This window comes from Astyanax mexicanus, chromosome 19 (assembly GCF_023375975.1).
Source record: "Astyanax mexicanus isolate ESR-SI-001 chromosome 19, AstMex3_surface, whole genome shotgun sequence".
Classification (NCBI taxonomy): Eukaryota; Metazoa; Chordata; class Actinopteri; order Characiformes; family Acestrorhamphidae; genus Astyanax; species Astyanax mexicanus.
Window position 1 is genome coordinate 35,258,232 of NC_064426.1, and position 144,179 is coordinate 35,402,410.

A 144,179-nucleotide genomic window follows, 5' to 3' on the forward strand; every position below is an offset into this window, starting at 1 on the left:
GGATGTGTCATGTCTGTCTCTCTCTCTCTCTCTGAAGGACAACTTCCCAATAAATGTCGCTCCTTGTCAGCCAGCAAGGCCATCAGCCCCCTGGACTAAACATTGTGCTTTAATTTCATAAAAAAGCATTTGCAGAGAAAGAGAGAGTGAGGGGAGGTGTGCTGGTGAAAAAGAGGAGAGAAGAAAAGAAGAGAATGGAGTATATAGCTCTCCAGATAATAAAGGAAGATGAAATAAGAGACCTATGTAGTCAGGGTTGCCAGGTCCAACAAAAATATGCAGCTCAAAGTCAGTCTTAAACCCGCAATTTAGAAGCTTAAACTAGTTCAAAATACAGGGGTTGGACAATGAAACATTGAATTCTGTCGTGATTGGATCAGCCGTGGTTTTATGTTTTTTGGATACAATCCGGGTTAGCACCCGAACATCCCTTTCAGACAGCTTCCTCTTATAGCGTCCACAGTTAATCCTGTTGGATGTGGTTGGTCCTTCTTGGTGGTATGCTGACGTTACCCTGGATACCGTGGCTCTTGATGCATCACAAAGACTTGCTGTCTTGGTCACAGATGCTCCAGCAAGATGTGCACCAACAATTTGTCCTCTTTTGAACTCTGGTATGTCACCCATAATGTTAATCTTAATGTCATTAATAATATGTAATCTTGTAACTTTAGTGTTTTATTAGTTATTTTATAACAGTTTTTATCCCAGTCAAGAACATTTAATAGAAACATAATTAGCAAAAAACAAAAAAAAAAAAACTTTTATATTTGTTTCATCACCTTGTGATTTGTGGTTACAAAGTGTCAAAGTGTCAAAGTGGTTTTTATTGTCATTTCAGCTATATACAGAGTACACAGTGAAACGAAACAACGTTCCTCCAGGGACCATGGTGCACATAAACACAGTGTAGACAGAACAATAGTGCAACAGTACAAAAGTGCAGACAGACAATACAACACCATACAGACAAAGAATAATAAATAACAAGACAGTGTGCAAATTATGCAGTGTGCAAAAATTGTGCAAAAAAGACCAGTGAGGTAGTAATTACCTCTATTACACAGTGTGCAATAGAGTCCAGTGAGGTAGTAGGGTTTTTAGTGCTTTCCATTTTCTGGGGTAAGTGGGGTAAGAGTGTGTGTGCATGTACAGAAAAAACATCAGTTCAGTCTCTGCAGTTGAGGAGTCTGATGGCTTGGGGTAGAAGCTGTTGCAGAATCTGGTCGTGCTGGACCGGATGCTGCGGTACCTCCTTCCCGAAGGCAGGAGGGAGAACAGTTTGTGTGAGGGATGGGTGGGGTCATTCACAATGCTGGTTGCTTTGCGGATGCTGCGGGTGGTGTAAATGTCTGTGATGGAGGGGAGAGAGACGCCAATGATCCTCTCAGCTGTCCTCACAATACGCTGGAGGGTCTTGCGGTCAGAGACGGTGCAGGTCCCAAACCAGGCAGTGATGCAGCTGCTCAGGATGCTCTCAATGGTCCCTCTATAGAAGAGTGTGAGGATGGGTGGAGGGAGACGGGCCTTTCTCAGCTTACGGAGGAAGTAGAGACGCTGCTGGGCTTTCTTGGCTGTAGAGCTGGTGTTCAGGGTCCAGGTGAGGTTATCTGCTAAGTGGACACCAAGGAACTTGGTGCTCTTAACAATCTCCACAAGGTAATGCAGGTAATTTGCATGGTGAAATAAACACCTGAGAGGAGGAAAATGAAGCTCGAGAGCAATATTTTGTTCAGCGTGCACACAAAATGTTAAAACATGCTTGTTAATTTTTTTCACCTGGTATTTTTGCGCCCCCCGACTTTTGACATTGATGTGACGCCATAGACATGTTTCTCCAAACCATCACTGACTGTGGAAACTTCACACTAAACCTCAAGCAGCTTGAACTGTGTGCCTCTCTTATAGAGATGTAGATTTCATTTTCCAGCAGGACTTGGCACACTGTGCACACTCCCAAAAGTACCAACTGGTCTTATATAGCATTCTTATTTTCTGAGACACTGATTATTGGGTTTCATTGGCTGTAAGCCATAATCATCAACAATAAAAGAAAAAAAAACACATAAAATAGATAATACATCTACATAATATAGATGTAGTATATATAAGTTTCACATTTTGAACTGAATTACTGAAATAAATTAACTTTTCAAAGATATTCTTTTTCTTTTTCTTGAATTTTTTGAGATGGACTAGTTATGTGACGTAAAATCTCAAGAGGTAAGAATATTTTGGAAGCCACTGTACTAAATCACTTTTTCTAGACAGTAATGCAAATGAATGTTTATTGTTTTTTTGAGACGTTCCACAGATTGTGAAGCTTTTAATCCACTGGTGAAGTCCCGAGCATCCAGCGTTCCACACCACTCCAGAACACACAGCATTCTGCTGTCATTATTCTGTTTGTGGACTGCCTGAAGGGTCCGACCCATTTTTCCTTCATCAAAAAGAATTTCTCGCAATGAAGCGAACCCGAGTTACATACAATCTCGTGTCACATTAGCGCTGATGGCGCTCCGTCTCCATGTTCCACTCATGGGAGTTTGCTGCAAGTGCACGCATGTGTTGCGTAAGAAGAAGGAGTTGTTTTCGAAGGAGCTTCAAATGTTTAATTTGATGTCAAAAATGCACACTGAGGGGCTAATTGGTGATTTTTACAACCGTGGCTGCTTATGAATCAGACACCAGTAGACAGCTGAGAAAGTCCAAAATGAAAGAACCGTATCGAACATGATGAGACATTTGTAAGATGACCATGCCTTAATGCTGCAACAATCTGGGGGGGCTGGATAATGTGGAACAATACTTATAAAGCAGATGGATAAAATAAAATAATAGGGGAAAATATTTTCTGGTGTTTTTTTGTTTTTGCTTGTTGTTCTTAAAATGTGTTGCTATGCTCCACTTCTTTCCCTTCCAGCCCCCTCGCTCATTAGTTATTAGCATTTCAGGCTTTCGCTGTGAGATTCTGTTAGAAAAACAGATAATTATAAATGATAATGCTTAGAAAGATGTAGAAATAAACAAATGAAGAGTAAACAAAAACATGCTCATTTATTTATAATTGTACTTTTACCCGTTTATTACTTTCCGCAGTCAGAATCTTGCTTCAAAGTATTATTTTTTTCCAGCAACTAATACATTATAGGGCTAATAAGCATAAAGAATATACATATCATGGCTAGACAGGACTGCGCAGATTATAATTAAAGCTTTTATTAAATAAAAAAGCCAAAGGACATGCAGCAGTCAAAATGAGCAAGATCAATACCGGTAAATAGGGATCATACACGAGAAGGCAACAATGAAGATATCAAGGGAAATATCGAGGAAAAAAAAAACAAAGTTGAAACAGGTAGGAAAACACAGACAGTAGAATAATAATGCTTTGTAGAGAGTAGAGTAGAGTAGAGAACCTGCAATACTCATCAAAGGTGTATATGTGTGTGAAGTAAGGGGTTTACATAGTGATGTGAACAGGTGATCTCAATACTCAGGTGATAGACTTACTGGAGATGCCAGGAAGAAGAAAGCATTGGTGTACTGTGTAACTACTGTACACCAGTTTCCTTCTTCTTCTTCTTCTTCTTCTTCTTCTTCTTCTTCATCTTCTGTCCTTTCTCTCTTTTTGGTTTTGTTTTGGATGCTTTGGTGCTATTGTGTGTGTCTGAACACATATTGGTTTTGTTAGCATTTGTGTTGTGTTTTCCTGTGATACTTTATAAATAACATATGTAAAAAAAAACATACATTTTTGTTCATTTTCTGCCTGATATTACACACTGGTATCTTGGGGATTTCTCTTCAAGCTTTACATTACATCTAAGTGAAAATATAATGAATAAAAAGCAAAGAGATACTTGGTTTTCATTGGACAGCGACAATATCAAACATTTAATGTCCTCCAAATATTTCATTTCATTACAGTTGTCTAGTTTATATGTCTATTTAAAAAAAAGCAGAATTTGATTCTTCTTACTGGTCTGAATTTATAAAGAGGAGTAGAGCGTGGACAATCAGCTTCTCCAAGTGTCCTCAAAGTCCAAAAATGTGGACACACCTTCTCTTTTTCAATGCGTTTTCTTTATTCTCATGACTATTTACATTGTAGATTCTCACTGAAGGCATCAAAACTATGAATGAACACATGTGGAGTTTTATGTACTTTACAAAACAAAGGTGAAAAACCTAAAAACATGTTTTATATTCTAGTTTCTTCAAAATAGCCACCCTTTGCTCTGATTACTGCTTTGCACACTCTTGGCATCGTTCTCTCAATGAGCTTCAAGAGGTGGTCACCTGAAATGGTTTTCCAACAGTCTTGAATGAAGGAGTTCCCAGAGGTGTTTATTAGCACTTGTTGCTCCTTTGCCTTCTTCACTCTGTGCTCCAGCTCACCCCAAACCATCTGGATTGGGTTCAGGTCCGGTGACTGTGGAGGACAGCTCATTTTTTGTTAAGTACATAAAACTCCACATGTGTTCATGTCATCATAGTTTTGATGCCTTCAGTGAGAATCTACAATGTAAATAGTCATGAAAATAAAGAAAACGCATTGAACAAGAGAAGGTGTGTCCAAACTTTTGGCCTGTACTGTTCTTGTAGCCCATATATGGGCCATGGCCTGTTAATGGATAAATGGTACTTACTGTCCATATGATATATTGGTACCACTTTAAAATAAGACTACCTTTATAAAGGGTTTATAAATGGTTTACAATTAGTTTATTAATGGTTACTAATCGGTTGTAAATGCCTTAAAATCATTAATAATCAGTTATAACACATACGTAGAAAGGGCAACAATAAAGATGGCTGTGAGTTCACAACTTGGCTAACAACAGATTATTGTTGCCCTTTATACGTATGTGTTATAACTGATTATTAATGATTTTTAAGGCATTTACTACCTAATTAGTAACCATTAATAAACGAGTTGTAAACCATTTATAAACCCTTTATGAAGGTAGTCTTATTTTAAAGTGGTACCGTGGTATATATTTCATTTGGTTGTACTGTTGCTTTTCTCAAAGAGGACTTGAAGGACCTTTTTGAGAGCATACCCTGGACTTGGGGAGGCAATGGGAAGGTTTGGCGGTTGCCAATCTTGGGGGTTGGAGCTTGGAGCAGTAGGTGAGTTCTCAAAAGACCCTTTTTTTTTGCTTTAGCTTTTTTTTTGGCATCTCTTGAAATGCTAGCAGGGAGGATTTGAGAGCTAATCCACGCCATCTAATGAGAAAACACTAACACCAGTCAGGCTTTTAATGAGGAAACTCAGTTCTTGGATTGATTCCACCACAGAAACACATCATCTGTTTTCATTCCGACCTTGACCATCGCGGGCTATTATCCTAGTCTATCATCCAGATGGTGAAGCCGTCTCAGGGGGGTTAGTATTTCTCTTACATATCTGTGAATGCGGGCTATTAAACTTTGTTGTTAGCGAGCTAACAAGACAGAATTCCCTATACTACGGTTTGTAAATAGAGAGCTGTTAGCTTACATATCATGCATGCAGCTTTTTTTCACATGTTAGAATCTCAAGAGAAATGTAGATATCATCAGTGTGAAGCTCGTGGTGTTTGAGATATGCTGAAGCCTAGCTAGCTTCACATCATTTCACATTACTGTAGTTCTCAAATCACTCACTGAACTACAGATTTGACAGCAGAGAACTGCGTAAAAATAAAATACTGATAACGCTTTATAATACAGCCCTCGTTTTAGAGGATAAGTTCCCTTTACTTATGGTGTAACTTCTCTGCATGAAGCAGTACATTCAAAATACTTACCTACAAATCCTACAGGTACTTTATTGTTTTTTTTTGTAATCAAGTTTTTTATTGAAAGTTTTGTAGATAACAGATGTAACAAACAGAGTGTAACACAAAAAAAAACCTACAATGTTTTCTTATCTTTTTTAAATCCCATCCCACCCCTCCCACATCTAACCCACTACATCCAGTTTACCTTGCCCATTACTATCCCTTCCCACCTAACCACCACACATTTAGCACAATATATACATGAAACAAAGTCTAATAGAAATAGAAAGTAATCATGATAAAAGAATAATTGTCACATCTTTAATTACATTTAGCCATATCCTCATTATATCTGGATTTGCTCTATTTACTCTTGCAGAAGATAATCATCTTTTTTGTGGCCATCAGGCCAGCCAACCAGACTTTCTGTACTCTCTTTGGTATAGGAAAAGTAGAACTAGCAAGTAAAAGATGCAGAGACGGGCTTATTGTAAAATGTGTGTCAGTTAATGAAGAAAGAATTCTAATTGCCTTATTCCAGAATGTTGATACTTCTGGACAATTCCAGAAAGTATGCATAAAAGTACCTAAAGTATTATTATTACTACAGAAAGTACAGTAGGGATGAGTGGCTAGTCCCATCAGGTATCTTTTCCATGAGGTTATATACATTTTATGACACATTTTGAAATGTATAAACTGGTGATTTGGATTATTAGAATAAACAGAAACGTTATTCCATATAACTTTCCAACTGTACATCGCTGAGAGGGAGATCTACTTTCCAGTCTTTCCTGCTATGTATCTTTGTTTTTGAATGAGAAAGTAATGATGAATATATAAAGGACATAGTTTTTCTAGGGGTTTTCCTTATAAATTTCCTATCATTGGGCGATATTCTAGTCCTGCTCACAGGTACTTTATTGTACGTATAAATAAAGAACAACCAGGAACAAGTGAGTAACAACTAGGTAACTTTCTAAAACTTACCTTGTACTTTTCCAACACTTATGATGTAACTGTTCTCTATGAATATGTATATAAACATACTCATACCTAAATGTAGGTACAAATAGAGCACAGGAGATCCTGCAATTTACCTAAACTTGTGGTGTAATTTTCATTTTAAATAAAATATAGTTACGAATACTTCATTACTTATTCTAATCATTTTATGAGTTTTAAAAAAGAAGATGAGAATTTGATTCATGCTTTTAAAACTGTCGAGGGTGGTGCAGCTAAAAACAGTCAGGGTGGAGCAGGAAGAAAATGTATAGTTTGTAATGTCAAGACTAAAATACAATAATATTTATATACCTATAATAACACAAGAGGATTGCTGAGATTCTAAAGAAAATTGATTCATTAATACACAAAAACCATAAGGTTTTATATTAATGGTTAATAAACACACACCTCACCTGATCTTTACTGTTTGTACTCTGTAAGTACACAGTATTTACTCAGTAATTACTCAAACAACAGGGAGCGAGCTGTATTATATAGTGTACACTTTTTACTGTTCTTACTCTGTAACTACACAGTACTTACCCTCTAAAACACGGGCTGTATTATAAAGAGTTACCAAAATACTTGATTACTCAAGAAATCAACTGCTTTTTGAGTCATCTTTCAACTAGTGTAGTGGTTAGGGTCCTGATTAAAAAATAAAAATATAAGCCCAGCAGATGTGATTATAGGTCCTTATAAATCAGCTAATAGAGCCTAAAGTCAGAGCTAACTGTGGTGAAGCAGCGTTTAGCTTCTATGCTACATGCAATTGGACCCAACTGCTAGGAGATCCTCAAAGATCCTATCATATGTACTGTAGAAGGCAGGAAGGAAGAGATGATCCCACAGCCAATCAAAGAGGTCCAACCTGGTGGAGGGTGGAGGGAGACGTCAGCATCTGAAATCAGCAAGGTATGTGTGAAAGTAGAGGAATTTTAAAATCAGATAAAGGAAGATGGTGATTGGTTAATTTTTAGAGAGAGAGAGAGAAACCGGAGCACCAGAGCTAGAGTAGCATTAGCCGATAACAGCGATTTCTCCATTCAGAGGTAAGTATTATCAGCCTGTAGCCTGCCGCTAACCCCGGCTAGCACTGCTGGAGCAGCATTATCAATTCCCGCTAACCGCACTAAGAGCCATTCACCCCACTTTTAGCCATTCATAGATGAGTATTATCAGCCTGTAGTCTGCTGCTAACCCCGGCTAGCACTGCTGGAGCAGCATTATCAATTCCCGCTAACCGCACTAAGAGCTAGCTTTTAGCCATTCATAGATGAGTATTATCAGCCTGTAGTCTGCTGCTAACCCCGGCTAGCACTGCTGGAGCAGCATTATCAATTCCCGCTAACCGCACTAAGAGCTAGCTTTTAGCCATTCATAGATGAGTATTATCAGCCTGTTGTCTGCTGCTAACCCCGGCTTGCACTGCTGGAGCAACATTAACATTACAGTCAGTTTTGCTGTTAATGAACTCATAATAGTAATGTAAAATTAAAAGGTAAAAATAACTTGTGTGGTTTTAATCCATCGATATAATCACTAGACTACTGGACTACTGTAGATGATTGTGATGGTCTGTGTTTGTTCAGAATGTGTATTTAAAGATAAAGGTTATTGTGTGACAGCGATGATATATTGGTGTATGAGTCTCAAATATACAGAACCACTGGTGTTCATGTAAACATAGTTCTGGATTACAACACACACACACACACACACACACACACACACACTCTCCCTATATAGAAACTCACGGTTACACACACACACACACACACACACACACACACACACACACACACCTAGGCGTCTTCTAGCGGAGTGAATAATTACTTTGCCAAAGGGCATAACTGTGATCCCCGGCTGGTATTTAAAGTCCTGTCACTGAATTTAAATCACTTCCTTTGATTCACCACCAATCTCTCACTTTAAAAATGGAGACATTCTTTCATACCATCCCAGAGAGAGAGGGGGAGAGAAAGGGAAGAATAAAGGAGAGAAGAAGGAAAAGAAATGAAAAAACAAAGGAGAGAGAGAGAGTGCACAGGACTGAGGAAGAAATTGATAGAAAAAATAAGTGAGATAAATAGTGAGAGACAAGGAGACAAAGAGTAAGAAAGAAACTGAACAAGAGAGAAAGAGTTAGAAAGATATTGAGCAAGAGAGAAAGAGTGAGAGAATAGGAGACAAACTGCGAGAAAGAAACTAAGCAAGAGAAAAAGAGTAAAAGAATAGGAAACAAAACGAGAAAGAGTGAGAGAATAGGAGACAGAGAGTAAGAAAGAAATTGGGCAAGATAAAAAGATTGAGAGAATATGAGACCATATGAGCAAGATATTGATAAAAAAAGAAAGAGTAAAAGAATGAGACAAAGAATGAGAGATATTGAGCAAAGAGATATCGTTCCTTTCGTCAATAAAGAGTGAACAATCTAACACAAAAAGTGATATATCTAATTTATTTAGAGTAAAATAATATGCTATAAAGAGTGAGAAAAAAATGACCAAGAAAGAAATTATGTGAGACAAAGACTGAGAAATATATTGATCAAAAGAGAAATAGTGAAAGAATATGAGACAGAGGGAAAAAGAAACTGCGCAAAGAGCAAAAGAGAGCGTGAGACAATATGAGACAAAGAGTGAGAAAAAATGATCCAAAAAGAAAAAGTGAGACAGTATGAGACAGAGTGAGAAATATTTTGAGTAAGAGAGAAAGAGTGAGAGAATCGAAAGGACATGGCAAGATTGAGAAATTTGGAGAGTGAGAAAGAGAGAGAACATGATAGAGATAAAGATTGAGCAAAAAATGAAGGAGAGTGAGTAAGAAAATAAGAGAGTAAAAAGAGTGAAAACAGGAGACGGAGAGGGAATAAGAATGGGATAAAAAAGGAATAGAGGAGATAAAAGAGAGACAGAAAAGAGAAGTAGAAAGAGAGGAGAGTAGGTATTATCATATCTGTTGGGCTGGTGTAAGTGCAGGTGCAGGGAGATGGGTAAGAGATGGTACAGCTATCAATAGGACGTGTCTGGCGGAGGCTCATCGCTGGCAGGGATGAGCAGACTGTCGGAGTGAAGATGAATAACTTAAGAGAACAATTACATATGTTATATTATCATACAGACGGAGACGAGTCCAGAAATAACCAGAACCAACACTGACACTACAGACACGTGCTCATCTCCAGCGCTCATCACACACACGCAGGATTCTGAGGAGTTATGGTGTGTAGCGTGGTGTAAGCAGTGTGTGTAGTGCAGTCATTAGTTTAATTGTGTGAGTTCTGTAGGAGATTATTCTAATTAAATTACACTCATCACTTTATGCAGCCCTCCAGTCTCACTCCATCATTCCTTACAATCTCTCCCTTCTTCTTTACCTCTCTCCAGAGTGTACTGTCTCCTTTTCTTTTATTGCTTTCTTTTGGCTGTTAAAGACAATAAGCTTCTTTTTTCTTTTCTCCTTGTGTCTTCTTCTTCTTCTTCTTCTTCTTCTTCTTCCCTGGACTCATCTCATATCATGTCTTCTCTTCCCTCCCTTGTCTTGTCACTTTCTCCTCCTCTTCTCTTCTCCTCTCCTTTCTCTCTTTTCTTGTCTGTTCTTCAATTTTTCTTTCTTTTTATCTCTCTTCTCGTGTCTCACGATTTTTCTCTCAGTGCTTCTCTTCTCTTTTCCTTTTTTATCATTTTTTCATTTCTTCTCATCTGTTCTTCTTTTCTCTCTGTTTTTCTTTTCTGCACCTTTTCTCTCACCTTGTCTCTTTTTCTCCTCTATTCTCTTCTGTTGTTCTTTTCTCGTTGCTTTTTCTGCACCTCAATGTTCTTTACTTCACTTCTCATCTTCCTTGATCTTTACTCTTCTTCCCTGATCTGTTCTTTTCATTTCATTTCTCTTCGTTTCTCTTCTGTTGTTCTTTTTTCATTGCTTTTTTGCACCTCAATGTTCTTTACTTCACTTCTCATCTTCCTTGTTCTTTTTTCTCTTCTTCCCTGATCTCTTCTCTTCTCACACTATCTCTTCTTTTCTCCTCTTTTCTCTTATCGTCTCTTGTCTTCTTTCCTTGTTTCTTATCTTGTCTCTTTTCTTGTACAGCTCATCTCTTCTCTTGTCTTGATACTTGATCATCCTCATTCAAACTGTTCCCTTTCTCTCTTTCTTTCCCTTTCCCATCATCATATCTCCCTTTTCTTTTCTGTTATTTTCTTTTCCTTTTTTTAATCTTGTCCTTTTTCTCGTTTATTTCCCTTTCTTCTCTTCTGTTCTCCTTTTCTCTTCACAATTTTTGTTCCTTCTCATCTTTACTTTTCACATCTCTTCCCTTCTCTTCCCTTCTCTTTTTATCTGTCTCTTTTATTTTCCAACGCCTCTCATTTCTCCTCTATTCTCCTCTTTTCTCTTTTTTCATCTCTTCTTTCTTCATCTTTACTTCTTTCTCATTCATTCCCCCCCTTATCACTTCTACCCATATCTTCTGTAGGAGTTCTGTAGGAGATTATTCTAATTAAATTACACTCATCACTTTATGCAGCCCTCCAGTCTCACTCCATCATTCCCTATAATCTCTCCCTTCTTCTTTACCTCTCTCCAGAGTGTACTGTCTCCTTTTCTTTTATTGCTTTCTTTTGGCTGTTAAAGACAATGCGCTTCTTTTTTCTTTTCTCCTTGTGTCTTCTTCTTCTTCTTCTACTTCTTCCCTGGACTCATCTAATATCATCTCTTCTCTTTCCTCCCCTCTTGTTTTGTCACTTTCTCATTCTCTTCTCTTCTCCCTTGTCTCATCTCTCCTCCTCAATGTTCTTTACTTTACTTCTCCTCTTCCTTGTTCTCTTTTCTCATCTTCCTTGATCTTATTTCTTCTTCCCTGATCTGTTCTTTTCTTCTCTATTCTCTTATTGTCTCTTACTCTGTCGTCTCTTGTCTTCTTTCCTTGTTTCTTATCTTGTCTCTTTCTTGTAGTGCTCATCTCTTCTCTTGACTTGTTACTTGATCATCCTCATTCAAACTCTTCCCTATATCCTTTTTCTTTTCTTTTATTTTCTTTTATTTTTTTAATCTCTTCCTTTTTTTGGTTTTTCCTATTCTTCTCTTCTGTTCTCCTTTTCTCTTCACATTTTTTGTTCTTTTTAATCTTCTCTTTTCACATCTCTTCCCTTCTCTTCTGTCTTCCTTTGTCTCTTTTATCCTCTTATTTCTCCTCTGTTCTCCTCTTTTCTCTTTTTTCCCTCATCTCTTCTTCTGTTCTCTCCTTCTTTTTTGTCCCGTTTTTCTTCCCCCTCATTGCTTCTACCCATCTCTTCTATCGCTTTACTTCTGCCCTTGTTTCTTTTCTTTTTTATCTTGCCTCTTCCATACTTCACTACTTTTCTCATTCTTTCTTCTCTTCTCCATTTTCTCTTCTGACCTTGATTCTCTTCTCTTTTCATCTCAACTCTTCTCTCCCTTTATCTCTTATGTTTTTTCTCTTTTCCAATTGTTGTCTCTCACCTCTGTTTCTATCCCCCTCTGTTGCTGTTCTCCTTGCTCTTCTTCTTTTCTCTTTTTAATTTCTCTTTTCCTGTTCTCCTTTCTTCTCTTTGCATCTTTTCTCTTTTATTTTTTTCCTCTTCTGCATTTGTCTCCTTTCTTTTTATTCTCTTCTCTTCTACTCTCTTTTCTTTGTATGTCTCTTTTCTTTGTTTTTCTTGTCCTGTTGTCTCGTTGTTTTTTCCCTTTTTTCTCACCTTTCTTCTCTTTTTTCTTTTTCTTCTCTTCTCCTCACTTTTTTTCTTCTGTTTTTCTATATTTATGTTTCTCTCTCTCTCTCTGGGTAATTTATAGTACATAAGAGTTTACAGTGCAGTGTGTGTGTGTGTGTGTTTCTCTATAATCATCAGGTGAAGATTGGAGTGTGTCTGGGTTCTTATGCCATCAAAACACCTGGCTGCTCGGCTGCGGTTGTCAGGGCGATCCTGAGGCGCTATTAAAATGCCCGCACATGAAACCACTTACAGCGAGTGTGTGTGTTCTCCGTGACCGTCCACGCGCTTCAGCTGCGGAATAATATTACCACAAGCAGAAGCCGAGAAATATTCCCGCGTATTTGAATTTGATGAGCGGCGCTATGCTAATACTCTGCCTCCGGACCCCGCCGGTTACCAGGTAACCGCTCCTTTAATTGGTTTTCTTTGGCATGGCGTTCTCTTCTCCTTTTCTCTCTTTTTCTTTCTTTTTTCTGCTCTTTCGTGATGGAAGTTGCCCGAGACTGTTGATGAGATGCTCCAGTGTGGGTCATTAGTTTGGTTTATCATGATGACAGGCCCTGTAGTCCACTGCCTGTATAATAATAATATAGTGGATGAATGCAGTCAGGAGATGGGAATTCATCACCAGAGTTGTGGACTTTCACTATGAGCTGGTTTAGAAATTGGCCCCAGACTAGAACCTTGAGGAATCCCTGCTTCCAAAATAAAAAAGGTTCAGCTAATTAACTAATTAAGAAGCTTCAACGGAGATGAAACTAGGACCATGAACAATGTATATAAAGTACTTCCAGAACCAGGATTAAAAACCTCCACTTTAGAAGAAGCCCATGTACAGTAGGCCCCACCCATTTAAAAAAGTTACATTTTTTTATTTTAAATCATATACAAAGCTTCCAGCACGGTTGGAAGTCACCCTTCAATTTGACTGGGTATCTTTAGAAGAAATTCACCAATGTTGTGAAGTTTTCACCATCACTTGAAGGAGAGATCTCCTTTTTCTTCTCTGTTATTTTCTTGTTCTTACTTTTAGTCTCTTTTCTTGACTCTCTCTTGACATATTTCTTGTTTACTGCTTCTCTTTCCTCTTCCTTTTTCCTCTTTTCTTTCCTTCTCTTCTGTTCTCCTTTTCTCTTTACATTTTTGCCCCTCAATGTTTTTTACTTCAATTCTCATTTTCTCTTTTCTCTTCTCGTCGCTTCTCTTCTCTTCTAGTTGCTTTTCTTTTTCACCATATCTGTTTTTCCTTGTCTCCTTGTCTTCTGTTCTTTCTCTTTCCCAATTGTTGTCTCTCCTCTGTTGACTTCCCCCTCTGCTCTTCTCCTTGCTTTTCCTTATTTCTCTTTTTTATTTCTTTATTTGCTTCTCCTTTCTTCTCTTTGCATCTTTTCTCTTTTATTTCTTTCCTACTCTCTTCTCTTTTTACATCTCTTTTCTTTGGTTTTCTTGTCCTGTTGTCTCGTCGCTTTTATGTACCTCTTTTCTCACCTTTCTTCTCTTTTTCTTTTTTTTTCTCTTCTCTTTACTTTTTTCCTTTTGTTTTTTTTTTCTCTCTTTATGTTTCTCTCTCTCTCTCTGGGAAATTTATAGTACATAAGAGTTTACAGTGCAGTGTGTGTGTGTGTGTGTGTGTGTGTGTGTGTGTGTCTCTATAATCATCAGGTGAAGATTGGAGTGTGTCTGGGTTCTTATGCCACCACTTCTCATCTTCTCTTTTCTTCTAGTTGCTTCTCTTTTTCACATTGTCTGTTTTTCCTTGTCTCTTTTATTTTCCACTCATCTCTTTTTTCTCCTCTTTTCTCTTTTTTCCCTCATTTTTTCTTCTGTTCTCTCTTTCTTTCTAGTTCCTTTCCTTTTCCCCTCTTTCGCTTCTACCCATCACTTTTATATCTGCTCTTCTGAACTTGTTTCTTCTCTTTTCAGCTTAACTCCTCTCTTCTTCTCTCCCCTCAAATGTTTTCTTTGTTTTTTTGTTATTTTTCTCTTCTTTCCCTTTCTTTTCTTTGATTCTCTTCTTTTGTCCTCCTCTGTATTTGTCACCTTTCATTCCTTACTTTTTTCTCTTTTTGTATCTCCTATCTTTGGATTTCTTGTCCTGTTTTCTCAATAGTTCCCTTTTTTCTATTTTTCTGTTTTCCTTTTATGTGCCTCTTTTCTCACCTTTATACTCTTTTTCTTTTTTCCTCTCTTCTCCTCACGTTTTTCCTTCTCTTTTTCTCTCTTTATGTCTCTTTCTCTCTCTGGGTAATTTATAGAACATAAGAGTTTACAGTGAAATCTCAGTTGAAGGAGAGATGGACCCCTGATTGGAACTCTGAGGAACCCCAGCTCCCAAAACAAGGATTTAATAAAGAAATTACAAGTTTTTTTTCCTGAGAAGATCTGGAACCAGCAACCAAGAACTCCAGTTCTGAACGTCTTGGCTTTAAGAAAAGCCCTTTTAGGCCCACCCACATGTATGCAGATCTGTCCAGAATGATGAACAGACATGGTTGCAGTGGCCAGGGAGCATCTGGTGGTGGCATGTCTTACTCTTAGGACATTTAATCTTAAGTCCTATAGGTTCAGGGGATCAAACCAGGGACCTTCTCATCACAAGGTACAATCGTCACACTTCTCGAACCTTTAGCCCTTGGCTGTCCTTAGAAAGATGCAGAAGAGGCATATTCTTCTGAAACCTGGAATCAACAAATAAAGAACCTTCAGATCTTCAGTCCAACGTTCTCCCAACTGAACTATTTTGGCTTCTTCATAGTAAGGAATACTGTTGGCTGCACCAAGTGGTTTGGCACTGATGCTTAAAAATTCATAGGGGAGCTCCAGGCATGGAGCTCTTAGGCCCACTTAAGCCCCACCCACATGTACACAGATAGGTAAAAAAAAAAAAGTATTTTTTTATTTATTTAAACCATCTACAAATCTTCCAGCGTACTTGTAGGTTGCCTTTTTATTTGACTGGTTACTTTAGAGGAAGTTTACCAATGTTGTGAAGTTTGGACACCATATTAGAACTATGAGGACCCCAGCTCCTAAAACAAGGATTTTTTTAAGCATTTAATAAACTAACTAAGAAGCTCTTCCTGAGATTATCTGGGACCAGAAACCAAGTGTTGGGGTTCCATGCTGTGCCCAGGAGCATTTAAATCAAAGTCCCAGTGACCTTCTCCACACAAGCCACTCTTAGAAAGATGCAGAACAGGCATATTCTTCTGAAACCTGGAATCAACAAACAAAGAACCTTTAGATCTTCAGCCTAACGTTCTCCCAACTGAACTATTTTGGCTTCTTCTTTGTAAGCAATGCTGTTGGCTGCACCATGTAGTTTGGCACTGATGGCAGCATAGCTTAACAATTCGTTGGGGAGCTCCAAGCATGCTTAACTCCATGGACAAATATCCATCTAGTGTGGACAAAATCTTTAACTATAGTTAAGTATCTTAAATAAAAAGTATTTTATCTGAAGTAATAGTCTTTGGAGTAGGCCCTGTCATCAACCTAAGACCCTTGTAGCATCTGGACCTCTACTTCAGGGGTCGACAAGTAGGTTTGGCAGTGGGCCAGATATTCTTCAAGCCATTACAAGTGGCAGGCCACAAAATAAAAAATCTGATTTGGAAAATGAAGTGTAGTGGGATGGAGTGCTCCATACAGACTAGTAGCTCTCCAGCCCAGAGGGTTGTTAAACCCAATTGCAGAACAGTTGATCTCAAAGCAGGTAAACTCAAGAAAAAAGGAAAAAATAAATAAATAAATAAACACACCGCTCTTTATGCGGAATTGAACCTGTGTCTTCAGAGTCATGGTACAATACACTACCACTGTCCCGGCTAGTGAATTGGGACACAGCTGGGGAAAAAAACTCCTTTATAAGGAGATAGAAAGCCCGAGAACGGGCGGAAACTAAAGTCTCGTCGTGTGCGACAGAAAGAGACGGGGAGGCATGTAAACAAAAGCTCTCCAGAGAAGGTTTTTAATTTTATTTATACTCCCGACCCCCGGATGAGGCCAACTTGGTGGCGATGAAGTTCAACTTATATAGTGCCTTTCTAGAAACCCAAGGACGCTCTACAATTTACACATTTTTACATACAAACATTTATACTCCACACTCATCCACACACCGGTGTGAAGCGGCAGCCAATAGCACACAGCGTACTCTCAACCGGAAACCACCGCCCACCTGGAGGACTGCATCTAGCACTACAGCATTTACCCAGGACAGAGTGCCGATCCATATCTGGGCACAGCCATACATACATTTACACATTAGAGTATTTAATTTACCAGATCAATTTAGAGTATCCAATTTACCAGATCAATTTAGATTATTCAATTTACCAGATCAATTTAGAGTATTTAATTTATCAGATCAATTTAGAGTATTTAATTTATCAGATCAATTTAGAGTATTCAATTTACCAGATCAATTTAGAGTATTCAATTTATCAGATCAATTTAGAGTATTCAATTTACCAGATCAATTTAGAGTATTCAATTTATCAGATCAATTTAGAGTATTCAATTTATCAGATCAATTTTGAGTATTCAATTTACCAGATCAATTTAGAGTATTTAATTTATCAGATCAATTTAGAGTATTTAATTTATCAGATCAATTTAGAGTATTTAATTTATCAGATCAATTTACAGTATTCAATTTACCAGATCAATTTAGAGTATTCAATTTACCAGATCATTTTAGAGTATTCAATTTTTAGAGTATATCCATTTTTTAGAGTATCCAATTTACCAGATCAAGAGTATTCAGTTTTTCTGGGCAATTTAGAGTATCCAATTTACCAGATTATTTTAGAGTATTCAATTTACCAGATCATTTTAGAGTATCCAATTTACCAGATTATTTTAGAGTATTCAATTTACCAGATCATTTTAGAGTATCCAATTTACCAGATCATTTTAGAGTACTCAATTTGCCAAATCAATTTAGAGTATTCAGTTTTTCTGGGTAATTTAGAGTATCTAATTTACCTGATCTCCATGTTTTTAGACTGTGGGAGGAAACAGGAGTCCCCGGAGGAAACCCACGCAGACACGGGGAGAACATGGAAACTCCACCCAAATAGAGACTTGAACCCAAGGCCCCAGTACTGGGAGGCGAACATGCTAACCACTAAGCCATGACGGCAAATGAAAGACGAAGGGAAAAGTGAATTATCTGCAGCTGAAAGCATGAAGACAGGTGTGATTAGAGGTCTTTTAAAGACCAGTAGAAGGTTGTGATTGGTCAAAGTAAGTTGAAGTAGCATTAGAATCTCCTGGCAGAAGAAGCTTGGTGGTTGTATTCAACATGAGAGGAAATGGAATATATATATTTTTTGTTCTAGTGCAAGTAAATGCTGCATTTTTCCACACCACCAATTAAAGCTATATGTCACGAAAGCGTGAATGTATGACATTTGCAAAACTGCGAGGTTGCACAGTTTCCCCTTTTTGAAAGTGTTGCCTTCCCTCTCGTAATGTGTTGGTGTGGAAACTCCAGCAACACCTCTGCCCCCCACCGCCCCAGGTTTAGAATTAGAAACCCGTTTTACACTTTACAACAGATACTGCAGTACAGCAGATTTCCACCTCTGCATTTTACCCATTCACGGCAGCTAACACGTACTTGTACATTAGAGCATAAAAACACACACCAAGAGCTGTGGGTGGGCAGTGTTTCCCTATTCCATATCAGAAATAGGTGGAATAGGTGGATAGGTGCAGATTTAGGCACTGCTATGGTGCCAAATTCAGCACCCCCACCAGGAAAAGCACACCCTAGCGGGAGCGTGTTTCTAATTAAAGTTAGCCAAAAGCAATTATCACCGCTTTTATCACGGAGACGTTGTGCACACTCTGCCGAGAGAGGGTGCTTTTCATGGCTGGGGTGCAGATTTAGGCACTACTATGGTGCCAAATTCAGCACCCCCACCAGGAAAAGCACCACCTTTTAGGAGCGTGTTTCTAATTAAAGTTAGCTAAAGCAACTATCTCCGCTTTTATCAAGGAGACGTTGCGTACACGCGGCCGAGAGAGAGTGCTTTTCATGGTGAGGGTGCAGATTTAGACACTACTATGGTGCCGAATTCAGCACCCCTGCCAGGAAAAGCACACCCTCTCAGGAGCGCATTTCTAATTAAAATTAGCTAAAGCAATTATCTCCGCTTTTATTAAGGAGATGTTGCGTACACACTGCCGAGAGAGGGTGCTTTTCATGGTGGGGGTGCAGATTTAGGCGATACTATGGTGCCAAATTTAGCACCACCACCAGGAAAAGCAGCACCACTCAGGAGCGCATTTTTAATTACAATTAGCTAAAGCAATTATCCCTGCTTTTATCTAGAAAATGGTGCGTACACGCTGCCAAGAGAGGGTGCTTTTTATGGCGGGGGTGCAGATTTAGGCACCCCACCAGGAAAAGCACCCTCTTTCAGGTGAGGTTGCAGGTGACATTTATTTTTCCTTATTTCTTTCAAGTCAGCGTAGCTTAGAACAGTATCTTGGGTATTTTCATTTTCTAAGTAAAGTTAAAGCCAAGAAGACGTTGGTCTGCGCTCCTGAGAGGGGGTGCTTTTCTTGGCGGGGGTGCTGAATTTGGCACAACACCGGCTTTATACACGCGATGTCAGTGATGAGAGCAATGAATCGCAACAATGACAATATACTGCAATACAAACAGCTTCTGGATAATGTCTTGTTATGATGATAACAGTCTGTGAGTGTTAGATTTATCTAATGTTCATATTAACTGCTGCAAAAATCTGCCATCTCTATGCAATGTAAAGTTAAAAAAAAATTGTCTTTCACCTTTATTGACCAAACGGCCAAAAAACATCTTCTAATCCAGCATTAAAAACTATTTTTTTTTTTTTTTAAATCTGATTCCTTTAGTTTTTCAACTGTTACAGCTTTTGGTCATGGTATATTTAAGTAGAAATGTTTGCAATGTTGTGTGCATATTAGTGTCATTAGTTACACACTGTATAGGCTAAAAGCTGCACTCTCAACATGGATATCCAGTTAGTGGTGCTAAAATGTTTATGCTCTTATCACTTCTCCACAAGAAATGTTAATGTTTATTGTCTTAAACATTTCTACAAATATACAGTTTGAATCAGAAACAGTTAATAGCTCCTTTAACTGGTTTTCTTTTGCATGGCGTTCTCTTCTTCTCTTTTTCCCTCCTTTTTTCTGCTCTTATGTGATGAAAGTTGCCCTACATTGTTGTTGAGATGCTATGTTTTGTGCATATTAGGGTCATTAGTTTCTCTCTATGTGGGCTAACCGATCCACTCTTAACAGGGGTATCCAGTTAGTGGTGCTAAAAAATTATTTCCTCTTTTTATGTTCTCTAAAAAAAATGTTAGTCTTTAAAATTCTACAAATTTTCGCGTCCGAAATTGTAAAAAAATTGTAAAAAAAAAAAACATGTTAAAAACATGATCAATGTTGTTAATTAATATAAATTCCCTCATTACAGCCACAAAGATTTTACCTAGAGCTTAGTGCTGCATATTGCGGTCAAAGCTGTATTTTACAAACTTATGAGGCTCTATTTCTTACTGTAAGAGAAAGAAGAAGGTAAATTTACAATACGCAATGTCATCATACAAGCTGCCAGCTAATCACTGCTAATTCATCAAGAAGATACACATTAATCAATTATTTCTGAGTAACTGAGTAATTAAATTGAATCGATCAGTCTTGTCATCACTAATTATAAAAGAATACACTGTCAGGATTCTGCAGCCAGAAATTTAGAGCTGTTAAGATATTTTTATAACTCGCAGATTCATTTGGCTTGAGGGAGGCCCTGCTCACGAATACTTTTCTTATTATTAGTTCTAACTGAATCTATTAGGCTCAGCAGTCTGCTGAGAGAGTAGGTGTGAGGTGGATTTTAACAAGGTTAAAGAGGTGTGATGAGGGAGCCGGTATGGCTTATTCTGTCTTGTTCAGAATGTATGTTCTGTAATGATCATATGCATAGCTGTTTGGTAATGTTAAAAAAAAAAAAAAGTACCGTTGTACGTGAGAAAAACTGCATTCTAAAATTTATTTTATCTCAGGACCAACCCTGACCTACCCGTTGCCATGGAATTGTGAGGAAAGTACATAAATCTTGCACTTAAATTAACTCTTATTGGTCCCCCATGGGCCACTTGGCCTGCAATTACATTACGTTTAATTATTCTGTTTGTGGCTCATTGAAACAAGTGGCAAAATACTGTGTAAAGTGCAGAAACTAAGCTTTCTTTATGTTTTTAATTAGAAGAGGATAACATTTTCTTATCATTTGCTTTTGTTTAGAATTTATGGTTGTGCCTTCACTAAAAAATAAACCATATGAACCATAATTTGGTAGGTACAGCTCTGGAAAAAATTAAGTCAGTTCAGAATCTCTTCAGTTTTTCAAATTTTGCTTTTTATAGGTTTATGTTTGAGTAAAATAAACAATGTTGTTTTTAATCTATAAACTACGGACAACATTGCTCCCAAATTCCAAATAAAAATATTGTCATTTAGAGCATTTATTTATTTTTAGAAAATGAAAAATGGCTGAGCTTTTATCAGACATCAAATAATGTAAAGAAAACAAGTTTATGTTCATAAAGTTTTAAGAGTTCAGAAATCAATATTTGGTGGAATAACCCTGGTTTTAAATCACCGTTTTTTTTTCATGCATCTTGGCATCATGTTCTCCTCCTCCACCAGTCTTACACACTGCTTTTGGAAAACTTTATGCTGCTTTACTCCTGGTGCAAAAATTCTAGCAGTTCAGCTTGGTTTGATGGCTTGTGATCATCCATCTTCCTCATGATTATATTCCAGAGGTTTTCAATTTGGTAAAATCAAAAGAAAAAACAATTTTTAAGTGGTTAATTTTTTTTTCCCAGAGCTATATTAAAGTTGTTTACTGTTCTTTTTTCGTATGTTTTTTTTTAAAGTAATTACAGGTACAAACAAAAGCTTATCAAACAGGATACTACTACTCACAGTGTTTTGATTGACAGGCTTCAGTTTTAAATAACATCATATTGCGTTATATTGTTTTGTGCAAAAAAAATAAAAGATTGCACTCTCACAGTTCTCTTTTTACAAAGTTGCTGTTATCTAGCAGTGCTTTAAGTTATGGGCTTAATGTCTTATAAGTAAAATCACTTCAAAAAGAATCTCTCTGAAAATGTCAGGGCTCTCCGGACTCTAGCAATAAAGTGTGGAGCTACTTTGAGCTGGATTTATCGATTTATCAGGAAAAATTATGCCCCGCGTCACCCAGTCGGAAGGGTGTTTGGGCAAACTGTTAAAATGTCTGGATCTCGGAACGCTGTGGAAGAACGATGTTCTCCTTTAAGGGCACTGAGTGGTCCAGAGGTCTAAAGCACTGCCACTATGAACGGGAGGTCGCAGGTTCGAACCCCAGCTCATGCAGCTTTGCCATCAAGCTGCCGGCGCTCAGAGGGAGCAAAATTGACCCTGCTCCCTCCGGGTGGGTAGATGGCGCTCTCTCCCCACATCACTCCTAGGGTGATGTCTGCAGCACAAGGCGTCTGTGAGCTGTTGTATCAGAACCGGGTCGCTGTGCTTTCCTCCAAGCGCGCTGTGATGCTACTCGGCAATGCTGCATCAGCAGCAGCTCGAAAAGAAGCGATGGCTGACTTCACATGTATCAGAGGAAGCATGTGTTAGTCTTCACCCTCCTGGTGTGTTGGGGCATCACTAGAGATAGGGGGAGTCCTAATGAGTGGGTTGGGTAAAATGGGAAAAATTTTTTTTTTTAATTATTTAAAAAAGAGAAGAATGGATCTGCAGTTTGTAATCATGCTAAATATTGAATAAAAAAGTTTTTTTTGTATTTGGCTCTTAACTTTTCTTCTTTTATCGTTTTTTTTTTTTTTTTTTTAATGAAACAGATAAAATTGACTCAGTGCTCTACAGGAGATTACCAGGCTTCAAAGAGGCGTCTGAAAAAAAAAAAAAAAGAGAGCTGAAAGTTTGCCGGAGTCAAATCTTTGACAGCTTCTACCCAAACGGATCAGCTCCGGGAGAAGACAGACAGTTATACCACCTAAATGTCCGTTAGTTTTGGGTCACGTCTGAGCACCTGCGTGAGACACTGGAATAAAACGTCAGAGCAGAAGTGAGAAGATCCTTCCATTTTCTCTGAAGGACAGGAGCTGTGGCGGCTGGATTGTGCGGTGAGCCTTTGAGCCGGAGGGCGAGGGGGACTGGCAGAGAGGGATGGCTCCTCCTCATGAATCTGATAACTCCTTTAAACTCCTTTAACTCCTTTTTTTCTGCAGCAGAAACATCTTCCTCCCGCACAGGTGGGCCATCACTCAGTGTAATGGGTCTTAAAAAAACTCCTAAAACTCTGAGGAGATTCAGTGGTGGGGTCTAAAACTTAGTTCTTCACTTAAGAAGCTGAATAATAATACACTTCTTTTTTTTTTAGTAGATTTACAAAAATTTGAAGAGAAATATATTATAAATTATGACTCCTGCTTTCAATCAAAAAAGTGGGCCATTTCAGAAGCTAATGCTTCTATAAATGCACAGATTTTTTTATTTTGTGCGACAATAAAAACAATGGGCTGATTTTACAAGGGTCTCGTTTGCAGTTACATTTTATATAATAGTGCATCTCAAACAATTTAAATATCAATAAAAATCTACTTTATTTCAGTAATTCAGTTCAAAATGTGAAACTCATATGACATGGCTCTCTAAACCATCACTGACCATCAATACATTTTGCATATTACTTTTAGAGAGATGCAGATTTCATTTTCCAGCAGGACTTGGCACACTGCCCACACTGCCAAAAGTACCAGTTGGTCTTTCTATTCTAGTTCTCTGAGAAACTGATTTTTTTAACTGAGGTTTTTATTGGCTGTAAGCCATAATCATCAACAATAAAAGCTTAAATAAATGCTAAAAATAGATCAATCTGAGTGTAATACATCTATATAATATGAGTTCACATTTTGAACTAAATTACTGAAATAAAGTAACTTTTCAATGACATTCTAACTTTTTGAGATGCACTTGTATTTTGACAAAATGAAGCAAGGAATAAACAGCATGTCTTTATACTTAAATCCTACATTAATTTATCCATTACTAGGAGTGCCAGTATTGAACAGTAACGGCACTCTGACCTAAGCTCCTTAAGTATTACTTGGCCACATACTGTACAAGGGTAACCTAGTGATGATTCCAGCACTTAAAAGACATCCTTTCCTTTTTTCTTTCTTTTTTCATTCTTTATTATTTATTCTACTTTCTTAGATTCATTTTCTTTGTTTCTTACTTTCAATTTTTCTTCAATATTAGTTACTTTTCTTTCTTTCTTTCTCCCAACAGTTTTAAGAGTTTCTTTCTTTTGTTTTTCTGTTACAATTTCAGTTTATCTTGTTTCAAATGGTTTATGGTCGTATCATATTAAGAGTGAATACAGTCTGAAGTAGTTACTGCTGTGGCTATTGATCATAACTTAGCTAGCAATGCTAATGCTATTTAGAGCAGAGCTAACTAGCTGGAGTGTTGTGAGGCACCAAATAAATTATATCCACTGCCTTCTAAAGAAGAGGAGCTGCTTCTGTGGTTAAAGGCACTGAGTTTTAAACATCCACCCAAACATCCACAAGTCTTCAAGTGGATGCCTCCGGAGCTAGTGATGCTATCGGGTTAAGGGATCTCCTGTTGGACCAACGGTAAAGATGATGGTCCCCCACTTGTCATCATGAAACATTAGGTGGATAAACTTACCAGCAACAATATAAACTTTTATATAAAACTCAGCTCTTAACCATTGAGTCTCAAGTAGCTGATCAGAATCAAACAATAACAACAATAATGATCAAAATAAATAAAAATAAAAATACCCTACAGATTCAGACTGACAATCATTCCAGGTCAGTTTTAAACTCACTCACTGCAACTCTGACCAGGAAGAAGCTGATTAGATAATATGAACGGATGATTTTGCGGTTTATTATGCAGTTCTCTTCATCTGCAGGGCCGTTTCTGAACTGAACTCCCTCTCAGAACCTCCAGAACCTGCAGGTAGCTTTCACACCTCACTCTCACACCACAGGCGAGAGCGCCAGCGCGCCAAGGTCGACAATTTATAATGAGATAAGTGGAACCGCCTATGAACACGGACTCATAGATCAGTGTGAATAAATCAGACTCCTCCTCCTCAATCAGATCTCTGATCTGCTCAGACTCATCTTCATCAGATTAAACCAGCCAATCACTGCACAGATCCACCAGCCAATCACTGCACAGATCCACCAGCCCTCCATCAGTCTTCTTCAGTTACTTTTCGTCTCTTAATTACTTTTTCCTTACATTTCTTTTCATTCCCCTTTTTCTTTAATTTTTCTCTTCTTCCTGTATTCTTTCTTTACTTTTCTCACTTTCACCACTTTTCTTTCATATTTGTCTGTTCAGTCAGTTTTCACTTACTTTAACCCTGTTTTAGATTTTTTTTCTTTCTTACTATCTTGCATTTTTCTTTCTTCCTTTCTCTCTCTTTCTTTTTTTTCTTTCTCACATCTTTTTCTTGTTAGATTTGTTTTTGCGTTTTAATATTTTTTTTTTCTTTCTTTAATTTTCTTTTTGTTGGATTTCCTTTTTTTCTTTCTTTTTTCTCCCCTACATTCTTTTCTTCTGTTTCACTTAATTTACTTTCATTTAATTTCTTTCTTTCTTTCTTTCTTTCTCACATCTTTTTCTTGATAGATTTGTTCTTACCTTTTAATTTTTTACTTTCTTTCTTTCATCTTTTTCTTCTTTGATTTGTTCTTACCTTTTAGTTTTTCTTTCTTTCTTTCTTTCTTTCTTCATTGTTTGTTTGCATGTTTTAATCGTGTCTCTTGTGCTTTCTTTCTTTCTTTCTTTCTTTATCTTTTTGCTTGATTCTTTTTTTGTTCTTTTTCCACTTCCTTTTTTTCTTTTTTTACTGTTTTATTTCGTTTTAATTGCATTTTCCTTTTTCTGTCTTTCTTTCTTTTATTTTTCCATAATTTTATCTCTTCTTTTCTCAGTACTTTCTCTCTCTTCATGTGATTGTCTCTCTCTGTCTTGCCTTTCTTTATGTTTGATTTCTCTCTCTCTCTCTCTGTCTCTCTCTCTCTCTCTCTCTCTCTCTCTCTCTGCTTGTTTTGGGCTGTGCTGCTTTAGATTACATTATGTTGCGTTGAGTGGGAGCCGACCTCCCAAATTAGATCTGTGTTCTCTCCTGTTGACTTTTTCCCTCTCCTTTCATCATTCTCACCAAGGTTATCCTGAGGCGGCTGAGATTTTATGGGAACATGGGGGGTGTGAGCCGGGGAGGAGGGGGAGAGGAGTGATGGATAGGGAGCAGGAGCGGGAAAGAGAGAGAGAGATGGAGAGAGCAGGGAGAAGGTGAGAGAGAGTGAGATAAGAGACAGAGAGAAGGACACAGAGAGAGAGAGAGAGAGAGAGAGAGAGAGAGAGGTGAGGACAGAAATGCCGTAATCGATCTTGTTTAAAGCGATGTAGCTCTGACTGTTTGAACTCATCTGCTCGTTAGCAGGAGTCTGGGATTTAATTAAGATGCCAGCCAGATTTAATGTCAATTACGGCTCAAAATGGGGGAAAATTGGCCATCCTCAAATAAAAAGTGAGAGAAAGTCGAAAGGGAAAGACGCAAACAGAAACACAGCCAGCCAACAGTATGAGGACATCTGTCTTTTTATATAGTATATAGTATATTTTTCTTTTTTATGCTTTTTGAAGCAACAACTTTAACAGTAAGGACACTGAACCTGTTTATTTTTTTTTTTATCTAGCTTTGCATTAAATTCTTTACACATAAACAGTTTCCCAACCTCTTTTATATCAACTAACATTAAACAGACACGTCTTCCTGTGTTTTTATATACATTATATACATTTAAATTTTTACATTAAGGGTAATTAGCAGACTCTCTTCTCCAGATCGACTTAAAAAAGTGCTTCATTGTTTACTTGAAAAATATCTATATCTAGTTTGTAGAGATTAGAATTAAGAGGCACACCAAGCTTCTATAATAATTAGAACTTCAAGATAATTGTATTTTTAATTTTTTTTAAGTTGAGGAACTAAAGATGATTTGAAAAGATTTTTTTTTTTTTTACACACAAAAAAAACATATCAACCATATCTGTGCTGCAAACAGATGAAAGGCAGTGAGCACACATGCCCGAAGTGGTGGGCTTCCATCATTAAGACCCTTGTTTAAGCGCCAAACAGTGGCAGCTTGCTAAACCAGGGACTCAAACACACAACTCTATAATGGATGGACATCGCCATTGTCATCAAATAAATCTGAGGAGGACGTGTCATAAAACTTTACGCTCTTTATAGCTCTTTTAGTTGGTGCATCTCATTTTTACATTTTAATAAGTTGTGGCCAACACTAAATTATCTATTTGGAAATGTGAAAATAGGAGGTAATTGTGTGTTGGCCACAACCAGGTGAATTATAGGAAAGAAATCATTTATTTGTGTCCACAAATTAATGAATGTAGTAAAATGTGATAATGTGAGAAAAAGACCATTTACAACACTAAATTATCTATTTTCTGCATTTTACTAAGTTGTGATCCCAACTAATTATCGTATTTTATTACATTTTATTACATTTATTAAGTTGTGGTCACAAATAAATTATCTGTTTCCTATATTTCATTAAATTGTGGCCACCACTAAATAATCTTTTTCTCTCATTTTACTACATGTTTTATGTTGTGGATAATAATAAATAATCTCTTTCCTATATTTCATAAAGTTGTGGCCACCTCTAAATGGTCTAATTTTCTACATTTTTATAAGTTGTGGCCAACAGTAAATTATCTTATTCTCTCATTTTAATACATGAATTAAATTGTGGACACTAATAAATTATCTCTTTTCTATATTTTACTAAATTGTGGCCACCACTAAATGATCTTATTCTCCCATTTTACTACATGTTTTATGTTGTGGATAATAATAAATAATCTCTTTCCTATATTTTATAAAGTTGTGGCCACCTCTCAATGGTCTAATTTTCTACATTTTTATAAGGTGTGGCCAACAGTAAATTATCTTATTCTAACATTTTATTACATTTATTAAGTTGTGGCCACAAATAAAGTATCTCTTTTCTGCATTTTACTAAACTGTGGTCAACACTAAATTATCTTATTCTCTCATTTTACTAAACGTATTAAGTTGTGGCCACAAATAAAGTATCTCTTTTCTACATTTTACTAAACTGTGGCCACCACTAAATTATCTTATTCTCTCATTTTACTACATGTACACAACTAAATGATATCATTTCCAAATTTTACTAAGCTGTGATCCAAACTAAATTATCTTATTCTCACATTTTGTTGCATTTATTAAGTTTTGGCCACAACTTAATTATTTAATTCCTACATTTCACAAGTTGTGGCCACCTCTAAAATATCAAATTTTCTACATTTTTATAAGGTGTAGCCAACAGTAAATTATCTTATTCTAACATTGTATTACATGTATTAAGTTGTGGCCACAAATAAAGTATCTCTTTTCTACATTTTACTAAACTGTGGCCACCACTAAATTATCTTATTCTCTCATTTTACTACATGTATTAAGTTGTGGACACTAATAAATTATCTCTTTTCTATATTTCATAAAGTTGTGGCTCTAAATGATCTAATTTTCTACATTTTAATAAGTTGTGGGCATGACTAAATTATCTAATGTCCACTTTTACTATTTCATTCAAATTTTACTACATTTGTTAAGTTGTGGCCACAAATAAAGTATCTCTTTCCTCTATTTTAGCAAATTGTGGCCACCACTAAATTATCTCATTCCACATATCACTAAGTAGATGTCAATAATATATTATGTCATTTCCTCATTTCAGTAAATTGTGACCACAACTAAATTATATCATTTCCAAATTTAACTAAGCTGTGATCCAAACTAAATTATCTTGTTCTCACATTTTATTGCATTTATTAAGTTGTGGCCACAAATAAATGATCTCTGTTCTCTATTTCAGTAAATTGTGGCCACCACTAAATTATCTAATTTCCACATTTCACTAAGTAGATGTCAACAATATATCATCTCATTTCCACATTTCAGTAAGTTTGGACCACAACTAAATTATATCATTTCCAAATTTTACTAAGCTGTGATCCAAACTAAATTATCTCATTCTCACATTTTATTGCATTTATTAAGTTGTGGCCACAACTAAATTATTTCATTCCTACATTTCTCTAAGTTGGGCCACAACATCATTATTTAATTTTCACATTATTTTACTAGTTGTAGTGGCCAATGGGAAAGTGCTGAAGTATAACAGGATGAAATTCTGTATAAATAAAGATACAGAAAAAAAAGAGCAGTGAAGCAAATATAATACTCATCTGTTAGAGAAAGAGAGAGAGAGAGAGAGAGAGAGAGAGTGTGTGTGTGTATATAGAGTACTGTTCCATTAATCTCTCTAACACAATTTCCCTTTCTCTCTTTCTCTCTCTCTCTTTCTTTTTCTTTCTTGCTCTCGCGCTCAAACTCCTTCTCGTGGACTATTACCTGCAGCTTTTGTAATGTCTCAGTCTTGCCGTGGGCATTCAATAGGAGTATGCAAATCGGGGGATAATAAAGACTTTTCCCGCTGTTGACACGTCTTCTCTTCTGTCACACATTTATCACAAACACAGATCCTCCAACCCGGAGCCACTTTAGCTCCACACAACTCCAGACGCAAACTCAGTAGACCTGTCTAGTTTATTGATTTCTCTTTTTTTTTTTTTTTCTCCGTCGGGAAAAAAAAAAAACACAATAAATGCCACCATTGTCATCCATACAGTACATCAACATGACGCACGAAAAAAAAAAAAGGAGAAGAAAACAATGTAAAAAATAGAGAAATAACCTCAAAATGAATTACAGAGTCCACTGTGTCCCGTACATTAGATCGAGCTCCACAGTAGGGGTTGGTGAGGATATATTTATATATAATATATTTATATATATATATTTTGTTTTAATATGTTGATAGATTTTTTTTTTTCGTACCTACAGTACCGTCAGCCGTGTGTCGGACGGCCGTTTGTGTGTAGTTCAGTTCGTAGCGCTAGCACGGTACGCTAACTCTGAGTCTGCGGGTTGACCCGAGTGTCCGGCGCTCTGTCCAGACTCCACAGGGCCGGCGAAGGAGACGGTCGCTATGACAACCCAAGTGTTCCGCCACTTGAACCTTTATCCTTTCCTTGGCAACACCCACCAGCGCGTGACAGCGGAGGACCACCCTGTTGCTGCTGCTGCTGTCTGATTGAGGCTATTGCTGAACTGCTGTCAGGACCAAGGACAGCTCACTTCAACATCAACACCAGCTTCTCACAGCAGCCAATGAGTGAAGAACAGATGCTACATTATGCAAAACAGCTATTTAAACCGGTTTATCTTACTGGCTGGCCACCCCCGAATCACAACCAGTAAAATAATGCAGGGACTGCGTTTAGACCTGACCCAATGACTGTCATTTTTTTCCCGCATCATCTAAAGTCTTGAGATTACTCTTTTACTCTTTCAGAGTTACCAACTAGACTTCTCTTTAAAATGAAGCTGTACGTGTTCCTCCACAATAATTGGTCATTTGGTCTGGTAAATGTACTTAAAATAATGTGTGAGAAAATTTTATGTAAAAAATATGGGTCAAGAACGAGAGGGCAAGAAGGGACGAGGCTAAAAACATTCATTTTAGATTTGAGAATAAGATCATTCATTTTGAAAGATTGAGAACGAGAACCTTTATTTCTAAAGAGCAAAAAGGGAAGAGATAAAGATCATCCCTTTCTAAGGGTCAAAAATGAGATCATTCATTTTTAAGGGGCAAGAATGAGATCATTTATTTGTAAGATTGGAGAATGAGATCACTCATTTTTAAGGGTAGAGACTGAGAACATTCATTTCTAAGGGCCGAAATTGAGATTGTTCATTTTTAAAGGGGCCGAGAATGAGATCATTAATTTTTAAGGGTTAAGAATGAGAGCATCCATTTTTACAGGTCAAGAATGGGATTATTTCTTTCTAAGTGTCGAGAATGAGATAATTCATTTCTAAGGGGCGAGAATGAGATCATTCATTTCTAAGGATCAAGACTGAGATCATTCCTTTTTAAGTATAGAGAAGAGTATCCTTCATTTCTAAGATTTGAGAATGAAAGCCCTAATTTCTAAGATGCGAAAGTAAGATCATTAATTTCTAAATTGCAGGAATGAGATCATTCCTTTCTTAAGGTTCAAGAATGAGATCATTCTTTTATAAGATTTAAGAATGAGATCATTCTTTTATAAGATTTAAGAATGAGATCATTCTTTTATAAGATTTAAGAATGAGATCATTCATTTCTAAGATTTAAGAATGAGATTATTCATTTCTAAGATTTAAGAATGAGATTATTCATTTCTAAGATTTAAGAATGAGATTATTCATTTCTAAGATTTAAGAATGAGATTATTCATTTCTAAGATTTAAGAATGAGATTGTTTCATTTCTAAGGGGCAACAATGAGTTAATTCATTTGTAAGGCAACTCATTTGTGGCCACAGCTTTGCAAGCACACTGTGTTGTTTGGTACGTTCAGGGATCAATAAATATGGCTTATATATACAGGGGTTGGACAATGAAACTAAAACACCTGGTTTTAGACCACAATAATTTATAGTCCTGACGGACAGTTCTGGTAGAAACAGGAGAGTTGAGGTGCACATTGAATTCTGCCGTGATTTGATCAGCCGTGGTTTTATGTTTTTTATATACAATCCGAGTTAGCACCCGAACATCCCTTTCAGACAGCTTCCCCTTACAGCGTCCACAGTTAATCCTGTTGGATGTGGTTGGTCCTTCTTGGTGGTATGCTGACGTTACCCTGGATACCGTGGCTCTTGATGCATCACAAAGACTTGCTGTCTCGGTCACAGATGCTCCAGCAAGACGTGCACCAACAATTTGTCTTCTTTTGAACTCTGGTATGTCGCCCATAATGTTATAGTGTGCATTGCAATATTTTGAGCAGAACTGTGCTCTTACTCTGCTAATTGAACCTTCACACTCTGCTCTTACTGGTGCAATAATGTGCAATTAATGAAGATTGGCCACCAGGCTGCTCCAATTTAGCCATGAAACCTCCCACACTAAAATGACAGGTGTTTCAGTTTCATTGTCCAACCCCTGTATGTATTGTAGAAAGTTCACAGTATTTTAGTAGCTATTCTAAATCATTCAGTAGCATGATGGGATGTTACACGTCTGCTAGTTTTAAGAGACAGCATTATCGTAAAGGTAGGAATGAGGGGTAAACAGTTATAATCCAGATGTTTGGCAGATGCTGGAGCAGATGCTGGAGAGGAGAGGTGAAGAATGAGGATTTGAGGGTCAGAAAGAGAAGAAAGAGAGAGAGAGATTTGATTGTGCTGGTTGAGCAGCTATAGCAAGGTTATTTTCCCCGGTGAACCCATGCCAATTCTGCCGGGCAGCTACAGCAATACACAATAAGACTTTCTGAATGTGTGTGTGTGAGGGTGCGCACGCTAGCGCAACAGAAGAGAGAGCGAGAGAGTGAGAGGGAAAGTGAGAGGCAGAGAGAGAGAGATAGAGAGAGACAGACAGAGAAAGAGATAGAGAGAGAAAGAGAGAAATAAAGAGAGAGAGAGAGAGAGAGAGAAAGAGCGAGAGTAAGAGAGAGATGGAGAGAGGGAGAGAGAGAGAGAATTCTCTGTTGGGGAGGGTCATGTAGTTAAGCTGGAGGAGATTAGCAGGCTCAGCTCTGCTCCAGGCTCTGAGAACGGGGCACTGGGAGATGAGCGCCTCACTGCACAGTTCACCAGCAGGCCAGGACAGACCCATCGCACCACAGCACACACACACACACACACACCACGCTATGTGTGTCTCTGCATATTGCTGCTGCTGTCACATCAAAACTTCGCAACTAGCCAGTAGCTAGTTATTACTGTATTTTTCGGACTGTATAATAGGGCTGCACTGATTATGTTGATTATTTAAATTTGTCAACTACAAATTTCATTGTCGATTAATCGTTAATTTTGAAACAGTAGCACATTACACAAAGTGCTGGGGACAGAAGCGCAATGGGAGATGGGTAAATGGCTCACTCACACAGGTTACACTCAACTTAGTCTGTGTCTCTAAGGGCGTTTTCACACCAGCACTATTTGGTCTGGTTAAAATGAACTCTGGTCTGTTTGTAACTTTAGTGCGGTTCGATTGAGCAGGTGTGAAAACGGTAATCGCACTCGGGTGCAGATCAAAAGAACCGGACCGAGACCAGCTAGAGGAGGTGATCTCGGTCCGTTACCAAACGAACTCTGGAGCGGTTCGCTTGTGGTGAGAACGTGATCCGGTCTCGATCGGATCCAGCTATTAAATATAAGCCATTTATTTGAGCTAAACTGCTGATAAAGCAGTTTAAACTGATATATTAGCCAGATAACGCTAATTACCACAGCTGTGAACAAACACTGTGTCCGTGCACACACTGCGTCTGCGCTGCATTCACTGCTCACAGCCGCGTGACTCTGTTTATTATGTATAAATCTGCGTTTCAGCGTTTCAGCGTTCAGTGTTAAAGCACAGATATTTGCGCTGGAACACAAAATCTTCTCGCTGTATTTACTTTTTTCGTATATTTATATTTAACGTACTCCCGTGTCAGACAGCTCTGACCAATCAGAGGACACAGGCTGCTCGCGTGGTTTATTGATGCGCATTTTGGTGCGTTTACATTTATGCCTATGTGAAACCAGACCGAACAGAGCGAGAAAAACGCTCCAAGTAAACAAATTCATTAACTGATTCGGACCAGAGAAAAGAACTACAGGTGTGAAAACGCCCTAAAAGTGCCCAAACAGCCCAGCTGGCACACAACCGACCTTCAACGTTGAAATGTGGTTGAAATACGACTAAAGAAATGTATGTTATTGTTTCAACGTTGAAACAACGTTGAATCAACGTTTAATGTTAAATGGTTGTGCTAACCTTTAATAATTGTTAATTTGTAGTTTTGTATTTGCTTTGTTTTGTATTATTTTTTTGTCTTATTAATTTACATATAGTTCACTGCCGAAAAACGAGTTCTGTTCTTTCTAGTGCAGCCCACTCAACCTGAGGATTTGGTATCACAAGAGCTTCTATAGAGCCTACGTAAAGCGAGAAAAAAAAAAAAAAACCAAAGACGACGTGAAGATTAGAGGAAGAGAAATGGAGAGAGTAGGGGGCTTTATGACTGAGCATAAACAGTCATCATTCAGGATGTACCTGCCTTTATAACAGCGCTAATGTGAGGGCCTGTGGGGACGGATTCACCACGCCGGCTTTAACTTCAGGCTAGGGATGTTTTTAGTTATGAGCTCCATAAAACCTCCCTCTCTCTCTCTCGCTCTTTTTTTCCTTTTCTTTCTTTGCCTTTGCCTCTCTCTCTCTTTTCTCTTTCTTGCTCTTTCTCTCTCTCTCTCTTTTGCTCGCTCGCTCTCCTGCAGTGAATCAAACAGGGAAACGCTTAGATGTTCCACATTGTGCTTTTATGTTACCGCATTTAGCATCGCAAGTTTGTTTTTTAAGGTTTTTTTCCCTCTCTTTCTCCTTTTCCTTTTCTTTTATTCTTCACCCTCTTTCTCTTGCCGCTTTTCTCTCGTTCTCTTTTTCATCTCCTCGCTGACGTCCCCATCGTTGTGTAATTTCTCCTGTTCTTAGCCTTGCTTTTATGCCTATACCTCATCCGCCTCTGTTTAACTAGCGGCTGCTTCTTCTTCTTTTTCTTTTGCTTCTTCGTCTGGAAGCTTCTCCAACCCTCAATCTTTCCTCAGTCAGCCCTCGTTCCTTCCCTTTTCTTCCCCAGAACGTACTGTATCCTCGTGTCAGAGCACACCTTTACAGTCCTCCCACTTCTTCACATTATCCTACCCTACATTTTTCTTTGTTCCTTCCTTCCTTCCATCCTTCGTTTTTGACGCTTATATTTCTGTCCTTGCCCAAGTTCTCATCTACTGTCCACACGTTAACCAGCCTGGTTGACACGGCCTTGCTCTTAAAATTAAAAAAAGGGATTTCTTCCGTGTACTTATGTATGTATTTAATGCTTTTAATGACTTTACGACTTTTTCGTTAAGAGTAATCATCATTAAATCACGTCGTTACAGAAGGTCAACTTGACTGCTGTTTATCTAATGCGGTAATTTGGCTTCAGAAACATCTCCTAGACCAAATGCATCCCAGAATCCACCACTAGCAAATTCATTTAGCCGGCTCTTTAATTAAGTGTAATTAAATTATGCATAATAATCGTAATAATATTTCTCTTTTTAATCAGAGATAACGGGGCTCGACTCAAGCGGGGGAGAAAAAGGCTGCCTCGCAGAAGGACGGAGCAAACTCGCGCTCAACGGTTGAAACTTATCATTCTGCGAAATCGCAACAAAAATCTTTACCGTCATCTTTTTCTTCCCTCGTTCTTGCATCGGCCAGAACAATAGACTAAGCAGTTCGATTCATGCTCAACATCTCGCTCAATGTCTCACTGCTTTATTTTAATTAAAGAGCTCACAGAAGTCCCTACTTACTTTTGGCTTCTTTCTTTCGCTGTCTCTTTCCTACTTTTTCAAAATGTACCTTTTCTTCCCTGCCTTGATAAATGGTTCAAGGCCCAATTCCATTTTTTTTATCTCTTGCCTCTACCACTTAGCACTACCCCTCTTTTTTGTGGGTCTAAAGCTAGTGGGTAGGGTGAAGTGTTAGGGGTAACATTGGTATGGAAATCAACATGGTCGTTCCTCCACTTGTTAATCACTTTCTCTTTTTTTTTACCTCAAGTGTGTGCCCATTAAAATCACTCTGGTGGGAGTTGCCAGTAACCGTGACCTCGCGTTAGTATGTGCTCTCGACCGTGTACCTGTGCTAGACAAGCTTGGTTTGCATATATAGATTTTTGCAGGTCACATTTGTCAGGTTTCTCAGAGAGGTTCTTCAAGACATTTATCACAAGAGCAAAAATGCCTTACATTCACCTTGGTAATATTACAGATGATCAAACACAATCCATGGGAAAAAAATGCTCAGTTTGGGAAGGGATTCCTGTTCCAGAGAGGTTTCTCGTGTAAGATTCTCCGCAGTGTTGGGCAGGGAATTCTACAGTCTTTTACACTCTGAGGAGAACTTTTGTTACCCTTTATAGAATTTGTGTCCACATCTGATTTTGTAAGCGAACAAACACCACTTACAACATCCAAAACGCCAGCTGTTTTCCTTTCTTTCTCCCTCCATATATCGTGCCATCCCTCATCCCTGGTTGTTCAGCCTTCTCCTCACTTCTTCTCAGATCCTATTCCCGTCTTTCTGTCCATTCCACCCTCCCTCCATTCCACCTCTATCCAGAGGGAAGGTAGGGCATCTCGTTGTGGTAGTTGTAGTCTGGGCAGACTTTCTGCACAAGCCTGTAGTCCGTGCTGTAGAAGGAGATGTAGATGCAGATGACCTTGAAGGGCTTGGAGCAGATCCAGGAGACGTGGCTCTGCGTCTGCTCCTGGAAGCAGGTCTTGGATGGATCGTAGTTGCACAGTGAGGTGCGCTTGCTGCGGTCCACCTTTTCATAGTCCACCCGGCAGTTGAATATCTTAGAGTCCTTGGGGTAGACCACACTCTGGCGCTCCAGGTCGAACTCCACCGCCTTGACTGGGGGCACCAGGCTGACGGAGATGTTGCCCTGCCCGGTGGAGTTGTGGCGGAAGTAGACGCTAAATGTCCCATTGCCGTGGTCCACGATCTTGCCCGTGATGAGCAGGTTGAGGCGCACCGTCTTGATGTTGGAGTAGAAGTCGCCCCAGCCGAACATCTTCTTGAACTTTCCCGTCTTGACGATGGGCCGCCTCTTGACCCTCGAGTTCCCAGAGGGATCGTTGTCGACGGTGGAGTCTTGCTTGAGCAAGTCGCTCCCCAGCATTTCCCAGAACTCCTGCTTGGAAAAGGGCACAGGTGAGCGGTACGGCAGCTCCAGCGCCGAAGCGTTGGCTGCCCGTCCCCGGCTGTGCAGTACCCAGCGGCCGAGGGGCGAGACGGAGCCCTGACTGCCGAGCACACCCAGAGTCTTAGAGGAATCCGCCGGGGATGAGGTCTTTGTACTCAGAGAAGAGGAAGAGGAGGAGTGCAGATCTTCCTGTCCCAGAGCCAGCTGTAGACACAGATGGGATGGGAGAGAGAGATACCATGGGATTAGATGGAAATGATGAAAGAAGAGGCAGAAAATGATAAAGAATGAGAAAGGCAGAGATTGGAGAGGATGAAAGAAAAGAACATACATGAAAAAGAGGGAAAAAGGAGACAAGGAGACACAGATTAGTGTCCATTCAACCACATGTATTATGTAAACATAGCAAATGTAACCATTTACTGTTTTATTGCCTGTTATTGCATCCAAAGGAACCTTGCTCATCTGTTACAAGTAGATTTTCAATTATTTTGACTTTTATACATGTAAATGAATACTGAAGTCATCCATACTATAAAGGAACACATAAGGAATCATGTAGTAACTTAAAAGTGTTAAACAAACCAAAAAATTATCTGTGAAAGAAGCATTTAGGTGGCTCTTATCTGGGGTGCTGTTAACATGGTTAACTGAAGTTTCTGAAGCTGGTATCTCTAAAGAATTTATCCTGTGCAACAGAGGTAACTCTTGCTCTTCCTTTTCATATGGGAAGTACTGATGAGAGCCTGTTTCATCATACAGTTTTTGATGGTATTCTCTTCACTTGAGGATACTTTAAAAGTTTTTTACATTTTTCGGACTGATTGATCTTCATTTTTTGTAAAGTAATGTTTTTTTTTTGCCTTAATATGGATTAGAACATCAATCAGATAAGGCTATTCACTGTATACCTGTAACTCTACCTCTTTAAACCTTACCGATGATGCTCTCAAACACATTAAAAAGGCAGGAAAGTCACTTAACTTGACTCTTCACAAGTTCAGCACAGCTGTTAACTGAAAGCCTGAACTCCAGGTGACTCTACCTCATGGATTTGCCAAGATGTGCAAATCTACTTTAAGAGATCTCAAATATAAAACATATTCTTGTTTTATTTAATACATTTTTGTTTCGTAATTAATTCCATATGTTTTGTTTTATAGTTTGCTTGACTTTTTAATTACTCAGTTCACTCAGTTTTTTTTTTAGTTTCTATCTAAGCTACAATTTAGAGAAAACTGGCATTTGAAGATGGTATTGACCTAGAGTTGCAAACATTTAGATCTATGTCATTTGAGTTTCATTTTTCATCAAATGATACTAAAAAAAATATTTTTCTAACTCAAACTCATTGGCATTGACTCGTTTTTTGTTAGAAACATATATCAAAACACGTTTTCAATAACCCCCCCCCCCCCCCCTACACACACACATTTATATTACATACAGTATGTTTGGCCAAGGGCTAATAAAATTGCTTCATTTGTAAATTTGAAACTAAACAAATTTTCTACTCATATCTTGAGTTTAATTCATTTTTTTTTACATTTTATTAAAAAAAACTAATAAAAAAAGAGTAGCACTTTTTAAAAGAAATGTAACATAAGAAAGGTAAAGGGCAAATATTAACCATGTAAGCTGTTTATATTGCTTGCAATTTAGGTGGAGCAAGCATGTGTAAAGCATTTTAATGTAAAATTGCTTAATTTTGCTGAATTAAATACAAGTAACAACGTAAACGAGTAACAAAAATATGAACACCACACAAGGGTTAATATAATTGAATTACTGAAATACAATAAAATAAAAACTTTCAGTAATATTATTTTTTTAGCGATGCACCTGTAGGTTAAAAAAAATCCTCAATATATCACATAAAATTCTGAAGAACATATTGTTCCACAGTTTTTGTATGAAATTTAAGCAATTTTATATATCGATCACATTATATTGATACTGACCTCTGTACTACACACACTGCTAACCCCCCCCACCCCCCCTCCCCCCACTGAGGCTTTACTCCCATAGACTGCATTACCTCTAAAAGCTAAAGAGAGAGAGAGATTTAATCCCTCACTTCTGCGGCACTTCAGTACTTGAGACAAGGAGCAATCACCTTGTAGAAGGAAGGATGAGGAAAGGAGGGGGAGGGTGTATAGGCTTGGGAACGAGCTTCAACGTGCAATTAAGACTTTAAATGTTTTAATTAAAAAAAAATTACAATCGACAGAAGCACAAAGGTAGTCAGGTACGAATAAAAAATGAGAGAGATAGGGTAAAGACGGCAAAAGGCTGAGAGAAAGTAGAGAATAGAGAGATTGAGGGAGAAGATAGGGAACGAGAAGAGGTTAGGTGGAAAACAAGTGCAAGTGCAAGTGTGGGTGTCTGCTTGAGAGAGAAAGAGAGTTGTTCATATGGCTTAGTGAAGTGGTTGAGTGGGCGTAATGGATAATTAGTACATGGTAATATCCTATCAGAACACAAACATGCACCATCCTGAACCAAGGCCAAACCTGAAGAGCTTTCAGGTATCGGGGAAGAGTGTGTGTTTTGCATTTGTGGGGACCCAGTTTGATGGTGAATAGTCTATCATTGTGGGGACATTTGGAAGGTCCTCACATTTAACATTAATGCCTAATCCTATTTCACCATTTTTGCCCTTATTCTTAGCCTTCAACCTAAAGGTAGGGAGTCCAAAATGTCTTGGGTTAGAGGGGTGGGATGGAGTGTTATAAGTGCAGAAGCTTTTTTAGAAATCGCTGGCAAAATGGCTACACAAGTGACCCCAAAATTAATATTTTCCTGGATTCAGATTACAATAACCATTGCATTTATTGGTTTAATTGTCCTATTATAAAGCATCAAATATGGCTAGTAGTATGTGCCAGTAGCTAGTTAAACGTAAGATCAACTTTAAATGGTGCCGCAGTTACATTCTGGTGCTTAAAGCTGCTGCATCATTTAAGGTGGAATGGGACAATTAGAACAAGATGGTAACAAATAGCTGACTTTAACTCTCTATAACAGAGGATGGCCTAAATGTAAGTCCAGCATGTTGGTAGCTGACCTTTATTATCAATCAATCAATCAATCAATCAATCAAACTTTATTTTGACTCGGAAGTACACTGAGGGCAACCCTCATTTTCAATGTAGCCGAGCATTTACAAAAACAGAGATTGACCACAAAAAAAATAGCTAAATTTAATTAATTTTAACAGTAAATAAAATATAAATAAAAAAGATAGATAAAAAAATATAATTATATATATATATATATATTATAATAAAATGTGGTTTAAATGATAAGATGCTAAGATCAAAATAAGATAAGATTAATACAACAAAATATAGTTAAAAGTAAGCTACAACTAACCTACATAATGCAATAAAAATACAAGTAAATAAATGCACTAAAAAAAATAAAAGCAATAATAAAAATAATAGTAATAATAATAAAATAATCTAAATAAGTTAAAAAGCAGTAATACAAAAACTATTAAAAATAAAATAATAATAATTATAATAATACTAAAATAAGAAAAGAAATAAAAAGAAAGTAAAGAACTAATAGAAGAACTAAAATAATAAAAAAAAATAAAAGTTAAGAATGAATAAGATTAAGTAAAACAGGTATAGGCTGTCTAAAGGTGGTAAAATATTGCAAAAAGTTCAAAATGATTTAGTGACACCAGTGAGCGGAGTTTTAGTGTTTCCTGTAGTGAATAATTCCAGCTCACTGGTGCACTTTTCCCAGTTCACTACAAACTTTTATATAGAATAGCCTATAGAGCATTACTAGTAGATAAGTAGTTGATAAGTTTTCACTATTTATTCTGAAAGAATATTGGGTTTTTGACTATTTTTTTCCCATTTCTTTCCACTTTCTCCTTAAAACAAGGTGTAGGGGTACAAACAAGAAATGCGATTGAGCCGAGATTAAGGCCGGGGATCATTTAATATTTAGCATCATCTAGTTAAGCAATGGAAATACTCAGAAAGACAGAAATACAAGCTGGTGTAGGTGTGCGCATCTACTGGCCTGTCTGGTGGTTGTTTGTGTGCATGTCTTTTCATGTTGCTGGAGACAATGTGCTTGAGGTGCATCAGTACTGAGTGCTATCTGTTTGATGCATTGTTCATGCTTTGTCTGCTCTGGTGCTCAGTGCGGCTCGGCCCTGGTTGCAATGTTCAAAAATTCTGGCATAAGACTGTGTCTTCTGGAAAAAAAAAAGTGTGGGTGTTCTAATTTTGGTATTTGGTAAAGTGAAGGTGTGTGAATGAACACATCATCCTTGTATATAGGTCTTATTATCTGGCTTATCTACTGTTAAAAGTCAAATTAGGGACAAAGCTTCACTGGACCCAAGAAAGGAATAACTTCAGTATAGGGTGCCAGTCAATTTCAGTACCAAATACCAAGAACAGTCTTTCTATTATATACTTTATAATATACACAATACCTTATACCACTTCATATGCAGATCAAACACTAATCATAATGCCATTATAATCACCTTCTTGTTTCTGCTTGTCTCCTTGTAGTTGGTTCTAATATTGTGAGCATGCCTCACCATTACCATAACAACATTAATTCTAGATTTTTGTATTAATACTTTGCTTAATTGATATAACTGTATCAATATACATAGCCTTGTATATTTTCTATTCTTCTGTGTTTTGATTTATGTTTAGTATGTTTCTTATTGTTTTTTGTTGTTGCTGCTGGATGCCTAAATTCCCTTCGGGATAAAGTATCTAGCTATGCTTTTTTTAAAAAATAAATTAAATAAAAATAGTGTTAAAGAGCCTATTGAATAGTGATAATCATTCTGGATCATTACTCTTTTTTTTATTCTGGATACCTTACTTTAAAAGTACCAAGTAGTCATGCAATGAGTAAAAAGAAAACCTGTATAGAAAAAAAATAATAAATTGATAATCATTTTATAATTGCATCACAAACCTCTGAGTTGTAATTGAATTGAATCATAAGGTACCTGTTAGGGATTCTCATCCGTTACTTTTTTTTTTTTTTAATTATTAAAATAATACAAAGGTTTTCACAAGTAGTTTTGCATACTTTGTGAATAACGACAAAAAAGGGAATATAAATGTGTGTGTGTGTGTGTATATATGTGTGTGTGTGAGAGCGAGCATGTACTGTATCTGTTTGCATGCATGGCCTAGTAGCCATCAGGATATATGACTGTGCATATTCAGTCAGCAGTGTGCAGGTGTGTGTTCTCTCCCTGTGTGTGTGTATCTGTGTGTGTATCTGTGTGTGTGTGTGTGTTGTCTCTTGTCAGGGCAGGCTCCGTGCTCTGCTCTTAAGGCTGTGTCTCCTCCATAATGCATGGAGCCGTGCCTCAGCCCTGATCCCCGCGCCCACTCTTGCACTCCACGCCTTCTTTATTCAGGCTTACGCAGGCTTATTCCGACTTAATCAGGCTTACTCATGCCTTCCCTGCCTCATTCCACCTTTTCCTGCCTATCTCCACATCTCCATAAAACCGACTCCAGTCCATTTTACTCAGGCAGGATTAGCGTGCGGCGCTCTCGCTCTAATTCAGGCTTACGCCGCCCTTTTTTACACCGCTCTCTCATTCCACTCGCCTGGCTCCGGCTCCAGCACCGTTTTACTGTTTTAGTCCCTATTTTTCCTGAAAAGAAAAGGAAAGAAAAGGAAAGGAAAGGAAAGGAAAGAAAAGACGACGGAAGGCATTGAATATCTGTGAGCAAAACTCTCGGATTAATAGCCGGCCTTGGCGTAGTCATAATACCCTTGTTGCCTGAATAATCCTACATTAGATGCATTTCAAATCCACTAATCTGTTATGCAGCTTCGGAAAAAAAAGTAGCTCGCGAAGCGCAGGCATGACGGCTAATTAGAGTTATGAATTTTAAATTGAATTACGCTGTGTAAAAAAAATTGTTGTGCATTTCTTTTTTTTTAGTTCGTTTTTTTCTTAGCAGAGCTTTGTATTAGTGGAAGTGCTCAGTTCGGGCTTCTGGCTTTCAGCCACTGACACTGATTAATCCGGCTAATGGACAGGAGTAGCTAGGTTGTGACATAGAGAGCATCCTGATTGATCATCTCCTTATGTTTATCTCTGTGGGCTTGATTTACTTCCTGATTTGTTTGTCTTTGTACTCACTAGCTCAGTAGATCCGTGTGCTTTGCGAATGAGGTTTGCACTCAACCTCTTTCTTTCATAGTGCATTTTGCTATAATAAACCCCGCCTACACGATGCGGGGAGGGGAACTGTGATTATGTTGCTTGGGGTACAGTTTAGAACAGCTTCAGATGGTTCTCATGCTGGATTAGTTCAATAGTTAACTAACTATCATGGAATGGCGACTGAAAATCAGACAGATATTGTGTCACATCATATTAAAAAGCCTTTTTAAAGGCTGTCCTTCAATGTGAAACTATTTCACAATAATATGCCGTCTGACTGGTTAGTTTTTGTGTGTACTTAATGTTATGGCTGCTCATGGGCTGTTAAAGTGTACTAAGATCCTATAACTAAGTTAATGCAGAGAATATGTAGTTATTGTAATACTCATCTATGTGTAAGTCTTCGACGGTGGCGGGGGGTGGCTGTTGCAGAAGGGGTACCCACTATATTAACTGCAAGCCACTGCTTTTGTGATACACTGTAAGTGTGAGTTTGGTGATGTAATCCATGGTTTCTCAACCGGGGGGCCGCGGACCACCAGGGGGCCGCGAAGCACCCTCTAGGGGTCCGCAGGCTCATCCTCAGAGGGAGACAGTAGTCTGTAGTGAGCGCTTTAAATCAGGGGTCTTAAACTCGCAGCCTACGGGTAATTTCGGGCACCCGCAAGAAAGACCCATCCTCTTCCCGTCCACCAGCACAGCTCATCCTATTAATTTAAATAGAGAGAGCCGCTGCATGAGCGCAGCCCCGCCCTCCAGCTAAGAGTTCATCAAAACTGCCACTTCACACACACATACGAGCCTCTCACACACAGAACAGCTGTCTTTCTATGGAATCAGATTTGTGCCAAAATTACCAAACAAAACTTCTTAAATCGTAAATCAAAAACGAGAGTATCTGAGAGAATAAAACACAATGAAGCAAAAAAATAAATGTTATCTCAAAAGTAAAACTTAGTATCTGTAAGAAAGTAAACCTTACTGAAGCAAAAAAATCATCTTAAAAGAAAAAATGTATTACTTGCAAAACAATGACTTGCTTACGGGTCTCTCGGATTGTATCTCAGAATCAGTTTTGCGGTTACGCTTCCAGCTCTCTCGTTTGCGCTGCCTGACTTTTTGTTTGCGATTCTGGCACAAATGTTTCGCGTGGGCGGGGTTTTCTAGGGGCTGTCCCCATTGGCTAATTGGGTATTGAGCGGCAGCTCTGTGCACCGGATGTTGTTCTCTGAAAACGGATTTATAGAACTAAAGATCACAGTGGGGTTGAGTTAAAAATCTTAAACTTATGATTGACTGCACCTGTTGCTTCATTTGAATTAAAAAACATCACGGATATGCCCACACCGATACGCCCACACGGGCGAGCTGAGTCATCAGGTGTTCTGTCGAGTTGTGCTACCCTGTCAAACCGTGCTACTGTGTATATTTAAAGGTAAAAATACAAAATAAAACAATATTAGAGCATGTTTCCAGTAAGAAGTTCATGTACTATATTTGGATATATTTTTAGATATTTTATTATTTTATTTTTATTATTATTAGGGGGGTTTGTTGTGGGAAGATAAATTAGTCGATCCCCTCGGCTACTTACACCGTCCCCTCGTCTAATTGATCCTACTGCCAGCCCTGCTTGTTCATGTGTTAACGGACCGAATGAGGGGGTGTTGTGCCCAAAAGTGGTATTGATTTTTTGGTGCCCTTGCTCCAGTGTGGTGTGGGACTGTGCAGCAGGAGGTGTTTTCTGATGAAACTCCTGAGCACAGTGATGTATGACTTTCCAATTTATTATAGGCTCATAGTAGCAGTTCACCAACATGTCCTTAAACTCAACCCAGTTCATAAGAGATTCGATTTATTTAGAATGTTGTAGCTGCTTGAGTTCTTACAACAAAAGACCCTTGATATCAACACAACTGAAAGTCCATGAACTTAAGAAAGTTCTGCGTAACTCATTTACTCTTTAAAAATCTCTTTTTGTATCACAGCTTAGAAGGCCAGAGACACAGAGCACAGGGTCTGAAATTCTATAGTGAAGACTTATGCTGGATTACAACCCTGTAATCCAGCATAATTTAATAATTATTAAGGGGATATTATGCAAAATTAAAGTGGAATTAAAGGGATGACATACTGGTTAGAAGCAGAACTGTTGATGTACCTGCTCAGTTATTTCATTTCTTTAGACATCAAGGGTACAAACAAAGAATTGATCCTGCTTTTGTTGGAGTAACTGCCTCTACTGTCCATGGAAGTCTAGTTTCTACTATATTAGTAGCAAGACAACATCTTTCACACTATTTAAACACTGCAGCTTATTTAAGAGTGCAGTTAAAATATTTTTTTTCAAAACATTGGAAATCTAAACTTACTAAATAAACTGTTTTCAATAAAACAAGGGTGTATATTGGTGTATATTCATCAGGACAACAATGTATTTGCAGCTACTCGACATCAGCGTGAATCGAGCTAAGCAGAAGTGTTGGATAAAAAGCGGCAAGAAATAATTTACCAAAACCGGCCGCATGCAAAGAGCTTTTGCTCAAATCTGCCAGTGGATCCTGACAGGGTGGAGCAGTGTTTGAAAAATCCACTATCAACAAATGGGTTTCGAAAGGCTGTATTATCTATCAGTAACACTAGAGCATCAATAAGCAGCAGGTTACAAATGTAACAAACTGATGATAATCACAGCAGCCCTGTAATAGATCATGAATGGAAAATGCTTCTTTCCTTCAGAGCTTCTTAAACTGGCAGCCCAAGTGATTAATCTACTTAATCTTCCCTTTTAATATTATGACTTTACTCTTGTAATACTATGACTTTACTCAAGTTTACAACTTTTTCTCGTAGATCACTGTTTTTTTTTTTTAAACCAGCCATGCCTCAGCACTGTTCATGGTACATAACATTAATTGTGTGCACAATACAAATATTTTTTCTAGTGGGTGCAGCTTACATTAAGGTGCGCTCGACAGCCCGGAAATTATGGTAGGTATTTTTTGCCTTTTGCTTCATGTTTATCTAATCATGAGAAACCTATTCTGTTGGCAATACTTCGCTTCAGGGACTAGACAATGTATAATTGACTATCTGTCTCAATAATATGTGCAGTTTAAAGTAACAAGCTGAATGCATTCAAATTTATTTCTAATTTTTTCCCATTTTCTCCAAAATTAACACGGCCTAGGGCATAACTAGTGTTGCCCCAACACCAGGAGAATGAAGACTAGCACATGCCTCCTCCGACACATGTGAAGTCAATCACCTTCTCTTTTCAAGCTGCTGCTGATGCAGTATTACCGAGTAGCATCACAGCGCACTCGGAGGAAAGCGCAGTGACTCAGTTCCGATACACCAGCTCACAGATGCAGCCTTGTGCTGATCGTCATCACCCTTTGTAGTGATGTGTGGAGAGAGTGCCAATCTACCCATCCAAAGAGAGAAATGCCAATTGTGCTCTCTCAGAGCTCCGGTAGCTGATGGCAAGCTACATGAACAGGATTCGAACCGGCGTCCCAGGCTGAAAGCAAATTTATTTGCACTTTTCTGCTCCATCTTTCTTCAGAAGTTCGACTCAGGCAAGCAGAGGTGTGGTCTATAGTGGGCCTGGCTAATTGGCTGCTTTTGTACACCTCTTATGTCATTCTTCTCTTCCCTCCTACAGAAGGATGTTGAAGGACAGGGATAAAGAGAGTTTTGACCAAGGAGAAACAGTTCCTGGCTCGACCCGAAAGCCCGTAACTATTTTGTTTTGTGTGTGTGTGTGTGTGTGTGTGTGTGTGTATATGTCTTGCTGTTTTGTTATTTTTCTTCGGATCCGAGTCTGGACTCAGGAGAAAGTTTTTCCTTCACCCTATTTGTACTCGAGTCCTTCACTCCCTCCAGTCAGTCTTGACACATCCTTGTAATAAAGCTTCGTCATAGAAACTGTTGCACAGACAGTGTCGGATTTCAACACTGTTTAGAAGGAAAATAAAAGTTAGATATAAATGTCTGTGTCTTCCAGGCAAACACTAAAAACATACCTATTTTTTAGATGTGAACTAGCATTGTCCTGTTGGAATATGTTACGCCTGGTGCTGAGTATTTCCCACACTCAGCTCTGCCTGCGATCTCCAGCCTCCAGACTATGATGCCCAGAATGCACCTCACACTGACATCAATGCACAAGGAGCTACCAGGAAGCTCATCACCAGAATATTGACCACACCTGTTCCACTCACTATATATACAGTATTGTTGCTTCTCCACTTTACAACATCTTTACTATCCCTAGCCTGTGTTCACGTTCTCGTTCAGATCCAAAAAAAATAGAATATCATTAAAAAGTTACTTCATTTCAGTAATTCAGTTTAAAATGTGAAACTCGTGTATTATATAGATGTATTACACACAGAGAGTGGTCTATTTTAAGCTTTTATCTCTTTTTATGTTGATGATTATGGCTTACAGCTTATTAAAACCCAAAAATCAGTGTCTCCGAAAATTAGAATAGTACAAAAGACCCATTCATTCATTGCACATTGCACCAGTAAGAGTAGAGTGTGAAGGTTCAATTAGCAGGGTAAGAGCACAGTTTTGCTCTAAATATAGCAATGCACACAACATTATAGATGACATAACAGAGTTCAAAAGAGGACAAATTGTTGGTGCACGTCTTGCTGGCGCATCTGTGACCAAGACAGCAAGTCTTTGTGATGCATCAAGAGCCACGGTATCCAGGGTAATGTCAGCATACCACCAAGAACAACCAACCACATCCAACAGGATTAACTGTGGACGCTGTAAGAGGAAGCTGTCTGAAAGGAATGTTCGGGTGCTGACCCGGATTGTATCCAAAAAACATAAAACCACGGCTGATCCAATCACGGCAGAATTCAATGAGCACCTCAACTCTCCTGTTTCCACCAGAACTGTCCGTCACCACAATAACCCCTGTATATATAATTCATATAGTGATATGCCCTGTGATTTCTATCCCTAGTAGTAATACAGCAGTAGTACCGATCCCTCACACAGTACTAGGCAAGCACTTGATTCCTCTTGGTGGGGGATCTATGACCCGGTACTCACTGTACTCTGTACTCTACACCCTCTCCCACTCAGCCAAACGGGTCTGAGCCGGAGCCTGCGGGGAGAAGAGCTGCCAGCAAATCTGATCTTCCTGATATCCCCCCGAGAGGCCTCTCCCAGGCCTGGATTAATAATGAATAAAAATAAGAAGCAGGGCAGACGTATTGATTTTAATCTATTCAGGCCTCTCCCTCATTTCTCTCATTTATTTTCTATCTCTTTTTAAAGAGGGGAGGATGGGGTGGACTCGGGAGCCGGGGAGGTGGGCTGATGAGAACAAACTGCAGCATTCCCCCCTGCGCTTGCCCTGCCACTTTCACTCAATCCACCCATCTATCCATCTTTCTCTCTCCCTCTCTCTCTCTCTCTCTTACCCCCTCTCTTCTCACTAACTTCGGGATACATTTATAGACTTTGACTTTGTCTCATTTTACTCTTTTACAATCCAACCCAGAGGAGTTTGGGTGTTTTATGTGGTGGCTGCTCTATAAATAGTACTGTGATGAACATTTAGTATCATCCACATGCTGCAGAACATGAGCTGTGAACTAATATTGTGTATTAATATTATTTTATACATTCCAATAAAACATCTACCACATCAAATGGACCAGGGTTCACTGTTTGGGATAAGTCCAACTCTCTGTTGTCCCACCTCCAGCTAAAATAGAGATTCTGATTGGTTCTGTTTTTGTGTTTAACTGCATTTTGTCCCATCCACAGCTGAAAAATAGATTCTGATTGGTTCTGCCTCTGTGTTTCACTGCATTTTGTCCCACCCCCAGCTAAAATAGAGATTCTGATTGGTTCTACCTCTTTGTTTTGTCCCGTCTCCAGTTAAAATGCAGATTCTGATTGGTTCTCCCTTTGTGTTTTACTGCTTTTTTGTCTCATCCCCAGCTGAAATAAAGATTTCGATTGGTTCAGCCTCTGTGTTTTACAGCGTTTTGTCCCACCCCTAACTAAAATACAGATTTTGATTGGTTCTATTTTTGTGTTTAATTGCATTTTGTCCCACCCCCAGCTAAAATAGAGTTTCTGATTGGTTCTGCCTCTGTGTTTTACTGCGTTTTTTGTCCCACCCCCAGCTGAAATAGATATTCTGATTGGTTCTCCCTTTGTGTTTTACTGCTTTTTTGTCCCATCCTCAGCTGAAAAATAGATTCTGACTGGTCCTGTCTCTGTGTTTTACTGTGTTGTGTCCCACCCCCAGCTGAAATAGAGATTCTGATTGGTTCTATTTTTGTGTTTAACTGCATTTTGTCCCACCTCCAGCTGAAATAGAGATTCTGATTGGTTCTGCCTCTGTGTTTTAATGCGTTTTGTCTCACCCCCCAGCTGAAATAGATATTCTGATTGGTTCTACCTCTGTGTTTTATTTCGTTTTGTCCCACCCTCAGCTAAAAAAATGATTCTGATTGGTTCTGCCTCTGTGTTTTACTGTGTTTTGTCCCACTCCAAGCTGAAATAGAGATTCTGATTGGTTCAGCCTCTGTGTTTTATTTGGTTTGGTTCCACACCCAGCTAAAAAAAAATGATTCTGATTGGTTCTGCCTCTGTGTTTTATTTTGTTTTGTCCCACCCCTAGTTCTCTCTGTTGTCCCACCCCACAGCTTTAACAGAGATGCTGATTGGTTGGTTGTGCCTCTAACTTCAGATATCTCCATATTTGTGGCTATAGGCTACTCCACCCCCTAGCTAAAACTTCTACTGTGGTCTTTGACTCTGATGTCCTGTCCACAGCTGATATAAAGATTCTGATTGGTTCTGTTTCTGAAGAAGCCCTCCTATCGATGAGGAGATCTGTGCAAGCGTAGCAGCCATACCAAGTTAAAAAAAAAATAATTTTAAGCATTATTGAGTCAAACACTACAAATTGTTCACAAGGTTTTTGTCAGATTTTATCACTGACGTGAAGTATGTGTCTTAAATGGTGATCTGGCCTTTAGTTTCCATTATTATGGCCTTTTCACAATTCAAATCATTGATAGTAAATAGTAATCATAATTTTTTAAGAGACTGCAATGTAACATCTTACTTTTTACATTTATTTCTTGTCATTTTTTTCTCTTCTCTTTAGTTTTGTTTCTCTTTCGTTACTTATAAAAGTGTGTCCTGTGACTTTCGACTCATCCTGTATATTATAGAAAGTGATTGAGAGTTTTTATTATGTGCTTAAATCAAATCAAAGTCTACACAATTTAGTCACTTTCATGTTCTTTATATATACTATATATTAAACTTAATGAGAGCAGAATTAAGAAATTATGTTTTTTACCCAGGAATAACAGATTGAACAGCTCAGAAATAGCTGCTCTTTACCTCGGGATTAAAGGGTTATCAGTCTCCAGATAGCAGTATTTTTTTTTCACACTATTTTAATACAGCTCTGCCAAGCCAAGTCTTTAGATACACAGATAATATTCTCATATTCGAGCTTAAAAGGTCAGCTTCAGCTGCACCCAGTAAAAGATGGAGATGACGCATGATGTGACTTTAACACCTCCAGTACACTAGGAGTCACTCTCAGCAGGGGATCAAGTGCAGCATTAGAAACCAACAGGCTATTATGAAAGTATGAGGAGCCCACTCGAGTCAGTGGCAGCGGGGGCCAGCGGAGGTGGCGTTTAGTGGTAGGGAACCATAAATATGTGCATTAGTAAGTGTGAAGTAGTTGATATTTACTTTAATTCACAATTTGAAACTGGGAAAAGTTTTTTTTTTTTTTTTTTAATGTCACTGAGACAATAGTCACCAGCACAGTCTGACATCAGACACCTAAAACATCAAATGTGCATCAATGGAAAAGTTAATCACAGTATATTTGCTGCAAAACAGTACTAGTCAAAAGTTTGGACATGCCTTAAATTCAGTGTTTTTCATTAGTTTAAAATGTTCAGCGCTGTAGATTAATACTAAAGTCATCCAAACTATGAAGAAAAACATATGGAATTAAAAGCTTCTTGCTTATATGACAGCTTAGCGCATCTTAAATGTGTCCTTCCGCTAAAATCTTTTTCTCATTCTTTGTGAAATACAGCAGGTCTCTCTGAGTTGTGTAAGATGCTGCACGTGAAATTCTTCCTCAACCTCCATTGTCTGCAGTAGTGAGTAAAAGAAAAGATTTTTAAAAAACGAGTCGATCATGAAAAGCACCGTGTCTACGTCAACCCATGAATTAGTATTCCTGGCCCCGCCCACCTTGGCTCGCGACCGCCCACAGGCATCGTATCGTCAGATAGGAGCTAAATAACAGCGTTAGGAACAGCATGGCAGTTTGTTTCTGTGTTATTTGTGCAAATAACACATCAGTGTTCTATGCCTTGCCTAGTAATTCAGAGCTAAGGAGCAAATGGTTAGAATTTGTCTATGGAACACCACCAGCAAAGGACAATTGAGATAGGTAGGTGTCTTTTTGAAACAGTTCTGTTTACACTAGGATGGATTTTTACTTTCTGGACCTAAACTACCCACTTCTGTTTGTAAGTAACTAAGCTTACTTAGGATCTCCAGTGGATTTCACATTTTACAGAGACTCTAAGACTAGGTCAGTGGCTGAACTGCACTTATTAAGGCATTGCACATGTTGTAAAGTAACAAATGACATTTCAAAGATATTATTAGTTATTAGTGTAAAAATGACTTTATTTTAAAATGTTTTTAGCTGTTGTCCGTCTCGCTGCTTCCTGGTGTCGCAGCGCTGTTAGCATATCAGAGGCGACATGTCAGATCCTCCACTGGACTAAAGCAGTGTTATACCGGATCACTGGAGCACTTTTTTTTTTCACAAAAACAGCTCACATGGCATTCATTCATACTAGAGACCACAACTAGACATTTTAAAAGGAAGGAAAAAAAACAATGTAGAGAAAACGTTAACATTTTCTCAGTTAGCTTTATACCTCTGTTGCACAAGTGTTAAGGTTTGTTTAACACTTTTAAATGTATTCCATGATTCCTTATATGTTCCTTCATAGTCTGAATTACTTCAGTATTAATGTAAAAAATTAAAATGGACACATACACAGCTTTTATAGGCATTGTTGGAAAGTATAATACTGACATTATTTTTTGCTCATCTGCACTGTTCTCTTGCACTATTGCTACTATTTGCACTTCTCATAGATGCTAACTCCATTTCGTTGTTGTGTACCTGTACTGAGCAATGACAAAAAATGTGGATATTTAATCTATCTATCTACTGCAGATTAGGAATATAAAGCCTCCTCCTCCTTTTTGGATACAATCCGGGTTAGCACCCGAACATCCCTTTCAGACAGCTTCCTCTTACAGCGTCCACAGTTAATCCTGTTGGATGTGGTTGGTCCTTCTTGGTGGTATGCTGACATTACCCTGGATACTGTGGTTCTTGATACATCACAAAGACTTGCTGTCTCGGTCGCAGATGCTCCAGCAAGACGTGCACCAACAATTTGTCCTCTTTTGAACTCTGGTATGTCACCCATAATGTTGTGTGCATTGCAAAATATCCTATAAAGCCGTAACCAGCAAGTTAGAGAGTTGTGGAAGAGGTGGTGTGGTGATCATCTAACACCCTCTATACTGTGTCAATTTCTTTACGTTGACTTCCATTGAAATTTAGGAAGGTTTTATCTCTTGTAAAGTGGCTGTTTTAGAGACAAAGTACAAGTTTTTTTTTTATTGAACAGCGACAATATATGCTTGTAACTTCATTACATGAGTTTTTATGTTGCCTGTGGTTCTTGATGAGTGGTATTTTTCAGTAGCTGAGATGTTCTAATCAATACCTGCTGCCTGTTATATATTTGCCCTTTCCATTAGAGCCACCTTCAAACTACTTCCATGTTTTGTGCACATGAGTAAATGACTTTCACACAACACTGCGCTTGGTCAAAATCCTGACAGTTAGATTAATTAACTTCACGTTGTAATGCAGGTCCTCAGAGCTGCCAGAGGAACCCGGCGCCGGTACAGCAAGGTTTTCTGGAGAGGAGAAAACGCGCGTTCTGAACGGTTTTGAGCCAGACGTCACGAAACTTCAGCGTTGATTTAAACTTCCAAATCCATATAACCAGAGGGCAGAAAGGAGAATGTCAGCTTTCAGTTTATGCGAAAACAAAAATCAAAGTGTTAAAAATAGAGTTCGGAGGGGGTTTTTGACAGCGACGTCAACGCCACAGGCCAGATCTCATCCTGTCAAGCATTCAGTGAAGTTGTAAATAAATAATATTAATAATAATAAAACCCAATACATACTGTATATATATACACACACACACCACACACACCACACAAAGGTGTGGCAGCAGGCAACTCTTACAAAAATGGTGAATTTTTAGGAGAGGAAATAAACTTTAGATAAAAATATTAGGTGCAGGTTTCACCACAAACGGGTAATAAGACTGGATGCAAGCGCAGTTACTCCACAAGGCAGGCAAGGGTTGATTAACAGGCAAACAGATATATTTGCTATTTGCTGAGGCTAAGACTTGGTATATATATATATATATATATAAGATATATGCTGTGTTTCAAAAAAACAAAGCAAGAGATTGAAATGACAAAAATTAAACACATCTGTCACACCTTCCAATGCTTCTACTGACTTTTCCACCTTCACAAACTCCAACTCCCAGAATGCACCTCTCAATCCTGTGTCTCAGCCAGCCAATCAGCACCTGATTGTTAGATCTGCTTCACCTGTGTTCTGAGTAATTACTGGGGGTTTTCTATGTATAAATACAAGTCTGTTTGTCCTGTTTCTCGCAAAGTATTGCCCCTGTTATTCAGCTGCATACCGAGCGTTATTTCTTTGATTATCTATTTCCGTGTATGACCTATTTTTTGGCTTTTGTCTCTGATTTTGTCTTGCCCTTTTGGTTAGTTCATTTGGCTGTTTTGTTCTGGTTTAGACCCTTATTTCCTGTTTATTGTTTATCCCTTTTGGACTGTGATTTGGCTCTGATGTTTTGGTCTGTGTTGTTTGTGTTTTGTACTGTTGTTAGTACTCAGTTTAAGCTTGTTGGTTTGGCTCTGTTTATTAAAACCTCTCCTGATTTTTACTGCAAGCGTCTCACTCCTGTCTGTGGCGTCACAACATCAGAAATGCTAAAGGTAGGTTTGACTCATAAGTATAAATTGTCCATTATAACTTCGCAAAGAGTCTATAGACTGGGGCTCCTTTATAGAACGGCATTCAGGTGAGCAGGATTGAACCATTGATCAGAATTCTGGTGATGCTGAGCGCTGTTGGGCAGGAGAGGGTGAGGAGAGTCGGTGGGCTGACACCAAGTCAATGTACAGCCCTAATCCCAAAACAGATTGGGACACTATATAAAACATAGATGCATGTACAATACCAGTCAAAAGTTTGGACACACCTTCTCATTCGATGCTTTTCTTTATTTCTATATTTAATTTATTTTCAAAATTGCAGATTAATATAAAAGACAATTAGTGAAAACAATTAAGAGGCACATATGGAATTACGTAATTACGTAGTAAACAAAAAGTGTTTATTCCCCACATTAATTCCCTGATCGAAACCTGATCAACTAAAATGGTGATTTGGGATGAGCTGGAGGAAAAGAAAAGCTAAAAACTATTGTTCAGCACCATCTGGGTTTCGCCGCTATCAGAGGCACACTGCTGCTGCTGCTGCTGCTGCAGCTCAGCCAACCAGCTCTCTTTTCTGCCCCGCCCCTAAACCCATACATCACCCAGTGCTCCTCCCAAACTACACCTCACATTTTTTTGCCTTCAGGGGGTTTAGTGCCCCTTTTAGGTAAAAAATGCTATGTACTGTTGCTTTAACTTTCAAATATTATATTATTAGGTTGTTATAATATTAATTTTATTCAGTTTTGGGGGTTCTACAGTGTTGTACGTTCAATGTTTTGTCTGATTCTCTGTCCTGCGACCACATTTCTGTAAAGCTGCTTTGCGACAACATTAGTTATGCTATATAAAAACATTTTATTTGATATTTAATTTAATTTCATACCTGCAGTCCTAATATTCTGACTGGAATGTGTATATTGCTGTTACAAATTTCTAATATACGTCAAGATCAATTAAAAGTACTTCTATGTTCTAATCTAGTCTATTCTAAGATAACTGACTGACCCATGTTATTGCATTACAGTCCACTGTCCCAGAGCCAGTTTACACTTAATAAAATACTACATTAAACAGAATTTGAAATAATTGTGATTCATCCTTGTCGTAACAATTCTGTCCAAGGTTAGAGTTAATCCCCGTCTGGGAAACCAGGTCCTAAATATGATTCTGCCTCGCTTTGATGTTTCTGCTCTCTTTCTGAACTCTTACAAACAATCCTGGGCAGTTTAATCAATAGCTCCACTGATGTAATTAATCAAAACATCTGTAGCCAGGGCCGCATACGGAGAGGGAGCGTTACTCAGCTTTTACACTGAGTTTAATCCAGTACAAACTGGACGAGTGGTGTGAAGAACTGATGAGAGGGTCCAGACCAGAGACTGTAAAAAAAACGATGGACGCCGTGTCGCCGTTCCCATTCATTCAATGAAAATGAAGCCAAAATCTTCCGCCATGTTGGCGATCCTGACACCCGATTCTGTGCAGTAGAGTCCAGAGGAGGGAGAAAGACTGTGGAGAGACCGCCTACTCATTTAAATAACCCCGCCCCTGAGGGCTGCCTCGCGGTCACAGCCAGCAGAGCAGAGCTGACGGTCTGTTATTGGCCCCGCCCATAACCAGCCCTTTTACAATAACCACACCTTTTTTGAAAAGAGCTGAATACCGTTTTTAAAAATGAATTCTGTGGGGATATAAAAATTTGACAATATAAGCAGAGGTTACACTAGCTGTTGCATTTAAATAATGGAGGTAGAATTACAGTATATTGGAAAAAACGTGATTGAAAGTTGTCTGTTTTACCATTGAAACCTATGGGGATGGGTGGATGTACACAGCTTTCTGCAACCGAACAGCAGGGGGCGCCCGACCTGTGGTGGCTTCACTTTTGAGAGACGATGCTCTCTCCAGCTATATACAGTCCAGACTAAATCCACTGCATAATCACAGTCAGTGTCCACAAAAAGGGAAACGTGACCAGACATCTGTGATGTTAAAGATCGCTGAGTTTACACTCCACGTCTTTGATGCTGCCTTGTACAAACAAATCAGTCGTTTTTTAATGCAGATTAGGGTGGTGAAGTTTGATGAAGTCAAAGAAATGTATATGCAATGCGGAGAACCTCAATCTCACTGTCAACACTGAAGTACTGAAGTATATGACTGGCATAACATTATAGCATTATAGTATATCTCACAACATCACCAACAGACATACCAAAACACATACTGATAAAATTACAGTTCACAATGATAATCTGTAATTAATCATGATGAATCGCTATTGTTATTTTTTGTGTAGGTGTTTCTAATGAGGAAATACAAGGGTTGGACAATGAAACTGAAACACCTGTCATTTTAGTGTGAGAGGTTTCATGGCTAAATTGGAGCAGCCTGGTTGTCAATCTTCATTAATTGCACATTGCACCAGTAAGAGCAGAGTGTGAAGGTTCAATTAGCAGGGTAAGAGCACAGTTCTGCTCTAAATATTACAATGCACACTATAACATTATGGGTGACATACCAGAGTTCAAAAGAGGACAAATTGTTGGTGCATGTCTTGCTGGCGCAACTGTGACCAAGACAGCAAGTGTTTGTGATGTATCAAGAGCCACGGTATCCAGGGTAATGTCAGCATACCACCAAGAATGACCAACCACATCCAACAGGATTAACTGTGGACGCTGTAAGAGGAAGCTGTCTGAAAGGGATGTTCGGGTGCTAACCCGGATTGTATCCAAAAAACATAAAACCACAGCTGAACAAATCACGGCAGAATTCAATGTGCACCTCAACTCTCCTGTTTCCACCAGAACTGTCAGTCGGGAAAATAAATTATTGAGGTCTTAAACCAGGTGGGTTTTTTTTTTAGATATTTTATATTACACTATAAAACTTCAATATCAGTTCTAAGCAGTCAGACTTGTTAACGTTACAAAAACTGGATTAAAATCACAGATGTTTTCAGAAATCACCAAAAAAAAGCACTATACAAAAAATTGTATTTCTTGCACATGGGCTCCACCTGAAGGCAGGAAGCGTAATTTTTGCACTTTTGAGCCTTTTCTAAAAGACGCACTTTACACATGCATTTCTGGACAAGTTGGGAGGCATATAAATATCACAAAAAATAAAATATAACAATTCTGCTTCCTTTTACATTTTAAATGATTATATTTTTGAGCAGCCGTATGTCTTCTGGAGTAAAAGAGCTCATGGCTCATGTGTCTATCTGATATAATTACTGTGTTATAAGACCCGAAAGAGGAACTGACAAAAATGGAGAAAAACAAAAACACACTAAATCAGCCTAGGGTTCTAAGGGTTAAACACCTCCAGGTTTACTAGTTCTTCAACCCATTCTGAACCTCTTCTAACAAAATGAAGAGACTTTCTTTCCATCTCAAGAAACCAGTAAAAGATAGAGAAAATAACCAGTCCTCAGCTCTTGCAGTCTTTCCACAGCACATCTATATGCACATCATGTCCTGCCAAATCATTTCATCAATCGATTTTATGGGTTACGTGGCCGTAAAGGTCACGCTTAGCTTATGGTCATCCCTGTTCGTGTCAGAGAGAGGGCCATGCATCAGCAGGATGATCTCGGCAGGTGAGGTAATGCGATCTTGGGTCTGGCAGGCTGAGCAGTGCGCTCTGCGGAGGCCGCGGGAGAACATAGCCGGAGGCAGCGGGACAAGGATTGAGAGTATTGCTGCTGTCTAGACCTCGCAACCCTTGTGATCCTTAAATCCATCTGTGCGTGTGTGGATTACAGTGCACAGAGAGCTGAGGAGCCTCGGGTGGAGGAGGCTAGCTGGGTGGGGTGGCGGTAGGAGGATGCGTTTGGCTGCTTTTTAGCATTATTTCGTTAGCATCGTATCTTTAGAGATGCTAATCCTTTGGACAATGTGTGGCTATATTACATGGCTCATGTAACACATGACAACTGACACCAACCTACAACCTACATTTATTGTGTAAAGGCATTTATCAATAAGTGTCTGGAGTTTTTATCTCAGTCAGCACTGAAATACGCTTTTTTTAATAAGCCAGTATAAATGCTTATGCGTGTTTATGTCATATGTCATTAAAACCTTATGTATGTATCAATATTCGTTACAAAAGAACTGGAATTTTTGAGATACATGCTTTTTTGGGCAGCAAAGCCACAAAAAAAAAACACATGGTCATGAATATTTTTAGATATTTTATATTACATCATTATAAGACATCAACATCAGTTCTAAGCAGTCAGATTTGTAAAAGCATGTAGGCTCCAAGCTGAGAGAAACAAACATGTCATTAAAAGAAAAAGGAAAAGAATCATGTAGACTCAGATGATAGGATTATAAAAAAACACACTTATACTGATTTAAAATCACAGATGTTTTCAGAAATCACCAAAAGAAGCACTATACAAAAAATGTTTTTTCTTGCACCTGGGCTCCCCCTACAGGCAGGAAGTATAATTTGCCCTTTTGAACCTCTTCTAAAGGACACACTTTAGACATGCATTCCTGGACAAGCTGATCAAATCACGGCAGAATTCAATGTGCACCTCAACTCTCCTGTTTCCACCAGAACTGTCCGTCAGGACAATAAATTATTGTGGTCTTATACCAGGTGTTTTTTTTAGATATTTTATATTACACTATAAAACTTCAATATCAGTTCTAAGCAGTCAGACTTGTTAACGTTACAAAAACTCAGAGATGTTTTTAGTAATCACCAAAAGAAGCACTATACAAAAATGATTATTTCTTGCACCTGGGCTCCCTCTACAGACAGGAAGTATAATTTGCACTTTTGAGACTCTTCTGAAGGACACATTTAACACGTGCATTTCTGGGCAAGCTAAAAGAAACAAAAACTGTCACTAAACGGAAAATAATCTTTTAGACTCATGCCACAGGATTGTAAAAGCTAAAGATTGATTCGGATCAAAATCACAGATCATTCCAGCAATTACCAGACAAAGAACTATACAAGAACTAGTATTTCTTGCACCAGGGCTCCCCCTACAGGTAGGAAGTGTAATTTGCACTTTTGAGACTCTTCTAAAGCACACACTTTACACATGCATTTCTGGACAAGCTGAGAGACACAGGACTGTCACGAAAAGGAAAAAATCTCATGGACACACGCCATAGGATTGTACGCAAATATGACTTGGGTCACGCAGCATTTTGCAGTTCTTACATGCATTCTCCTGCCTACTTTCCCAGAGTTACAAAGTGCAGTTAGCAACATTCCAAGCCACAATAAATGGATGGTATTGATGCCATTTTCCCTGTTACAGCTCAGTGGAGCACCAAAATGAGTTCAAGGCACCAAAAATGAGTTTTGCTCATTGCTCACCAGGATGATCTAGCTGTATTAAATTTTAGCAAAGATTTGCTATTAAATTTTAGCAAAGATTTGCTTCAGCAGACAATAATAGATAGAAAGATGCAGTTTTTCAAAAGCTTTAATTAAATTAGCCACCTTTCTTCATTGAAAAGCTAGGTAGCTACCTCAGCTATGTGTACTTAATGTACTCAAACAGTGCAAGTTTAGTTAGCTAATTTAGAATTTACACAGAGAAACGCAGTCAGTCTTTTGATAAACAAGGTTAGCTAGCTAGCTACCTAAGTTAGCTTAGCTTATGTTACTATCGTAACCTGACCTTTACAGCTTAAATCTTTCAGCTGGAAAACAGACAGTTTGTGAAGAGGTAGTAAAGTGATATAAAGTGTAATGCAAAGTGATGATAAATGCTATATTTCATTTACTTTATGACAAAAAAATGAACTTAAACCTGCCGTTTGCCACCTCTCCCATCTAAGTCTATGTAAGAGAGCAAGAAAAAGGAGGCAAAAGAATAGATAGAGGATGATAAAGTCACGGAACTCCATCAGCGCCGGCAGCGACAGAGTGTCCACGTTGTAGAAGCAGCTTTAATAGCTGATTACAAGGGTGATGAAACAAAAGAGGACAAGAACTCGGCTTCAGGCACCAGATGGCAAATAGCTGAAGAGAGGAGAGAAAGAGCGAACGAGGAGGGAAAAGCTGAGTCACAGAGCGGAAGGTTGTGTAAAGGGTGGAGGGAGGGATAGAAGGAAGGAGAGAACGGTAGAATAGGTGAGGCTGGTAGAGGGAAGGGATGTGTGCGGCTTTAAATGGAGTCGAGAAGAGCTGCGTGAGGCGTAATGGGGCTGTAACGGACTTCGTAATGCCGGAGAGAACGGCAGCAGGGCAGGTAATGCCTTCGCAGATTGCATTATGGAGAGCAGGGTGGAGGCAGTGAAATGCCATGTTCAATAGGCCACTATGGCGTGAACACAAGTGAACCGGTAATGAATGACACATGGCTTCATGCAATTGGAAGGCAATGGTGCAGAACGCCAGGGCAGCTAAAGTGCAAACAACAGAGGATCTGAGATATGGCAGATTTCGCAAAACTGTCCCAGTTCTGCTGGAACTGTTTAAATATTACTAATGCTGCTGTTCAACTGGAGCAATTACTAATATGTGTTGATTTCAATATGCAAAAACCGTATTCGGATGGATTCATTTCTCATTAATAACTCTTGTGTCAGTACTGCAATTGAAAAAAGACGAAAACCAGTTAGTTTTCTGATTTTTTTTTTTGTCACGACATCGCGTTCAGTAGCTCCTCCATGTCCACTCACTGTTGTGTTTATGTGAATCTCTGCGGAAACGCGCGCCCAAAGTGTAATTACAGCACGTGACAATGGACAAATAGCTATTTTATTAAACGCAAGGTGACAAAACTCAGATGTGCATCTGGACAGGACTAAAATTACTGGAGGATCATGGAGTTCAGCGAAAAACAGTAGGTAATTCAGCCTGTAATTTTCTCAGAGGACGTCTGTGAAAAACAGGTACATTGTCAATCAGGATGAGAGTAAAATCACAGAGATCCCCGATAAAAGAGAAAATTATCCCAGAAACCCCTGAGAAACGAATCACGTCCAGATAGGGCTAGATACACCTTTATACGTAGTGTGACTTTTGTGCATCAAGTGAATGGCTGGGTAGCGTACCCAGGCTTTCCCTAAAGACCTAAAGAGGAAAGTTTAATTTGTATTTTTTTAGCCTCCATTGTAAGACCCACATTACTCATGCATTTCTGGACAAGCTGAGAGACGGAAGCGTCACGGAAGCGTCAATAAAAAGCAAAAAAAAAAACATGTGGACTCACATCATAGGAGCATATCACGGTTTTTATGATAATTCTCCTGCTTACTTTCCCCAGAGTTACATAGTGCATTTAGCAACCAAGTGCCAAGCCCTGATTATCAATGACATCCTCCCTGTTACAGGCCAGTGGAGCAACATTTTAGAGGGATACTTTTAGGTACAAACTGGTATAATTAAACTGAGACTTTTAATTACCAAAATGTACCACAACTACTTTTATTGGACGTTAAGGTTTTATCTCTCTTGTGTAAAGTTGCTGGTTTTAAATGTACATTGATGATATAGTGATTTTTCCACTAAAAGATTCTTTAAGGAAGTCAAAGGATGAAGTAGCATCACTCCAATAACCCTGTGTTTGGCTCTTTTATATATATATATATTGTACATTGTATTATATGTATATATATATATATATATATATATATATATATATACATATAATACAATGAAGAGAGGACTGGCCAGCATAGGTGTGTGAGTGTGTGTTAGGTCGTTTTGGTCTGTTTTGCGTCAATGTGAGTCAATGGAGACAGAAGCTGAATAGAGAGCGAGAGAGCGAGGGGTGTGGGAAAGGGGGGTCCTTCTCTCTGGGGGTCCGGGGGCTGTGATACTGCCGTGGTAATTGTGACTCATTGAGCGTTAGTGAGCGCCGGCTTTAGGTGCATCTCCAGGCAGAGATGAAACAGCACAGGGGAAGCAAGAGAGAGAGAGAGAAGAGAGAAGAAAGAAAAAGAGAGAGACAGGAAATGAGTAAGAATCAAAGAGACAAGTGGAAAACAGAGAGAGCGAGATATGCGGAGAGAAAGAGAAAAATGAGGAGAGCCAGACGAGAGGAGGAAAGCAGAGATGACCAATGCGGTGCTGTCAGCTCCCGAGGCAATAAACAGCCATTTAAAAAGACAGATACACACTCTTACTCGGGCCAGTTCGGGGGTAAAAGACAAGTACATAAGACCCTTAAAGGGACGGCTACTGCATTCTGCTGAGACTGTTTAAAAAGAGGCTGACTTCAGATTTCTTACTGGACTAAAACAAGAGAGAAATGAGAGAAATTAGTGTTTGTGTAGTGTTTTGCGTCAATTTTCCCTCTATGTATGAACCAGCATTCAAGAGATGTCAGAGCTTTTGTAGTCACTGCTTTAATATCGTAATCTAATGCTACTTTTAGGTAGTTTTTACCTCATGGTAAGTGAATGTTGACTGCTATGTCTTCAAATATATCTTGAGGCATATCTAGCAGTCAGTGATCTCTCACCAAGAGGTACACTACCCAATTGCATGACAGGTTTTGCAGCAATCTGTGGTGCAAGTATGTGTAGAAACATTCCAGATTTCCTTCTAATTTACCCACTGTGTAGATGTGGACCAGTAGAGGTTATAATCTTATATTGTGTGGAACTTCTTTAAAGCTGATGTCCGTACATTTTGGGATTTGGAAGATTTAGGGCCCTCTCTGGTGAGAATAAGTAATTGCACGAGCAAGCGGAAGCATCATTTTAAACTGGGCAGGTGTGATGCGGTCTCCTTTCAGAGTGGATGAATCCAGGTTATGTTCGGTCAGAGAAAAACTACTGAGCTACTGATTCTACAGTCTGAGTTTCCCCTTCTGAAGTCTCCATTGCTCCACCAGCCACTCAGGTTCAGTAAAACTAAGCCGGATCCTCTTTTAAAGGCTGTACGTGTGACGTAAGTACGTAAAGACGTGTGACATGGCCAAAAGAACTCCCCAGTTTATAGAATTAATATATTAGGCTTAGCAGGGATGGTCGTTCCAGCACACTGGTAGCATTAAACACAATATTTTATTCCTTCTCCACTCAGAAATGCTTCTGCTTTCAGTTTAGAAACTAAATAAAACACTGATAGACACTTTAATATTGTAATCAGAGGCTACTTTTAGGTAGTTTTTACCTCTTGGTAACAGTAGGTTGACTGCTATGTCTTCAAGTATATATTGAGACATGTCAAGCAGTCAGTGATCTCTTAATAAGAGGTAAAAACTACCCAAATGTAGCATCTGAGATGCTTTTTTATACGACAGTAGGGAAAGCATTTCTATGCACTCTTATCAGACCACACTTATTTTTTTTATTGAATTATTTAGAAACTTTCTGGATTGTCTTCAATGTCCCCACTGTGTATAAAACAGTAGAGAGGCAGTAGAGAGCCTACTACTATTGTACGTGCTTTAATATTGTAAGGAGAGGCTTTTTTTTTTGGTAGTGTACCTTAGTGGTAGTGCTTGTTCACTGCTAAACATGTCTTTACAATGCAATCAAAGCTGTTTTGTCCTGCTGACTGACTTTGAGGGGGCACAAATTGTTGGATCAAAAGAAGAAGAGTGATTGTTTCAACAAACTGTCTAACTTCTTTTGTTTTGCGGTCGCAAACAAGAATCATGGGCAGCTAGGGACGGGAGTCATATCATCCATCTATCATATCATCATCTGTGCTACTACTTCAGGTTCAATCTGGCAGCCAAAAAAACAGTTGGGATTGAGTATGGAGGCCTTGTGGTAAGGGCTTCAATCCCTCCTTTGCTGTGGAACAATGCAGTGAAGGCCAGTGCGGCGCTGTCAGCTCCCAAGGCAATAAATAGCCATTTAAAAAGACAGATACACACTCTGACTCTGGCCAGTTTGGAGGGGCAGAGACAGGTACATAAGACCCTTAAAGGGATGGCTACTGCATTCTGCTGAGACTGTTTAAAAAGATACTGTCTTCTGCAGCAACAAAAATAACTTTCTGGGAATTCATAAATTTTCCCACTGTGTTTGACCCAATAGACAAACCATTGCAATCTAGAACTTCTTTGATATTGTAAATCATGGGCTAGTTCTACATAGTGTCCCTCTTAGTGAGAGATTGTTGAGATTGCTAGCCATGCGCTTAAAGACAATTTGCCCAGTTGACTGATTTGAGAGGGCACGCATTTTTGGACTAAATAAAGAAGAATAATTTTTTGGACAAATTGTCCACCATCAAGGCTATCAGCTTTCAGCCATCCACCCTTGCCTTCGTTTGCAGTAGGGCCACAAACAAGAAATCTTTGTTACTACTCCAGGTTCAATTTGGGAGCCAAAAACAGTTGGGATTAAGTATGGAAGCCTTGTGGTAAGCGCTTCAATCCCGCCTTTGCTGTGGAACAATGCAGTGATGGCCAGTGCGGTGCTGTCAGCTCCTGAGGCAATAAATAGCCATTTAAACAGACAGATACCAGATACTACTCTGACTCTGGCTGGTTTGGAGGGGAAAAGACAGGTACATAAGACCCTTAAAGGGACGGCTACTGCATTCTGCTGAGACTGTTTAAAAAGAGAGTGTATTCTGCAGCATCTCAGCGGTTTTAGTAGACCAAGAAACAACAAAAACAAAAAGAAACCTTCTGGGAATTCATCATTCATCAATTTCCCCACTGTGTTTCACCCAACTGACAAGCCGTTGCAATCTAGAACATTTCTTTAATATTGTAATCAGGGGCTACTTCTACATAGCGTCTCTTTTGGTGAGAGATTGTTGATTGCAAGCCATGTCTGTACGATGCGCTTAAAACATTTGGCCGAGTTGAGACTTGAGAGAGAAGCAGAATTAACATTTTGGCAAATTGCCCGCCATCAAGGCCATACTGCATTCTACTGAGACTGGTTAAAAAGAGAATGTCTTCTGCAGCATCTCAGCAGCCTTACTACACAAAAAAAGTACTACCTCACTGTGTATGAACCAGTAGAGAAACTATTATAGTCTAGAATTGCTGAGACTGTGTCTTCTTATGGCGCCAAGCGGTTCGACTAATAGCCACATCTGGGAGCTCATCTGTTCCACAACTGAATTTGTTTCACACTTTAGCATAGCACTGCAGCAAGCCGCAATTTGGTAGACACATTCCTAGGAAACCCTCCTGTGTGTGGGAGAGCATTATCCTGATGAAAAACGCTAGAAAATATGGCCACAGGATGGATATGGATACAGTATCTCTGAGCTTTTAGTGTCCCTTGCATGACTACTAGGGGTAACTGACTATTCTATGTGATGGCTCCCCATATCATGACACCAGCAGTTTGGGAAGTGTGTTGCTCCAAAGAAAAGGTAGGATTGATGTGGATTTACCACTTCAAACAAAGGAAACAGTGGCTTACAGACATCCTAGATCTTTGCAAATTTGTTGAAACGACCATCCTGCTTCTGTCATTTCAATTGTGTCAACTGGGACAATTGTCTTTAAATTAATCATGGAAGCATGTTAAGCATAAGAATGATTTCTTACCAAGAGGTACACTACCCAAAAGTAGCTTCTGAGTTCGTTATATAGGGCAGCGGTGGAAGCTTTTGTATGGCTTCTTGTGGCAGGACCCATTGTCTAACCAGAGAACAACTATAATCATTTATATACAGTACCAGTACCAAAGTTTGGACACATTTTCTCAATCAATGCTTTTCTTTTGTTCCCTACATTTTAAATTAATTCTGAAGTAATCCAGACTATTAAGGAACACATGACGAATAATGTGGGATCTTATTAACTGGGAGGCTGGTAACACTGATGAACTTATTCTGTGCAACAGAATAAGAGGTAATATAAGAGGTAATATTATTTTTTGTTTAGTCAATGTGTGTTAAAGGTTTGGGTTCTTTAGGGAATTTAAAGTGGTTCTTTCTTGAGATCTAGTAACTCTGTATCTCTGATTAACTTGTCCTGTGCAACAGAATAAGAGGTATCTCTTGGTCTTTCTTTCCTGGGGTGTCCTGATGAGGGCCAGTTCCATCACTACGTTTATTAACTTTAATATTATTTTTTGTTTAGTCAATGTGTGTTAAAGGTTTGGGTTCTTTAGGGAATTTAAAGTGGTTCTTTCTTGAGGTCTAGTAACTCTTGAATAAGAGGTAACTCTTGGTCTTTCTTTCCTGGGGCATCCTGATGAAGGCCAGTTCCATCACTATGTTTATTAACTTTAGTATTATTTTTCTTTAGTCTTAAATAAGTGTTAAAAGTGAGGGTTCTTTAGGGAATTTAAAGTGGCTCTTTTTTGAGATCACTCCTTTTACTGCACCCCTTTTGTCACCATCATTTTTAAAAGTGATCTTGTTTTGCTATTACATTAGAAGTAGATGTTTGAAGTATGTTGAGACTGGCATCATATAGATAGATCTAAGTGCATGAAACAATCATTAATAAAGAAAAAGCTTTTAAAAAGCCTTATAATAGCCCTGTATTCTTTCTTTGTAATGCCAGTCTTTGTGGCAGGAGGATAAAGAAAAGTAGGCTACTTTTCACGACAAGGTCAAAGAGCTTATGTACGAAAACAGCTTTAAAACATTTCAGAGCATGGCTTTGATGTGTCACGACTTATACTTGATATCAATTCACTGTTTATTAGCACTCGATACAAGCAGATCTCTCCTGTAATAGGCCAGTGTTTGTCGAAAACATTTCATCCCATTCATCCTTTCAGCTCTTTCGCTTGTGCTTGTTTTGTTACGCTCGTGACGCGGGTCCGGCGCAGTGGGACTTCACCATAAAAGGGAAAGCTAGAGCAGAGCCGCTTTTGAAGACGCTGTTTTTGTCTTGTTGGCGGGGTTTTGATCGCCTCAGCACGAGTGCGTCTCTTTGACATCACCGGATGGAGTGACCCAGACTTATTGCGTAGGGACATGCAGCCTGCTTTGCTGTTTACAGGCACTCGCATGTTCTTGGGGGGTGGTGGTGGTGGTCAGTGTACTGTCAAACCATCAAAGTTACATGAGTCACTCTCAGTGTGCCTTTACTGAGCCTCCATAACCTCTCAGAAGCTCAAACAGCAGCTGAGCTAATGCATTTAAACAGCATAAAAAAATTATTTTCTTTTTTTTTTTTTTGAATGGTTTGAAAGCACCAGCTGGCCTTTAAATTATGCGATTATTTTACACATTTGTGGTGAACTAGAAACTTTGAAATGAGTGAAGAACATTTCCAGAACATTTCCACTAAAGAAAACCCTTGCAAGGTGTGGGCGAGCATTATCCTGCTGAAAAATGTTGAAAAAAAAGTTGAAAACTCTGCCAAAAAACAAAGACATACACTAAAAGCTCATCGATATGTGTGGGGCATCCTACATTAAATTACATTACATTACATTTAGCACACACTTTTATCCAAAGTGACTTTCAAATAATGTTGTATTTTTTTATTTAGTTAGAGGTGTTAGGAGAGTAGGTGCTCTTTGAAGAGCTCTGTCTTCAGGAGTTTATTAAAGATAGTGAGAGATTCTCCTGATCTGGTAGTAGAAGGTAGTTAGTTAGAGGTGTTAGGAGAGTAGGTGCTCTTTGAAGAGCTCTGTCTTCAGGAGTTTATTAAAGATAGTGAGAGATCCTCCTGATCTGGTAGTGGAAGGTAGTTAGTTAGAGGTGTTAGGAGAGTAGGTGCTCTTTGTAGAGCTCTGTCTTCAGGAGTTTATTAAAGATAGTGAGAGATCCTCCTGATCTGGTAGTGGAAGGTAGTTAGTTAGAGGTGTTAGGAGAGTAAGTGCTCTTTATTTGCTCGTACCTTCTCTCTCTCACTGTATTTTACTGCAAAAAATACGGCATATTGTTAATAATATTTTAAAATGTATTATTATGTTTAAAGGGCTTAAAATATGGACTACAAAAAAGTCTAAAAACCAACAAAAAGTTTCCTGATTTTTTTTATTGTATAATAAAGCCAAATTTGCACTAGTTAGTCTTCCATTAAAGTAAAACATGATCATTAAATATTACCCCCAGAAATGGCTGTATACCATGTGAGGTGTTATCTTGTGGTGGCCAGTGTGTTCAAGGTGAGCCCTGAAATTGGTGCCAGATATATTGAGTTGTGTAGGCATTTAATATTCCTGATCCATAGAGCAAAAAAGTCAAGGTACCACTTTAAAATAAGACTACCTTTATAAAGGGTTTATAAATGGTTTACAATTAGTTTATTAATGGTTACTAATTATTAATAATTGTAAATGCCTTAAAAATAATTAATAATCAGTTATAACACATAAGTAGAAAGGGCAACAATGACCTGTTGTTTGCCAAATAGTGAACCCACAGCCGTCTATATTGTTAAACTTCAGATCTTGTCGGATTTGTCTACTCCATATAACTCAACTTGCTTCTCTATCTCCGTATTCTCCATCAGTCAACATCAGTTTAACCATTTAACTCCCAAGTTTAATCATTCCACCACTAACTCTTTTAGTCATTTATAAACAACAGGTAATTGTTCCCCTTTCTACGTATGTGCCATAACTGATTATTAATGATTCTAAGGCATTTACAACCTAATTAGTAACTACTAACAAACTAATTTATAGACCCTTTATAAACGTAGTCTTATTTTAAAGTGGTACCGATGTCAAATGTCAAGATGTCAAAACTATTTACATTCATTACTCAGGTAGAAGTATGAAGTGTAAAAGTTAAAGTATCATCTCAAGAGTTTTACTCAAGTAAAAGTGTGACAAATACTGGTTTCAAAACTACTTAAAGTATAAAACACATTTTTCCAAAAGCTTTAATAATTATAATGTTATATTAAAATGATTAATGTTAATACATTTGGCATACACTACGCTTTACATGTATCAGCTGCATATATGCCTATTGAAAATGAAGCATTTCAGTACAAATATAGTGCAAATATTACATATTAAAAAAAGCTTAGTTGGGAAATTTCGAAAGAGCTTGAGTTGTTCCTGCATTGAATGTGAGCTCACAAGATAGCGCCTCACAACATATACAGATGTGGGCGTTCCCAAGCCGTCCCCTGAGGTAACACTTTGTGCTTCATTTGCATACTGCTGTCCCATGATGACTTTTTTGTCATTATAATGCAAAATGTTGCTTGATATGTGACATGTACATCTTTATTATTTTATTGCATCCGTGTTTCTTTTAACCAACACTGCAGTTTTAATCACTTTACTACACACACACACACTGATACACACACTGATACACACTCACACACACAGGTCCCTCTGGTGAGACACTGAGGTTAACTTGAGTGTCAAATTAAGTTTGAATATTAGCTGAGAAAACAATACGTAGGAGATTACATTTTCATTTTCTAAATCACTCTGCGATATAATTGAGAAAGAAAGAAGGAGGGATAGACACAGTGTATCGCTCTTTCTCAGTCTCTCTTTCTCTCTTTCCTTTGTTTTTCCATCTAATCCCTCCATCTTTTTTCTATCTTTTTCTCCTTACCTCCCTCTTCTTAATAAGATCTCTCTCTCTCTCTCTCTTTTTCTCTCTTTGCATTTGTGTTTCCTCTGGCTGTTGGATTGAAATCTCCATCTCTAATTTGACATCAATTTTTAATTAAAGGCCTCGGTTCCCACTCAGATTGCTAACTGTTCGTTAGCGCCTTTATTTCCCTCTCTATTCCCCACCCCTCCACCCCTCCACTCCTTCACTCCCCACCACCGCCGCCGCAACCGCCGCCACCACCACCACCGGACAGACCTAATATGTTCACGCTGTGAGATTTCTCCTTCTGTTACATGATTAAAATCAGAAGAACGGCTGTGCCCTTATAACTAATTATTCCACACCGTGGTCAGAGATGGCGGTTGGGGGGAGGGGAGGGGAGAGGGAGGTAATTTCACCAGAAACACTTGACTCTTAATGAATAATTTACGTCAGCTTCAAGGGGGTCACTAGTGCCCACTAATCCACCTCCTTCTCTTCCCTCACCATCTCAAGACAAGACAAGACAGCGCTCAATCCTTATACTACATCTCCATCTCCCCCACACTCACACCCACTCACACTCATAAAGATAAAGAGCTCTCAGTGATTCTTACATTTAAAAAATAATAATAAATCGTCACTGTCCTATGAAAAACAAAATCTCCATTTTTGTAGATTTTTAGTTTACTGCATAATTTGAACAGACAAACTGTCCATTACACTGTGCCAATATTTCTTGATGAACGGACCAATAGAAACTCTTCAAAATGAACTGAAATAAACTCTTTTTACATTGACCTCCATTGAAAGTTTAGAAGTTTTTTTCTCTCTCCTGTAAAGTTGCTGTTTTTCATTGGACAGCGACGATATATATAAATACATACTGTATATATACATACATATATATGTATATATATGTATGTATATATATATACTTTACAAAGGTTTTAGGCACCAAAGCGAATTACACTAATCCATTTATCTCAGCAATATGACTGTTTTTACCTGAAGAAAGCACCACAAATGATTTGAACAGATGCAAATAAACATAAAAACAGTAAAACATTACAAAGAATTTTCATTTTTAACTAAAGTATATTATATTTGGAGTTACACGACAATGGGGAAAAATTACATCTCTAAAGGATTTGAATCATTATATTTTATGGTAAAGTTTAAGTAAAGTAAGTTAGAAAGTTGAGATGAGGTAACAAATGCTATTTTTCAGTGATCTTAGTTGTTTTTAAATGTTTTTAATTACATATTTTTCTGTTGCAATTAGATTAATGTACAAGACACTATGCTTAACAATATTTTTTTATTATTATTTTAATGTTGTTTTGTGTGCACATTTATACATGTAATTTCCTGGGGACAGGCATGGCACCTGTTCTGTGGAATGGCCTATATATCAGTGGCTCTTATAAACCTACTAAGTGGTTGCTAGGTCGTTGCTAAGCAGTTGCTAGGTGGTTGCTAAGGTGTTGCTATGGTATCTGTGGTGGTTGTTATGGTGTTGCTATGTCGTTACTGGGTAATGTATATGCATAAATGAGATTAAGATGTGTTTGCACGTCATTACAATACATCACCCAGCTATGCACGCTTAGGTTGCTCTGGCCATTCCGGGTGTCTACACTTTTTTACCAATAGCTGCTTTATCCAATAGCTCCTTCATACACTCACAATACTGGTGCTCTGGATGTGCGGGGTGTCCACACTTTTTACCAATAGCTGATTTATCCAATAGCTCCTCCATACACTCACAATACTGGTGCTCTGGATGTGCGGGGTGTCCACACTTTTTACCAATAGCTGCTTTATCCAATAGCTTCTTCATACACTCCCAATACTGGTGCTCTGGCTGTGCGGGGTGTCCACACTTTTTACCAATAGCTGCTTTATCCAATAGCTTCTTCATACACTCACAATACTGGTGCTCTGGCCGTGCGGGGTGTCCAAACTTTTTACCAATAGCTGCTTTATTCAACAGCTCCTCCATACACTCACAGTACTGTTATAGCGTTCTAGAGTTGGAGTTGTAGAGGTTCCTAAAGGTGTCCAGTAATAATTCATCCTATTTTGCTTGTGTTTTCCATGTGTTAATTTTAGATCAGTTTGTTTGGGGTTCAGGGTCTGGGGTACAATTGCATACAATGAAAGATCAACTCTGGTCTTTATTACAGATAGTTTTGACAGCCCAGAATTACATTAACGATGTCCTGCAACCAGTGGCCCTAAGTGAACTATTCCAACAGGACAATCCACGTCCACATACTGCTGCTGTGTCAGGAGATTGCCATCAGCCTCAATAACTATTACACTGTACTATTATTCCACACCGTGGCCAGAGAGGGTGGGGTGGGGGGGGAGTAATTTTATCAGAAACACTTGACTGTTAATGAATAATTTACGTCAGCTTCAAGGGGCCCACTAGTGCCCACTAATCCACCTCCTTCTCTTCCCTCAACATCTCAAGACAAGACAAGACAAGACAGAGCTCCATCCTTATACTACATCTCCATCTGCCCCACACTCACACCCACTCACACTCGTACAGATAAAGAGCTCTCAGTGATTCTTAAAAATATATACACCTTATAAGAGACCACCTTAAAATTAGGAGTTTTTTTTATTTTTTATTTTACCATGTTAAAATCCTCTGGAATACAATCAAGGGAAATATGGATGATCACAAGCCATCAAACCAAGCTGAACTGCTTGAATTCTTGCACCAGGAGTAAAGGCATAAAGTTATCCAAAAGCAGTGTGTAAGACTGGTGGAGGAGAACATAATGCCAAGATGCATGAAAACTGTGATTAAAAAACATTATTCCACCAAATATTGATTTCTGAACTCTTAAAACTTGAATATGAATATGAACTTATTGTTTTCTTTGCATTATTTGAGGTCTAAAAGCTCTGCTCATTTTTGTTATTTTAGCCATTTCTCATTTTTGCAAATAAATGCTATAAATGACAATATTTTTATTTGGAATTTGGGAGAAATGTTGTCTGTAGTTTATAGAATAAAACAACAATGTTGTTTGTACTTAAACAGATACCTATAAATAGGAAAATAAAAAAAACTGATTCAGAAACTGATATTTTCCAGAGCTCTATATATACATATTTTAGACCACAATAATTTATTGTCCAGACAGGTGTACATTGAATTCTGCCATGATTTGGGCAGTTTGCCATGAAATGTGTAGTTTGTCAGTAGTCTTTGCACATTTTGTGCATTTTGTCCCCCAACTCAACAAAAAAACAGATTGAGAATCTCAATTCTAAGACATTTAAAGGCTCCAAAGAATTCTTTCTGGCACCATTGCATTCACGAGTGTGTGTGCGGTGGTCCTCGCTGGTGTGTATTCTGTTTCTACAGGCTCGATATTTGGCTCCTCGGTGGACACGATGCTCATTTGGCATTCCAAGACCGACAACAAGCCCTGAACGGGTGATCAGAATTCTACATCGCACATATCGACGTGGAGAGAATACAGTCTAGCAGGGCCGTATTCTACACTTTTCTTCTATTTTATTTTTCCCCTGGAGTCCACTTAAGATGTGTGTAGTGATTTTATGAACTAAAGGTGTAATTCATTTTTACAGCACTGTTTCCCAAACTCCCTTTATCCTTTATCCTGTACAATTTATCAGACTGTTTTTTTTTTTTTTTTTTTTTCAAATATTCAGCAGATCTTCTTATACATTACCTCTGCTCTGATTGGTTAAGCTACTATAAATTAGTAAATTACAATGTATTATTTTTTTTATCACTTTAATAGACATGGCCAGGCTAAATCATAAGGAAATGTGTTCATTTCACAACTAAAAAGATGAAAACCTGTTTTTTCAGCTTATTATTATTATTTTTGCAGTGTGGACTTTGGAGTTTTAAACCTTTTACATATACCATATTTTACAGTCTATACAGTGCACTTAAAATCCTTTAATTTTCCCAAAAATCAACAATGGGCCTTAAAATCCACTGCGCCTTATGTATGAATTTTACCAATCAGGTATTAAGGAGCAGCAACGCCACTCTGCTGAAGTACAGTGTTATAAGGGTGAGTTTTCAGTGAAGCTTCTCCAGCACTAAGGCTGGGTGCAGCAGCATTAGCATTAGCAGCTAACCGCATCGCTAAAGCTTTCACTTTCTGTAGTCTGCGTGTTTGTCGTGATAAATAAAGCTACGTGGATGAAGCGTTAGCTGATAGTCTATCGCTATCGGGCTGCATTTACGTCCCGCTGGCGCTGTGGTTAGCGGCTAATGCTAATGCTAATGCTGCTGCACCCAGCCTTAGTTACACTCAACTTGGTCTGTCTCCAAAAGTGCCCAAACACAACAGATTACACATAAAAGACCCTAATTGACACCCTGAGCAATGTGAATTGCGATGCTCATGGCTATACAACCTAGACAGACGTCAACAGTCAGATGTTCATTGCTATTTTGGCATTGAATTGTCAACCAACGTCCAGGAAGATGCGTCCCTGAAAAAGCAAACTACTACAGTCAGAGCGCGCCTGTCTCTTAAAGGGGATTGCAAGTGATATACTGATTGGCTTATTGCATGCTATGCCCAAAACATACAGATGATAAGTGAGGAAAACTAGTACACAGCTTTTGCGTGTTTCGAGCCGCACAAGGCATACTTTTCCTGTAGTTGTGATAGCAAAAACACACTGAAACGTGGTTGACGGCTCACCAGAAGACCAGTGAAATATTTAACTTAATTTTAACTTCAACATCTTAACATTTAAATGTATGTTCAGCTGTTTCTTTCATTTTAAAGTAATTGGAATGCATGGCAGAAATAGTTGTTGTCTAATCAACTTAAATTAAAAAAATAAAATGATTAGATTAGTTGACCACAGGCATGTTTGTTTGAACGACATATAATAATTGCGACAAAAATAATTGCGTTAAACAATGCAACTGTCATTTTAAGATAATTTTAAGCCAGTGATATAATAATTAAAACTGTAGCACAGTAATGCAAATACTTCCTTCTAAAAAACAATAAACTGTTAAAAATTATGAAATCGGAATATAAATATTTTGAAATGTCCCAAATAAACAAAAATCTTGTGTTTAATACTAGCTCATTCATGTTAATGGGCTCTCCTAGCTTAGAAATACATAACTGAATATAATGAGCATATATTATTGAGGTTGTGTATATTTAACGTATGATAATTCGATATTGTATTTATCGTGACCGGCCTAGTCGACTACCAACAATAATTATTTTATTAAGTTGCAGCTCTAGTTTTAACAGCTCTCTTAACTTATCTTGTACAACAGAAGAAACTCTTGGTCTTCATTTCCTAGGTGGTCCTGATGAGAGCCAGTTTCATCATAACATTTTTGATGGTCTATGCGAATGCACTTCTACGGACGCCTTCAAATTTCTTGAAATTGTTCGGATTGACTGACCTTTTATATCTTAAAGTATTTTTTTTCATTTAAAGCTCCACTTGGTAGGATTGAGATTTTGTGCTCGTGGGCTCCCCCCACAGTTGTAGAGTGTAATAAATGTTTCAGGCGGATTAGTTTCTCTTTCTCGTTTTCTGGTTTTCACAGACATATTCGGTCTCTTTCCAGCTTCTGCCAGAGTGTCTGTATGTTAGTTTGTAAAGAATGAACTAGTAGTCCTTGTAGAACTGTTAGAACTAAAGGTCGGAAAGCAGGTCGCAGTTCTCGCGAGCGTTGGTCGCGGCCGCCTCGGAAAACTTACAGAGTCTGGTTTGAGCTCAGAGGAGCTCCGGCACAGGCACGAGAGCACCGCTATTCCTCCTATTACACCTCAATGCAGCGCTGCAGTGAGTTTCAAGCTGTAATTTTACTTCTTTAAAAAGATCAAAAATCAAGAAAATCATACCTAGTGCGGCTTTAAGTAGTTGGGAAGTAATTGGCACAATATGGACCCGAGTACTCACTTCAAAAATAATAATATTTATATGTTTATTTACTAAAACAGTATGATAATTCAATATCCTATATATTGTGACTGCCTAGTCGACTACCAAAATATTCATTAGTGGCAGCTCTAGTTTTCACAGCAAGAACAACAAGAAGAGAAACAAGAATTTTACACTGACGTCTCATCTATACAGTCCTGCATGTCCTAGCAGAGATTTGCTCACCAAATTCTTTCCACAGAAAACGCACTGAAAATGAGTGTGTGTGTGTGTGTGTGTGTGTGTGTGTGTGTAAGAGAGTGACAGTCAGGAGAGAAAGGCGTGAGGAATCTGGAAGTGGAGATGAATGGATTCAGAGCCTCAATGGGAGTGTGATGGTGGTATATGTTCGTTCAGCACCTCAGGGTACAGAAAAAAAGATGGAGAGATAATGTGTGAAAGTGAAGGTGGATGTGGATTGGGATGAGAACATAGACCAAGGCTATACAAAAGAAAAGAAAGCAGTGCATGTGTTCATTACATCGCTGGACATTCTCTCCAGTCTGTAGATGAACTGATGGGCAGTTGTTAGTGGTAGAGTTTACGTAGTGTTATAGTCTGACTAAATGTTCATACATACAGGGGTTGGATAATGAAACTGAAACACCTGTCATTTTAGTGTGGGAGGTTTCATGGCTAAATTGGAGCAGCCTGGTGACCAATCTTCATTAATTGCACATTATTGCACCAGTAAGAGCAGAGTGTGAAGGTTTCATTAGCAGGGTAAGAGCACAGTTTACCTCAAAATATTGCAATGCACACAACATTATGGGTGACATACCAGAGTTCAAAAGAGGACAAATTGTTGGTGCAGGTCTTGCCGGCGCATCTGTGACCAAGACAGCAAGTCTTTGTGATGTATCAAGAGCCACGGTATCCAGGGTAATGCCAGCATACCACCAAGAAGGACCAAGCACATCCAACAGGATTAACTGTGGACGCTGTAAGAGGAAGCTGTCTGAAAAGGATGTTCGGGTGCTAACCCGGATTGTGTCCAAAAAACATAAAACCACGGCTGCTCAAATCACGGCAGAATTCAGTGTGCACCTCAACTCTCCTGTTTCCACCAGAACTGTTTGTCGGGACAATAATTTATTGTGGTCTAAAACCAGGTGTTTCAGTTTCATTGTCCAACCACTGTACAGTACCAGACAAAGTTTAGACACACCTCCTCATTCAATGTTTTTTTTTTCCTTTTTTTTCTATATTGTCAATTAACACTAAAGTCATCCAGACTATCAAGGAACATATGAGGGATCAGGTAGTAAATCAAAATACTCTGTGAATGAAGCATTTATTTGCTCTTATCTGGAGTGTTGTTAACTTGCGGTTTCTGAGGCTGGTAAGTCTGATGAACTTATCCTGTTCAACAGAGGTATCTCTCGCTCTTCCTTTCCTGGGGCGGTCCTGATGAGAGCCAGTTTCATCATAACTTTTTTGACGGTCTTTGTGACTGCACTTCAAATAATGTGTTCAAAGTTCTTAAAATAGTTTGGATTGACTGAGCTTCATTGCTTTTAAGTGATAGAACAAAACAAAGTAGCACATACTCGTAAAGTTGAACAAAAATGATACATGGTTTTCAAACATTTTGATTAAATAAAAATCTGAAAAGTTTGCTGTACAAGAGTATTCAATCCTCATTCACTCTAAAACCCCCCTAAATAATTCAGTTCAATTAATTAAGTGACCAGAAGTCCAGCTGTGTGTAAATTTAGTCCAGTATGAAAACACCTGTTCTGTATCCAAGACCAAGAAACTCACCAGACAGGTTAGAGATAAAGATGTAGAGAAATTAAAATCACAAAACATAACCCAAGCTTTGCTCATCCCAATGAGCACTGTTCAATCCCTCTTCCAAAAATGGAAAATGTATTCTACAGCTGCAAATCTACCTTCTAGTCATGGCCGACCACCCAAACTGACAGATCAAGGAGCAAGGAGAGCACTGGTCAGAGAAGCAGCCAAGAGGCCCATGGTCACTCTGGAGGAGCTGCAGAGATCCACAGCTCAACTATAAGTTCTTGACAAGAAAACTGCTGTTCACAGACACTCTACATCCAACCTGTCTGAACTTGAGCTATTTTGCAAAGAAGAACTGGCTAAAATATTAGTCTCTAGATGCACAACGCTGGTAGAGACGTACCCCAAAAGACTTGCAACTGTAACTGTGACATTTTTCCAATTTTTATTTGATTCGAATTTTAAAAACTGTTACAATCTGTCAAAAGGTTTAAGGGATATACATTATTTTGCAAGCCACTGTATCTTAAGGATTACGACATAACTGTTGTAAAGTGATCATTAGGGTTGTGACGAGATCTCGTGGCACGAGATATCGCGAGATTAAAACGTGACGATATTTCTCGTCAGGCTTAAACCTGTCTCGCGGGGGGAAACAAAACAGTTAAGTGTGGACTTTTTAAGAGGGATCTGGCAACCCGATAGCGATAGAACATGCTGGCTGAGCAGTGAGAGCAGCTCTCAGCAGAAGAGGAAAATTCGGGCATTTGTATAGAAGACGCTTCTGCTACTTTTAAGTTGTATATCTGGCTGCATTTTGGCTCCAGTGGAAACAATAAACGGTAACAGAGTGACCAACAAGACACAACTATATGTAAATACTGTAAGTAAATCTTACATGAGACTGTTTCATAGGCAACTGTACTAATCCCTTAGCTCTGTACTGCATTTAAAAAAATGTTCTGTCTCTGTTTGCACTTTAAGCATAGTCTTAATATGACTGGTTATGGTTATGTATAGTTAAATTACAAGAGATTTAGGAGAAAAAAAACACAAACCATAGTCTTAATATGACTGGTTGTGGTTTGCACTTATTGTTTGCACTATAATTACTATTGTTCTTATTTATTTTTCTTATAGAACCAATGTTTGAGAGAAACCAGTCTGTTAAGTGTGCGTTATATGATTTTGTCAAATAAAACTAGTAAAAAATACAAAAATAGTTTTTTTTCATTTTTGACGTTTTCTTAAAAATTTTATTTTTAAATCTTGTCTCGTCTCGTTCTCGTGACCCCAATATCGTGTCTCGTTCTCGTGAACCCAGTATCGTGTCTCGTCACACCCCTAGTGATCATGGTAAAAATCGACCCGTCATTTCGGCTTTGCAGCTGCTCGAGTCAAAGCCCGACAAGTCACCAGACGCTCGTGCCCCACCCTGGTGATGTCAGCAGATGCCTCAGTCACGCCCCGCTGATGTCAGTGCGATGCACAAACATGCCCGAAATGACAATAACAATAACGTCTGTCTATCCAGGCAGATGGTGGCAGATGTCCGCTCTTCAAATAACCCGGAGCCGTGAAACGCAGCCCGTCTGAGCGCCTCTCTCCAAATCTGTTTGTACTTGAGAGAACTATTTGATGTCCAAAAGCCCCTCAGACACAAACAAATCTGTCCTCTCTTCCCAGCTGCCATCGATCCCACACTTCAATGGGCTTTTGTTCAAAAACGATTGTTTCTACTCATTGACTAAAATCCATCCCGGGAGGGTTATTAGTGTGTCATTTTTCTCCTTACAAGCAAGTTTCTCTCGCTAAACACGTCTATGATGTCCAGAGCCTCATCACAAAGAGCGACGGCAATTAATGTCTGCATCATTTGATGGCTTTCTCCTCGGAGGCGAATCTAGATCTGCCTTCGGAGAGGCCCTTATCTTGTTGACTTGCAAGTAATTAGAGTTATTGTCTCTCTCTATTTCTGTGTGTGTGTGTGTGTGTGTGTGTTAGGGGATGCACAGACTGGTCGAAATGACTAATGTATCCACTGGTGGGCATTGAGGGCTCACTATGGGCACTTTTCCACAATTTTTTTCCCATTTTCTCCCCAATTTACACAGACAATGACCCAACCCAGGAGGGTGATACATGTGAAGTCAGCCACAACCTCTTTTCGAACTGTTGCTGATGCAGCATTGCCGAGTAACTTAACAGTGCGCTCGGAGGAAAGCGCAGTTTACTCGGTTCTGATACATCAGCTCACAGATGCCTTGTGCTGATCGACATCATCCTAGGAGTGATGAGGGGAGAAAGCGCGATCTACTGTAGAAAGAAAAAAAGAAAGAAAGAAAGAAAGGGAAATGGGGGAAAACAAGAGAGAGCAAACCAGTGCTAAGACAAACAAAGAGGGAGAAAAAAAGAGAGAGTGAATGAAAGACTGGCGTGTCCAAAAAGTGAGAGGAAAAGAGCAAGGCAATAGAGGAGCGAGAGATTGAGAAAGAGTAAGAGTGAACAAGAGGGAAAGCGAGAGAGAGAGAGAGAGCAAAGAGAGAGGACAGCAAAGAGGACTGATTCATGTAAAGATGACGACAGATAGATAGATAGAACAGCCTGCTAAGAAGATTGATTCATGTGAAGATAAGAGAGATGGGTAGTAAGTGAGAGAGAGCGAGAGGAGAGAGAGGGAATGAGGGAGAGAGAGAGAGAGAGATGGGGGGGTTTATTAGTGAGAGACTGGCGTGTCCAAAAAGTGAGAGGAAAAGAGCAAGGCAAGAGAGGAGCGAGAGATTGAGAAAGAGTGAGAGTGAGCAAGAGGGAAAGCGAGAGAGAGAGCCAGCTAAGAGGATTGATTCATGTGAAGATAAGAGAGATGGGTAGTAAGTGAGAGAGAGCGAGAGACAGAGAGATAGAGAGAGAGATAGAGAGAGAGAGAGAAAGAGAGATGGGGGGTTTTATTAGACGGGTGTTGAGTTTTCCTGCTCGGAGTATTAAGCAGTGTTGATTTATGCACAGGCATGGCCCAGTCGACCCCTGGAGCTGCCCGTTCAAGACCGCCTCGTCTCGCCACCCCTGAGACGGACGCCATTGGCAGGGCACTCACGGCCAGGATTTCCCCTTGGAGATGGTTGTCCGTGCCAGCCAATAACACATCTGCTCACACACACACACACATGCACACACACACACACACCTGCCTGTGAACATGTAGAAAAGGCAGTGCAGTTTGGTCATTTTAGCATTTCAGTTTTTTTTTTTTTTTTTTTTTACAGCAGGTGTTCTTCTCTCTCTCTCTCTCTCTCTCTCTCTTTTTCTCTCGCTTTTGCTCTGAGTGTGTGACTGCGCCAGCAAGATTAGGCAGAGATTACCAAGCAGATGCATTCACACACACAGCATGACTGCTGATTTCAGGAGGACCAAGACAAGACACGACACTGCAGATGCTTATCTGTGCGTTCAGCTCAGGCCGGGTTCACACTACACAGACTCAGGCCTGGTTTTCTAGTGCGTTTAGAGATTTGACGCTTGCTCAGGTGCTCAGATCGCGGAGTGATCGCTGAGTGATGCTGGCTATTGTTGAACCACACTCACAAGATAACACCTCACAACGTATACTGATGTGTGCATTCACAAGCCGTCCCCTGACGTAACACTTCATGATTTGTTTAACCACTGCTCTCCCATGTCTTTTTTTTTTTTCACTCTGTAAACCATCAAATTATTCAGAACATTTGAACAATTATTGGATTTCCCCATCGGAATTTTACCCTGTTATCTACAGAACTGGACAGTAAAGTGTTGCAGCGCTAAAAACAGAAGTAGGGCCATATTTAAGTGATCTATAGCGCACCAATCAATTGCATATCACGCAGCTGGATTTAGGCCGTGGTGGTGTGTCTTCGATATCGTGTTAAGGTGCAAATTATACACCTTGCGGTGTTTGACACGCACAAATGTACTAATTCTCGTAATTAATTGTGCTGTTTTAATTGTTTTGGGTGTAACATAAAATAAACCAATAAGTGTGTCACTTGCAATTCCCTTTAAGAGCCAGGTGTGCTCTGACTTTGGCAGGCTGGGTTCACACTAAATTCGGTACCACTTTAGAATAAGACTACCTTCATAAAGGGTTTATAAATGGTTTGCAATTAGTTTATTAATGGTTACTAATTAGGTTGTAAATGCCTTATAAATCATTAATAATCAGTTATAACACATACGTAGAAAGGGCAACAATATAGATGGCTGTGGGTTCCCTATTTGGCACACAACAGGTCATTGTTGCCCTTTCTGTGTATGTGTTATAACTGATTATTAATGATTTTTAGGGAATTTCCAACCTAATTAGTAACTATTAATAAACCAATTGTAATTGTCTTATTTTAAAGTGGTACCCTAAATTCAAATTCCAAATTTCAAATTTATTTGTCACATACATAGAAATGCTTGTGAAATGCAGTGAAATGCTTGGAACGACAGTCTGCTTACACAATATTACTAAGCTAAATTGTAAACTTTTAAACTACACAATTTAACCATGCGTATACTGTATATATATATATATATATATATATATATATATATATATATATATATATATATATATATATATATAAAATCTTGTCTTATCTTTATCTTATGTTTCGTGAGATGAGCGTCTCATCAAACCCCCAGTGTGGACTAAACCTATCTTTTTTTTCTTCTTTTTGCTCTCTCTCTCTCTCTCTCTCTTGTGCACAGTGCATTTCATACACAGCACACGCTGCTTTCACACTGTCTGTTTGAGCCTCTGCTCTTCTCTTTTCTCTCTCATACAGCCTGAATGTTCAATAAGACGCTGTAAACACTCGCCTCCGGGATAAAGCGAGGGTCTGTTTGAAGACGCACTTTATGAGACGGGAAACAGACACCCCGTGTGGCCCGTGTGATTGACTGTAAGTCAACAAGGGCTAAAAACAGCTCCAGCTTGTGTTTACTGTACAACCAGACAGCGCTGAATATATTTACTCACGTCCGTAACCATGAGCACACAGGTGAAAGAGAATTAAACAACAATTATTAACTGTCCATAAGGCTGTTCGTCGTGAAAAGAAGATCCAGGGCTATAAATTGATAGGTAGTTGAGTACATGAAAGGTTCTGAGTACACTAACTGATGCATGATACATGGATTTAGGATAGTTTTACAACACAATTTTGGCCTAAAACATCATTTTATGCAGCGTTATTATGCAAGAACTGTAATTGTTGCCCTTGGGCTCCCTCTAGAGTCAGGAAGTGCAATTTGCACTTTGAGCCAAAACTACACACTTTACACATGCATTTTTGGACAAGCTAAGAGATACGGAAGTGCCACTGAAACTGAAGAAAGAGCCATGTTTTACAAATATGGTTACACAGATTTACGCTGAAGAGCAAGGTTAGAGGTGCTATTCTCCCTGTTAAAGCTCAGAAGAGCATCACTATGATTCTTTTTGGGTGAAAATGCAACATAATGTTGCTTTAAATGGAGATACAGAGTCTGCAAAGGTAGAGTATTTTGTCCACTGTGGGTGATAATGCCTTTTATGACATACCTGCTACAAACCTGACATTATTGTGGACTGATAATAATAATAAATCACACTCCGAAAAAAATTGGTTCTCTGATAATGCATGTGTGTTTACAAGCTGTGCCCTGAGGTAACACTTTATAATTAATTTATCCACTGTTCTCCCATGATTTTTGCACTAAAGCATGAATTTATTAATAGAACCGTGCTAAAAACCGATGTTGTGCCATATAAAGTTTTATAATTTTTATTTTATATTATTTTGTTCTTATTTTCCAATCTTATTTGATTGTTCCTTTTTATCTTTAATTTTACATTTTTTTTCCTTTTCCATTTTTCCTTTTTTATTAGTGTTTAGTGCCTTTTTCTATGTACAGCACTTTAAGCTGCATTTTAATGTATGAAAGGTGCTATATAAATAAAGTTGTTTATTATTATTATTATTATTATTATTATTATTATTATTATTATTATTATTATAAAGATCTATAGTGACCGGTCTTTGGTGTTGTGAGGGTGCATGCACTTATTTTCTTGATTAATCATGGATGCGTTTCTGGCGTAAGATGATATAAACCAGTGTGTAAATCAGTGTGCCACTTGCTATTTCCTTAAAGAGCCAAGGGAGCTCTGACTTTGGCGCTTTGGTATCTTAACAGCGTGGCAATTTGTGCATCTCAGCAAAGGATACTGACACAAACAGCTAATTTAAGGGAACAGCAATGTTATTTTATTCTTTATTCTGTTTATTGTTTAGTTTAAAGTCGGGTTTGAGTTCGCATGGCGCACCTATAGGAATGGACTCTGATGATTAACTGTTGTCAGGGTTTTAATCAGTCAGTGGAGCTCCTGTTTTTTTTCCACCACCAAAATATATAGAAACACGCCAGAAATATACCTGAACACACCTCACCTCCCGACACTTATCAGTGAAGATTTATTCCTTAACTCTGTCACTATTTAAAAGCGTGGACGTGTGAAAATGGACAGTTTACGGGGTGTAAGGTACCAAAAAGCATTGCGATAGAGCCTGTAGAATCCATGTAGGATCCACATCTTTTATCTTGTACTTTTTTATACATCAGAACTCAATTAAAACACTGCTATCACATGGCTTTTGGCTGCAGGTGCACTAAAACACTCTGCATTACTTAGTTTGCATGTCAAACATCAAATTATTCAGAACATTTAAACAATTATTGGATTTCCCCTTTGAATTTCACACTGTTATCTATAGAACTGGACAGGAAAGTGTTGCAGAGCTAAAAACAGAAGTAGAATCCAAGATGCCTCTTTAATCTTGTCTTGTCTTTTGTACTTTTTTATATGTTTTAAATAATATAGTGTCAGAACTCACATTGTCAATTGTCAGCCAGCACGTTTACACATCCAGAAGTGTAAATGAGATTTCCTTCACCGAACTATCACTTTAAAGAGTAACTGAGTCACACGGCATTCACACTTTTAAGATAGAGATACATCACTGATAGTGTATATCAGACACACTATACTGTATACGTCCAAAATGACATATAGGACACTCCTTCTGCTCTTCGTTATATATGAAGACTGCATTCAGCTGCTTCAAGTTGCTCCCATTGCTGAGAAAAAATACCCAGTAGCTTTGGATACATTGTTTTTAATGTATCCAATGTTTAATGTAACTTTACCTTTTTTTAAATATATTTGGCAGCAGTTAATATAAATGCTAGATAACCCAAACCCTCCCAGTTTGTTAGCAGAACAAGACTTCACCCAAAAGTACTCAAACTCGTTTTTATAACAGTATACAGTATTGTTATAGTTGCGATTCATTGCTCTCATCACTGACCTGGCTCGTAAAGCCGGGTGTTGTGCAGAATTCAGCACCCCCGCCAGGAAAAGCACCCTCTCTCTGGAGCGCGCACCCCTGTTTTCTTGGCTTTAACTTTACTTAGCAAATGGAAATACGATAAGATAAAGTAACGTCACCTGGAGTCTCTCACGAGAGAAGGTGCTTTTCATGGCGGGGGTGCAGATTTCGGCGCACTTTCAAAATAAAAGTTTATTTTAAAACAGTTTCTTTTTATGGCTTTTTCTGCCATATCGTTTTTTTTGGGGGAGACAAATTCACCTATTTCTACTATAGGTTCCTACGCCATGCTCTGGTCTGATGATGCTCTACCCAATACTTTTGGGATGAGTTGGGAAGTTGGAGATGAAGTGAAGCGGTGACATTACGACATCCTGTCATTCTGACCTCACTAAAGCTCTGAAAGCAATCAAATCCTCACTTCAACGCCTGCATCCAAAATCTAGTCGAAATTAGGAAGGATTCCCTGGACACTTCCAACAGTTACGCCAACAAAAGCAGCATAAACTCTTGTTTAATAGCCTTGTTTACTCCATTACTTGTGCAGCTACAATGTCCTTCGCGTCTTCCGCGGATGCCGTGTCTTTTATTAAGTGTGTGTTTTTGGTGTGTTTACAGAGAGATGCTTCCTTAGGTTTAAGTCTGGGTCTACAGCACAAGGTTAACTACAGCCTTTAGATGCACGGCTGTCTTTGTTGCCAGAGTCAGCAGATGTTTGTGTGTGTGTGTGTGTGTGTGTGTGTGTGTGTGTGTGTGTGTGTGTGTGTGTGTGTGTGTGTGTGAGTGAGTGTGAAAAGTGTGTGAGCTCAGGAAACACATTACTCGTTTAATAATTAGGAAAGTGTGGAGTCATTATTTATGCAAAACCTGCTGTTCTCACCAAACACTGACCCTGTGATGAATGTGAGACTGGAGCTGCAGAATATTGTGTATATATTACAATATTACAAGTGGCAACATATCAGCATCTATCTATCTATCTATCTATCTATCTATCTATCTATCTATCTATCTATCTATCTATCTATCTATCTATCTGTCTGTCTGTCTGTCTATCTTGGTGTGTCAAAATTACTCTCTCGCTATCTTTCTTGCTCAGTTTTTCTCTTCATCTACATCTATCTGTCTCTTTTCTTTCTTTTTTTCTTTATTTCCTCTCTTTCTCTGTCAATCCAGCATTCTTACCAGTTTCTCTCTCTTTCTCTCTTTTATATTTTTTTCTCTACTCGTTATTTTATTGTCTTGTTTCGTATTTCTGTATTCCTTTATCTTTCTCCTCTGCCTCTCTTTCTCTCTCTCAATCTCTCTTTTTTCATTATCTTTTCTGTTCTCTTTCTCTTCGCCTCTGCCTCTCTCTCACACACACTCTACACCTCCCTCTCTTTTACTGTCTTTCTATCTTGCAACTGCATTCATGCTTCAATCACTTCTCTCTCTCTCTCGCTCAATCCATCTCCTTCTTTATGGATCTCTCTCTCTCTTTATTTCCCATTCTCTTTCTTGTTCTCTTTCTCTCCTTTTTTCTACACCTATCTTCTTTGTCTTTCTGTAAAGGTCTCTCTCTCTCTAACTCTTTTTTTAAACCGCTCTCTTCTACTGTCTTTCTATCTGACCATCCCATTTATGCCTCCGTTTCTATCTCTCGCTCTCTGAATCTCTCTTTTTCTTTCTTATTGTCTTTCTTGTTGTCTTTCTCTTCCCCTGTATATCTGGTTGCCTATCTCTATCCCTTTTCTTCTATACCTCTCTCTTTTACTGTCTTTCTATATTGCAACTGCAGTCACGCTTCCATCTCTTCTCTCTCAATCTCTCTCTCTCTCTCTCTCTCAATCATCTTTTTTTTACAGATCTCTCTTTCTTTCTCATTATCTTTTTTGTTCTATTTCTCTATACCTCTATATATGGTTGCATATCTCTTTGTCTTTTAGTAAAGCTCTCTCTCTCTCTCTCTTTTTTCTCTACATCTCTCTTTTAATGTCTTTCTATCTTGCAACCCCATTAATGCTTCCACCCCCCCCCCTGTCTCAATCTCTCTCTTTTTAAGGATCTCTCATTATCTTTCTCTCCTTCTCTTCCCCTTTATATTTGGTTGCCTATCTCTCTCTCCCTCTTTATGCAACCCATTTATGCTTCCATCTCTCTTTCTCCCTCTCCCTCTCCTCCCCTCTATATCTGGTTGCCTCTCTCTCTCTCACACTCTTTCTGTACACCTGTCTTTTTTACTGTCTTTCTATTTCTCAATCCCATTCATTCCTCCATCTCTCTCTCTCTCCTTCTCTCACACAAACTTTCTCTCTTTAGGGATATCTTTTTTTGTTCTCATTAACTTTTTCTCCTTCTTTTCCCCTCTATATATGTCTGCCTCTTTATCTCTCTCTTTCTCTTTCTATACACCTCTCTTTTTACTGTCTTTCTATCTCATATTTGTGCTTCCATCTCTCTTTCTCATACCCTCTATATCTCTCTCTCACACACTATTTCTGTAAACCGCTCTCTCCCACTGCTTCCATCTCGCTCCCCCTCTCAATCTTTCTTTAAGGATCTCTTTCTTTATTATTTCTCATTATGTTTCTCTCCTTCTTTTCCCCATTATGCTTCTTTTCTCTCTCTCTCTCCCAATCTATCTCTTTCTTTATGAATCTCACTCTTTTTCTTTCTTTGTTTTTTTTTTCCTGTAAAGCTCTCTCCCACACACTCTCTCAACACCTCTCTCTTTTACTGTCTATCTATCTATTCCATTTCTCTCTCCCTTTCTCAATCCATCTCTTTTTTTTACAGATCTCTTTATTTTACATTATCTTTCTCTTCCTCTTTTCCCCTCTATATCTTGTTGCCTCTCTCTCTTTCTCACTCTTTACTGTCTTTCTATCTCAGAACCCCATTTATGCTTTCTTCTCTCTCTCTCTCTTTCTTTCTATCTCTTTCTTTACAGATCTCGCTCTTTTTCTTTCTTTGTCTTTCTGTAAAGCTCCCTTTCTCAATCTATCTCTTTTTTTTTTACAGATCTCTCTCCTTATTTTACATGTTCTTTCTCTTCCTCTCTTCCCCTCTATATCGGGTTGCCTCTCTCTTTTTCTCACTTTTTACTATCTTTCTATCTCAGAACCCCATTTATGCTTCCATTTCTCTCTCTCTCTCTCTCTCGTCTCGTTTGGCTGTGGTGGTGAGTTTATTTTCCTGCGTTGCTCTGCAGTAGGTGCCGGGCCGGCGAGCAGAACGCTGCATCTTGTAAGTGAATTAATTTAATAAGCTGGTAATGAGAGCGATGCCGCGCCGGTATCAGCACTATAAACACATTTAATGCAGTAATTGCCTGCGATCTGCAGCTGCTGCCTGCTGCCCTGTTATAGAAAGCCTGTTTAAATCATTAAATGGGGAAACCGAAGGGGGGATGGGGGGAGAGGGGAGTGGGGGTGTGACGACAAAACAGCTCAGACAGTGTTGGAGGACAGAACTGCAGGACTTTCCTGTCTTCTATACAAGCTTCAACAAGCACACAGCGGGGGTCACTGCAGAATACCAATAAAGAGAAAATACCCCTTTCTGTGGCCAGCAGAGCTTTTATCTATAGCAGACTATAACCATAGGCTTAAATATCATAATAATAAATATCACTGTGTCGTCAACTTATTGTAGAATTAATAACCATAACCAAAAAGTCATTTTTTCTGCAAAATGTAAATTGTAATTACTAATGTAACAATACTAACAAACTGAAATGCATGGAAACCAGCAGAAAAAGGTGTAACTTGCTCTTACAGCCTACAACACTGAGGCCAGTCAGCCGTTACCATCATTACATGAGACATAAACTACACATTGATGGTGAGTCTTAGTGGCAATGGGACAAATCGATGATTCCAGGAGCCAATAGATGTATTCCATCTGAACTCAACTCAACACAATCAGTATCAACACTCAAGTTAAGTAGGCCTAATTTCAACCTGCATTTAACTAGACCAACTTAAAAACAAACAGTATTATTATAACCAGTGACATTTAGTCAGGAACTGAGTAAAGTTTATTAATTTATTTAAGTCATAACAGTTACTACATTTTATGAACGTTTAGGACATGCTGACTTTATTTTTCACTTATGTTTTATTCATTTAGATGTTTATTTTACTTATGTTTCATTTATTAATAATTTATTTAGAACACATTATAATCTAGTTCCAGTATGTGAATATTGTTGATAATTAAAACGTTCTTGTTCTTTAAAAGTAATATCTAAATGCATTTTTATCTTATTATATTATCATTATATCAGTGTGTCACTCATTAACATGTCTAAAAATGACAGTAATAACATTTAGCACAATAACTTCTGGGACAATATGTAGAAAACAGATAGGTGCTCTTTAAACATACATGCATCTGATTTTCCCTTTTTTTTTAGATTTATTTCTAATTTCATTCCCCCATTTTTCTCCAGTTTAGCTCGCCAATTGTTCCACTTGCTGGGCCTAAAAACAAATAATTTAATTTTTTTTTAACAAAAAATCTGATTTTTCGATTATAATTGATTATTTTCCCCTCTCCTAAAAAATAATTAAACTACAACTGACAAAGAAATGGTTCAAAACTAGGTTAACCTATTTAAAAAAATGGTGTTTGGTGTTCAGACGCTTTGGGTTAAGTCGACTCATTAAGTGAATCAATGACTCAAAACATTGTTTTCAAGCACATGAGTTCATGAATATTCACCGGAGAGCGATGACGCTGCAGTTTTTTTGAAGCGGGTTTATTTCTAGCTAAATATGTGATTTATCTCACCGGGTGTTTGTGAAGAAAATGCTGGAACAGATGCCTTGTGCTGGTTAACATCTCCCTAGGAGTGATGAGGGAAAAGAGCACCATCTACCCATCCAGAGAGAGAAAGGCAAATTGTGCTGTCTCAGGGCTCCGGCAGCTGATGGCAAGCTGCATGACCGGGATTCGAACCAGTGATGTCCTGATCATAGTAGCAGCACTTTCGACCGCTGGACCACTCAGCACTCTAACTGAGAGTTTTAATGGAGAAAATAAACGCTAGTGTAGCTCCATATTCCACACTGTGTGTGTGTGCAATACCAAGAGAGAGAGAGACAGAGAGAGAGAGAGAGAGAGAGAGAAAGATAGATAGATAGATAGAGAGAGAATAAGAGAAAGAGAGCATAAACTCAACAGTAAGCGTTTCTGTGTTATATCGCTTTATAAAACTGCTAATGCATCACAAGGCTCTTTCAATTTTGTCACAAGATTAATTTGCATTTAAAAAAAAACATTTCCATGTTTAAGTTTCCAGCTTAAAATACCCATTTCCTTAATGACCAATGCCATTAAACCCCCGACCCCCAGCACACAGGCTAAAGTTTACACTGTAAGAGCTGAACTGGGATAAAACAGCTCCCCAGTGTGCTCCCAGCTTTCATAATATCTCGCCTCATTTAAAGCTGATTATTAATGTATGCTGTATGTCTTCTAATTGCAGCCTAGTAAAAAAACAGAAATATTAATTATGCTATAGTTTAGCACTGTCACTGGCGATGAATTAGCCGTGACGTCCCAGCGAGACGCGCCGGCCTCCTCCTCTGCTTTAAATGAGGTGGTAAATTAATGACCACAAGCCGTGCTGTATGATAATTGGGCCAATTACATTATCAGTGTCCTGCTGATGTTACATGTGATTGGGAGTGTAGTTAGTGTCTATAAGACACAATAAAACAGTGGGTGGAGGGGTGGAGGTCTGAGGAGGGGTTTATAGGCCTGTTTGTTTCATTACACACAGTTATAAAAGAGAGTTATGAATTAAACACCATTCAACTAAAGTGAGGGAGGGTTGATTTGTTGTAGCTTTCAGGCTAAAACATCTCCTTTTTTCCTTTTTCACTTCTGCCATAATACAAACTACACAAACTACAACGTACCATTTTACATTGTATAATTTTTTTCAGATAAGCTAATCCCTTTAATATCTTTATAATTACTTTCACTGAAAGGAGGCGAGCTCGTCTTTCTCATTAAAGATGACATTTTTGTGTACATGGTATATGTGTTTACTTCTCTTTTAGATAAATTAGCATGTAGTTATTTTCCCTTTCACAAAAATGTGCATTTTTTATGTTTGTTAGGTTTTTTTTGCTTTTTTTTAATGATCTGAATTTGGCAGTCAACATTGAATCAACATTTTTTGAAAAATAGAATAAATATAATATAGAATATATTTTTGTCTTGATAAAGATAAAGATTTTTTTCCTTTTGGAGTTTTTCATTATTTTTTCCTATTGTCGCTTGACGTATTTGTATATAGTTAAATGTTTAAAGTTCATAATTTATTTATTAACTTATTTTTTACTTATTTTAACTTAGTTTGAATCTAACAGTTTTTTTTTTCATACTGCAGAAAAATGTATTGTTAAAAGAACCAAATGCAATTCTCAAAAATTACTGTAAAATTAGTGTTAAAAGTTGCTGAACACTTATGACTTTATGTATTTACTTTGGCTATTGAGTCATATCTGTATGTAGTTACAATTATTTACAATATTAATTTGGTTATCTGTTGATAAAATATTAATCTGTCTATAGTAACACATCAAAATTTACATGGTGACTTTCTTTCTTTCTTTCTATTACTTTTTCTTCTTTAGATAATTATTATTATTATTATTATTATTATTATTATTATTATTATTATTATTATTAATTTATGTATCCATTCACATACATTTTTAATAAATCACATTTATCACTTATTAAAATATATATATATATATTTAACAATCTACCCTATTTATGTGATTAATTAAATTTAGAGCTAAATAATGCGTTAATTAATTCATTAATTCTCAGAAGCTAAACCTCTTCATTACTGGCAAGCATAGTTGCTGTGTTTTTAAATTGACCAAGATCATCAAGATTACCATCATAATCAGCATCATCATCATCATCATCATCAGCAGCAGCAGCAGCAGCTTTCCTCTCAGCATGCAGCTACTGTAGAACTGTAGGGGGGGTTAAAGTGTAAGGTGTTTTTGTTTGTTTGTTTGCTATTTTAGGGAGAATAATTCCGGTTCCCAAAAATGAGGAGAATGCATACTTTCTTTACTTTAGTTTTCGTTTTTTTTGTAGTTAAGTTATGTATTAATTTTAGCCTAAATAATTCATAAGGAATAGTTACTACATTTTATTTTAAGTTTGGAATTAAGCTGAGAGCTAATTAATATGTTAATTAATCCATTAATTTTTAGAAGCTACACCTCTTAGTTAATGAAAAGTACATTTACTGTGTTTTTAAACTGACCAAGACTCATCATCATCAGCTATCAGCTTGCCCATCAACATGCAGCTACTGCATGACCACATGGAGGGCACCAGTTAAGGGTAAAATGGCGCTTTTTATTTACCATTTTAGCTGAATGATTCCAGTTTCTAAAAATGACGTGCATACATCCTTTTTTACTTTAGTTTCTGTTTTGTAGTTAAGTTATGTATTCATTTTGGCCTTTAAATAAGTCATAAGAAATCTTTAATACATTTTATTAATTAATTAAGATAAGAACTAATTAATACGTTAATGAATCCATTAATTCGTAGAAGCTACACCTCTTAGTTAATGAAAAGTACAGTAACTGTGTTTTTAAATTGACCGAGAATTATCATCATCATCAGCTACCGGCTTGCCCATCAACATGCAGCTACTGCATGACCACATGGAGGGCACCAGTTAAAAGTAAAATGGTGCTTTTTATTTGCCGTTTTTAGCTGAATAATTTCAGTTTATAAAAATTACGTGCATGCATACTTTCTTTACTACAGTTTTCTTTTTTTGGTTAACTTATTTATTAATTTTGGCCTTTAAATAAGTCATAAGAAATATTTAATACATTTCATTTAACTTACACTATTTAAGTGATGAATTAAGCTAATTAAGAGCTAATTAATACATTAATTAATCCATTAGTTCTCAGCTGCTACACCTCTCAGTTAATGACAAGTACAGTTACTGTGTTTTTAAACTGACCGAGATTCATCATCATCAGCTATCGGCTTGCCCATCAACATGCAGCTACTGTTAATTTAAGGGTAAAAAGTGCTTTTTATTATTTATTTTTAGCTGAATAATTCCAGTTTCTAAAAATGATGTGCATGCATCCTTTCTTTACTTTCATTTTCTGTTTTTTCATTACGTTATGTATTTATTTTTGGCCTTTAAATAAGTCATAAGGAATATTTATTACATTTCATTTATTATTTTACACTATTTTTGTGATTAATTAAGTGTAGGAGTAATTAATACGTTAATTAATCCATAAATTCTCAGCAGCTACACCTCTTCGTTAATGATAAGTAGGTGCTGTGTGATTAAACTGGCCGAGATTCATCATCATCATTAGCTTGTGCTGTGGGGTCTCTGGGGGGGCAGTGGTGCAGGATGGTAAAGGTGGGCAGGTGAGGGGGCAGATGCAGGAGGGGGGCAAGGGCATGAGTGCAGGGTGGTGGTGGTGGTGGTGGTGGTGGTGAAGGATGTGCGTTCCTCTCTAAATCTCCCAGAGTCTCCTCCTCATTAAGCTCCAGAAGCCTTTGCAGTGTCCTCTGTGGAAGAGAGTGTGTGTGTGTGTGTGTGTGTGTGAGTATTCAGCAGTCCTGCAGGAATTAAGCGGATTAAAAGCGGCTTTTTTAAGGACGTATATAAATTATTCCACTGCCCAGAGGAGAATTACTCCAGAGGCGGTGGGATCATACAGGAACGTTCAGTCTGACAAAACACACAACTGACAAAAGTAAAGGCTCATTCTAACAATAGCTTGTCATCAAAAAGACTGCTTAAGTCTATTGTGATGTCATTCCTTTTTGGCGCATTTTAGTAAAAGCCTTTTGTGTAGCCGTTATGGAAGACATTTGTAGATGTTTTGTAGTCCTATAAATGTGACTCTTCAAGCAGTGTCATTTTTTTATTTATCACTCGTAAGGCTACATAACACCTACATAAGCCCTTTCTAACATTTAAAAACAAAAAAAGGCTTGGACGTGATATCACAACTGACAAAAGAAAAGGTGCATTCCAACAATAGCTTATGTCATTTCTTTTTGCCGTCTCATAAACCTCTCATATACCGTACAGAAGGCTTATGAATGCTACCCTGCAGCACATGCTTTAAAATAAAGGTGTTGCCACTGGGTTTTTTGACTGACATCACAGAAGAACCACTTTTTTGATTGTATAAAGGAAAATAAAAGTTTTCGAAAACTTTTTTGTTATGAAATAAAAAGTGTTCCCTTAAATGGTTGCAAGAGTGGGATAAATGCTTCATTTCAGTAAGTAATTAAACATAACGGTTCAATTGGTTTTTGAGCAGTGTCATTCGAAAAAAACATTTTTGGTTACACAATGTTCCATAATTTTTGTTCATTTACTTTAAAAAAAAAAAGCACCAATTTTGGTTCTGTGAGAAACTAAATTTTAACAATCTATGTTTATGGAATCAAAAGTTCTTTTTCTATGTCAGTCAAGGAATTCTTTGTAGCACCTTCATTGTTTAGATTGCATTGAAGGGTAGTGTTCATAAGGCTGCATAACACCTACATAAACCTTCTGTAAAGTTTAATTACAAGCTGTTGTTTAAGAAATGTAATAGAAGAACTGCTTTTGATTCCACAATGAACCATTTTAGGCTCTACTAAGACACTTAGAAAAAAGTGGTTAATTTAAAGAGCACTTTTATCTTTAATTAAGAGTGCACCTACATAAGCCTTTAATAACATTTACAAAAAGCATCAATAGAGAAAAGATGAGCAACAGCTCAACAGCAATATTCTGATGTCATAAAGGTTACTTTATGTTCTATTGTGATGTCATTTATTTTTTGCCTCATTTTGAAACAAGCCTTTTTTAGGAAACATTATAGAAGGTTTATGTAGGTTAAGGTTATGTAGCTATATGAATGATACCCTTCATTTAGTACACTCTTAACTTTAACACACACTCATAAAATAACCACTCTTAGTTTTTTCGTGAACCAAAAATTGCTCTTTTATGATATAAGAATTAAAAAAAATCTTTTGTAGCACTTTTATTTAGCTATGTACTGAATGATACCGTTCATACGGCTACATAACGTCTTTAATATTAGTTTCATAACGTTTATCATTTGCAAAAAAAAAGCTTTGGAGTGACACAAACTGACAAAAGTAACAGCTCTTAGTCTGATGTCATAAATGCTGCTTTATGTTCTATTGTGATGTCAATCAAATTTTGGCGCGTTTTGGGGAAAACCTTTTATAGCCGTTATATAAGTCTTATGTACAGTATATGTCTTACTGCTCTTTAGGTCACGTGGCAAAACTGATTTCATGCTTTTTTAAATAAAACTTAATGAATGTTGGGAGGTTTTCCAAACAGTGACGTCAGTCTGTCTATATGTCTCCTTAATTTAGGATAATGGAGAAGTTCACTACACTTGAGTTACCCAACACACACTCACACGCACACACACACACGTTCACGCAAGTACGTTCATTTACACTTAAACTTCTGCTCGCTCGCGGGACCTCTGTGTGCCATCCCAACCTGATCCCTCTCCCGTGGCGCGCGCCACCGGTACATCACTCACATCCCACACGCACGCATGCACGCGCGCTGCGCCCCGTCACACTCACCAAGCACGCCGTCCCGTTCAGGAGCAGCAAAATGAAGCCGTGGTCCGCGCGCATCTTCACCGGCGCGCGCTCCTCCCTCGCTCTTGCGCCGTCTGCCGTCCTCCGCTCCTCCTCCGTCCGTTACTGTATCCCGTATCCCGAGCGGCCGAGGCGCGTGCCCATGGCCGGCCGTGCAGGCACGCGCGCGCGCAACCTTCCCTCCCAAAAAAGCCCCCCACAGCCCCCGGCCCTGGCTCGAGCGCTGGAGGCACTGCGCGCTGCAGCTCCGGATGTCAGCGGGGGCGCGCGGGTGCCAGAGAAAGAGCGCTGGCGCGCGACATGTCCGCAGCGCGCGCAGGGTAGGGTAGAGTGGGTAAGGTGAGGTGGGCTGGTGGGCGCACAGAAGACAAGAGAAAGAGAGAAGAGAGAGAAACAGAGGGAGTAAGAGTCCGCTCAGCTCAGCGCGCGCAAGGAGGGCACGTGGGGGGTAAAAAGATCTCCCATCCTCTCAGGGCACGAGCAGACACGCACACGCTCGCGCACTCACGAGATCCGGAGCGCCAAACTCTCTTCGGAAGCGCGTGGAGACTGGCGGCGAGGTTCTCACGCGCGGGAACGTTTTAATACCCCCCTCACACCCCCCAGCCCAGCCCATCCGAGCCCCCCTTTCACCCCCTCCCTTTCTTTCTCTCTCTCTGTCTATCTCTCCTCCATCTCTATCACCCTCTCTCTCTCTCTCTCTCTCACACAAACACACACACACACACACACACATACATATATATATATATTCTCGTTTTCTGTCTCTCTTTCTATCCCTCCCTTTCTTTATCTGTCTGTTTTCGTCTCTCTTTCTCGCTCCATCTGTGTATCTCCTCTATCTCACTCTGTCTCTCCCTGTCTGTATGTCTGCCTGTCTTTCTCTATCGATCTAGCTTTCTCTTTCCTCATCTCTCTCTTTTTCTGTCTCTTTATATCTCTCTCCTCTTTGTCTTTCTGTCTCTCTTCCTGACTCTAATTATGTCGCCCCTCTTTTCTTTTCTTTCTCTTTCTCACTACATTTGATCATTTTCTCTCTGTCATTCTTTTTTCCTCTTACTCTTTTTTCTTTTCTTTAATGTTTTCTTACTCTATCTTTCTCTCTCTCTCTCTCTTCTGAGACTCTTCTGAGAGAGTTAACACATAAACGCAGAAACACACACAAACTATTAGCTGCATTAACCATCTACTTTAATCAGGCCCCGCCCACTTCACATCATCACGGCTGTTTATTATTATCAGGCTGATTATCAGCCTCAGTGCGCCCGTGCAGGCGCGCGCCCCGTTTCTTCAACTTTTCTCCATGTGAAACGGCGCCACGCAGCGCGAGACTCGCTTCCTCACCGCATTAATGACAGAGTAACGGAGCGCGCGCGCCCACCTGCATCACAGCCTGTTCACGAGCTGATCTGGAGAATCTGGAAAAGAAGACTGTAATTCTGTCAACTGTCTTTCTGTCTGTTCACGAGACTGTCTGTCTGTCTAAGGGTCTGTCTTTCTTTGTCTAATTGTCAGCATTATCTGTTTATATGTTTATCTCTGTAATAAGTATAATAAGTCTCTTTCTGTTTGCATGTCTATCTGCCACTGTCCGTCTATGTATCTGTGTCTCTACTGTATCTAAATCTATATGTGCCACTGACTGACTGACTGTCTGTCTGTATCTATCTAACTGTTTGTACCTATATCTGACACTATCCATCTATCTATCCATCTATCTATCTATCTATCTATCCATCTATCTATCTATCTATCTATCTATCTATCTATCTATCTATCTATCTATCTATCTATCTATCTATCTATCTATCTATCTATCTATCTATGTGGAACGTGTCTATGTGGTAATAATCTCAATATTTAAACAGTATTTAATCTTGCCTTTTTTCTCAACACTATGTTACTGTACATTGTGTGTGTGTGTTTCACTCCCCATGCTCTCTTAATAGTCCTCTAAACGCTAATGAAAGCTTATTGTCTGACTCACACTATTTCTCCTGGTAGAAACAAACACACACACACACACACACACACACACACACACACACACACAATCAGCAGAAATTTCCTCACTCTTCTAAGCTTTCCCTCCTGATGAGTGCCAGCTTATTTTAGACTCAATAAACTAATTGTGTTTAGCCTCTATCAGGGAGTGCAGAGGGAGCAAAAGAGAATTCATCTCCCAAATCAGCCTCTACCTCAAACAGAAAAGTGAGAACACACCCCTTCTCCTCCACCCACCACTAAACTCCTGCTGCCATTCTGATATACAGCATTTATTAAACTGTAAAAGTTTTTTAAGAAGTCAATACAAAGACAGAAGTGTGTGTGTGTGCTGGTTGGTGATGTAATCGTGGTGTTTTCCTGTTGCTGTACTGTTATTTTTGTGTTTCTCTACTGGACACAGTAATAAAGCAGTGGACGCACTGAAGCGCTTCTGTTGATTTGATAGATCTCTGGCTCCATCTAGTGGCCAACATTGAATTTAATGCTGCAGTAAACTTCAAAGGCAATTCTAAAAAAAAAAGTTGTGTAAAATATTCTCATTCATTACTCAGGTAGACGTATAGATACTAGGGTTTAAAATATGTCTGTAAAAGTTGAAATCCGCATCTCTATTAAAGTTGTCAGCAGAGGGAAGCATGAAGTGCTGTAAGATTTTTTGGGAAAACAAAACTGCACTGACTTTAGACTTGATATATAACACAGTGGATCAACACCAGCAGATGACATGGATCTCCAAACCATCACTGTTCATCAGTAAATTGTGCATTTCATTTGGAAATCAAGGGAGCAGAGTCTGGAGGAAGAGTGGAGAGACACAGTCCAAACTGCTTGAGGTCTAGTGTGAAGTTCTCTCTGATGGTGTTGGTACACTGTGTTATATCAAGATCAATGCACGGTTTTCCTCTGCTGACAACAGAATTTGATTTTTCAGTAGAACTTGGCACACTGCCCACACTGCCAAAAATAACAATTGTCTTCTATAAAATTCTATAATATTCATTCGAATTATGGCTGTAAGCCATCATCATCAACAATGAAAGAAATAAACACTTAAAATAGACCACTGTGTGTAATACCTCTATATAATATGAGGTTTACATTTTTAACTGAAATATTGAAATAAATTAACTTTTTAAATAATTCTGTTAATTATTGAATTATATTGAATTATAGTTTTAATGCGATTTTCAAAATGGAGTAATTGCAAGTCAGAAGAGCCATGGGTCCGCCCTACGCCGTGACAGTCAGCCGCTGCCAGTTCCAGCTGGTCTAAATCAGCTGGTCTGAATGAGCAGTCAGCTGGGACTCATGCACATGAATCAAGATATTTTTTAAAAACTGAGGTTTTTGCCTCCGTTTTTCAAAATATCTTCATCCACACAAGCAGAAATATCCCCGTCCACACAGCTCTGCTGGTAGCAGAGTTTTTCAAAAATCTCTGTTTTCAGTGACCTAAAACGCTGTTTTCGTGTGGACAGAAGGCCAACACGGAGAGAAAAACATACGTTTTAATAAATATCCATATTCGTGTGGACTGGGACTTGAGGGAAAGACGCTACAGATGAGAGGAAGACTGGGGCAGAACGGACCCTTAAAAGACTCAAAGTCACAAGTTAAGCGACTAGAGCGCCACTGGGCCAGCAGAGATATGCTTTGGGTGTAGGAGAAGGGGATTTTAATCTGAATAAAGGTACGTTTTGAGTTGACGCAGTCCCTGTGTCTGTGTCTCTGTGTGCCTCCTGACTGCGTCACGGTGGCCACGCCCCATATCCCAACGCTACTCATTTCTGAAGTGTTTATCTCTTTTACCTTGGTTACCAGGCACCTCTCACAGAGCAACACGTGCATATTTTCTAAACACTGCACTCTGTCTGAGGACTGAGCTCATACTGAACAAGTTCCAGAACTTTAGACACAATCACCCAGTGAAATAAAGCACATATTTAGCCAGAAATAAATCCTACCGTTTCTAAAAACAGCATCTTCATTGCTCTCCGGTGAGGATCCGTGATTAATTGTGGAAAACCATAATAATCTCTCCTTTAAAGTTTCTGGGGGGTGGGGTCGTTGATTATAATTGAAAATCAGATTTGTAAAAAAATTTTTAGGCCATAATTGCCCCGCACTACTTTCAATAATATTTTTTGAGATGCACTGCTGGTCTCGAAAGAGAGGTACTGTCAATAGAGCAGGACTAGAATATGGAGCAGAGAAACATAAATGCTTAATTCCAGGTGTGGGCCAGAGCACTGGAACTGTGTTCAGTGGAAAAATGGTGCAGTAGTTTTGGGAGTTACACTCTTGTCACTAAATGCAATCAAATACTCAAAACAATGTTAGAAAACAGTAGAATCTTGTAGAAATGATTCCCTCGACAGTAAAGAAAGATACTACAACAACAAGCAGGATAAATTCTTTTAAATACCCCTTAAAAAAACATCCAACAGACACTTAGCTAGCTAAGTTAACACATAGCTAGCTAGCTAACAGTTAAAGCATAATGCTTCTTAGCAATGTTAGCGTAGCATCTCCCATTCCAGTCTGAATAACCAAACACGAGGTAAGTGATAAATAACATATCCGTTATTCTGTTGAACTCCTTTTAATAAAAGATGTCACTTTTTCTTTCATTTATTGATTCGTTTCATTTTTAAATATTAGTTAATAGTTTTAAGGGAGTTTTGACCTTATAAGGGTAAATAATTTGTTGTGATCAGACTAAACAGATTCATTGTGTTTCTTTTGCAGGAAAATAGGCCAAAGCAATCAGTCACAATAAATAAAATAAATATATAAAATAATAATAAAACGATTAAGAGAAAATTTAAAAAGATAAGTTTAAATAATATAAATATATATACAAATACAAATTATTTTAAATAATAAGGTAAAGCAGATCAAAATAAACTAATATGGAGCAAAAACTAACTATTTAATAATAATAATAATAATAATAATAATAATAATAATAATAATAAAGACGCAACATACACAATTAATAATAGACAAAAACTAAAACAAGAAATAAAAAAAAAAAATTAAGATTAGGAAAAACGGTCTGAAGGTGGTTAGAAAAAAAAAAAAAAACAATGATTGAGTTTTAGAGTTTCCTTTAGTATATTCCAGATCTGTAACTGGATTCTTAACGAATCTGTGTTGGCTTTTCATTTAAGGAACCCTTTTTCAATTAAATACAGCTATTAGTTAGCATTAGTAAGCTGCTAATGTTAGTATGAGAGGGAAATAATTTGTATACTTAGTTAATTTATTATTCAGTGTTGCATTTTATAGTTTAGAAATATATTATAGTTTTAAAATGTGAGGTGATGCAGTGTAAATCTTCAAAAAAAAAAAAAAAAAATCCAGCAGCATAACATAACTGTTTAGTAGCTGAAGCTGTTTAGTAACATTACAGCCTTAATGTTTAGTTCCTGTGTGCAGACTTTCCAGGGGGACTAATTAAAGGACACACACTACGAGCTAGACCCTCGCGGCTCGCGCACACATAAATATCACAAAGTTTACTTTTCTGCTGTGATTCGTATTCAGAGACTTTTATCACTAATAAATCACTGAATATCAATTATCTTGAGGGTGTTTCTCCTGTTGTGGAGGGAGAAAGGAGGAACGACCGAGTTCACCCCTAATTTGGGCTGGGTAGCTTCTCTCTTAATGAAGGACAGCTGCAGCTCATCAGAGTGTTAAAGTGTTAAAGCACTACATACACACCTAGTATTTAAACACAACTCACAAACCTAGTATTTAAACACAACTCACAAACCTAGTATTAAAGCACTACATACACACCTAGTATTTAAACACAACTCACAAAAACCTAGTGTTAAAGCACTACATACACACCTAGTGTTAAAGCACAACTCACAAACCTAGTTTTAAACACAACTCACAAACCTAGTGTTAAAGCACAACTCACAATCCTAGTATTTAAACACAACTCAAAAACCTAGTATTTAAACACAACTCAAAAACCTAGTGTTAAAGCACAACTCACAAACCTAGTATTAAAGCACAACTCACAATCCTAGTATTTAAACACAACTCAAAAACCTAGTGTTAAAGCACAACTCACAAACCTAGTGTTAAAGCACAACTCACAATCCTAGTATTTAAACACAACTCAAAAACCTAGTGTTAAAGCACAACTCACAAACCTAGTATTTAAACACAACTCAAAAACCTAGTGTTAAAGCACAACTCACAATCCTAGTATTTAAACACAACTCAAAAACCTAGTGTTAAAGCACAACTCACAATCCTAGTATTTAAACACAACTCAAAAACCTAGTGTTAAAGCACAACTCACAATCCTAGTATTTAAACACAACTCAAAAACCTAGTGTTAAAGCACAACTCACAATCCTAGTATTTAAACACAACTCAAAAACCTAGTGTTAAAGCACAACTCACAAACCTAGTATTTAAACACAACTCACAAACCTAGTGTTAAAGCACAACTCACAAACCTAGTATTTAAACACAACTCACAATCCTAGTATTTAAACACAACTCAAAAACCTAGTGTTAAAGCACAACTCACAAACCTAGTATTTAAACACAACTCACAAACCTAGTATTTAAACACAACTCACAAACCTAGTATTAAAGCACAACTCGAAAACCTAGTGTTAAAGCACAACTCACAAACCTAGTATTAAAGCCCAACTCACAAACCTAGTATTTAAACACAACTCAAAAACCTAGTGTTAAAGCACAACTCACAAACCTAGTATTTAAACACAACTCAAAAACCTAGTGTTAAAGCACAACTCACAAACCTAGTATTTAAACACAACTCACAATCCTAGTATTTAAACACAACTCAAAAACCTAGTGTTAAAGCACAACTCACAAACCTAGTATTTAAACACAACTCACAAACCTAGTATTTAAACACAACTCAAAAACCTAGTATTAAAGCACAACTCGAAAACCTAGTGTTAAAGCACAACTCACAAACCTAGTGTTAAAGCACAACTCACAAACCTAGTATTTAAACACAACTCACAAACCTAGTATTTAAACACAACTCACAAACCTAGTATTAAAGCACAACTCACAAACCTAGTATTTAAACACAACTCACAAACCTAGTATTTAAACACAACTCACAAACCTAGTATTTAAACACAATTCACAAACCTAGTGTTAAAGCCCAACTCACAAACCTAGTGTTAAAGCACAACTCACAAACCTAGTATTAAAGCCCAACTCACAAACCTAGTATTTAAACACAACTCACAAACCTAGTATTTAAACACAACTCTCAAACCTAGTATTTAAACACAACTCAAAAACCTAGTGTTAAAGCACAACTCACAAACCTAGTATAAACGCACTACATACACACCTAGTGTTAAAACACAACTCACAAAACGAGTATTAACACAAAGCTTTTTTGATAGAAGAAAAAAATAGCCAAACAAAATTGTTTTCATCAGCAACATAAACATTGTAATACACCTAAAAATGTAACGTCCTTACCTAAATGTTCCTTTCAGGTTCAAATATCTATTGATAATGTTGTGTAGTTCTAGACTAGGCTTAATCCATGCTTGGGAAAAGTGCCTGCAAAGTTCACAACAGTGTGGTTTAATCCAACAGTGAAATGAGGAGCAAAAAGCAAACATGTTTGGTCCACTAGGGGGCGCAGTTGCCTCACAGAAAAAAAAAACTGACGGTGAGTCACTACACTTTAACTTTCTCTCTCTCTCTCTGTGTGGGGTCCACTGTATTTTTAGAAAAGCAACACAGCACTCAAAGCCCTTCACTTTTAATTGGTCCTTTAAAGCAATTCCTCTGGATTCTTAACGAACCTGTAATGGGTTGCCCTTTAAAGAACCTTTTTCCAATTAAGTAGAACCATTTTAGAGTTTAGTTAATGTAAACGTTCAGTCCTGTACCAGGTTTATGTGTTTTTCAAACCGTACGTCCAAGCTCAGAACCACTCAACAACCTTCATTTTTTTTGTTTTAACATTTTATTTCAATTTTTTATCCCATTTTCTTCTTAATTTATAAGGCCGAAAACCCAACACACTCATTAGGACTCCCCCTATCACTTGTGATGCCCCAACACACCAGGAGGGTAAAGATGAGCACATGTCTCCTCCGATAAATTTGAAGTCATGTAAAGCCATCACCTCTTTTCGAACTTCTGCTGAACTCCTGCATCACAGCACGCTCAGAGGAAAGCGCAGCGAGTCGGTTCCTATACATCAGCTCACAGATGCCATGTGCTGAGCGGCATCACCCTCTGGAGTGATTTGGGGAGAAAGTGCCATCTACCCACCAAGAGAGAGCAAGGCCAATTGTGCTCTCTCAGGGCTCTGGCAACTGATGGCAAGCAAACCTTCAGTGTTAATGGAGGTAGGTGAGCAGTTTTAGTAGGAAACAATGACTGGTATTGAGTTCATCCTGTTGAATCAGGGTGTGTGTCAGAATAGTGTATGTTACATTTCTTTTTGGTCAGTCTTGGTAATGCTGGTTTTACTGGTTGATTAATGTGGTTAAACTGGTTAAACTGATCGACTACTTTTGTCTTGTTGATTACACTGCTTGATCAGCTTGGTTTTGCCAACTATTTTCGATTAATAGAAGGGTTTCTGAACATCACAATTAACATTCTTAGAAAGTTCAGTTTATTACATTTTCTGGATGTTCTGGATTAATGTTCTTTAACATTTTTGAACATTTTGTTTTGAACATTTCTGTTTCTTCATTTGGGCCAGTGTTTGAATTTTTAGTTTTGGAAATGTTACTTTCAACATTTCCATAATGTTAATATTTGCTTAGCTGAGAACGCTATGTGCAAAATGTTCTAATACTGTTGTGATGCAAACCATTTTTTATGCTACACCTTCCTGGAACCTCAAAACATTGCTAAACGCTCTTATAACAGTCTTTGTTAGCCAACTTGCACCAGTAGGGTGCATGCAATAGAGAGGTTCTCTAGTAGACTTAAATAAGGTTCTTCGGTTCTGCACACTCTTATCTCAGTTATTTAAAGGATCTTCCACTGAAATATTCTTTACAAAACCAAAAGTGGTTCTTCTCTTCTCTTCTCTTCTCTTTTTATGTGTAGTTTGTTTCTCTGGTCCAAATCTCAGTTGATGACTTTGTTTACCTGAAGTGTCTTCCCTTTAGGTTTGGTTTGTTTTCACACAGGCACAAATCTCAACGCAACAAAATGCGGCCCAACAAACCACACAAGCATGTGAGTTGTCAGGGATGTTTGCCAGGAAAACAAGTAAAAGCCAAGTAAATACATTTGGTTTTCAACAAAATGCTCAGTTTAGCTCAAATACGAGGAGTGCATTGGAAAGATGTGTCGGATGAAGGCCTGCATCACGTTCTCACCACAAATGAACCACTCCGGGATTTATTTGGGTCCAGATCAAGACCAGCCCTTTTGTGGGTCTCAGTGCAATAATTTTGTTTTTACACCTGTTGAAATGAATCACACCAAGGGTGCAAATGAACAAGAGTCAGTTTTATTTTAACTGAACCTAATAGAACTAAACCAGGGGTGTCCAAACTATGGCCTGTTTCCTTTTTTGGAGCGGCCCGCGAGGTATTTTAGAAATAGAATGAAAGTTGGCCCGCTGTTAACCAGCTTTTTATAATGTGAGATTCAAAGTTTGAACGCTAGGTGTCAGAAACGAGCAAACGAGTCTAAAAAGGGCGAGAGTGTTCAGTTGTAGCACAGAAAAACAGGCCAAAGAGTCTAAAAGCAGAGAGAGTGTTCAGTTGTAGCGCAGAAAAACAGGCCAAAGAGTCTAAAAGCAGAGAGAGTGTTCAGTTGTAGCGCAGAAAAACAGGCCAAAGACTCTAAAAGCAGAGAGAGTGTTCAGTTGTAGCGCAGAAAAACAGGCCAAAGAGTCTAAAAGCAGAGAGAGTGTTCAGTTGTAGCGCAGAAAAACAGGCCAAAGAGTCTAAAAGGGGCGAGAGTGTTCAGTTGTAGCGCAGAAAAACAGGCCAAAGAGTCTAAAAGCAGAGAGAGTGTTCAGTTGTAGCGCAGAAAACAGGCCAGAGAGTCTAAAAGCAGAGAGAGTGTTCAGTTGTAGCGCAGAAAAACAGGCCAAAGAGTCTAAAAGGGGCGAGAGTGTTCAGTTGTAGCGCAGAAAACAGGCCAAAGAGTCTAAAAGCAGAGAGAGTGTTCAGTTGTAGCGCAGAAAAACAGGCCAAAGAGTCTAAAAGGGGCGAGAGTGTTCAGTTGTAGCGCAGAAAAAGGGCTAAAGAGTCTAAAAGTTGCTGTAATTAGGGAGTTTAATATTAAGAGACATCATGAAATTAAACATCAATTTGAAAAAAAATGTGTTTAAACAACACTGTCAAAGATAAAAAGTCAAGTAAAATGGTGTGTAAATGAAAGTAATCAGGAAAAAGTATTATTTAAAGTGGTATATTTCATTATTTGTTTTATTACAGAGTCTGTGGCCCGTGACTTCAAATATATTTCTCCTTCTGGCCCCCAACAAAAAAAGTTTAGACACCCCTGAACTAAACAAAAAAAATGTTAAAGTTCAGCTGTTGTAGGGATCTTACATATTTGTAAGAGACTCTACTTTCTCTTATCTTTAAATATACAGTGTCATTTAGTTCAGTGATCTAAGAATCTGAGAAACACGCTGAACTGATTCCCACACATTAGTTTTCTGTGGGTTTTCTGGTATATATGAAACATATAGAGAAAATAGTGTGTGGTCTGCAGTAGTGTGAAGTCATAAGGAGTGTGTGTATTCTTGGGGAGTGTGTGTAGTCATAGGGAGTGTGTGTAGTTGTGGAGAGAGTGTGTGATGTTCGCTGTGGTTTGTTCTTTGTCAGCATGTATCAAACTCACTGTGACACTTCATCAGTTTTTACAGCTGAACTTCACCTCACTCCAGAGACTCCTGTGTGTGTGTGTGTGTGTGATAGAGTTTCTCCATTCTCTTCTTCTTCTTCTTCTTCTCCCACACACTTCTCTTCCCCGGGGGAGAGTGAGGAAGAGAGGGATAAACGAGCAGGATGTGAACAAAAAGACCAAACCCACCAGCAGAAGCAGCAGCAGCAGCAGGTCTGAAGTGTCACCAGGGACAGATACACATTCACACCTGACCCCTCTATCTTTCTCGTTCTCTCTCTCTTTTTCCCTCTCTCTCTCTTTATCTTTCTTCAGCATCTTAATCCATCCTCTTATCTCTCTTTCTCTCCTTTTATTCATAATCTGTCTTAATCTGTCCTCTCTTTCTATCCACTTGTTATTTTTAACTTTTTGTCTCTTTATCTCTACATTCTCTACATTTGCTCTCTTTTTTCACTCAATGTATCATTCTCTCTCTTTCCCTTCTCTTTCTTTCTCACTTTTGTTACTCTCTTTCTCTTAAATACTTTGTTCTCCTTTTCATCCTCTATTAATTTTCTTTTCTCTTTTTCTGCTGTTTCTCTGTTTCTTTCTCTTGTTCATTCTCACCCTGACTCATCATTCTCTTTCTATTCTTTCTCTCTCCCTTCACTCTTTCTCTGTTAAATTGACTGTTTTGCTCCCTTTACTTTTTTATTTTTTCATTCTTTTTATTCCATTTCCCCCCTCTCTCCCTCTCTGTCTGTTTCTGCTTTTTCTTTACTTTTTCTCTTTTTGTTTCTCAGTGTGGTCTCACTCTATCTTTGCTTGCTCTCTTTCTCCTTTTCCTATTTATTCTCTCCCTCTCTACTCACACCCTCATTTTTTTACTCTTCCTCCTCTCTTTCTTATTCTTTCCCTGCCTCACTCTTTTGTTCAATCCCCTCCTTTCTTTCTTTCTTTCTTTCTTTCTTACTTTCCTCTTACTCTCACTCATTTAGGCTCCCTTTCTCTCTTTCTTTCTTTACATTTTATTTTAATCAGTCTCATTCCAGTCTCTCTATATCTCTATCACTCTTTTTGTTCCTTATCTCTTTCTCTTCACTCTTCACTTCACTCACTCATTATATTCTTCATTTCTTTCCTCCTTTCTCTCTTTCCTTCAGCCCTTTCCCTTCTTGCTATGTATCCTTTTTTCTGTTCTTTCTGTACCCTCTCTCTCTTTCTCTCTTTTACCACACATGTTGATGGAGTCTTTATGAGCTTTATATATAACAGAGTGTACAAGGATGAAAGGATGGAAAGAGAGAGAGAGGCCAGTAAAATAACAGATGAAGGTAAAGACGTGATTTCCTGAAGAAGGAGAGAACAAGGCAGAGTGAAGAAATTGAGGATGAAGGAGGACTAAAATCATTTTAGAGCAGCGTGAGAGGAGCGGATGAAGGAAAAGGAGAAGGAAGAAGGGATTAGATGGAGGAGTGTGTGGAGTGAAAGCTCGGGATGTCGAATCCACACTCTTTCTGCTACTCTTTTTCTTTCCTTTACCAAAACTGGTCTGCGCTCTTAAGCTCATCTTTTTGTAAAAGTCAAAAGTGTTCAAAAGCAGGTTTAAAACTAAGGCCAAAACTTGTCTGATTTAATTGGACTGAGTTTGTTTTAATCCTTGGTGTTAATCTTTTAGGCAGTTCAGAGTGAGGAATGATCATGACTGGCTGCATCTGGCTTAAATTGTCCTTGCAAACAGACAAGCAACACTGGCAGAATTCACATCCACATTCAATCAGTGCGGTGTCGTTTAGCTTCCATAGGGCATGGCAAAAGTCATGGGACATGATACAAGTTTCTATCCCATGACATTTGGCAAATTAGTGTATAAATCCAGTTCATAATAGTAATAATAATAATAATATCAGTAAAATGCTTCAGACATACTTGCTGGGCTTTTTACAACATGATTAAGGTTGATAAGATTAAGAGAAATACAGCAATATTCCTATTATTACCTATAATTAATCGCACTTGTTCTTCTTAAGATGCAAGTTTTTATAGTGGATATTGAAATGAAAATAAAAGAATAAAAGTAAGAAATGTTAAATGCAATTAAATTTATATAATTTGGGTCATTTAAAATACTAGTATATACTAGTATTAAATCAACCAATGTTTGAGGGGTGCTGGAATAAAGGATGCATGATAAATTGGAAAGAGTTTTTTTTTACTTCATCTCAGCTTGGTTGTAAGGATTTCTGAATTAGAACTTTGTTTGATGAGCATAAAAGGGCGTTTTCACACCTGTAGTTGTGAAAGTTTCTATGGTCTGGATCAGTTGATGAGTTTGTTTATTTGGAGCGTTTCTCCCTCTGTTTGGTTTGGTTTCACACAGGCATAAACCTTAACGCACCAAAATGCGCACCAATAAACTACGCAAGCACATTGTCTCGTCTGATTGGTCAGAGCTGTCTGGCACTGTCTGTTTTCCATGGGACGTGCAGCACAGATATGTTAAACGGAGTGTCGTCTGTAGCTGCGAGCATTGAACACTGCACATACTGCGTGTGTAAACAGCATTGAGCAGCAGAGACAGTGTTTGTCCATAGCAGTTATTATATAGCTAATATATTAGACTAAACAGCACCTTATCAGTAGTTTAGCTTATGGGACATTTCAGGATTTTGGTACATTTCCTGTCCCACCACTTACATTTCAAACGTACACATCCAAAATATCTAAATGACTATTTTTTGTGAAAAATGTACTTGTTATAAGACAAACTGTAAAATATAGTGGAAAAATAAGCTCCTTAGTGGCACAAAGGAAGTGACATCACAAGGACATTTTCTGCCCACATGGCAAGACCAAGAGTACTCATATTGTAAGACTAATAATGAGTAGAGTCAAAATTTATTTTATATACTTATACAACCATGTTTGTCCTTGATCTTGTATACATAGCTAAATTTTACAGTTAGCATCTGTTCCTGGGGTAAACCACAACTTAGCCTAGATTTGCAACCCTGTTACTCGCAACCCTGTTACTGTAAGTTACCAAATATATTGCATAATCTAATTAAAAAAACTGATTTGATACCTGAGCTTGAAAAATCAAACTTTTTGATAGTCTATTACCTGTATTTAATAAATATATGACTAAAAATTATCAAATTGAAGATCAAATTTTCAGAAGTGACCACCCCTGAAATGTACCAAAATCCTGGAATGTCCCTTATTTAAAAATGAATTGCACAAAAAAAAAATATATATATATATAATGTGTTACTGATTCCACATTATCATTATGCTCTGTCCTCTCACTGACTTCACATTTTCTGTCTCTCCTACAGTCCTTAATTCCCAAACCAGGCCACCACTTGCCAGTGTCCTAAACACATCCATACTCATACCATGTTCCAGAGTTTTAGGGAGCTAATAGGCATATAATACTGAGGATAAGAAATGGATTTAGATCCCAGTAGCTCCTTCTCTTCTTTCACTTCATTCTGATTCTTTTCCTTTTCTCACACAGGCTGGAGGAATTGCTTCCAGACGCTGTCAGAATCAACTCCACAAGTGTGCTGCTGTGACGTTTTCTTCATCTCATACAGCCAGTGGTGGACGAAAGACCCAAACCCTGCAGCTGCATGAATTTAAGTAGAGATACCCACGGTACAGAATTACTCCAGAAAAAGTAGAAGTGTTGAACCGTGAGCTAAAATGCTACTTAAAAAAAAAAGACAAAAATGCTGCTTAAGCACAGTTACCAATTATATTAACTTGATTACTGCCCACCACTGCATACAGCATATGATCTCTACCTTTCCTCCGTTCCTCCTTTCTTTGTCTCTCTCCCTCCATCCCTCCCTCACTAGTGCATTCTATATCTGGACGCTAGCCACTCCAGAAAAGCCCCCTGTCTGTCCACTGCTGCCACTCATTGATTTAAAAAGCAGCAGTGACCCGATCAATATGGAAATGTGCCATTAACTGAAGCGTCCCCCACTACTGCCAAGCTACAAACAGCAGGCTAATGGAGAGCGCGCTCAGAACACTGTCGTGCGGTTGCGATATTAAAGATAACAAATGCTGCACAAGCTGAACAAAGTCGGCATTAAGGCGGTGATCACACTTGACAGGTTGGGTTCGATTAAATCGAACCCTGGAGCGATTGCTACGTCAGCGCTGGTCATTAGAATGAGTGAAATCGCTGCTACAGGAGCCCTGGTACACTGTATATACAGCTCTGGAAAAATATTAAATATTAAGAGACCACTTCAGTTTCTAAATCAGTTTCTCTGATTTTGCTATTTATAGGTATATGTTTCAGTAAAATGAACATTGTTGTTTTTTTTCTATAAACTACAGACAACATTCCTCCCAAATTACAAATAAAAATATTGTCATTTAGAGAATTTATTTGCAGAAAATGAGAAATGGCTGAAAAAACAAAAAAAGATGCAGAGCATCCAGACCTCAAATAATGCAAAGAAAACAAGTTATTGATCAGAAATCAATATTTGGTGGAATAACCCTGGTTTTTAAGCACAGTTTTCATGCATCTTGGCATGTTCTCCTCCACCAGTCTTACACACTGCTTTTGGATAACTTTATGCCACTCCTGGTGCACAAATTCAAGCAGTTCAGATTGGTTTGATGGCTTGTGGTCATCAATCTTCCTCTTAATTATATTCCAGAGGTTTTACATTTGGTAAAATTGAAGGAACCTTTTTATTTCAGAGCTGTATGTATCCGAGACACCAAAGATATGAAGGATTTCTGCTTTCGGCATTCATCTAATTTCATATATATATATATATATATATATATATATATATATATATATATATATATATATATATATATATATATATATATATGAAATGGTTTATGGTTGTATAGTACTCAAAGTGTATGCAGTCTGAAGTAGAAACTGCTGGGGATACTGATCATAAATTACCTAGCTAGCAAGCTATGCTAACCCAATACTGCTACAGCTTATTTTTCCTATTATTTAAAGCTATTTAGAACCACACATAAACAGCAGAGTGTTGTGTGGCACCATACTATTTTTATTGACCTTCTTCCAAAGAAAATAAGCTGTGTCTATGGTTGAAGTGACTAAATTTCCACCTAAAACATGCATTTGTCTGACTCTTGCCATTTTGTGGAGGAGGAGCTCAGCTATAAAGCTCTAGTGAAGTGAGAATTCTGGGTGTTCTTCACATTGTACTTGTACCTTGTCTTCATGGTCTACAGCTCATTACCTTCATGACTGTTGGAGCTTCACTGAGTGTCCTTTACAACAAAATAACTCTGGTTCATGAACTAGTTCCATTGGTCTTGGTGGAACCATGAAAGCGCCACATCATATGTCATCAACAGAGGCTGTTACACAGTGGCGGTCAACAGAAGCGGCCATGGTTCACACTGAAGAACCTAGTATTCTTAAGTTCCTGCTGCGAATGAACGTTCCTGGTTCCTGAACCTACTTTTGTTGGTGGAATCATGGCGAACAATTTAAAATTTGGTTCGCAAACCAGAACGGTGGCGGTTCCACGTTGGTGGAAAAGCGCTCTGAGTGTTCCTGGCCTCTGTTTAACTTGGAAGCCATGGTGTAGGACTGATGGAAACACATGCTCATGTTTTGGTCATGAGTGGATTTTGGATTGTGTCCATTAGCTTCACACTGACTGATTTACACAATCAGAAACACTCTCTGATCCAGACCTCGAGTTACTAGAGTCCAAAACGATGACCCCCTTCTCGCTGGCTCTCTCTATCTCCCCCTCGCTCTCATTGTAATTGTGCAATCAGTGAGTACAGGATTAGTCTAATTAGCATCACTGATTGGATGTGACTGCTAATTCAGGTCAATTATGGCGTATTTGGAGCCCAACGGTGTCACCTGTCTGTTTACATTCATTCATCCTGTCTCAGTGTACCTCTGAGACATCACAGCGTGTGTGTGTGTGTGCGCCTGCATGTGCCAACGTGTGTACTGCATATATGCATATATGGGCATATAAACATGTCTGCATGTTATATATTTATAAACTATATGAAGAAAACCATTTGGACAGATTGTTTCCTCCTGAATCAGTGATAATTAAAGTTGTCTTCTAAAATCTACTTTTTCTTGTTCTTTGTGAAATACAGTAGGTCTTTCTGAGTTATATATGATGCTACCCATGAAACATTTCATGAAACTACATTGTCTCCAGTAGCTAGTAAAAGAAAATGTTCCGAAAAACGAGTCGATCAGGAAAAGCACTGTGTCTACGTCAACACGTGAGTTTGTGGCCTTGCCCACCTTGGCTCGCAACCCCCCCACAGGCAAAGCTGAAGCCAGGCAGCGACATGTCTCTTCAGATAGGAGCTAACAGCGCTAGGAACAGCATGGCAAAACACATTTAGTATTATGTTTTTTGCACAGTAATTCAGAGCTAAGGAACACGTGGTTTAAAAACACCACCAGCGAAGTACAGTTGAGATTGGTGAGGTTGGTGTATTTTTAGAACAGTTCTGTTTACTCTAGTTTAAAGTAAAAATCCAGCCCCAGGCTTTTGTTCCAACTGCCTGGGCGGCTCTGCTGTGGCTCAGCCAACAAAACCCTGGGGTGGATTTTTACTTTCTGGACCTGGACTACCCACCTGAGTGTACTTACGTAGGTTTGCATAGGATCTCCGGTGGATTTCACAAATCCAACAAATAACATTACAAAGACTGTTATTAGTGTTAAAAAATATCTTTATTTTAAAACGTTAAAACTGTTGTCTGTCTAGCTGCGTTGCAGTGCTGTTAGCCAATCAGAGGCGATATGTTTGCATATATGAATCTTCATAAGCAGGAGCCGAAATTCTATTGTTTCTCACCGCCCACTCCTCCACCGGACTAAAGCACTGTTATACCGGATCATCTGAGCACATTTTTTTTTTTTTTTACAAAAACAGCTCACATGGCATTCATTTATTCTAGAGACCTCAACTAGACATTTTAAAATGAATGAAAAAACTATGGAATGACACCTTTAAGTCCTGCAAGTATGTTGCAAGGTGGGACTTCAATGAACATCCATAAGCCTTGGGTGTTCCCATACCTGTCAAGTTTTGGACTTAAAAATAAGGGATTTTTTCCGCCGCCCCAACAGCCCAACTGAGGGCTTGTGCTTTATATTTATATATATATGAAATTGAAGGGTGCACAAATTTACAAGAAGGACATGGATCAGATATATTCCATAAGTAAATAATAGTCCTAAGGGGCCTACACAATTAATAATCTTTCATTAATACTTCTTTCTATTGTTCAGTCCACTCCTGATCAGTTCAGTTAATTTCAGCCCTCTTCACATTTTCTCTCTCTCCAGCTCAACCATCTCTTCTACCCCTTCTAAATAATACATTACACCACAATACTTCTAACAAACCCTAAAACTAGCCCTGAACAAATAGAGTTTGGAAATGATAGTTATTGGCTGATCAGGCACATAAGGGCAGGGCATTATATATATATATATATATATATATATATATATATATATATATATATATATATATATATATATATATATATATATATATGTAGATTTTTCTCAAACCCTGAATATCTATCTAGCTAATTCTAAAGTTAAGCTAACTGAGTCACAAGCTGTATTTTATTAAACACACAGTGGGTTTAATTTATGTGTTGATTCAGAGAAGAGTCTTTTTAACCAGCTATCAGAAACAATCTCATCACAGTTTACATGGTTAATTACCTTTCTTTTAGAAAAATCTCCGTATATCCAGATTAGTTTTAACGACAGCTGCTCCGACTAGCTGCCTGAACTCACAGCGAGGGGAGGGGCGGGGCTTCCCCCACACTAAACAGCTCTCCGCAAAACCAGCAAGCTGATTGGCTGTTTCTCCTGAAAGGCGGGACTTTCTCCTTGAACCGGCACCACGATTGGTTAAGAGACACACAGCGGTCAGTGCATTGTCGCCTGTGGCCTATATATTTTTTTATTTAGTATAATACGGGAAATTTACGGGAAAATACTAATACGGGAGGACGGCGGGAAAGAGGAGTAAAATACGGTAGTTTCCCGGCCAAAACGGGAGACTTGACAGGTATGTGTTCCATCCATAAGCTTTTTCAGCAAATCAAGAACTGATGGTTCAGTTGCTGCCTCATCTGTAAACCATACAGATGTCAATGGAACCAGGTAATCAGTTCTTCACTTGTTGATTTACTTAAAAGTGTATCTTTGAGTGCATGTATATTGTATATATGCCATGGATGTGTGTTTGTGTGTGTGCATGTGCAAGGTCTGAGTATGTGTGTATCATCTGTGCAGATATTCAAGTGTGTGTGTGACTCAGCATGTGAGAAAGTAAGGGCCCGAACATTAAAGTCTCGGGCGAAAGAAAATCTGTCATTAGAGCGCTCCTCTGCTCAAATGATGCCTTTCATCCCTCGCTCCTGACAGCCGAGGGAGGAGTGCTGGTGGCGCTTTCATCTGCTGTTTTGTTCTGCTATTGTCATCCCGCCTTCAAAAGAGGAGAGCAGGATAAAGGCTCTCGCTCGCTTAAATGTTGTCAAATTGAATGACCTTTTACATCAGTTAAAAGCTCATTAATTATTAACGTCGTATTAATCTTTAAAGCACAACAACGCGGTTATTATGTTGGATTACTTAATGAGCCAAATGTTCTATTAAACCAGACGAGACGGAACTTGTTCTCAGCCGTACTGCAATTTCCTACATTTCTGCGGACGAGTCATCCAGCATTTCTGCTTTTACTGCAGATTAAGCTTTCAGATAATGACAGAAGGGTACTGCTATCTTACACCCCACCAACAGTCTATGTTCACATCTTACACATGCGTCGTTTAAATAGCAACAGTGCGTGTGAATATATCTGAATATATCAACTGATGGAATTTGGAGGTCTGGAAGTGAGGTGTATTCAAGTAAATTTCTGGCGCATTACTATCTTGGCAACAGAAAACACAGGCACGCCACTAATTGAATACAACCTAGACAGTCGTCAACAATCTGATGTTCATTGCTGTCTTGAATAGCAGTGAATTGTCCACAAAGGTGCACCCTTAGTACATTTACACCTCCGCTTGTTATGTACACATGCACACGCAGTAGTGCACAACCCCAAAGTAGCTGTTGGCAGCTATGCAAAGTTTTACAACAACAGAATGAACAAGCATGAAGGAGCAGGTCCCTTTCTTCTGCTGAAAAGCGCAGAATCGCTGTGCCGTTAAAATAGAAATGCACCAAAATCAGAGTGCACCTGCTCAAAAGGGGAATGGCAAATAAAACCCTGATTTAAAAGAATTAACACATGCCTTTTGCACGTTTCGAGTCGCCCAAAATGTACTTTTCCCGTCGTTACGATAGCAAAGACACACTGACGCCCTAAATCAGTACCAGGCATAAAATAGAGGGGTATTAGAATTTCCTCTTGTATTTTTATTTCAGCAGCAATGGCATAAGTTACACCCCTACTCATGTTTGGTACCAGTTCACTACTTTTTGACAAATTGGCTGCTTTCCAGCTGACAGATCCAAGCTGTACAGGACTAGGGGTTATTACTATTAACACTCGGGGATGTGTAATTAATCACCTTTTTTTTATCTTTATAGTGATATGATGTTATTTTCTACGATAAAAACATCCCACATGAGCATAGCCAAGCCACCATCGCCTTCTTTGTCTGTACTGCGCTACTACACTAGTAACAATCAAGGGCGTAGGAGCGGGCTTGATATTGGGGGGGACACATTTGCCAATATGAACCCAAGCCCACCCAATAGTTTCCTAGAACAACATTTGTGGAAATTACTTTTAATTAAAAGTAAATTATTATTATAAGGTGATTTTACAACCTAAACATGTTACTCCACATTACAGCTACTGTTGTTAGAAAAATTATGCAAGCAATGTCTGAGTTATCACCTAATATTTAACAGATAATAATAATAACAGATTATTATTATTATTATTATTATTATTATTATTATTATTATTATTATTATTATTATTATGTATTGGCATGTCAATTCTGTTGTATATTTACATTTTCTCCTGCACTTTTATTTTTTTCTACTGAGAGCTCTTCTTAAGATGGTGTCCTTTTATGTAAAAGAATGTAACTTTACGTTTCATAGAGACTTTATAAACGTCAGGATATGTGGTCTTACTGTGAAATACAAATGAACAGAAGTCACGTTACAGCAGTGTTTCTCAACCCAGTTCTTACATATTCTACTGCATATTAAAACTGTTCTGCATATTCTAGAGCTTCCTCTGGTGGATATACATGATTAATTTAGGCTCCATAGGGGGCTAAAGGATTTTAACAGGTAAACTCTGTTTATTAGCTGATCAGGTGGAAAACACTAGTTTAGGGCAGTGATCGGGGTTAAGTAACTGCTTTAAACTACCAACTTAAAGTACTGTACGAAACTCTGGCGATCATCTACATCCAGCTTCTAGATAACTAGTTAGTTAAATCAATTTTCGTTCATTATAGCTCACAGTAAGTCCTGTAATCCTAAATGAATAAACAGTTTGAAAATTAAAGTGATTAGCTGATCAGGTACAGGGAAACATTACATATATATTTTATTTTTTTCCTTTAACCCTGACTCCCAATCTAGCTAATTCCAAAGATAAGCTTACACACTAACACAGCTGCAGTTTATTAATCACAGTGGGTTTAAACTGTGTGCTGATTCAGAGACGTGTATTTTTAACCAGCTATCAGAAACATATCATCACAGTTGAAGTGGTTAGCCTATCGTTACCTTTCTTTTAGAAAAATCTCCGTATATCCAGATCTGTTTTAAAATCAGCTGAAGCTGCTGCGTCCCGATCCCGCTGCTAAATCTCACAGCGAGTGGGCGGGGCTTCCCCAACAGCAAACTGCCTCTGCTCCGCGCGCCGCAAAACCAGCAAGCTGATTGGCTGTTTCTACTGAGAGGCGTGACTTAATACCTGAACCGGCTCCGTGATTGGTCCGGTCTGTCTCATTAATAGTACAGCTGACCTGAGCGAACTGATATCATTTTTGGGGGGGACAAATCCACCTGTTTCTAATATTGGGTGGGACATGTCCCACCCATCCCCCCCGGTTCCTACGCCTATGGTAACAATAACTGGTAACTTAGCCTTAGCATGTATTTGTTCAGCAAAAGACTGTGTCACTTTGTCTGTGTCAATTACATATATACTAGTGCATCCAAAAAAAAAATGAATATCATAAAAAAGTTATTTTAATTTAGTAATTTAGTTAAAAATGTGAAACTCATATATTATATATGTGTGTTACACGCAAAGATTGACCAATTTTAAGCATTTAATTATTTTATTGTTGATGATTATTGCCTACAGCCACAGTAAATTAGAATATTATATAAGACAGATTGGTACTTTTGGGCAGTGTGCCATTTCCTGCTGGAAAATGAAATCCACATTCTCATGAAAGTTGTCAGCAGAAAAAGACACTGCACTGACTTTGGACTTGATATAACACAGTGGATCAACACCAGCAGATGACATGTCTCTCTAAACCATCACTGATTGGTGGAAACTTCACACTAGACCTCGAGCAGTTTGGATTGTGTTTCTCTCCACTCTTCCTCCAGACTCTGATCCCTTCATTTACAAATGAAATGTAAAATTTATTGATGATCAGTGATGTATTTTTCAACAGTAAAACTTTAGCTGGTTTATTCCACCTTTCTCTCCACTTCTTGTCATCTTATTTCTCTCTTCGTGTTGTTGGGCCCACCTTTCTTTCCTGGATTCACAATCACTGATTTATTCCATAGAGACACATAAGTACTGAGAGAGAAAGAGAGAAAGAAAGAGAAAGAGTAAAGGAGAGTGAGAGTGTCCCTCCACCCCCTCTATAAGCACAAATGAACTGACCCAAACAGGAAGCAGCTCTGACCTTTAGAATCCAGGGGTCAGACACTAGCTATAGTCTACTGAAAATGGCGACAATTAGATTAGTGCTTTCATATGTGTGTGCTGGGGGATTACACACACTCCCTGTAGTGCACACACACACAAATTGTAGGTGATCTAAGATATGTAAGACATGTGTATGTAAGATACACTATGTCTAAAGGTTTGTGGACGCCCTTCTAATGAATGTATTAGCGTAAGAGACACGATGTTCATTTTCTCAAATATATACCTATAAATAGTAAAATCAGAGGAACTGATTCAGAAACTGAAGTGCTCTCTTATTTTTTTTCCAGAGCTGTAGTTGTGATTCATGTGTGTAACACAGTTAATGCCATGGAATTGAAATGAGTGTGTGTGTGTGTGTGTGTGTGTGTGTGTGTGTGTGTGTGTGTGTGTGTGTGTGTGTGTGTGTGTGTATGCGTGTGTTCTCTAATGTAGGCTTTTTGTTAAACATATAAGAACACTCTTCAGATGATTATCAGTCCCGCAGTACTGCCATCCCTTTATCTTTCCCCCTCCCGTGTGTGACTCATCCTCTGGGGGGGGGCTCCTGTGGGCTTCTGGCTGAGTGATGCTTCCTGAACTGTGTGTGTCTGAGGTGGCCACTGGAGGCCACGGCAAGCTTCCTATATATACACACACACACACACACACACACACACATACAGTCTGAAGTAAGTACGGTGTCTGTTTTTTGAAAGTGTATGTTTCAGCCTGTTACTGGTGTGTGTGTATGAGTGTGAGTGTGTGTGTGTGTGGGGAGAAAGCGAGACCCACTAATGGAATTCATAATTAAAAAAGCTTTTAGTGCTTGGAGTGGCACTAGGGGTGAGTAGTGAGGGCAAGGCCATTACACTTACACACACACACACACACACACACACACACACACACACACACACACTTACATACAATCAGGAAGGCTGTCTTGGGGTTGGGAAAAAGGGAAAAATAGGCATCCATCCTCTGCAGTCATGCCTCGGCTCTTGTATAGAAGTAAACCAGACCCCCCACCCCCCAGATAAAGTGTGTGAGATTCAATCCCACAAACATGTGCTGCATGTTTACACGTCTCTGTGATATTTATCAATCAGGTTGGCCTAGATCCAGATTCAGACAAAAGCATGGTGGCAGAAAAAGTGAACCATCATCAGCATCAATTACATGCTCACACGCTTACTGATATACTGATAAGCAAAAGCAGAGGTAGTGGTGGGGGCCTGGTGGTTTAAAAGCACTGGGTTGTTGATCACAGGATTGTAGGTTCAATGCCCATTTCCACTAAGATGCTTTAGATCGGCCCTTAAGCAAGACTCTCAACCCTCTCTGCTGGGGCTGAGCCTGGATTTCTACACTTAAATATGTAAAGAGCAAATCTCTTGATCAGTGTTTAAAGCATTGAGTTGTTGATCACAGGATTGTAGGTTCAATGCCCATTTCCACTAAGATGCTTTAGATCGGCCCTTAAGCAAGACTCTCAACCCTCTCTGCTGGGGCTGAGCCTGGATTTCTAAAGTTAAGTATGTAAAGAGCAAAAGTTCTTAATCAGTGTTTGAAGCACTGTGCTATTGATCACAGGGTTTTAGGTTTGAAACTCATTTCCCCTAAGCTGCCTCTGTCAGCTCCATAGAGGGTGCAGCATATCTGATCATGGCTTTATACAGTAGGAAATGTGAAAATAAAAGTTTTAGACTAGTAAAAGAACACTTGGTTATTAAACTCTCTACTCCAAGGGTTCAGAAGAATGACTGACTCTTTCATGATTGCTCAGTGGTTAGAGAAATTACTGTGTTTATGATCACAGGGTTGTGGGTTCAATACCTGTGCTCACTAAACTGCCTCAGTTGAGCCCTTAAGCAAGACTCTGACCATCTACACGATGGGGTGGGTGCATAATAAGGCCAAATCCTTCCATCTTGGGTATGTGAGGGGAAAATAACATTTGGATCAGTGTTATTCATCACAGGGTTGTGGGTTCAATATCCAGGTTCACTAAGCTGCCACTGTTGGGCCCTTGAGCAAGACACTAACCCTCTTTGAACTATGCGTATATAGCATGGCTGCCCTATACCTTCTTAGGTTTTGTATGTTAACAGAAAAAACACTTGGATATTTGGTGAGTCAGCACAGTGATGTTAACCACAGGGTTGTAGGTTCAGCATGGCTGACACATACTTTCAACAGTTGGTTGTGTGAAAAAAAATCAGTGGTGGCTCAGAGATTAGAGCACTGGGGTTTGACCTGGGGTTTATATGTTCAGTGGGGGGCTCAGTGGTCAGGGTTGTGGGGTCAATACCCAGGTTCTCAAAGCTGCCACTGTTGGGCTTTTTGCTTTGAGATGGGCATAGCACGGCTGACCCTGGCTTTCTGCAGTATTGTATGCTCAGTGGGGGGCTCAGTGGTCAGGGTTGTGGGGTCAATACCCAAGTTCACAAAGCCACACTGTTGAGCCCCCTGCCCTAAAAGGACTGTAGCATTGCCAGCTGACACTGGCTTTCTGCAGTATTATATGCTCAGTAAGGGGCTCAGTGGTCAAGGTTGTGGGGTCAATACCCAGGTTCTCAAAACTGCCACTGTTGGGCTTTTTGCTTTGAGATGGGCATAGGATGGCTGACCCTGGCTTTCTGCAGTATTATATGTTCAGTGGGGGGCTCAGTGGTCAGGGTTGTGGGGTCAATACCCAGGTTCACAAAGCTGCCACTGTCGGACCCTTGATCAAGTTTCTTAAGCCTGTCTACATCTTCAAACGTGGTAAAGCGTCTCCCAATTACTTGGGAAAGTATTAGATCAAATGCCTGTGCATCCCTGTGGTTCCAATTGCAAATTCTAGTCCATACCTCTCCATGGTTATGTCTTGTTAGTATATTAAAAGTGGTTTATTGTACATTTTTGGCAACATATAAAGCAGAGAAGTCCATCAAAGTTACACTTTCAAGTTTCTGGGTTGAACCATAAGAGGCCAGAAAATATCTAAGGCTGGAGGGATATGAGTCAGGGTCTGGGTCAGAGACCCCTCTTAGACCTCCCCCTTCGGCACAGAGGCTGCCCAATCCGCTGCCAGATTAAATCTTTATTAAAGCTGTGCTGAGCAATGCCTCATGTTTCACAGGGGTTAAACTCTAAGATGTGGATTTCAGTGTGTCAGAAATAAGGTGGACAGCGAAAAATGAAACCAGCTTTGCTCTTTGCTCTTTCACTCCAGGCACCATTCTAGGCGTCCAGAGCCTGTAGCAGGGGTCCTGAGTGGGCCTTGAGTGGGCCCTTGTGTGCAGGAATCGTGGGTTAGTGTTCAGGATGAGTGTAATCACTGTGTTTATGTTTTGGGTTGTAGATTTATTTGCACTGATTTGACATACTTTGGCTCTGGGAGTCAACTCTGCATGGGCAGCCAGCTGAGGGGAATTTATTTGCTCTGGTGGCAAGGCAACCAAACAGAACTGTGTGTGAGAGAGAGAGAGAGAGAGAGAGAGAGAGAGATGGATTCTGAGTGGGAGAGAGAGAAAGAATGAAAGACATGGGGAAGTTAAAGAAAGACATATGGGCTGAAAGAATGGAAGAGCGTGATTACGTAACTTGATGAAAAATTCTCCTCTGCCAGACTGTGAGGAATGAGCGATATATAGAAAAAGAAGAAAAAGACAGAATGAAGAAGATTGAAGGAGATGTTTGTGAAGCTCCTCAGTCTGTCCTCTGTAACTGATCATCCCCTCTCCCAGCATGCACTTGTGTTAGGAAATGTAACACAAGCAGTGAAGTAATATTAAACCGTGTCTGTGAGGAGTTAACACAACACGGTTCTGTAAGGTGGAGTGTTATGATACCCTCTACAGTACTCTTAGATCCTGCAAAGAAAGCAATGCTGAAAAGAACTTTTGAACTTCATGATGTGACACATTTTATCTACACACCTACGTACCAACCTTTCTACCTACCAACCTATCTACCATCTTACCTACCATCCAACCTACCTACCTTTCTACCTACTGTTCTACCAACCATCTTACCTACCATCTTACCTACCTTTCTACCTATCTACCATCTTACTTACCATCCAACCTACCAACTTTTCTACCTACTGTTCTACCTACCTTTTTACCTACTAACATTTTACCTACTGTCCTACCAACCATCATACCTACCATATTACCTACCTTTCTACCTACCATACCTTACCTTACTTTTCTACCTACTGCCCTACCTACCTTTCTAACAACCATCTTACCTACCTTTTTACCTACTGTCCTACCAACCATCTTACCTACCTACCTTTCTACCTACCTATATACCTACCAACCATCCTACCTACAGCGGAAGCTAAAGATCGCTTGAAGCCAGAGTCTCTTGTCTGTTTACATGGACATTTGTAGCCAGATACCACCGGCCACAATCATCCTGTTGCCTATATTACCCTCTTGTGTTTGAGCTCGTTTTGTTTCTGCCTACCCTCTGATATATCCTCCTTGTGTATGAACTCTGGACTGAATCTTGTTTATGGTATGTTTACTCTCCATTGCTGCTGTATACTGGGGTTGCCTCTGAACATTTTGACTATCCCTGTATCACTAATTTCATCAATAAACCATCTTATTTGTATCTGCACCAGCCATTACAGTATATGGCTGGACCTGTAGATCCTGCACACTCATAGGTTGCCAAAGCTAGCATCCAAGTTGTTTTCATAAATCAAATAAATCTGGCAACCAGGTTGACCAAGGAAGGGTTAGTTTTTTTATCCAGTCCGTGGATGGCTGAGATCTGACTCTTTGCTCCTCACCTCAGTCTCATCCCGTCTGTTTCTTTCCTTTCAGCTCTATCCTTCTGTCCTTCCTCTCTTTAGCAGCATTGACCTCAAATGTCCTTTGGTGCCTTTAAACACAAATATTTGCCCTTGACCGACACTTAAAACTCAAAGCCAGTCTAATGCATCGCAGCAGTGTGTGCTGAGCCTGTCACTAACACACACACACACACACACAGCATCAGTGTTTCTCTTTCCATCACTCTCACTGCCACATATAATATGACACAGAAGGACGTTTTCATGCAATTTAGTTGAATTTAGAGCATTTCCTTTTTTATGATCATATACAGTAAATCCTTTCATCTTTACAAACATACGAATCAGACATGTCTGAACTGACCGTGAATTCTGGAGTATGTCTACTGTGTATGTAGACAGTAGCTAAGTTGCTATAGTTTTAAACCCCACTCTGCAGCCTGTGAAGACGGAGCCAGTGGTATGCTTTCTTAGGCAGAGCGCGACGGAGAGGATATTTTCCTATCCTACCACCAGACATGGTGCTGGATTATTAACCCTTCAATGCCACATCTTCTCTATTTCATAAAAAGAAAACTGCAGCTAACTGAGAATGTTATAAGAACGTTTATTAATGTTTTAAATGGTTTCAGGTAAAGTTAGCAATAGAAGATTTAACCATGTCAGTCCAGTCCTGTGAGCAATGCACTGGCTTCCAGTCAAATTCCACATTGCCTATAAAATCCTCCTGCTAACGTAAAAAGCCCTACATGGGTTGGCTCCTGAGTGTGTGTGAGACCTCACCTCATATCCTATTATATCCTTACTTAGATCACAGGGTGCTGGTTTCCTCGTAGTTCCCAAAATTCAGGGACGTTCTTCAGGAGAAAGAGCTCTTATTTAAAAAAAAAAAAAAAGATCCCAACTCTGGACTAACCTTCCTGACAATGTTCAGGTTTTTAAGTCTAGACTAAAAACTTGTACTTGTTTAGTGTAGTTTTTCAGGGGTTTATGGACCTAGGGAACTGTGGTAAACTGAGATGCTGGTGCTGTTGTCCACTACAACCCACTGCAGGCAGTCCCTCAGGTTTGCTGATGGTGGAGTGGGTGGTGTGCTGTTACAGCCTATGGCATAGCATTCTGCCAACTAGTGGCCGATTTTGGTGTTTTTCTTTATTGTTGCTAGCATACAGGATGTGATGTCACTATTCAGGAAGTTGTATAGTTCAAGGAAGTATGTTCCTGCTCCAGATCTCATGCTGATGGACTTCTCTATCCATCTTCATCTACCTTCATCTGTTTAACGTGGCATCGTCTGTATGTATATATATCTTATTACAAGGTGTATCTTTGCTTATACTTGCATATTTGTTGATAATGTAACTTTGTATGCTTTGTAGGCCAGCTCTTCTTTTAGCCTGGCAGCTACTTGTTTATGTAAACCTCAATAATTTTAATATTTAAGTGACTTAAATCTGTTTTATTTATAGTTTCACAACTTCAAACGTCATTAAACCTGTTGATGGAACCTATCGTCTTTAGAGTCGTGATTTAAAGAAGATGTTGACACTTGCTGTCAGAGTTCTCACTAACATAGAGCAGAAGACAGTACAGGTGGATTCCAGTGAATTTGGGTGCCTTCATGTCTATGTTACCTTCTGGCTCTCTCCCTTTAGATAGGCTGTGTCACATTCTGATAATCTTGCACCTTGTCTGTTCTTGCCTGCCTCCAATTGTCCACCTGTCTGGCCTGATAGCGATGGATGATCAATGTTCTGAAAACGTGTGATTACGATCCCAGCAATACAAATAACAAATACATTCAGAAAATTGATTTTAACAGTCACAAAACTTTAGTTCTACTAACCACAAATTGTTAGCTCAGATGCTGGCCAGTGTTGAATCTCAGACACATATAGAGATAACACCTCACAACTTATACGCTTTTACGATCAAGTTTCGGTAGAAGCCTTGGCAGACGGTAAGTCTAAGTCTTTATTTCACCTTTAACTTCTTGGTGTTTTCATTTTTTGGTCTCGAAGATTTCCTTTCATCTTCATCTCTTACAGGGACAAACAGCAAGTGTAGAAACAGAAGAAGCAGAAACAAGTGGAGAAAAATAAAGCCAAATTTTGAAGAATTGATGTGAAATTAAGCAGGCCTCCCTCCCTCCGCCAGTATGATTGAACGCAGGCAGGTGAGTGGCAGGCTCACGGACTGTGTACAGGAAACACAAGGTGAGCCACCACTGATTGCCATGGATTGCTCTGGTGACAGATTGGTGACAGCCAAAGAGGAAGTAGGGGCTTGTCTCGTTTGGGCGAATTATGGTCAGAGTCGGAGTTCGTCCTAAATACATAAACACGAGTGTGATGCTCCCTTTAACACTGTAAGCCTAGAGGTTACCACAAGAGGGGCGTGACTCAAGTTACTGAACAAATGTACTTGTACTTACATAGTAAGTGTAAGCTGGGGGCTATTTCCAATGGAGGTAAATCTCTGATCTCGGAATGATTGGACATTTTGTATTTTTTTGTATTTAGATATTAATGATACACCATTCATTTTGACCAGAATTAAAATAAGTTAGTGGAATACAGGCCCCAATTTTTTATTTTTTTTCACCCCAGTTTACCTATGCCAATAATCCCACCGATTTAGCTAGTAGAGGTGTGCGATACTAGGAATTTTGGTATCGATGCAATGCCAAGTAAATGCAGGGCCAGTATTGCCGATATCGATACCGATACTGATGCTTTTTAATATTTAAGCTTCATAGATCCCAAGGATCCAAGACCTAGGGACAAAGGACAGGGTGAGGGAAAGAGAAAGCCAAGAGAGTGAAGTCAAACAAGAACTTTCTTTCTTTCTTCTTCTTCTTTTCGTTTTCTTTGGTGTGTTTCCATACAAATCAATGCATAGTAGGCACGTGCACAGTTATCAAGGCATCAGGTTCATGTAAAAGGTTGTAAAAGCTTATTTAAAGAACTGCATATAACAGGTTTAACATCATGACGAAAACCAGAGACAGAAACCATAAGAAGGAAACAGAGAGGGTTGACGAGGCAGCTGGGGAAAACATGCAATATATCCTGCCTTTAAGAATACATCCTTTTAAGGGATATCCGTGCAGTTTTCAACAAGACAACGCAAAACCAAAAGCTGCACACATTTTAGACCGCTGCATGGAAATCATGGGTCTAGGTCTTGGTACCTCAGACTACAAAGCATCTATATATATATTTTTTTTTATTTATTTCAAATTTTCTCCCATTTTGCTCTCAATTTAGCTAGACCATAGACTGTGTATAGCTGGACAGAGCATCGTCTCTCAAAAGTAAAGGCACCACAGGTCGGGCACCCCCTGCTGTTCGGTTTCAGAAAGCTGTGTAACTCCACCCTTCCCCAACATGGCAAAAGATTTTGGCTTCATTTTTATTGAATGAATAGGAACAGCGACACAGCGTCCATCTTTTTTACAGTCTCTGAGCTAGACCAATTGTCTCCCCCAGTTAGCTGCATATCCCCCATCACAAGTGATGCCACAACACAAGGAGGGTGAAGATTAGCACATGCCTCCTCAGATACATGTGAAGTCAGCCTCCACCTGTAGAATTGCTGAGTAGTCAGAATTGCATCACCGTGCGCTCGGAGGATAGCACAGCGACTCGTTTCCTATACATCAGCTCACAGACGCCTTGTGCTGATCGACATCACCCACCCAGAGAGAACAAAGCCAGTTGTGCTCTCTCAGGGCTGTGACAGCTGATGGCAAGCTGCATTAGAAGGATTCGAACCAGCGATTTCCCGATTATAGTGGCAGCGCATAGTGGCAGCGCCCCGAACCACATATTAGGCAAGGATAATCAAAGGTTTAGGTTCATGAGAAAGGTTCTAAAAGCTTGTTCACCAAGACACAGCAAAACCACATGCTGCACACATTTTTAAGCAGCTGCATGGAAATTTAAATGGGTTCAGGTTCATGTGAAATGTTCTAAATGCTTATTTAAAGATCTATTGTATATACAAGAGGTTCTGAAACATGGGGGAGACCATGATTTAACCAAGCCCAGAATTTAAGAAAGAATATATCCCCCATCACAAGTAATGCCACTACACAAGGAAGGTGAAGATTAGTACATGCTCGGAGGAAAGCACGGTGACTCGGTTCATATACATCAGCTCACAGATGCCTTTTGCTGATCGACATCACCCACCCAGAAAGAACAAAGCCACTTGCGCTCTCTCTCAGGGCTCTGGCAGCTGATGGCAAGCTGCATAAAAAGTATTCAAACCAGCGATTTCCCAATTATAGTGGCAGCGCCCCGAACCACATATTAGGCAACGATAATCAAGGGTTTAGGTTCATTAGAAAGGTTCTAAAAGCTTGTTCACCAAGACAAAGCAAAACCACATGCTGCACACATTTCAATTCAAATGGGTTCAGGTTCATGTGAAATGTTCTAAATGCTTATTTATTAAGATCTACTGTACATACAACAGGTTCTGAAACATGGGGGGAGACCATGATTTAACCAAGCCCAGAATTTAAGAAAGAATTTAAATGTTTGTTTTAGAAGTAATCATTGTTCTAGAAGATCTAATGAAGGATGATAAACTATCACCCCTGTGAAGATTAGCTGTGGAACTATTTACAATTCCAGAACTGCCTACTATCATTAAGCACTGATTGATAGAACAGGGTGATGATCCTTCCATTCTTCAGGCGGTACAGCAGCTCCCTCTGAGGGCGACGACAACAGTAGTCTCCAATCACTGCCCATGATGGAGGACATTCAAACACCAGGCCTTTATTTACACAATTAGTGCACCTCTTCTCGTGTTCCTGATAGAGTATCGCTGGACTATTCATCTTAGTGAGCGATTCTCCAGCGGAGGAGATGTCCACACTTCTTTGTGCTCCACTCTGATTTCGTCCACCTGGTGGTCTTTGAACTCGATTGCCGCCCATGTGGTTTTGGGGTTCCAGTCATTTTTACAGGCTTTTCCAGCCTTGGTGTTTGACGTAGATGGATGGAATGGTTTAAATTCTTTTTTGTCCTCGAGCTCCACCACGCTAAACTGAACAAATGGCCATTTCAGCACTGTGTTTAGTGAAACCAGGACCTTACAAACCTCTAACTCACTTGTAAAAAAAAAAAAGATCAGAGATCAGGCTTGGTTTATCTGCTGTGTGACGCATGTTAGCATGCCAAAACTAAATTACACTGTTAACCCTTTACCGCACGGTGTTGCCATATGGTACTTTCGAGTACAAGACCTTTCTTTACATTTTTTTTGGCTCAACATGTTTCTCAGATCAGTTCTGGCAAGCTTAAATTGGACCAAAAAAGGACCATATGTTTAAAGGCCAGATCCATTTAAGCTAGACTGGCTTAAAATGGACCAATTATTAGGTATTTTTATGAGCTAATGTAAGTCCATAAGGTCTAATAATGAGGGTTCATGAACATATGGGGTGAGTTGGTGCTTACTGAGAAGGTTCTTGGTTTGAATTAAAGAGTTATAGAGAACTCTTTGGAACTCAAGGGTCCAAGGTTCAAGTTGTACCCAGGAAGTATGGTCCAAATCCAAACCTCTGTGGGTTTAAATGGTCTGTAGAAGGATGTGTGTTGGATGACAACATGCTGTCAATTCAGTGAGTTGCCAATCCGTGTGATATGTAATTTGAATTGCTTTTATTTCTGGTAATTTTTTTGGGGTTAATCTACAGTTACAGTAGATACAGGAATCACTAGTGTAATCTGTTGCAAGAGGCATAAACACTCGAAAAAAAGCATATTTTGGCACAACACTGCTTCCTTTTCTTTTTCCGTTGTTTGATGGGTGGCAAAAGCCTGCCTGGTGATACAAGAACATACAGTATTTGATTTGATTTGGTCTGTGCTCGCCAAAAAAGCTTCCTAAATGGATTTCATCATGAATTTTAAATGGTTTTAATCTATGTTTAGTTAGTGTGGATGTTTTTAAAGCTACTCTTTTAAACTACTCTACTCATTCTCATAAAACTCAATCACCAATTTCTTACAAAAAGATTCCTTACAAAAGCAGAAACTGATGGCTATCCAGACATCTGGACTTGGGATTCTTTTAGTTATCCAATATTTTTTTTAGCATATCCAATCACTATCTAAACCACTCCAGCTCACTTTAGATCAGCTTTGACACTTTGTGATGTGCAGGTTTGTTAAGGTGGTTTAAGGTTTATAAAGAAACCGGTGACAAAGTGACACATAACATGGGTTTATCCGCTCTATACACAAACATCTTTTTTTTTCCGTAGGCTGGTGTCTTTAAGCCACTTTCCTTAAGGACCCACAAGGACCTCATTTCCTTGTCAAAGGCAAAAACAAAGCAAGTCCTGCTGAACGCGGAGAACATGGAGAGCCTCAGCCACCCACTGCTGGAGCCAGCAGGTAACTCTTACATGTTTGTTTATTTTCCCGCCTTTCCTTTACGATGGCAGCCATCTTGAGGCCTGTTTGTTTTCGCAGCACTTTGAAATGGAGGAAATAAAAGACCTTGACTCCAAAAATTGGTGCCAGCTCAGACGGGGAAGAGAAAACGGAGGGGGATGAAAAGGGCGCTGGAGAAACATGCCCTCAGAAAGATTGATATGGTGTTATTGATGCTGGGTGGCCTGCGAGGTATCAGAGCAACAAGAGAGCGAGGGCTGTACGTTCTGTTTACAGAAAGAGAGAGAGAGGGTGAGAGGGTAGGACAGAGAGAGAGAGAAATGAAAGAAAAGGGGAGGAGTGATTGCTCTGTTGTTAAAGTGCTAAAGGCTAATTTGTCTAGCTAATGCTCTAATCTTGCTCCTGGTGTTGCTGTGCACTCTCACTGGCCGCTGATGTTCTCCAGGCTTCAGCGTTGAGGGGAAATCTCATCTATATCTCATCTTTATTAACCTGTTTACAAAAGCCTACGGCCTCCTGCAGAAAAGCAAAGCAATCTTCACTAATGACGATCAGATACCGCCGATCAATAACAAATGGCCTCACTTTTAAATCACACCCACACAAAACTCAATGCACATATTTATATATATATATATATATTATGGCTGGGTGATATGGCCCTAAAATAATATCCCGATATTAAATGGATCACGCTATTCTACTTGATAGGTTAGAAAATCTTATAGGAATTAAAGGATCAGCCCTCACCTGGTTCAGATCTTATCTGAGAGATCGATTCCAGTGTGTTTACTTAAATAACGAATGCTCTTATCAGTCTAGAGTAAAATATGGTGTCCCTCAAGGATCAATACTGGGTCCATTACTCTTTACTCTTTATATGCTACCACTGGGTAAAATTATCCGTAGGCATGGTATTAACTTTCACTGCTATGCTGATGACACGCAACTTTACATATCTGCTAAACCCAACGAGGAGCTCTGTATAAATCAAATAACAGACGGTATTAAAGCCATTAAAAATTGGATGACACACAACTTTCTCTTACTTAATTCTGATAAAACTGAGGTCCTTCTATTAGGTCCTAATATTGATAAAAACATAAATGTTAATACTGTAGACATAGACGGTCACTTAATTATACCTGGTAAAACTGTGAGAAACCTTGGGGTCATCTTTGACCCAATTCTTTCGTTTGATGCTCACATATGTAGCATAGTCAAAACTGCATTCTTCCACTTAAGAAATATAGCTAAAATCCGCAGTATACTCTCTCTCGAAGATGCTGAGAAGCTGGTACATGCATTCATAACCTCCAGGCTGGACTACTGCAACGCGTTGTTGGCTGGAAGTCCACATAAATTACTCCATAAACTCCAGCTAGTTCAGAATGCAGCCGCAAGAGTGCTTACCAGAGCTAGAAAGTTCGATCACATTACACCTATTCTTTCATCCCTACATTGGCTACCTGTTAGATTTCGTATAGATTATAAAATACTTCTCCTGACGTATAAATCCCTTAATGGTCTGGCCCCGCATTATCTACAGGAACTCCTTACTCCTTACAATCCGCCGCGTTCACTCCGCTCCCAAGACGCTGGCCTGTTATTAGTCCCGCGTATTAGAAAAAACTATACAGGAGGAAGAGCGTTCTTTTACAAAGCTCCCCAACTTTGGAATAGCCTCCCTATTAATATACGGGACTCAGACACACTCTCAATCTTTAAATCTAGACTCAAAACATTTCTATTTGCTCAAGCTTTTGAGTAATGTCTCATTACAATTTTCTTCCTCTTACAGCTTATCCAGCAAATATAAACCCTGTCCTAATCATCTGCTTTCTTTTTCTCTCCCCATGTCCTGAGCTGCTGCTACCAGTGCCCATCCCACTCCAGCAGAGTTTTATAAAACCATTCTAACCCCTTTTTCTTCCCTCCCCTCTCTGTTCTCTCTCTCTATCTTTCTCACATGTGCTGAGACGCCTGGCCGGCCGGTCTTCCTGGATGCGTCCGTCTGTGGTTCCAGCTTTCAGGAATCAGCCCTGTCCTTCTACTCAGAATTATCACACAGCCCTTCTAACTTCTGCTTTTTGTTTCTCTTTCTTTCCTTTCTGTTTTCTCTATCTATCTCTTTTACATGTATGGAGATGCCCTGTTCCTGATGTTCCCAGCCTGGCTCTCCACTGCCCGCTGTGTCGTTCTCCGGCTCTGCAACCCTGCACTGATTACCATTAACACACTCAGTATCTGTTTCTGTATTAGCCATAGCTCTATAGTTTGTGCCCATCACATTCTTATATTCATAAATTAGTACCTGTTATATTAGCCATAGTTCACATTAATTCTCTGTACTGTTTTTGTTCTGTTATTTGTTTGTTGTTTGTTATTTGTTTGTACTGAGCGGGTCAACCCGAGTAGGATGGGTTCCTCTGACTGAGTCTTGGTTCCTTCCAAGGTTTCTTCCTCTTAAAGGGAGTTTTTCCTTGCCACTGTGTCACCATAAAATTGGCATCTCTGTGGTGCTGCTCATAAGAGGCGTGGACCTGTTTTTCCTGTAAAGCTGCTTTGTGACAACCTTTGTTGTAAAAAGCGCTATATAAATAAAATTGAATTGAATTGAATTGAATATTTTCGCGATAACGATACTCTTGGCGATATAAATTAATGATTTTTTTTTTCAAGAATATACTACTGCAACAAAATGAAAATTTTATTTTATTATTGCATTCGATTTATGTCACAACACTACCTGAGATACAAAACAAATACAAGAATTTGATCAGATTTGTAATAGAAGTCAATGATCCAGAATGTCATGATACTAATAATGCACTCCAAATATCTCCATATATCCTGGATTAAATTAAAATAACCGATATTGGACAGATATAATCTGCCTCTAGTAGATACATAATGGAAAATGAGAACAGTTAGAATTTTTCTTTTGCTAAAAACAGTAAAAAAAAAAAAAAAAAGTACCCTGATGTAATAATTAGAGGTGGGTGATATGGGCATGATATTTTAAAGTGACCTGGGTGAGTTTTAATTTTCTATATCTTTGCAATAAATTTATATAATCATTCAGTATTCAAAGGTATTCCTTAATATACTTGTTTTTGATCATAGTATACCCTTATTTTATTCTTTCCTTTCTTACTTTTTGAATAAAAGCCCTATAAAATGCGCAGTGTAGGTCAAAAATGACCCACATTCACATATCTTAGAAACACTCATGAAGTGACATAGAAAAGGAATGCAGGTCACTTTTACCCATGTTGCTCTTCAGAGGGGGTGTGCATAGGTTGCGCATCAAAGAGTTAAATACTTTTATTTTGTATTTCCCTTCTATAAGTGAGCCCTTCCAATCATTTTATTTCTAATAACCATATTTTTCTTCACTATTGTACTCTAAATGAAGCCCATTCTAGTTGTTTGAATGCAGTTTCATGCACTTTTCCAAAACGATTAAAAAGCTGGCCTCTACATTAAAACGTATGTCTCTACACCTAAACCCTATTGAGCATCTGTGGGGCATCCTTAAATGGAAGGTGGAGGAGCGCAAGGTCTCTAATATCCACCAGCTCACAACCTGTGAAGCTCTAGTGAACTCCGTACCCAAGAGAGTTAAGGCAGTGCTGCAGAATCCTGGGGGCACACAAAACATTGAAACTTTGGGCACAATTTGGCTATTTTCACTTAGAGGTATGCCGTAATTTACTGGCTATAAGCTGCTGCACTGCGGCTTCTTTTAAGAGTTGGTAATTGGTAATCTAATCTTGCTGTAAATAAACAAAAGTGCTTTACTCACCTAAAATAAACTGTTGTCAATAAAACAAGCGTATAAATTAATCCTGAGCTTCTCGGGATAACAAAGTATTTGCAGCTACTCAACATCAGGGTGAGTCGTGCATTTAAAGGCTTGGATGGAAAGCGGCGAGAAATAATTTACCTGCGAAAGCAGCTTTTGATTATGATTTAAAACAAGGAGAGAGTGATCAGAGATTCAATATCATTGATCCTAAAATAAGTCAAATAATCTTACACTTACACAATGCGTTGTAAGATAAAAATCCTTATCAGAGAAAAAATAAGTTTTTGTTTTTATGCTTTTATGATAAGTGTTTATGATGGCAAGCTGCATGGCCGGGATTCGAACCAGCATTCTGCTTAGCCCGCTGGACCACTCGGAGACCCATTTATAATGGCTTTAAACTTTCCTCAGACAATCAGAATGTAGAACATTTACAGTACATCAACATGTTCAAAAACCTTTTGTCAGTTCTTACATTTTTGCACCACGTCTACATTTACTTTCCGCAGTCGTTTTAAACAGTCGTCTCCACACGCCTTCAAACCGTCAGGCTGGTGAACGTTAGGGGAGTGTTAAAATCAGCTTGTCAGCACACCATCGTAAACGGCTGCTCAGTGAGGGAGCGGGAGGGGAAGAGATTCTCCACGCAGGAGCCGGAGCTAGATGAGTTAATCTCATCCCGGTGTGGGGAAATGTTATTAGGCCGCTCTGTTTCAGTTTAAGCCTGGCTCTGGTTATCGTCTCCTGGACCATGCCCAGCCAATCACGTCCTGCGTCCGGCAGGCCGGCTCGGCCCGGCTAATGAAGAACATGAAGGATAGTCCTGAACTTGATCACCCTGAATGAAGCGCCTGAGGTCATGTGCTCGTGTGTTGGGGTCTGTAAGGTGATGACATGTATGTCCGAGGTGCTTTGCTTTTAATCACACTTGCGGTCGGGGTCAACAGTGTGAGAGAACTTTCGTTTGTCCAGACGGTTTCATTAGTCTCAGACGGGGGACGGGTGGGTGGGTGGGTTGGTAGGAAGGTGGGGAGAATGTGGGATTAGTTTGGGATAATGGATTACAATGGACTGGGTTCATGTTTATTTAATCTTTGGCAAGTCTAAGAAAAGCCCTTCCAGGGGTTGTTTTCTTGGATGCTCTTTGGGGCTTTTTGGGTCCCTGAAGAGTTTTTAATGAATGGTTGTAAGTATAAGTGAGTCTTATACCAAGGGACATGGACCCTTGGGAAAGCCACAGCATGTGGGGGTGAACTAAGAGGGGAACAAATTTAAGCAGCAGTCCCTAAAATGTTTACCAATATAAGTATCAGTGTCCTAAACCAACCATCTTTACATTATCTAATGCACTTTAAAAGGTTCTTGAAATTTTGAAAGGTTCTCAACCTCTTTTATTAATATTTAAGCATTTAGTTCATTATTTATCCAAATAGCAGTTTTTAAACGTAACTTTTATGACTATAATTAACCACGATTGGGGACATCCCATGTTTATAGCGATGTTCAGTACTTTAGGGACTGTAGAACCAGAGGTGGAAAAAGTACTAAATAATTGTAATTAAGTAAAATTACCTTTAATTTGCTAAAATTCTACTCAAGTAAAAGTAAAAGTACCCATCTAAAAACCTACTCGAGTAAAAGTAAAAAATACTCAATTTAAAATGTACTTTGAGTAAAAGTTACATAGTTACTTTTATTTTATTTGATGTAAAAAAGTAAAAACAAATCATAAATTAAATTGTTTTTAATGAACTATTATTCCACATAATAATTTGGACCTTTCAGGCAGTATTTGTTCAGACCACCCCATAAAACATTTTCAAGAACAAGTGGCACAGGTTTCTAGGATCCAATCCCTTTTTATTTACTGTTAAAAGGTTATGGTCATATAGGTGAATAAAAACTGTATTTTTATAGTTTTACAGGTCATTATTATTTTTTAACTTCCCAGTGCTGTGCTTTAACTGATATTTACATGTTTTTTTTAACGTTCAAGCAGATTGTTTAATGATAAAAATACTCACCACTACATGCTTTCACAGGTTTTATGTGGAAGTTTTGAAAGCTGACAGCTCTGTCCGGCGGGGCACATTTTGTATTGCATGAGGACATTATTGCCTTGTTATTCCACGCGCGAGCATCCATGCCAATTTTTTTTTTTTTTTTTAATTCAGACAATTGTTTTTTTTCCCCAGCATTTTATTTGTTACTCAGTAATTGGGAGATTTCCAATGTAGTGAAGTAAATTGCTTGTGTCAAAATGTACTTGAGTAAAAGTAAAATTACCTATTTAAAAACTACTTTAAAAATTACAAATTACTTATAAAATCTACTCAATTACAGTAACTTGAGTAAATGTAATTCCTTACTTTCCACCTCTGTGTAGAATTGAATAACTCAAAAAGTGTGACCTTGTGATGTCAAACCAACACACTACAATTCCAAAAAATGTACATACATACTGTACTGTCTCGGTTTGACATCACAGATTTACCTTTTGCAAAGATTAAATTGATTTATTCTTTACTTACCTTGTCTGGTATTTTTCCTACGGTCCCTAAAGTGCTGCAAGATAAGGGAGTGTAGTAAAATAATAGTTCAGTAAAGATGGCGGTTGTAGTTTGTTGTTTATAATAGTTTGAACTGCAATTATTTACAACAAACTACAATTGCAATAGTTTAAGCTTTGTCCAATGAAAAACAAGCATCTCCATTTTTGTTGATTTTTTAGTTTACTACAAAATTTGAACAGACAAACTGTCCCTTATACTGTGTCAAAATTTACTGATGAACAGACCAATGGAAATACTTAAAAATAACCGGAAATAAAGTATTTTTACATTGACTTCCATTGAAAGTTTAGAAGTTTTTTTCTCTCTGTCCTGTAAAGATGCTGTTTTGAAGATACTTATTTGTGATAAACTGATCTTTATATTTCGCCAGTATACCAAAAATTAACACACTGAACAAAACATTTCCTCAAAAAAAAAAAAAAAAACAGATTTTGTTCACACACAGCTCATTAAAAGTACTCTCACATTACGCTTTGTGCCATAACACATTCTTACCAGAAAGATCTTTAAATCCCCAAATCCTTAAAAGTTGATGAAAAGACTGTTGATTTAAGAAACTGAATTGTTTTGCTCATTAACATGAGGCATTTATTTTTTAGGATTGTTGGAGGAGAAATCTTTACGCATCTTATTGGCTGAACTTGGGCTGAACTTGTTGGGATGTTTTGACCTGGTCATTTCGGCAGCTGTTTTAAATGTTTTCCAGTTGCAAATTATTTTGCAGACAGTGGAATGCTGGATTTCTCATTTTTCTGATATCTTTTTATATCCTTTGCCAGACTCCTCTGTATCTACAACCAAAGGCGTAGGAGCGGGTTTGACATTGGGGGGTGGGGGGGGGGGGGGGCACATTTGCTAAAATGTATCAAAGCCCACCCTACAGTTAAACACAAAACAACAATATTTTTTTTTCTGTACTTCTGCTTATTTTTTGTTACATCCAACAAAAGGTGACTCTACAACCTAAACATTGTTCTCCACATTAGATTTACTGTTATTAGAAAAAAATATGCGTGAAATTTCTGAATTATTATATTATATGACAAAAACTGATCAGTTATGACCTAAAAATAATCGAATAGATTTGGTTACTATTATTATTATTATTATTATTATTATTATTATTATTATTATTATTATTATTATTATTATTATTATGCACTGGCACGTCAGTACTGTTGTATACTTACATTTTCTTTACACCTTTTTAAAAACCTCAGTATTGTTGAGTCCTCTGTTTTTACTACTATTTCTTCTACTAAACGCACTTTTCACAATGGTGTCCTTTTATTAAAGAATGTAACTTTACGTTTTATATCGAGATTTTTGGCAGAAGTTAATATAAACGTTAGATAACCCAAACCCTCCCAGTCTGTTAGCAGAACAAAACATTACCCAAAAGTACCCAAACTCGTTTTTATTACAGTATACAGTATTGCTATTGTTGCGATTTATTGCTCTCATCACTGACCTTGCGTGTAAAGCCGGTGTTGTGCTGTATTCAGCACCCCCGCCAGGAAAAGCACCCTCTCTCGAAAGTATGTACGCACCGTCTTCTTGATAAAAACGAAGATAATTGCTTTAGCTAACTTTAATTAGAAACGTGCTCTTGAGAGAGGGTGCTTTTCATTTCGGCGTGCTTTCAACATAAATTTTTTTTTTTTTTTCTGATATCCCCCCCAGTCCCTATACCAATGTCTTCAACCTTCTTTCTTAAGACCTCTTATTGGATGAACAAGAACCCCAAATCAGGAACAAGTTGGGGACAGTATGTATTTTTAGTATGTGCAATATGTGGTTTTGCATTGTCTTACTGGAAAATGCATAGATGCTGCTTTAAGATCTTTTGATTTACTTTTGATTCATTTGAGCCAAGAGAAGTTAACACGGGCAATGGCATCTGATTACTGATTATCCCTTTCATAAGTAACTATATTTTTATAATTACTTTTTATATGGATTACTCGATTTTAAAAGTAACTAAGTTACAGGGGTTGGACAGTGAAACTGAAACACCTGTCATTTTAGTGTAGGAGGTAAGAGTAGAGTGTGAAGGTTCAATTAGCAGGGTAAGAGCACAGTTTTGCTCAAAATATTCCAATGCACACAACATTATGGGTGACATACCAGAGTTCAAAAGAGGAAAAATTGTTGGTGCACGTCTTGCTGGAGCATCTGTGACCAAGACAGCAAGTCTTTGTGATGTATCAAGAGCCACGGTATCCAGGGTAATGTCAGCATACCACCAAGAAGGACCAACCACATCCAACAGGATTAACTGTGGACGCTGGAAGAGGAAGCTGTCTGAAAGGGATGTTCTGTCAGTTCTTGATGCAGTATCATCTTTGGAATTGGAGATCATGGGTGTTAAAGTACTGTATATCATTTAATGTAATTTTCTCTTTTTTCTCGCTTGGCTCTCCTGCTCACCAAACTCCAGGAAAGTTCTGGCCATCATCTGGCCACACATATCCTGGACCATCTTCAGCATTTGGCTAAATGAAGTGTGAGCTGACCCTGGCTCTATTCGGTTCTATGTGTGAATAAATAAATGGTACAGTAATTAAGAGCTGGAGCTCCAGTGGAAACTCTGAGATTGAAAGCTGTTGAATCTTTACTGTCGCTGTACTTTCTTTCTCTTTCTTCTCACTTTCACTTGTTCTTCTTTCTGCTCTCAGCTTGGGTGAGCACAGCACGTCAAAGCAGCGTCTCGGAGAGCACACGGAGAGATAAGGTTTTTAATCATCCCTTCACCTCCTACTGCTCTCTCTCTCTTTCTCTCTTTTCTTTCCTTTCCCTCTCTTGTCTCAGGAAATGATTTACTGTTTTACACATTCCAGCCTTCCTCTCTCATTCATCTCATACATCTGACTCACATCACCACCATCTCTCTTCCTGTCACTCTCTCTACCACTCTTTCTTTCTATCATTCTCTCTCTATACCACCTTTTCTCTCTCTCTATCTCTCGATCACTCTTTCTTTCTATAATTTTCGTACCATACCACCCTTTCTCTCTTTATCACTCGATAACTTTCTTTTTTTTGTTTTCTCAACATCACCCTGTGTGTCTCTCTCTCTCTATCACCCTTTCTTTCTATCATTTTCTCTCTATTCCACCCTTTCTCTATCTCTCTCACTCTTTTTTCTATTACTCTCTCTATATATATCACCCTTCCTCTCTCTCTCTTTTTATCTGTCTTTATCACTATTTTTTCTATTATTCTCTCTCTATATCATTTGTCTCTCTTTCGGTCTCTTTCTCTATATCTCTTTCGTTCTATCATTCTCTCTCTATATCACCATTTCTTTCTTTCTTTTTTTCTTTCTCCCGCTCTCTCTCCCTCTCTCTGTCCTTCTCTTTCACTCCCTCTCTCTATTACTCTCTATATCACTCTCTCGCTATCACTCTTTCTTTCTATCATTCTCTCTTTATATCACCCTTTGTGTCTTTCTGTCTATATATATATATCACCACTTTCTCTCTTTTTCACTATTTCTATTTCCCTTTCTCTCTCTCTTCTGCACTGTGATATTTTTCTTTCTTGTCTCTTTCACTCTTTTATTCCTTCTTCTACTTATCTCTTTCGGCTTGTTTTACCTCCCTTTTTCTGTTTCCTTCTATTTTTCTCTCTTTCTCTTCATCATTTTCATCTCTTTCAACTTTTTTTTTTTTTTTTTTTTTTAACATATTAAGAACCATGTTTCCTCCAATCATTTCTTTTTTTCATTTAGTTCTTTTCCTTCTACTCCTTCTACCTCCCTCTCTTTCTCTCTCTGTTTTTTTACTCTTGTCTGCCTTCCTTCTCTCTACTGACTCCATCTTTTTCAATGCTTTCTCTACCAGCTACCTCTCTATTTTTTATTATTTTCTAATCTCTCCATTTTATCCTGCTCTCTACCATTTCTCTCTCACTCTCTCTTCTTTTTTTCTTTTTTGATTGTTTTCTTTTTCTTCTACCTCTCTCAATTTTTCACTCTTTGTCTATGCTCTTTCTTACTTTTGTCTCTCTTATTTTCATCACTCTCTTCTCTCTCTCTTTTTTGTCTGTTTTCACTGTCTCCTGTCTATCAGTTTTTTATCATCTCTCACTACTGTCATTTCCTTTTTTTCATTGATCTTTTTTTTCCTTTTCTCTCGGTTTTTTTAACTTTATATGATTTGCCTCTGTTTTCATCCATCCCTCTCTCTCTCTCTTTTTTATTGCCTTCTGTTCCTTCTACTTCTCTTTCTTTTTGTTTTTTACTCTTTCTCTAAACTGTCTCCTCATTACTATCCTTCTCACTCCCTTCTTTTTACCTCCTTTTCTTCCTCTGTATCGCTTTTTACTCTTGCTCTCTCATTTATCCTCTATTTATGTCTGACTCATTCATTCAGCTTGTCTCTTTCTCTCTATCTCTTCCCTGTTTCCCTCTTTAATTTATACCTCTTTTTTCACTCAGTCTCTTTCACTTTGTGTCCTTCTCTCTTTCCTTTTTTTACCCTCTCCCCTCATCAGAGATGTCTGGTTCTGGATAGAGTGGATTCATTCAATCACTTTACTTCCATCACATTTTTTCGATGTATATTCTGTATGTTATTATTTATTTAGTCTGGTTTTTTTTTTTCAGTTTTCTTTGCTCTGTGAAGGTCAGATCAGTTTTCTAATTTGCTGATGTTTTCTCCAATTACTGCTCACTTTCCTTCAAAGTCAGACGTAAATACAGTGATGTAGGTGTTTTTTTTTACCTGTAAATAGTCTTCTAAACTCTGCTAATTAAGCAGCCAGTCGGAGAAGTTTCATCAAGGTCAGGCTCGTGATCCGACTCCAGCAGATTTGATCTGCAGCCAACCTTGACACTTGCAAATGTTGTTCAGCTGTTATATCAAATTACATCATCATGTTCCTCCAGATGGCACGGCCGTCCCGCTAATCGAATGGGTTCCCTTATATTTATGTGAAGACATTAAAGCTGTATTAAAGTGAACAGCTCCAAAGAGCTTTAATCAACTTAACTCAGGGCTTTGGAACTTGCGAACCTCCTGCCTCATCTAAACACAACAGCTTGTCACAACATGCAGTGATCGTGTTGGTGCATGGCATGGAACACGTGAGATTAGTGTTTATAGACACGTATACACTCATGTTTAAAAGCATTGGAACAGTCTTTCTCTTCCAGTTTATTGTTTATTATGCAATTAAGGGAATTAAAACGAGATTATCACTATCCTACTTCATTCCTAACTTCCCAACTGATCCCTAAAGTGCTAGAAGGAGCAGCATCATTCCAGAAAACACAGTTACACTGAGCTCAATGCTCCCCTATAGTCCCTGCTGGACTCTTATATTTAGACTTGACTTTGACTCTAGTCTAAAGACTTGTGACATGACTTGACTTACATTATTAGATCAGAGACTTACGATTTGATATGTCTATAGATAAAAAAACAAACAAACATGTGACTCAATTTAGACTTTAGCCTGAAGACTCGTGACGCGGCTTGACTTGGACTCTAGTCTAAAGGCTCATAACTGGACTTGGACTCTAATCAAAAGTCTTGTGACTTGTTTTGAATCTTGGTCTCAAGCCTAAATACTTACGACTTGACTTATGACATGACTTCACTTCATGTCTACCCTAAAAACGTATGATTGGACTCTTGTTACATGACTTGACTTAGACTCTAGTCTAAAGACTTGTTACATGATTTAACTTGGCCTTTAGTCTAAATACTTGTGACTTGATTTGCACTCTAGCCTAAAGGCTTCTGACATAACTTGACTTGGATTCTAGTCTGAAGACTCACCGTGACTAGACTTAGACTCTAGCCCTGTCAGTTAACTTAAACTCTAGGCTCAAGAGTTTTAACTTAACTTGGACTTTAGTCTAAAGATTTTTGTGACTTAAGTTATAGCCTAAATATTCATGACCTTTCTTGGACTCTAGTGAAAAGTCTTGTGACTTGATTTAGATCTTGGTCTCTAGCATAAATACTTATGACTTGACTTATGACATGACTTTACTTTGCATCTAGCCTAAAGACTTGTATCCTGAATTGGACTCTTGATGTCTACCCTAATAACTTGATTTGACCTGAACTCCAACCTAAAGACTTACGTGGCTTAACTTGGACTCTAGTCTACAGACTGATGAGATTTAACTTGGTCTATCCTAAATACTCATGATTTGACTTGACTTAGACTCTAGCCTAAAGATTCATGTGACCTTACTTGGACTCTAGCCTAAATACTTGTGACTTGACTTGGACTTTAGCCTAAATAGTTACAACTTGACTTATGACATGACTTTACTTTGGGTCTACTCTAAAGACTTGTAACCGGAATGGACTCTTGGTGTCTACCCTAAATACTTGTAATTTGATTTGAACTCCAGCACAAAGACTTGTAACCTGACTTGGACTATTAGACTCTAGCTTAACGACTTGTGATTTCACTTGGACTCTAGTCTAAAGACTTGTGATTTTACTTGGACTCTTAGACTCTAGCTTAACAACTTGTGATTTCACTTGGACTCAGACTCTAGTCTAAAGATTTGTGGTTTCACTTGGACTCTAGGACTTTAGCTTAAAGACTTGTGATTTGACATAGACTCTAGCTTAAAGACTTGTGAATTCACTTGGACTCTAGCTTAAAGACTTGTGAATTCACTTGGACTCTAGCTTAAATACTTGTGAATTCACTTGGACTCTAGCTTAAATACTTGTGAATTCACTTGGACTCTAGCTTAAATACTTGTGAATTCACTTGGACTCTATCTTAAATACTTGTGAATTTACTTGGACTCTAGCTTAAATACTTGTGAATTCACTTGGACTCTAGCTTAAATACCGTATTTTTCGGGCTATAAGGCGCACTTATAATACTTATTTTTTCCCAAAAATCGTCATTGCGCCTTATAATGCAGTGCGCCTTGTGTATGGATTTTGCTTGTGTTTACTGACCTCGATTTTTATGTGGTACACGGCGCTCTGTTGTGCAGAATTCCTCACCCACGCCAGAAAAAGATCCCCCTCTTGGGCTAGCGCGCGGTTACCTTTGACTGCCGTACTGCCTCTCGGCTGTGGTTCAGGGTAGCTAGTTTCCACTGTAGCTCCGTGGCCAGAACAAGGTGCCGGTAAACTTTCCTTTCCACCCGTTCTGGGGTAATAGCACAAACTGTTTCTTTTTAGCGCCCACTTCTAAGTAAAGTTAACCTCTTAACACGCGCTGGCCCACCGGCGGGCCAGAAATATTTAATATTTCATAACTGGCTGTGTTTCTGAATAGTTATGAACAGTTACAGGTTCAATATAGACATCCAATATACCATTTTAAAGCTTAGAATCTCTGCTTTTGAGCTATTTAGCCTATTTAGCGGAATATCCTTTCAGAAAATAAACATTTAGGGCGAAATATGCCTTGGTTATGATTTTAATAATTCATAACTCTCATATTTGCGTTTATCGTTCGTCCATATTTCATCGAATGCGGTCATGTCATACACCATTCGAACCGTCTGGCTCTCCGGATTCCAGAACTGTGCTTTTACTGTAGGATGTATGTTTCATGAATTAGAGCTGCGTCAGAGCGCATGTTTCCAGTAATAAAAGGCTCTCCTTTTGTCCTGGGGTAACCTCCGGTCACTGCCGCCACCCCCGAACACACACCCGCGCTCAGCCACAGGTCCTACCTTCAAAACGCGTCCAGACTAAAGAGAATCCATCAATCCAGTCTCCTGTAATCCACAGTTATATCCAAACAGCGCTGGAAATCACTTCATCCAGAAATGAAACTTATCCAATCTTTATCTCTGTTTTAAAACCGTTTTATTCACCGAATTCGGCACAACACGCTATTATAGTCAGAAGACTCGCGGAGTAATGCGGTACTTGCTGTGCTTCAACATAATATTATGGTCTGTCGGAGCGTTGCGGCTACCGTTGTCAGGAGCCTCGCGGAGTAATACGTACTTGCTGTGCTTCAACATAATATTATGGTCTGTCGGAGCGTTGCGGCTACCGTTGTCAGGAGCCTCGCGGAGTAATACGTACTTGCTGTGCTTCAACATAATATTATGGTCTGTCGGAGCGTTGCGGCTACCGTTGTCAGGAGCGTCGCGGAGTAATACGTACTTGCTGTGCTTGTTGATTTATTTCTCAGAGATGTTGTTATTTTTCACAGATATTGTGAAGGATTTATTGCTCAGAGTTATTGTTACTGATATAAATAAAGTTTCATTTAGTGCGCCTTATAATCCAGTGCGCCTTGTGTATGGACTAACACTAAAAATAGACCGTTCACTCATCGTGCGCCTTATAATACGGTGCGCCTTATAGTCCGAAAAATACGGTACTTGTGAATTCAGTTGGACTCTAGCTTAAAGACTTGTGAATTTACTTGGTCTCTAGCCTAAAGACTTGTGAATTCACTTGGACTCTAGCTTAAAGACTTGTGATTTGACATTGACTCTACACTAAAGACTTGCACTCAAATAAAAAGTGTGGACACAGATTTGAACCAGTACCACTCCACTCATCTCGCACTATGTTTAAGTGGTTGTTGTATTTTCTAACCTGAAATTCTCTGTACTTTTCAAACTGTGCCATTTTAAAAACCCTCTCGTCCTCTAATTCATCTGTCTTTGTCCTTGCCTCCCTTGTTCCCCCTCTTTAGAAAGACCCGCACACAAATGGTCCCCTTTCACCTGATCCCCGGCCATGATGGCGAGGGCTT

At 38.7% G+C, this 144,179-nt stretch overlaps 1 protein-coding gene across 1 annotated transcript; it reads right to left on the reverse strand.

Moving 5' to 3' along the window:
- Positions 1-33,624: 33,624 nt before the first annotated feature.
- LOC103030003 (neurexophilin-1) lies at positions 33,625-95,342 on the reverse strand. The gene is made up of 2 exons (XM_022665049.2): positions 95,059-95,342; positions 33,625-36,762 (listed from the first exon to the last, which is right to left on the reverse strand). Exons 1-2 carry the CDS (start codon positions 95,110-95,112, stop codon positions 35,962-35,964), a joined length of 855 nt encoding a protein of 284 aa, XP_022520770.1. The 5' UTR covers positions 95,113-95,342; the 3' UTR covers positions 33,625-35,961.
- Positions 95,343-144,179: the final 48,837 nt, after the last annotated feature.

Coding starts and splice junctions, on each gene's coding strand:
- LOC103030003 (XM_022665049.2), bottom strand. CDS start 95,112: ATGCGCGCGGACCACGGCTTCATTTTGCTGCTCCTGAACGGGACGGCG. Junction 36,763..95,058: donor TGAACGGGACGGCGTGCTTG/GTGAGTGTGACG, acceptor CTGTGTCTACAG/CTGGCTCTGGGACAGGAAGA.